The 112,987-nt window shown below is 50.3% G+C and overlaps 3 protein-coding genes and 1 long non-coding RNA gene across 5 annotated transcripts; all 4 read right to left on the bottom strand.

Annotated features, from left to right (window-relative positions):
- Positions 1–37,955: 37,955 nt before the first annotated feature.
- Positions 37,956–47,638, bottom strand: LOC123640487. The gene is made up of 3 exons (XR_006735997.1): positions 47,515–47,638; positions 46,001–46,151; positions 37,956–38,039 (listed from the first exon to the last, which is right to left on the bottom strand). It is a non-coding gene; the product is annotated as an uncharacterized LOC123640487 (long non-coding RNA).
- An 8,337-nt stretch (positions 47,639–55,975) lies between these two features.
- On the bottom strand, positions 55,976–67,644 carry TXN2 (thioredoxin 2). 2 transcript variants are annotated; one of them, XM_045552967.1, is made up of 4 exons: positions 67,535–67,644; positions 66,461–66,723; positions 64,379–64,502; positions 55,976–56,593 (listed from the first exon to the last, which is right to left on the bottom strand). In XM_045552967.1, the coding sequence occupies exons 2-4, from the start codon at positions 66,721–66,723 to the stop codon at positions 56,480–56,482; spliced, it is 501 nt and encodes a 166-aa protein (XP_045408923.1). In that variant the 5' UTR covers positions 67,535–67,644; the 3' UTR covers positions 55,976–56,479. The 2 variants fall into 2 exon arrangements, with proteins under 2 accessions (XP_045408923.1, XP_045408924.1); XM_045552968.1 differs by lacking the exon at positions 67,535–67,644 and adding an exon at positions 67,397–67,515.
- Positions 67,645–78,163: 10,519 nt separating this feature from the next.
- On the bottom strand, positions 78,164–94,625 carry FOXRED2 (FAD dependent oxidoreductase domain containing 2). The gene is given in 9 exon segments (XM_045552966.1): positions 78,164–80,635; positions 83,870–84,040; positions 85,073–85,314; positions 86,635–86,800; positions 90,351–90,517; positions 91,779–92,048; positions 92,174–92,425; positions 94,002–94,312; positions 94,314–94,625. Coding segments are annotated over 9 exon segments (2,076 nt in total). The 5' UTR covers positions 94,551–94,625; the 3' UTR covers positions 78,164–80,375.
- A 2,930-nt stretch (positions 94,626–97,555) lies between these two features.
- On the bottom strand, positions 97,556–112,670 carry EIF3D (eukaryotic translation initiation factor 3 subunit D). Its single transcript, XM_045552965.1, has 15 exons — positions 112,339–112,670; positions 109,790–109,922; positions 109,441–109,486; positions 108,455–108,591; positions 107,766–107,851; positions 107,088–107,160; positions 105,114–105,226; positions 104,220–104,352; positions 103,494–103,641; positions 102,565–102,695; positions 101,839–101,924; positions 101,612–101,741; positions 98,681–98,823; positions 98,209–98,492; positions 97,556–97,698 (listed from the first exon to the last, which is right to left on the bottom strand). Exons 2-15 carry the CDS (start codon positions 109,910–109,912, stop codon positions 97,685–97,687), a joined length of 1,647 nt encoding a protein of 548 aa, XP_045408921.1. The 5' UTR covers positions 109,913–109,922; positions 112,339–112,670; the 3' UTR covers positions 97,556–97,684.
- Positions 112,671–112,987: the final 317 nt, after the last annotated feature.

Below are 112,987 nucleotides of genomic sequence, written 5' to 3'. Positions count from 1 at the left end.
CCACCTGGAATTTATTTTCGTTTTGCAGTGAGGAAGAAATATAACATGATTTTTGTAATAGCCATTTGTCCAAACACTATTTTTTCCACTAATTTCAGGAAGCGCTTTCATCACCTATTGAGCTCTTATGTATGTATGTATACTTAAGTCTGTTTCTGAGTTGTGTCCGTTGATCTTTCTGCGTGCACCTCTGCCCATTCCACAAGGCTTTAATAACTAACAGCAGCTTTGTAATACATTTTATATCGATGAGAGCAAATTTGTCCGTCAGTACTCTTTCCTATTGGACTGTCCCTGCTATCGTGACTAAACTATTCTTCCAAGTGAACTTCAGAAAAAAAGGCAAAGGAAACCTAGAAAAAAGGGTTTGCAACTCTGTAACAAAGAATTACTAACAATGATTATAAAGATTTCTTCCCAATTGATAAGAAAAACCCCAAATACTCCAAAATAAAAATGGGCAAAAACAGGAACAGGTGATTTTAAAAGAAGAAATATAAATGGCCAATAACTCTGAAAAAATTAGTCATCAGAAATGCAAAAAAACATGTGATGCCATTTTTCACCTATCAAATTAAAAAAATAAAAATAAAAAAGAATTAAAACTCCCAATATTGGACAGGTTACTAGATACAAGTAGGAAAGTAAATCTATCAATTCTGAGAATTTATCCTAAAAAATAATCGGGGCAAGGTGCAGTGGCTCACACTTGTAATCCTAGCACTTTGGGAGGCCGAGGCAGGGGGATCACTTAAGGCCAGGAGTTGAAGACCAGCTTAAGCAACATAGCAAGACTCTGTCCCTACAAAAAGATTTTAAAAAATTAGCCAGACATGATGGCACACCCCTGTAGTCCCAGCTACTTGGGAGGCTGAAGAAAAAGGATCCCTTGAGCCCAGGAGTTCAAGATTGTAGTGAGCTATGGTGACCCCACTACCCTCTGGCCTGGACAGCAGAGCAAGACCCTGTCTCAAATATATATATATATATGTAGGCAGAGGAGCTGCGATGATGTGGAAGAGACAAATAATTAGCAGGACTACAAAGCCACATGTACAGTATGATGTGAATTTTATTTCTTTCTTTATGTTATTTGTAACTTTTAATTTTATGTAATTACAAACTTAGAGGAAATTGCAAAAGTAGTACAAAGGACTCCCATATATCCTTTAGCAATCTTCACCAATTGTTTACATTTTGCTCCAATTTTATTTTATCATTTTCCTTTTTTTATTGAAGTATAATTTACAGTCACTAGAGTACACAAATCTTAAGTGTACAAATCAATGAATTTTACATATGTGTAGACCCAGTGTAACCACCAACCAGATCAAGATACAGAACATTCCAGCACCCCAGAAGGCTCCTTTGGGCCACCTCCCAGTCATTCCCTCCAAAGAGAGCCTGCCTTCTGACTTCTGTCACTAGAGATTGATTTTGCCTGTTCTAGAACTTCATATAAACAGAATCATACAGCGTCTAAACTCTTTCACTCAACAGTGTATCTGTGAGTTCATCTATTTAGATCTATGCTAGAAGTCCAACACAATTACAGTCGTGAGCCACCATTCCCGGCCAGAAACAAACCAGTACTTTCTGACACTGCAGCCACAGCTCTGATCTGCTCTTCCCTTCCTCGCATCTCCAGATTTCCTGGAGAACCATCTTTGTTCAGGCTCTCAGATACCTCACTTCTGCCCCTACCTCTCCCCGAAACTGTTCCCTCCAAGGCCAGCAAGGTGAATGCCTCACTCGGGTCTTGGCTCCTAAGAGCATTTGAAACTGATCAACACTGCCCCACCCCGACTGCCCCCACAGACTTCTAGAAACTTTGCAGAGGACCAGTCACCTTCCTTGTTCTCTGCTGATTACTTCTCAGCCTTGTGTCCAGGGTGCACATTCAACTGCAATGCACAACTTCAGCTGCATCAGCTCCTTCCCATTGGGTGGTACCTGGGTTATATCCATTGTTAAATATTTTTAGTATTACCTCTACCAGAGGCTCACATTTATTGAATGTTTTACCATGTGAAAAGCACTGTACTAAGTACTTTAAGAATTATATAATCCTCACTATGATACTGTGACATTAGATGCAAATATTATACCCATTTTACAGATGAGGAAACTGAGGTTCAGAGAAGTTAAGTGACTTGCCAAGTTCACACATCTACTAAGTGGGGGAGCCAGAGTTCAGACCAGATGTGTGCTGGTCTTCACAGCCCACGTGCTCACCGCTACACCCTAGTGCCCGCAAATCTGAGCTCTCTTCTCTTCTCCTCCCTTCTCAGTCCGTGCCCTCTTTCTTGGGCTTCTAATCCACTCCCCTACTTTTTATTTTTTAATTTTTTTTAGAGTCACCCAGGCTGGAGTGCAGTGAGCAGTCTTAGCTCACTGCAGCCTTGAACTCCTGGGCTCAAGCTCCTGCCTCAGCCTCTTGAGTAGCTGCACTCCCCCACTCCCAACAATTACATCCGTGAGGGTGACTTTCAAATCCCTATCTCCAACCCCAGCCTCATCCTGTTCATCATTCTTTTTTTTTTCAATTTTTAAAATACACATAACAAATTTACCAAAACCATTTTTAACTGTACATTATTACATTCATATTGTATAACCATCACCACCATCCATTATTCACTTCCATAACTCTTCATCCTGCAAAACTGAAACTGTATATGCAGTCACTAAATAACTCCCCATCCCCTCGTCCCTGCCAACCCTTGGCAACCACCACTGTACTTTCTGTTGCTATGATTTTAACCACTGTGGGTACCTCAGATGAGTGGAATCATATAGTATTTGTCTTTTTGTGACTGGCTTATTTCACTTACCATAACGTCTTCAAGGTTCACCCATGTTGTAGCACATACCAGAATTTCCTTCTTTTTAAACTAGAATAATGTTCCATTGAATGGATACACCACATTTGCTTTTCCATTCCTCCGTCAGTGGACACTTGTGTTGCTATGGACATGGCTGTACAAATATCTGTTCAAGTCCCTGCTTTCAGTGCTTTTGGGCATATACCCAGAAGTGGAATTGCTGCATCACATGGTAATTCTACTTTTAATTTTGGGGGGAACAGCCACACTTTTCCATAGCAGCTGTGCCATTTTACATTCCTACCAAATGTGCACGAGGGTTCCAATTTCTCCACATCTTCACCAACACTTGTTACCTTCTAGCTTTTCTAATAGTTACCATCCTAATGAGTGCGAGGTGGTATCTTGTGGTTTCGGTTTGCATTTCCCTAAGGATTACTGATGTTGAGCAGCTTTTCATCTATTATTGGCCATTTGTATATCTTCTTTGGAAAAATGTCTAGTCAAGGTCTTTGCCCATTTGTGAACTGAGTTGTTTGGCGTTTTGTTGCTGAGTCATAGGAGTTCTCTATGTATTCTAGACATTGATCCCTTATCAGATATGTGATTTGGAAACATATTCTCCTATTCTGTGGGTTGCCTTTTTATTCTGTTGGTAGTGTTTTTTGATGCAAAAGTTTTTAATTTTCTTTGTCTTTGACTTTTGACGACTAAAAAAAAAAAATAAAAGAAAAAAGTTTTTAATTTTCATGCAGTCCATTTTAGTCTACTTTTTTGTTTCCTGTGCCCTTCAGTCTTTTTATTTATTTATTTATTTAAAAAATTTTTTTAAGAAAGGGAGTCCCCAGGTCTGTTCTGTCCAAATACTGTTGAAGCAAGAGACAGAGCCACGGGACCGCTGAACACACTGCCCTGGCTTGTTTTTTTAAGCCCACATAATTTTTTTATGCTAAAACAATATATCCTAGACTGGAGATAGACTACTTTTGGAACGATATGCAAGCAGTGAGTAATGCTGGTTGTTCTTAGAAAAACCAGGTAGCTGGGAAATAGGGGTGGCAGAGAGAGTTTTGAATGAAAAAAAAACTTTTATATTTCTTAAATTTAGACTCATGTAAATGTACTATCTCTTTAAATAAATCAAACTGAAATATGAGAAGGTATGCTAGAAATTAAAATATAGATACGAAGTAACACACATTCATTTTTAAAGTTAGAAAATATCTTTAAAAGTATAAAGAAAAAGGCCAGGCGTGGTGGCTCACACCTGTAATCCTAGCCCTTTGGGAGGCCAAAGTGGGAGGACTGCTTGAGATCAGGAGTTCAAGACCAGCCTGAGCAAGAGCGAGACCCCGTCTCTACTAAAAATAGAAAGAAAATAGCTGGACAACTAAAAATATATAGAAAAAATTAGCCGGGCATGGTGGCGCATGCCTGTAGTCCCAGCTACTCGGGAGGCTGAGGCAGGAGGATCGCTTGAGCCCAGGAGTTTGAGGTTGCTGTGAGCTAGGCTGACGCCACGGCACCCTAGCCCAGGCAACAGAGCAAGACTGTCTCAAAAAAAAAAAAAAAATATATATATATATATATATATATATATACACATATAAGAAAAACATCTAAGTCACCTATAGTTCTATTACCCAAGTTCAAGATTCTTAGCAAGCTTCCCCATTGTTAACTGCACCCTCACATCCAGCATGGTTTGTAAGGCTGGGCTCCCACCATCCCAGTTCTTGCCAAACCTGTTTGCACACTGGCTTCCTGCTCTGCTCACATTTCCAGTCTCTCCGTCAACCAGACCACTCGAGAAGACTCCCTTCTCTTTCCTCCTCCCTGGCTCCTGGGACTCACCCTCCTCCCCACCATCTTACCCAGCATCCTCTGCTCCCCAGCCATCTCCTTGTCCCACTCTGGTACTTGCCTGTCCCCCCCATGCTCCAGACCCGGGACCTTGGTTTCCCAGCAGGGCCCTCCGCGACTGCCTCTTTCCACTCCCACCTGTGTTTCTGCATTCTGAGATTAATCTTTCTGAAGCCCAGCTTTAAGTATCAGCTCGGCACAGACTTACTGAGTTCTTACTATGTGCCGGGCGTGGTGCTAAGGCACATACACTACCCTACTAACATCATCCCTCAGGATCCTCAGGGGATTGGTTCCAGGAACCACCCCACCACCCACCCAGGTACCAAAATCCGAGAATGCTGAAGTTCCTTATATAAAATGGCAGCATTTGCTTATAACCTAGGCACATCCTTCCCTGAACTTTACTTTTTTTTTAATTTTTTAATTTTTTTGAGACAGAGTCTCACTCTGTTGCCCGGGCTAGAGTGCCGTGGCATCAGCCTAGCTCACAGCAACCTCAAACTCCTGGGCTCAAGCAATCCTTCTGCTTCAACCTCCCGAGTAGCTGGGACTACAGGCATGTGCCGCCATGCCTGGCTAATTTTTTCTATATATTTTTAGTTGTCCAGCTATTTTCTTTCTATTTTTGGTAGAGACGGGGTCTCGCTCTTGCTCAGGCTGGTTTCGAATTCCTGACCTCAAGCGATCCTCCCGCCTCGGCCTCCCAGAGTGCTAGGATTACAGGCGTGAGCCACTGCACCTGGCCTCTTCCCTGAACTTTAAATCATCTTTAGATTACCTACAATACCTAAAACACTGTACAGTGTAAACAGTTATTATACTGTGTTTTGAAATTCATATTATTTTGTATTTTTTTCCATATATATATATAAATTTTATTTTTGAGACAGAGTCTCACTGTGTCGCCTGGGCTACAGGGCAGTGGCATCATCATAGCTCTCTGCAGCTTCTAACTCCTGGGCTCAAACCATCCTCCTGCCTCAGGCTTCTAAGTATCTGGGACTACAGGTGCACGCCACCATGCCTGGCTAAATTTTAAATATATATATATATATATGTACATATATATATATATATTATTTTTTGTAGAAACAGAGTCTCACTATGTTGCCCAGGCTGGTCTCAAACTCCTGGCCTCTAGCAATCCTCCTGCCTCAACCTCTCAAAGTGCTAGAATTACAGGCATGAGCCACCCAGCCCAACAACCCAACCATTATGGCTACTTTTATTCTCCTCATTTTACAGAGAAGAAAGCTGAAGCAAAGGATGTTAAGTAACTTGTTCAAGTTCATACAGCTGATAGGTGGTAAGGCTGGGATTTGACCCTAGACAGTCTGGCTCCACAAAATCCAAAACCTCTCATTTTTTAGCACTGTCTGGGTGGACATGGCCCTGGCCCTCAAAGAGCGTAGACTACATCTTGCCTCTCTCCTGCCCAAGAACCTTCCCAGTGACTGCGGTCTGTGTGAAACCCAAACTCCTAACCAGGCGTCCCAGGCCCTGTGCTATTGTGTTCAACTTCCTGGTAGGCCCCGTCTCTCCCTGGTTCTCTGCAGGAACTTATACCCCAAGCAGCAGCAGCTCACTGTCCTCTGAAACTTGACCATTCTACAAACTAGTCACTGTCACACCACTACTTTCATGCCCTGTCTGACAATTCTGCCCACTGGACTCCTACCCATCCTCCAAACCCCCCCCCACTAGAAAGTGACTTCTCCCTTGGCTTGACCTGTGTCATGTTGGCATCTCTCTGACTGCACTTGTCCCTTTCTGTCATGTGTCTGTCTTGTGCCACTTGCTGAACCTATCTGTGCCTCAGTTTCCTTCTTTATAAAATGGGGACAATGAAAATCCCTACAAAATTGGGTTGTTGTGAGGGAGGATTAACTGACTTGATATATGTCAAGCACCGACAGCAGGACCAGCACAGAGTTAGTGCCAGACAGTGTTTGCTGTTACGATGATGATTACACATCTTCCTGACTTATCTGCTCTAACAGGTTCATGGTTCATTCCCCAGATATTTCCTGAGGGCTTATGATTTGCCAGCCCCCATGCCAGGCGCTGGAATTCAGTGATAGACAAGGTGCAGTCTCTGCTCTGAAGACGTTCACGCAGGTACTACTGGGACAACCTGGGAAGTGCTGCGAAGGCACCAGCACAAGATGCTGTAGGGGACGAGGGGCGTGTAGGTGAATGGGAAGTAGCAGCTCATTCCAGGCAGGAAAAACTGGGTGCATAGCCCAGAGGGGAAAAGATGCAGCTTGTACAGGACAGTGGGCAGCTCACACTGGGGAGGAAAGTGTCAAGAAGGCAGTGGTCTTGGAAGGGGCAAGGGCCTGCGGCAGGTGGCGCAGTCCTGGGACCAGCAGCATGATAGCACCAGCCTCACCTGGGAGCTTGTCAGGAATGCAGAGTCTCAGGACCTAGCACAGACACACTGAATCCCAACTGCATGTCAACAAGCCCCCAGGTGGTTTGCATCATATCAAAGTGTGCAAAGCACTGGGCTTACTCAGTGCGTGTCCTGTGGTCGTGCTGAGGAGTTTCCATCAGACATTGGAACCCCCTAGCGGGACTTTAATTAAGTCAATATCTCAGGCAGTGGGGCCTGCACACTGGTATTTCATACCATTCGTTATTCATTCAGCAAATGATCGCTGGGCACCAGCTCTGTGCCCTCCATCCCCAGGACCACACCTCCCCCTTCCCAGGGTTGGCACTCAGGGTCCCTTTCTCTAGCACGCACTCAACAAACATCATTCCAAGAATCCGGTACAGTGGTCCTGTGCCCAATTCACGCTGTCCATCTAGGGCCCACCCTGGTCTCCATGCCATCCAACCTCCCCACTCCTTGATGAGTCTCTGAGTGTGGTAACTCCTTCTGGAGGCCTCCCCGGATCGTCCCAGCTGGCACAGTTGTTCTCCTCAGTGCTCCTTCGCGGTAAGGACTTGCTTCGCCCACAGCACTCTCCGGCTGCCGGCTTGCCTGCCTCCCGACACGGAGGCCACCATCTTCCTAAGGACAGACAGGTGCTTCATTTGTGCTTGTATCTCTAGTACCATGCTTGGAACCTGGCACTTTGCAAGACACTCCGTCAATGTTGACAGAGTAAATAAACAAATAAATAAACTAATAAAAATTGAAATAAAAATATATGTGAAAGCACTACACCAATGCTACATAGCACAATTACTCATTTGTGTGTGCTGGAAAATAAATGAATAACCATGCTTCTGTTTTTCTTTTTAGCAGCTTTATTGGGATATAATTCATATACCATACATTTCATTCATTTACAGTATACAGTTCAGTAGTTTTTATTAATAGTATATTCACAGAGTTGTGTGATCATGACCACTATCTGATTCCAGAACATTTTCGTCACCCCCAAAGAAATTCCATATCCATTAGCAGTCACTTCTCGTTTTCCCCCAACCTCCCCGTCCCTAGCCCTGGGCAACCACTAATCTACTTTCTATCTGTATAGATTTGCCTATTCTGGACATTCCATGGAAATGGAATCACACAATATGTATGTTTCATGTCTGGCCTCTTTGACTTAGCATGATGTTTTCGGGGTTCATCCATTTCGTAACATCTATCCATTTTCATCCCTTTCTGTTGCTAAATGATATTTCATTGTATGAATAAACCAGTTGTGTTGATCCATTCATCGGATAACAACCAAACTTCATGCAGGTACATAGCAGTTAGCTTTTGCAATGGCATTGTCGTGCCACCTCATTTCACCTTGCTGTGTGCTGTTTGAGGAGGGCTGTGTTTATTCTCATCTTGCAGGTCAGTAGACTGAAGCCAGAGTGAGCAGCTGTGACTTGCCAGAGATCGGGCTATTAAATGGCAGAGTCATAACTCAAAGCCTTTTTCTCTGGGCCATTCTGCCTCCCTCCCCAGTCCAATTTATGTCACATGTTTCTTTTCCCCTTGTAAAACCACCCTTCACAGTGTCCACAGCACCCTATGGCCACCTGGCCTTGGACACACAGAGGTTTGGGTGTGTGCTCCAGGACTGCCTTAAGCCTTTATCTGATCTGGATTTATAAGCCAAAGGTCTGCCCTCCTTCCAGCCTCAGGGCTGACTGGCCATTTCCGGGTTGTGGATGTGGGCTGGTGAGGTGTAGCCAAGAGGAGCCCCACACCCCAGGAATCCTCAGCCCCACCACCCACTCTGCAGAAAAGGGACCCCTCCCACCTGCCCTAGTGCCACCCAGCCCTTCCCATGGCCACTTCCTTCTGCTTGACCCTTCTTGCCACAGCCCTTCCTCTGCAACCACAGAGACTGTAAACACACCTCTTTTATAGCACTTGCCACACTAGGGCACAGCTGTGTGTTTATACGTCTGCTCCCCCAAACCTGAGCACTGGAGACTTGAAGGGTCCTAATCATGTTTGTATCACAGGAACTGGCTCTTAGCAAACTCCGTCAGTAAGGATGGAACAAATGGATCTTCCTGTGCCTTAACAATAGTGTCTACCATTTATTGCACACTCACCAGGAGCCATTTTATCTTGATAACAACCCTGTGAGGTGGTGCCTAAGCTGCTCTTTACAGAAGAATCAAGACTCAGAAAGGCAAAGTTTACAGGTCGACGCCCTCCCAGACAGTGAGGGACAGAGCCGGGATTTAAATCTCCATCTCTTTGCCTCCCAAGGTGCTGTTCTTCACCACTGGTGGGTTCCCTCTAAGCAGCGGGTGTCAAATTTAGAATCAGGCCTTTGGGACTGGATGACTGGAAAAAATAAAAAAGGACAAGGGAGCCCGAAGCTTCTCAAACTTTACTCTCCTGTGGTCTCTATTATTAGATCCCACTTCAGAGCTCGAGAGAGAAATCTGGCTCAGAGAGGTTAAGTGATTCCCAAGGACACACAGCTAAGCGGATGGGCGAGGTCTGCTTGTTTCCAGGGGCAGGCTGGCTTCAGTATGTCACAGTCACTACATATGTGTTCCGCTTTGCATGGCCCAAGTAGAGTCTCAGTTCCCACTGAGAAGCTTTAAAAGGACATGGATAAATAAAAATGGTGGAGATTTTGGAACACTCATATATTGCTGGTAGGATTGGAAAAAGCTACAATCATTTTGAAAAACAGTGCGGCAGTTTCTCAAAATATTAAACATAGAGTTACCATATGACCTAGAAATTCTACTCCTAGGTATCTACCCAAGAGAGATGAAAGTATATGCCCACAAAAAAACTTGTACACAAATGTACACACATATTCACAGCCGTGTCATTCATAACAGCCAAAAAATGGAAACAACTCAAATGTCCGTGAACTGATGAATAGATAAACAGAGTGTGGCATAGCCACACAATGGAATGTTATTTGACGACAAAAAGGAATGAAGTGATGGTACATGCTAATACATGGGTGAACCTTGAAAGCATCATGCTAAGTGAAAGAAGTCAGCCACAAAAAGCCACGTATTGTATAATTCCATTTATGTGATGTGCAGAATGGGCAAATCTACAGCAACAGAAGGTAGAGTAGTGCTTGCCAGGGGCTGGGGGAGGAGGGATGGAGAGTGACTGCTAATGGGTGTGAGGTTTCTTTTTGGGGGCAATGAAAATGTTCTGGAATTAACTTGTGGTGATTGTAAAACTCTGTGAATATACTCAAAGCCACTGAATTGTCCACTTTAAAAGGGTGAATTTTATGGCATGTGAATTATATCTCAATAAAGCTGTTATAAAAAGAATAAAAATAAACAAAAGTGGAATGAACTTTGCCCTCTCCAGTTCCATGGCAACACATATTTGAAGGTGAGAACAAGTAACCATTTCCTTCATCCCCCACACATGCTGTGACAGAGAGTATGACCTCTTCTCAGTGTGACCCAGCATGGCACCCACGGCTGAACTTGGAATGTTTGACTTGGTGTGGGAGTGTCTCTGGAACTCTCTTCCCTTCAAGGTTGCATTTTAACATTTGGCCTCACATTATGGAGTCAGAGTGACGCTGCAGGATTTGAGCAATGTGGAGCAAATACAACCTGATCCCCAGTGCAAAGCAGCTGAGCTACAAGGGTATGCATCCTGGATCTGGCACCCAAACACCTGCGTTGGAATCTTAGTTCCATCACCTACTAGCTGGGTGAAAATTAAATGAGATTATGTAGTTAAAAACCTGGCACACAATAGGTGCCACATCCATGGGTGTTATAGTGTTTTACTATTAGGTAGAGAAGAGGGCTGGAACTGGTATCCCAACTCTGGTGCATGGCTGTGTGATCTTAGGCTAGTCACTTGGCCACTCTGGGCCTCAGTGTTTCCTCATCTATTGAGAGACAATAATGTGATATGCCCCATCAAACTAACAAGAATGGTTTGATGGGGCTCATCTGGTAAGATGTGGGAAAGCACTTTACAAACTCAATAGGCCTATATGTGCACATGGATATCTTGGCGGACGTGGAGGGAGAGTGACTTGCAAGATGCTGGAGATAAGAGAAGGCTCTGAGCAATGTTGAGGCTCCAGACCGCGGGACAGGCCCCGGCCAGCAGAGAACAGTGATTGAGGAAGCACTGCTCTTGCCCAAGAGAAGCCCCTCCACCTCGAAGTCATTCAACCAATGGAAATGGAGACAAAACCCACAGAGCACCATTGGGCAAGGTAGGGAGGTGCCGGCAAGTGAGGCAAGAGGCTTGCAGCTGAGAGGCTCCTTGTGAAGACAGGGCAAAGGGAGCAAGCTTCTGGGAGCACAGTGCAGGGGACAGAGGCAGCCTCCTGTAACTGCCAACATCCAGATTTGCGATGGCTTCCAGGAGGCTGGAGATTCCTCCTCTGCTTACCGTTCCTCCTTCAGTGGCTTCCCATGGCCTTTAGAAAGACAACAGTGGCTGAAATTTTTATGCCACATAGGATAGGACAGGCATTTTTCTGAGAACATTTCGATATATTCACTCCTGTATCCTCACAACAGCCCTAGTGAATCCCCTTAGTTTCTGCATGTTACTAATGAAGTCATTGAAAGACAGAGAGGTTTAGTGACTTGCCCAAGATCACAGAGCTAGTAGGTGGCAGAACCAGGCTCAAGCCCAGGCTGTCTGGCTCCAGTGCCCACCTTTTTAGCAACTCTTTTCCTGCATTTTAGCCTTGAGATGGAGATGGCTGCTCAGAGCTTGGCCTTAGAGCCAAGTAGCAGAGGGATCAGGGCTGGGCGTGGTTTTTTTAGGACCTTAATAATAATAATAGTGAGAGTAATAAGAACTACCAATCCAGCTGTCCCTGTTGAGGGCATCAGTCCAGCATGGGCACTGGCGGTCCAAGGGCTCAGGGTCACTGAGCAATTCCATATGTGCTGCCCGATCGGTTACATTCCAACAGCGACTGTCAGTGCAAACCACTTGTGCTAGACTGTGCAGTGGGTGCTTTGCCCATGGGAGTGTCAAAAACAGCATTTTTTTTAGTTTTTGATTTTTTACCCTCAACCCACTGCAAAAAATATATTTTACAATAAGAATGCACTAAGATTTCCTGAAATACTCTGATATCTTCCAATCTATTTAATTTTTAATTTTAATGCTGGTCATGACATTGACTTCATGGCACACTAGTGGAATTCTATTGACAATACATCTTTTGGCAAGTTATCAAACCTCTATAAGCCACCAGATACACCTCAAAATGTTGTTTTGAAAAGTGAGGTAAAGTATGCGGAAAAGCTTAACATAGGATCAAGTTCATGAGAACTCAAGAAATGGTGGCTCTTAATACGGTCCCTAAAACACACCGGTAAGGTGGGCATTATTACCCTACTAATAGGGTAGAAACTGAGAGTCAGGGAGACAAAGTGGCTCCTAAAGTCACAATGAAAGGGACCAGAACCAGGACTTGAACCCAGAATCAGATTCTCTTTCCCCAAATCCCACCTGCCTGCCTAGAGAAGTCTAGCTCACTGGGTGTGGCATCCAAACATTGTGGTACTAGTTACAGCTCAGTCACCTGGGCAGAAGCCAGGCTTGCCACTCCTGGAGAACATAAGGCACCACCCTCACGCACTCTGGACCAGTGATCATCCTCTCCCTGCTTCACTGTGCAGTTTAATTCAGTGTCCATTTTCTGGGCACTGACTGGGGACATGGCTATTCCCTTTCACTGTCCCACAGCCAGGAACACTCTTGCCCCAGACACTGCATGACACCCTCCTTTACTTCATTCAGGTTGCTCCTAAAATGTCACCTCCACATAGAAGCCACCTCTAAACCCCTAATCCAAATGAGAACCAGTGTCGCTTTCTAGGGCAGATCCCTTCTCCTGCTTTAGTTTTCTTCCTGCTCTTGTCACTGTCTGACAAATTACCAACTGTGCTGGTTTATCCATTTCCTCTTGTCTTCACTAAACCATAAGCTCCAGGAGGTCAGGAACTTTGGGGGTTGGTTCCCTGCCCTATCTCCAGGGCCTAGAATAGCCATGGCAAAGGGTAGGTGCTTAGTAAATGTCTGTGGAATAATTCGACACTGGGCCAAGGCTGTGGAGCTGGGCCAATGAACCAACAGGGACTGTGGGGGACCATGTTGGTGACACTCTGACAAGTACTCTCACACAAGTACAAACCAAGTGGCCCAGAAGTACAGGGGATGCAGAGATCAATTCTGACTGTGGGTCTGGGAGGAGGAGGCCTCTGAGTGATCCCTGAAGGCTGGGTAGAATTTCAAAGGTTGTGTGTAATGAGAGAGAAAATCCCATGTGGAGTGAGTGGCAAAGACAAAGTCAAGGGCATAGCTGCAGGGGCAGGAAAGGTGGGTGTGGCTTTGGGTTCAGTGTCGACTGGCTTGTAAGAAGGAAGCCAGGGCAAGTTGCAGAGGGCTTTTGAATGCCAGGCTAAGTTTTTTTTTGTTTTTTTTTTTTAATTCTTATTTCAGCATATTGTGGGGGTACAAACGTTTAGGTTATGTATATTGCCCTTGCTCCCCACCCCCCTGCCAGGCTAAGTTTGAAGTTTATAAGTCTGATAGTGTTTTAAGAAGATCTATCTGTATCTCTATCTATCTATACACAGATACATATGTATTTAAATTTCCATTTTATTTTTTAATTATTATTATTTTTTTGAGACAAAGTCTCACTCTGTCACCCAGGGTAGAGTGCGCTGGTGTGATCATAGCTCACTGCAGCTTCAAACTCCTGGGCTCAAGTGATCCTCCTGCCTCAGCCTCCAGAGTAGCTAGGACTACAGATGCTCTCGCCACCATGCCCAGTTAACTTTTATTTTTTGTAGAGACGGGGGGTGGGGGTGGGGGGGGTGGAGGACTCACCTTGTTGCCCAGGATGGGCTTGAACTCCTGGTCTCAAACGAGCCTAACCCCTTCGGCCTCCCAAACTGCTGGGGCTACAGGGAGCCATGGTGCCTGGCCTATATATATATATTTTTGAATTTATGTTTTAATGGGCTCTCATGATTCAGTTTGGGCATAAAAGATTTTACAATGAAAATCTCCCTCCCACTTCTAGCCCTCCGCACCCCCCACGGAAATTTGCCCTCCCCCAGAAGTAACCATCTATTGTGTTTCGTCCTGCCCCAGCAGTTTCCCGTTCACAGCCAGGCCGTTACGCCGCCTGAGCTCCGGTGAGTGCGGCTTAGAGCTTCAGGCCTCTGCCCCACCCACAGGAAGCCGACCTCCCTCGCCGCCGCCAGGTAGCCCTTCCACCCTTCCTGCCCGGAAGTCCTGCGCGCCCCACCCGCTGACAGGTAAATTTGCCTAAGTCCGCCCACTTCCGTCCCATGAGCCAATCGAACGCGTTATGCAAATCGAACCCAATTCCCCGCCCCCCACAACAACCAATGGTTGCGGAGGCGCCAAAGGTCCGCCAGGTTGCAGTTCTGAGCGAGCTGGGAGAGTCCGCGATGCTTCTGCGGTGGCCGAAAGAACTTTGGCACTGCGACAGCTGGAGTAACGAGGACGGCCATGGAGACTGCCGAAGTGAAGCCGACGGCGCTGCAATCACGGAGGCTGAGGCGTGAAGCATTGCGGGAGGCCGTTTGGCCCGAGCTCCCGCTGACCCTCTCCCTCCCTCCGCACGGTTCCCGCCAGGTGCGGGTGCTCACGTAGTCTTTGGGGAGCAAGAGAACTCACCACCTGCAGACTTAGCCCAGCTGATGTGAGAAAAGGGCGCGGCTTCCTCAGGAGGAGGAGAGCCAAAGTCTGGCTACTGGGTGTGGGGTTCAAGTTCTGCCTCTAACACTTGTTAACTGCGTGACTTTGGGCAATCTGTGTCACCTTTCTAAGCTTCAGTTTCCTCATCTGGAAAATGGAAATAACACTACCCTCCTAGCTCCGATGTGGGGATTGAGGGGCTAGTCAAATGGAGACGCCAGGGATTCTCATCTTTGCAAGGCCTGTGCTTGGTGATTAAGAGCATCACTTTGGGGTTCAACAGATCTGGATTCAAATCCTGTTTTTTCCCAGATATTTGTGGCCCGACTTTAGGCAAATCACTTTACTCTCTGAATCTCACTTTGTTCAACTCTAAAGAATTCCATGGGCTGTTGCTAGGATTAAACAAGTTCAGGTTTATAAGGCATTTGGCACAGGGCCAGGCCACGTGCAGTGGCTGGAACTATGGGACCTCCGGGAACCTAGTTTCATCAAGTCTTTTGGATACGACAACGGCTGCCCTGCCTGCCTCACAGGATTGCCATGAGTCTTAAATGACTTGTGACCTGACAGACATCTATAAACAGAAAAACATCATACCAACATTAATGAATGATACAGTCAGGCAGCCAGCACACTGAAAAAGCATGACCTTGGCCCTGGCTCTGCCTTTTATTTGCTATGTGACCTTGGACAAGTTATTTCACCTGTTGAAGGGTCAGTTTTCTCTCCTGTAATATACTACCTTTATAGGGCCATTGTGGGCATTGGTATGGTGGTGTATGGAAAGTGCCTAAATCTCTAGCACACAACAGACTTTAATAAAAGGTGCCGATTATTACCAGGAAATTTTTCTTTAAGTTGCCCTGGATTCTGTTTCCTTATAATTCCTATCCATTTGGTGCGACGATTCTACTTCAAATCACATTTAGAAGATGGAGTGATACAGAAAAACCTTCACTCAGAGTTCATTAACTAGAAATATTGAGCATCTACTATGTGCCAGGCACTTTTCTCAAGAGGCTAACAGGATACATTTTTGGGGGAAAAGAAAAAGAAAAAATGGGCTGGGCGCGGTGGTTCACGCCTGTAATCCTAGCACTCTGGGAGGCCGAGGCGGGTGGATTGTTTGAGCTCAGGAGTTCGAGACCAGCCTGAGCAAGAGCGAGACCCCATCTCTACTAAAAATAGAAAGAAATTATCTGGCCAACTAAAATATATATATAGAAAAAATTAGCCGGGCATGGTGGCACATGCCTGTAGTCCCAGTTACTCGGGAGGCTGAGGCAGTAGGATCGTTTAAGCCCAGGAGTTTGAGGTTGCTGTGAGCTAGGCTGAAGCTACGGCACTCACTCTAGCCCAGGCAACAAAGCGAGACTCTGTCTCAAAGAATAAAAAAGAAAAAATGGTTTAATGATTGTAGCCTGACAATACATTTTAATATTGAAGAGGAAAATTTCCCCTTCATTAATCTTTTCTTTCAGAATTTTTTTTCTTATAATAAATTTCAAAATCATTTTGTCAAGTTCTAAAGGCACTGGAAACTGGAGGAAAATATATGATTGAAATTAGGCAAAATTTTGGTATCAGTAATATATAAAGAGTTCCTTCAAATCAATAAGAATGAAAACCCCATTAAACAAAAATGGGTTAAGAGCTGGGTGTGGTAGCTCATGCCTGTAATCCTAGCACTCTGGGAGGCCGAGGCGGGAGGATCGCTCAAGGTCAGCAGTTCGAGACCAGCCTGAGCAAGAACGAGACCCCGTCTCTACTAAAAAATAGAAAGAAATTATCTGGACAACTAAAGATATATAGAAAAAATTAGGCAAGCATGGTGGCACATGCCTGTAGTCCCAGCTATTCGGGAGGCTGACGCAGAAGGATTGCTTGAGCCTAGGAGTTTGAGGTTGCTGTGACCTAGGTTGACGCCACAGCACTCACTCTAGCCCCTGCAACAGAGCGAGACTCTGTCTCAAAAAAAAAAAATCACAAATTATAATCAAAATAAATGAAAATTTATTATTTTTATAACTTGGGTAACCTGGGAAATTCTCAAGACCTCAGAATCTTGTAAAAACTAAAATGTGGATTGCCACAGGTGTTGTTCATGTTCTGCTTGCCCGAGGGAACATCCTGATAACACTGAAACCCACAGAAAAATTTTATGGATGTTCTATACAATTTTAGAATATATATATATACACACACACACACACACACACACACACGTGTGTGTGTGTCTGTGTGTGTGTGTCTGTGTGAGGGAGGCTGTGGGTTTGCACATGCCTAGACCAGGGGTCAGTAAACAGGCCAAATCCAGCCCACCACTGGTTTTTATATAGCCCACAAGCCAAAAATAGTTTTTATGTTTTTATTTTTATTTTTCAGTTATTTTAGTTTTTACATTTTAAATGGTTGAAAATATCAAAAGAAGACAATGATATGAAATTCAAATGTCAGTGTCTGTGAATAAAGTTTCATTGGAACACAGCAATGTTCATTCGTTAACTTTTTTTTTTTTTGAGACAGAGTCTTGCTCTATTGCCCCCCAAGTAGAGTGCCGTAGCGTCAGCCTAGCTCACAGCAACCTCAAACTCCTGGGCTCAAGCCATCCTCCTGCCTCACCCTCTCGAGTAGCTGGGACTACAGGCATGTGCCACCACACTTGGTTAATGTTTTATATTTTTAGTTGCCCAGCTAATTTTTTCTATTTTTAGTAGAGACGGGATCTCACTCTTGCTAAGGCTGGTCTCCAACTCCTGAGCTCAAGCGATCCTCCCGACTCAGCCTCCCAGAGTGCTAGGATTACAGGTGTGAGCCACCACACCCAGCCATTAGTGAACATATTGTCTACGAAGCTACAACAGCAGAGATGAGCAGCTGGGACAGAAAGGGAATGGCCTGCAAAGCCAAAATATTTACTATCTGGCCTTTACAGAAAAAGTTTGCCAACTCCTGGTGTAGATGATCTCTGGCAAGATACATAAGAAACTTGTAAGAAATAGTTAACTCTGGGAAGGGAATGAAGGGTTGGGGTACAGTGAGGACAAGAGTCACTTGTCACTGTGCATCCTTCTGTATCATTTGAATTTTTATTATGGGAATGTATTATTTCTTAGAGACATAAAATGTTAATTTAAAATGTAAATATAAATGTTTTAAAATGTAATAAATAAAAATATAATAAAATTTAAAGTTAATTTTTAACCTCATGGGTCGAGGCCTTGCCTGGGGTAACAGGAAGCCCAAATGCAAAGTATACACTGTTGGCCACACATGCTGGAGTTTATCATGGAAAACCAGAGTCATGCTTTCTTCTAAGATCAATGGGGAAAATTTCCAAACCCCAACAAGGGTCACCTCTGAATGGAGTGACCGTTGGTAAACATTCTCACAGCCACTCTGAAGTCACGGTCCCTGGAAGGAAATGACCTCGATTTGCAAGCCCTCGGGATGGATTTTCCTCAGCATCGCAGGTATGCAGGGACTCTGGGTGAGTCACTCCTCCCCGTTGGGCTTGTCCTCCAGCCCCAATAAGGACGAACACCTCATTAACGAGTAATACCTCTCCCCTCACCCTAAGCCCTTACATGGGTATTGACTAGCCCTGGGTCACCCTGCGAATCCACTCCCAGACTGCTCCAACTGTCCCAGGACGCCTCTGGCCTTGGACAGCCTTCCTGGTCTTCTTCCCTCGGAGCCCACAGTCTCTACACTGGAGGCTCCCTTTCGCCGGGAGAAAGGCGAGAAGGAAGAACATCAGAGCTCCAGGCTGCGTCCTCCTGTGCCCACCATCACGTCTCTGCGGTGTGTGGCACTGCCTTGCAGTACAGGGTTCTGTGCAAACTATTCATCAAGGCAGGGGAAAGAGAGACAGATGTTTGGGGCAGGGGCTTTTAACTACTTTATCCTGGAAGTGGCACATGTCACTTTCGCACACATCTCATTGGCTGGACCTAGCCACGGACCACCAAAGTGAAAGGGTACAGGGTAGTGCTGGGCATGAGTGGAGTATTCAGCGAATATTGTTGTGTCAGCCACAGTCTTTCTGCTCAGCCTTTCGGCCAACATCAACTGACTCCGGAATCAAAGAGCACTAGAGTGGGAGGGACCTCTGGAGTCATCTCATCCAGTGAATTACAAAAGTGAGAGCACATCGGAATCTTCTGGGGTGGTTGTTAAAAATGCAGAGTCCTTGTTCCTACCCTAGACCTAATAAATCAGAACGTCTAGGATGGGACCAGGGAATTGACATTTTTAAAAGCTCACCAGGCTATTCTGGCAGCAGCCAGGTTTGGGACCCACTGATGGAGTCAAACCCCCTGTTACAGATGAAGAAACCAAGGCTCAGAAAGGGACAGTGACTTCCTTAAGGCCAAACAGAAAGTGAAAGATAGAGCTTAGGTCAGAGTTCAGGCTTCCTGACAGGGCTGTTAATACCTGTAGTCATCACTTGTTCCCTCTGCCTGCCCGTGCCATAGGGCATATCGATTGTCCTTTGGGGAGACGCCAGCCTCCCATTCTCAGTCCCCCGTGGGTCAGGTAAGGCCAACCCCATTTCCCAAGTCTGGAGTGGGCGAGACTCAGACCTAACCAGTCAGGATCCCAGGAGTATGTTCCCGGTGATATCGAGATCAAGGTGGGAGGTAGCCCCGTGATGTTTGCTGGGACACTTGAGAGAAAGAAGCTCCCTTCCCACCGCGGTTGCTAACTGGTTGACATGAGCCTGGAGCAGCCGGTGGGCATCTCTGCCATCAGTTAGGGAGAACCTGCCTGAAAATAAACCCTGCACAGAGGAAAGCAGGGCCAAGACAGAGAGGGGTCCCGACAGTATCATCCGGATTCCTGCACCTGGCTCTGCCTGGGCTATTCCCTATGTCAGCAAAGACAGTTCCTCTCAGTTCCTGATGTTGGGGTTCTGCCCTTGCATTATCAAACAGCTAGGGACAGACCGCGGGGGTGCAGAAGTGCCACTGGTCAGACGATGACGACGACGAGTGTCTGTTGAAGGGATCTGGGGAACTGTGAAGTGTGAGACGCTGGCCTTGCCCCCCACAAGCCAGGGACACAGGCAGCAAGGGTCTTAGACAGAGCAGCGTCTTAGGCATCCAGGTCTCTTTGCATCTCCTCCCTGGGAGGTAAGCAGGGGAGGCGTGCTTGGAATGACGAGGAGACCCGGGCTCAGAGAGGTGAGTTCACTTGCCCAAGATCACACAGAAGTGGCAGAGCTGAGACTTTAAGATGTGTTAAGTCTCCACCCGGGGCCTTGGTGCTCTTTCTGCCACTTCTCATGGGGCTCTCTGCTCTGCCTGGAATTATAGCCGATGTCTGTGCGTGCCCACTGTGTGCCGGGCACTGTCGTAAGCCTTTCCACGTTCTGCTCATGTGTCCTGTACAAGAAGACACTGGGTGGGTGTGATGACGGTCACCCCACTGCACAGCTGAGCAAATAAAGCTGAAACACTTACGCAAAGCCCCCAGGCCAGGCAGCATCAAGGCCAGATTGGAGCGGGGGAAGCTGGCTCGCTCACACTCCTGCAGCATTGCACGCTCCTCCGTGCCTAGATGAGTGTGGCTGATGGGAAACCGGTCTCTGTGTGTGTCATTTGTGATGGGTGATGGGCCGGAGCTCCTCCTCTGGTCACACCAGCTTCCCCACAACAGCCCCTGCCCAGGTCACTCCAGGGAGTCCTCACTGAACCTCAGTGAGGGGGCTTCTGCTAAGAGGCAGGAAGGGTGGGGTTAAGCATGGTCTCCAACTGCTGAGAATACACCCAAAAGATCTGAAAGCAGGGACGTGAACAGATATCAGCACACCCATGTTTATAGCAGCGTTATTCACAATAGCCCAAAGGTAGCAGCAACCCAGGTGTACATTGATAGATGAACGGATAAACAAAATGTGGCACAGCCATACAGTGAAATATCATCAGTCTGAAAGAAGGCAATTCTGACACACGCTGCGACATGGAGGAACCTTGAGGACATCATGCTGAGTGAAATCAGCCAGTCACAAAAGGACAGACACTGTACGATTCCACGTATATGAAGCCCTTAGGGCAGGCAGATTCATAGGGCAGAAAGTAAAATGCTGGTTTCAGTGGTTGGGGGGAGGGAGGATTGGGGATTTATTGTTTCATGGACACAGAATTTCAGTTTTGTAAGCTGAAAAAATTTCTAGAGATAGATGGTAGTGATGGTTGCACAACAATGGGAATGTGCTTAATGCCACAAAACATTTAAAGATGAATAAAATAGCAAATTTAACATTATGTGTACTTTACTACAATTAAAAAATAAATAATTTTTTTAAATAAAAAGTGATTTTGGGGGACTACCTCGTCTCAATCCTGACTCTGCCACTCGCAAGCTGTGTGACTTTGGGCAAGTTGCTCCCCTTCTCTGTGCCTCATTCCCACACGTACAAAATGAAGATAAGAATAGCATGGGCCTCAACAGAATTGTGGAGAGGTTTAAATGACTTCATGCTAATAAAGTGCTCAGCACAGTGCGTGGAACGAAGTCAGCACTCAATAAAGTTGGTGACTATGATTTTCATACGAGTCACTTTGGAGCAAGACTGGATGGCAGAAGCAACATGACCCTTTCTTCCCGGGGTTCCCAGTCTCTCTCCCCAAGTTCCACTAACCTAAAGGCACTGACTGGACTGTCCACGCTCCAAGCCTCAGGGTGGACTGGTAGGAAGGACAAGAGAGTCACGGCTGGCCAGCCTGGGATTTCAACCCAGCCCTTCCACGTGATGCTGTGTGACTTTGGGCCAGTTGGCTTGCCTCTCTGTGCCAGAGTCTCCTCATCTTTGAAATGAGTAAACTACTACCCATCTCACAGGTGGAAGTGAGGATTAGGAGGAAGAATGGAGGTGAAAGGGCACCCCACTCATACTCATCCCTCTCTTCTTCTGTCCAACAGTGGCCGGGGGCTGGGCAGTGTGTTTGTTCCCTTCCCAGGCTCTTGCTGGTTTGTGAAGGACCAGAGAAATGTTGTCTCCAAAGATTGCTGCTTCAGTGCATGTGACCGGGATGAAAGTCATTAAGAAAAGGCCACCCACTCACCAGTGTTTGTGGAAGAGCCTTTGCCCTCCTTCCAGGGCCCCAGCTGGGGGTCAGGGAGAGGCCCGAAGCCATAAATAAAGAGTGAGCAAAAATAAAACCAAAAAAGTGTTTACTCTGAGATGAAAGCGCATTGCTAAATGCTAGCCGCAAGGACTTGTGTACAGAAACCACATGTCTGGGGATGTTCTGGAATGTCACAAACTACAATGGCAAGAAGAGGCAGGAGGCAGGACAGGGACTCTGCCCTGCGGGACCCCTCTCTGGTGCCCTGGCACTGTCAAGCCCCTGAATCCCTGATCTCTCACACCCAACCTCAGACAGCCTGAGCCATTCCCCAACCCCCTACCCCCAAACACCTCCCGATGTTCCACATTGCTTGGGCTCCACCCACGTGCCATTCTCCTCTGTGGGGCCCCTCTGCCCATATTCCCTGAGTTCACCTCTGTCGTGGCAATTCTACGATACATTGCAATTATTTGTATATCTGCTGTCTCTCCTACTGAGCTGCCAGTTCTTAAGGTAAAGTATGTGTCTGCTAAGGGATGTGCATTTTGATGCCACGCTGTCAAGGTTTGAATGCCAGCTTCCCAGCTGTTTGACCTTGGGTAAAATCATTAATCTCCTATGCTCAGAGTCTCTGTCTGTTTCCATCTCTCTGTAAAACAGGAACTGTAATAAGAGTCTGCCTTCCACGGATCCTGCAAGTTGCTGAGTATGTCTATTCCAGCTGCGTGTTCTGGAACTGGGGAAATAGCCACAGGATGGTTTTGGGGATCCGCTTAGCCCTGAAACCTGAGCTACAACTTCATGGGTCACCTGACCTCTGTAAGCCCCTACTCTGACTGGTGGACCACAGGGACATTTTGGGTCTTTTGGAATTAGTGTCAGTTCAGTGCCAGACAAGTCTGGTTATTTCTTTTCCCTGATGCACAGTCACCCTGGCATGTGGCTGGAGGTCCCTTTGGGGAAGATTGGGAGAAAGATTAACTATAAATTTGGGGCAATCTAGGAGTTAGAGGCTGCAGTGAGCTATGATCATGCCACTAAACTCCAGCCTGGGTGACAGAGGGAGACCCTGTCTCTTACAGAAAAAAAAAATTGGGACAATATAGCAGGGTCCCCCTCAAGGGGAACCAAAGCCCCTTTATTCAAGGGGTTCTGAGCCTGTAAACTGGCTCAAGTCTGGGAATTGATTAGAGGCTGTGACTCTGTTTTGGTGCTTCAAGTTAGACTCTGTTCACTCGACCTAGAGTTCTTCCACTGATTCTTACAGATCAAGTAAGCATTTAGCAGACGGCCTATTTTTTTTTCCTAGGGACACCGTAATCAACTAGCCCATGTTATACAACTCTGTGAGTTTAACTGGATTTAAGTGGCTTGATATATGTATAAAGCACTAGAATAGTGCCTGCCACACTCTATACTCCGCAGAAGTGCTCTCGTCGTTATCATTCCTCTTTGTGTTCCTGACACAAGTGGACACTCCATAAATGATCACAAAATGAGCCAACAAACAGGTCTGCGATCTAGGTGCAGCTGGGTTTTCCGCTGGAGACATGGCTGTGTTCACCCTGTGACTCAGACAAAACTGGACACTGGGACATCCAACATGGGCCTGTCTACATGGGAACAAGGGGACTTCTGGGAAAGAACTCACTGGAAGGTACAAGAGTCCAAACATGGCCGGGCTCAGTGGCTCACGCCTGTAATCCTAGCACTCTGGGAGGCCGAGGCGGGTGGATCGTTTGAGGTCAGGAGTTAGAAACCAGCCTGAGCAAGAGCGAGACCCCATCTCTACTAAAAAAATAGAAAGAAATTAGCTGGACAACTTTAAATATATAGGAAAAAAAATTAGCCGGGCATGGTGGTGCATGCCTGTAGTCCCAGCTACTCGGGAGGCAGAGGCAGGAGGATCGCTTGAGGCCAGGAGTTTGAGGTTGCTGTGAGCTGGGCTGACACCATGGCCCTCTAGCCCAGACAACAGAGTGAGACTCTGTCTCAAAAAAAAAAAAAAAGGAGTCCAAACATAGAAGGTTGGTTGGAGACCACTGGCCCAAGGCCAGCAGGAGCTTTGAGATTTGTGAACACACAGCAGGGCGGCCTGGGTGTAACCCTCTGAATACCTCCACTAGGCTCTGTGATTTGTTTATGCATAAGGTTCATTGTTTTTATTTAGCTTCCAAGACCCTCCAGGTGCACAGAGTTGAACCGGCATAACGTTCAGGGCACAGCAAATGATCTTTGGTAGTTTATGCAAGATCCTTTCCTTATTTACTCCAAGTGTTCCTTCTTCGCGGATCCCCACTCCTATTCACCGTCTCCCCAAATGTCTGACTCTTGTTCATTTTCTTCTAAGGATTTCTTGCATGTGTTTTCATTTTCAAAAACTAAACCTCAGCTGGGCACAATGGCTCATGCCTGTAATCCCAGCATTTTGGGAGGCTGAGGCTGGAGGATTGCTTTTGCCCAGGAATTCAAGACCAGCCTGGGCAACACAGCAGGACTCTGTTTCTACAAAAAATTTAAAAAATTAGCCAGGCGTGGTGGTGCACGCCTGTAGTCCCAGCTACTGGGGAGGCTGAGGTGGGGGGATTGCTTGAGCCCAGGAGTTCAAGGTTACACTGATGGCCACTACACTCCAGCCTGAGTGACAGGAACTGTCTCTAAAAAACCCAAAAAAACCCACAAAAACTAAACCTCATTTCATTTGCTACTTTGAGACCCAGCCAGCCATCCTCATTGCCATAAATTCCTCTAATTTTTTGTGTCCTGCTGATGCCCCAACTTCTCCGGCACGGACCCGTGACTAACAGTGCTGCCACGAACATCCCCACCCGTGTTCCCTCGTGGACTTTTACGAGACCTCCTCTGGGATGAGTACCCAGGAGTGGGATTTCTGGGTCACAAGACTTAATTTTGCCAAATGCTGCCTGGTTGCTTTCCAGAATGGCCGTGCCAGTTCACAAGCTCACAGCAGTGCCTGCCCTGCCACCACCACCACATTGTCACCAACACTCAGAGAGCACTGACCTTTCTAATTTGTGATGGATGTGAAGCTGTATTTCACTCTTTTAATAATGGTTAGCTTAATGTCTACCTTCCCCGCCGGATTGTAAGGCCCACAGGGAAGGTGCAGCTGCGTCTCGGCGTCCTGCTCAGCGCCCGCCACATAGCGGGAGCCTCCGTCCACCTTCCATTCCCTTCAGCCTTCGCACGGACGAATGAATTGGTCCTGTGAGCAGCTCCTGAGCTCGAGTTTGACCCCTGGGGAGGTGAGACACCATCATGAGCGAGCAAAGCAGGAAGAGCTGTTTCCCGAATGTCTCCGGAAGCCGCTGGCCGAGGGCCATTTCTCCAGGGACTCCCAGAAGCAGCTGAGAGAACCTGAAGGAGGGGACATTCCCATAGAGCCAAAGAAAAGCCTTTTGGTTGCAGAACCGGTGTTCTGTGTTCTTCTAGAAAACGTGGGCTCTGCTGAGATGGGGGAAGATCTGACAGATGCCCAGACAGACAGAACACAAAGGGGAAAAGCTGCTGTCGGGCAATTGGACCAGACAGACAGACAGACAAGGGACCTTTCTCACATGCTGTTTTTTTTTTTTTAAATTTAGGGTACAACAGAAGCCACTTACCTCTGAACTGTCCTAACCAAAAGTCTCCCGGTGGGGCTTGAACAGAACCACCGACTGTCAAGGGTCTGGGAGACACTTTTCTGCCGGAGCCTCAGTTTCCTGGCAAACCGCCTGCCATCTCTCAGACTCCGTCAGCCCACCTGTGAAATGGGGGCTTTGGCTTATGCCACAGGTTTTCAAATGTTTAACGGCGAAACTCTTTGTTCAAAGAAAATCTTACATTGAGGCAGACCCTGTTAGTACCCCACTGCTGGGAACCCCAGTGGGACTAACTACCGCCTGCACCCGGGACACTGTGCTGGACGGAGGGCGCTGCCTGAGCTCAGAAGGCTGCAAGTGCTGAGAACATCTGCAAAAGGAAGGGGGTAAATAGGAGAGCCCAGCTGGGGAGGGAACCTCACGAACCAAGACACCAAGTGGTGGGGCCCTGAGACGGTGGTTCTCCGTCCCCCTCCTCCACGGTGACCAAGTCGCTCAGTTCCCTCCATATCTTCCCTTTTCACCCAAGACCACGTTCCTCTTTTGACTGAGAAATTGACCCAAAAAGGATTGTGGTCATTTTCTTATCGAGCCTGTGGTGGACGGAGGCAGAGGACACACACCAGGCCCTTCCCAGCCCCCATGGCCCCAGGCGACTGCTCCCAGGAGGACATCCCAGCTCTCCTGGAGGCCACCACAGGGCACCTCCCAAGACCTGAGCGTAGGGCCCGTTTGGCACCCTACCCCCCACCCTGGGCAGGGTGGTCCTGGGGAGGGAGCACTGGAAAGGGAGTCCAGCTGCTGACTTTCAGCGTGCCCTCCCCCAAGAGCCTCTGTCCCTCTGAATGTCTTCAGAATTTCCTTCTGAATGTCTCCGACAACATCCACACACTGGGACCATGGGACAGGATGTGCGAAAGGTCCTAATAAACCACAAACCATAAACAAGTATGCTGTTCAGCTTCAAGTTATTCCAGCAACTTCCTGAGGGCAAAGCCCCGTCCTCATTCCATACTGTCCCAGAGCCTGGAACAGGGCCTGCCGCTTGGGAGGAGCTCAGTGACGCCTTGTGGAGTCAATGAATGAGTGAACGAAGGAATGAGTGTGGATATGTCATCTCGTTCAATGATTCAACCCAACAAAGTATTGCTGAGGGCCTACTGTGTGCCAGGAGCTTAATGACAAATAACAAGACAATTTCTTACCCTCAAGAGCTTGTGGCACAACACGGGGGCAGCTTCCCGGTGTGCACTTGTCTCCAAGGTCCATGTGGTCACAGCTGTCCTGCGTACTCTCACCCATTCTAAATGGAACCTCCACTCTGAGTCGCTGCTCACGCCGTTTGTGGTAGCTGAACTCCAGGGCAGCCCCCATGAACCCCTCCTCCTGGTAGTCACACCTTGTGTAACCCCCTCCCCTTGAGTGTGGGTGGGGCTACGATTTGCTTCTAACCAACAGAACACAGCAAGGGTGATAGGCCGGGTGGATTACACGGATGTCGTTACATTACATAAGATTGTGACACTCTTCTTGCAAGGAGCCCTTGCCGGCATTGATGAAGTAGGCAGCCAAGGTGGGGGGCCCACGGGACAAGGAAATGAGGCCTCTGGCTGACAACCAGTTTGTGTTTTTTTTTTTTTGAGACAGAGTCTTGCTCTGTTGCCTGAGCTAGAGTGCCGTGGTGTCAGCCTAGCTCACAGCGATTTCAAACTCCTGGGCTCAAGTGATCCTCCTGCCTCAGCCTCCCAAGTAGCTGGGACTACAGGCATGCGCCACCGTGCCCAGCTAAATTTTTCTATATATTTTAAGTTGTCCAGCTAATTTCTTTCTATTTTTTTAGTAGAGATGGGGTCTTGCTCTTGCTCAGGTTGGTCTCGAACTCCTGAGCTCAAACAATCCACCCGCCCCGGCCTCCCAGAGTGCTAGGATTACAGGCGTGAGCCACCGCGCCCGGCTGACAACCAGTTTCTTAACTGAGGCCCTAAGTCTGACCACAGCAAGGAACTGAATTCTGCCCACAGCTGAGTGAGCTTGGAAGTGGGTCCTTCCCAAGCCAAGCCTCAGATGAGGCTGCAGCCCTGGACAAATTTTGGGTTACCACCTGTTGAGACCCTGAAGCAGAGGACTCAACACAGAGGTCCCAGGACCACACTTTGAGAACCACTGGACTAAATGCTGTTAAGAAGATTACAGCGAGGCATGGTGGTTCAGTCCTGTAATCCCAGCACTTTGGGAGGCTGAGGCAGGAGGATCACTTGAGCCTCGAAGTTTGAGGTTAGTTGCAGTGTGCTAGGATCATGTCACTGCACTTCACTCTGGGTGATAGAGTGAGACCCTGTCTCTAAAAACAAAAAAAGTGTAGAAACAGTAAGGGAAACTGAGTCAGGCTTGGAGGCTACATGGCAGAAGCAACCCTAAATCACTCTATGGGACAGCTCTAGGGAATAAGATTCACCTCCCTGTCATGGGGCATAGCCACCACTCGCCCTGGCCACTGGCCACTGGCATTCCTCCACTGCGGCCCCTGAAGGCTGATTCATCCACCCTCACTCTAGCAAGCAACTAGACTCAGCAGGGGCCCCTGCACCCACAACCCAAGTCTCCAGAATACTGTCACTTCTAAATGGCAGAGCCCACATGTCATGCTGCTTCCTAGCTGCAAAGGCGGGGAAAAGGAGGTGAAAATCATAGTGTGGGAAATTTCCAAACACAGGACGGGTATTCAAAAAATGTCAGGCAGCCACAGAGCATGATAAACATCGATTTAGTATGTCTATTTGACATGTGATGAGAAAGATTATTCGTGGTGGGGGAAAATGGTTACTGACAGCCCCTCACTGTAATCTAAAGAGGGCAGATCTTAAGGAGGGTCTTTAGTTGACTAAGCGGGTGTAATAATAGTAGTTCACATTTATTTAGTGTTCATTCTCTGCCAGGCACTGTTGTTCAATACTTTACACGTATTAACTCATTTAGTTCTTTCAACAGCTCTTTGCAGTAGGTATTACTGTCGGCCCATTTCACAGAGGAAGAAACTAGGCATGTGGAGGTGAAGCCCCTCACCTGAGGCCACATAGCTAATAGGAAGTGAAGCTGAAACGTGAGCCCAGCTCCCTGGGTCTGAAGGCTTTGTTCTTAGCAATGATGCTAAACTCCTTCCTCGGGTAGGGCTAAAAGAGTCCAAGTGCCGAGAGACCTAAACTGTCCTGCATATGAGAAAGGAAGGCAATGGGAATGTCAAAATATCAGAGCCAGGGAGACTAGCGTGGCTGCATGAGGAAAGGGGGCTGGAAGAGTTGGAGCTGCTCCTGGCTGGAACATACACAGAGAATCAGAGAGTCAACGGGTGGGGACTTTTGTTAAATTTGCCTGCGTCCTGTGCAATGTGACTGTCCTTCATCTCCCAGCACAACCTCCAATCTCATCACTCTCCAAAGACTCATAGAGCTGTTTTTGCATATGGAAGGATGCATCAACCCCCTGAGTCCTCCTTCCAAGTGAGTGCAGGGATGAGAGTGAAAGCTATCTCAGTCACATTTGGAATACAAGGCTCAGAGAGGGGAGGTCACTTGCCTGAGATCACACAGCAAGTAGATATTAGAGTCTGGATTTGAACTCAGCTTGCCTGCCCTTAAAGCCCAGCTCTTTCCACTATAAAGCCTGAATAACTGATTCAACTCTTCCATGTCCCCTTGAGAAATTTCCCTGTTCCAGAAGCACACATTGAAACCTTTAAGAATTTCTGGATGGGCTTGGTGGGGGGTAGGCTGGGGCTTTCTCAAGAGTCTGTCACAAGTCAAGGCCCTAGAAGAACCTGTCTCCACGGCCCAGCCAGCTTCCTCTGGGCGCCAGTGGCCAGGCCGACACCACCCAGGTCATCAGCGGCCACGGCAGTGATGCTCGTGGGCCGATCTGCGGTGCTGCCGAGAGCCGGGCCACAGACCTCACAGCACACACTCCGAAAACATCAAAGGAAAATCTTCACGGTAAGGAAGCTCAGGTGCCTTTTTGGGCTTCTCTCTGGGCCTCTGCCTGTCTCTGATTCCTTTTGTCTATGTCTCTCTTTTTCTCGAACTCTCTTATCATTTGTTCTCTGCGTATCTGACTTACTTTCCCTCTCTTGTTTCTCAGACTCTTCCCTGTCTGGTCCTCTACACATCTGAGTTCTCCTTTTCTGTTACCTTCTGTCCCCGTCCTGCTGCTCCCCTCTCCCTCTCTTCCCTGGGGCTTGTTGTTTTCCTTTTTCTCTCTCTCTGGCTCTTCCAGCTCCCTCTGCCTCCCTTCCCCTCTGCCCCCCTTCCTCCTCCGCTGCTCCTCTTCCTCCCACCCGTTTCCCTGCCCTGTCTCCCTGCCCTGTCTCCCCCAGAGCTCATCACAGAGAGACCGGACTCCCCAGGGGAGGCAGCAGGAAGTTCAGTTTCCCCTCTGACCTGTCAGCTGGCCGTGGGGATGCAGCTGCCCTCCCACTCCTGTCCCCCCAGGCGGCTGTGCCGGCTCCCTGGGGCTCAGGATAGAGTTGCAAGTCTCACTTTTGAGGGGCTGTGAGGACACCCCTTCCGGGGCTTTACCAGGAGGGGGATTGCAGGGGGCTGTGCTCTGGGTGAGCAGGGAGGAGAACCCCGTTTTGACCTCCTGGGTGTTGGCAGTGCACTAGGGCCTGGGGAGAGAGGGCATCGAAGGCCACTGTCCCTTTCCTGGAAGACAAAAGGACAATAAGGGCAAAGAGCTGGGGGTGGGGGCAGCAAGAACTGAGCCTGGGGGGCAGAGGTCTCTGTGGAGGCGGGGGGCTTCCGGGCCAGCCCTGGTGAAAAGAACCGCCCCCACGCATTGCACAGCTCGGCTCGTGGATATTTTTACCCGGCCTGGGTGGCTGTCAGGAGGGGCGGTGTGGCGTGGCAGAAGCCTCCGGGCGGCAGAGGCAGAGGTCTGCCTCCCAACTCCATTTCCAGCACGCTGTGTGCGACCTTGGGCCTGTTCCTTCATGTATAAAATATGTGCAAGCGACCTGCTTATTAGCGAGCGCGGTGGAGCAGAGTGGGGGACAGACGGAGCTAGAGAGAGCACAGGGACCCTACGTTTACTGCTCTACGGCTGCTGTAACAAATGGCCGTAACCTGGTGGCTTAACACAACACGAACTTGTCATCTTACAGTTCTGGAGGTCAGAAGTCTCACTAGGCTCAGATCAAGGTGTCAGCAGGGCTGGTTCCTTCCGCAGGCTCGAGGGAGAATCCTCTCCTGGCTGTTCCCAGCTTCTGGGGCCACCCACGTTCTTGGGCTTCCCCAGTCTTCAATGCCAGCGGCGTGGCCCCTCTCTGGACCTTCTTCCGTCGTCCCATCTCAGCTCCCTCTTTCACATTGAAGGACACTTGTGATTACATCGGATTCACTTGGTAATCCAGGAAAATGTCCCCATTTTAAGGTCAGCTAGGCCAGGAGCGGTGGTTCATGCCTGTAATCCTAGCACTCTGGGAGGCTGAGGCGGGAGGATCGTTTGAGCTCAGGAGTTTGAAACCAGCCTGAGCAAGAGCAAGACCCCGTCTCTACTAAAAAAACAGTAAGAAATTAGCTGGACAACTTAAAATATATAGAAAAAAAAATTAGCTGGGCATGGTGACGCATGCCTGTAGTCCCAGCTACTCGGGAGGCTGAGGCAGGAGGATTGCTTGAGCCCAGGAGTTTGAGGTTGCTGTGAGCTAGGCTGACGCCACGGCACTCTAGCCTGGGCAACAGAGTGAGACTCTGTCTCAAAAAAAGAAAAAAAAAAATAAGGTCAGCTAATTAGCAACCTTAATCAATCCCCCTTTACCATGTAACCTAACTCTTCACAGCTTCCAGGATTAGAATGGGGACATCCTTGGGGGGCCATTTTTCTGCCGACCGTGTCTTTCAAAGCTGGAAGGTTTTACAGGCCCGGCTCATTTTAATCTTCCCAAAAACCCAGGGTTGGTTGAGGGGGGGATTGGGAGCTGCGTTAGTGTTGTTAACCCATTTTACAGATGAGGAAATTAAGGTTAAGATCACACCATCATTAAGTGGTGGAGGTGAAATTCAAATCTGGGTCTGACCTCACAGCCCACACTCTTCCCACCTCGTCACAATCCTTTGAATCTTCCAAGATCCTCTAAAAGAATGAGATGTTATTTAATTCACTGAACAAATTTGTGGAGGGAGCGCTCACTATGCACAAAGCAAAATGCTGAGTGCTGCGGAGGAATACACAGAGGATTACAATGTGGCCTCTACCTCCACAGGAATTGATGATCTGCTAGGGTGGGGACGGCACACCCAAACGCGGAGAGGAGGATGGGGGAGAGGGAGGGGCCAGGACAGTAAGGGAAGGATGAAAGGAATGGCCTCTTGACTGCCGATTGGGTCCTGAGGCGAGAGGGCTGGTTTTAGGTTCAAAGCCCAGTTCTGCCTCTTCCTAGGTGGGTGCTGAGCCTCTGCTTTCTCGTCTGTAAAATGGGAGTAAGAGTATCACCTACTTTATGGATAGAAGCATCGTGACAGCTGGGCGTGGTGGTGAGCACCCATACTTACAGCTGCTTGGGAGGCTGAGATGGGAGGATCACTTCAGCCCAGGAGTTCAAGACCAGCCTGGGCAATATAGTGAGAGCCGGTCTCTAAAAACAAACAAAAAAGAAAAAAAATATAGAAGAATTATCATGAGAACCGAATTAGACAATGTTTGTAAAGCACTAAACCTGTGCTTGACACATGGTAAGAACGCAATAAAAGTAGCTATTGTCATTATTATTATCATTATTATTATTATGAGGATTCTGATCAGGATTCTGGGGAAAGACAACAAGATGAATGACGCTAGATGCTTGTAAATGTTTTCTTTTGAAAGGGAGGTAAAAAGAGCACTGGAGAGGGAGTCAAAGACCAAGCCCGGAGGTTGTGGCTGTTCCCCAAGGATTGATGGACACTCTTTACTCATGCCTGGCTTCCTCATCTTTACACGGGTAACAGAGTGTGCCTACTCCGCTTCTGGGTTCATGTGACGATCAGATTGAACCGGGTCCGTAAATGCACTGTGCAGGTTGTGAAGAGCCACTCTGATGTCAAGACTTGGCTCCATCGTTCTCCCAGGAGCCAGCGGCAGAACGGGGTGCCCAGGCGAAACTGGGGTGAGTCCCAGTGGTAGCCCCAGCCAGTGCTGAGTGAAGGGGCCACTGACACTCCATTGCTCAGAGTGCCCAGGGGAACAGCCCGGGGTCTCACTGTTTGCAGAGTGGGTTTGGGGTCTGGGTAGGCCCAGGACTCCCTGACCCCTGCCCCAGTGTCCTGGCTGCTCCCCATCTGCCCTCTCACTTTGAGAGTAAACTGAGCCAGCGGCCCTCCACTCCCTGGCTGTTTGAGAGGGTCATCCCACAATCTTACTGCTGGGGGGCTTCACAAGTCTGCTAGTCCTGTGGTTTTCAGTGTATCTGTGACTCCCAGGGGCACCCTACCTGGGAGTCCAACAGACAGGACAGAGAAAGCTGAACCCTGTGCCCCGCCCCTCACCCACCAGGCAGCCCCAGGGCCTTGGGCTTCTGCCTTTCCTCCAGCATCTCACATTCTGTGCTCCCCACCAGGCCTTCCACTCCTCCCTCCCCAGAGGCACACAAAGCAGGGACTCTGCAGTCCAAATACTGGCCCCTACACTAATCTGCTGTGTGCCCTGGACAAGTCACTTACCCTATCTGGTCTTTGGATTCTTGATCTGTGAAATGGGAATGAGGTGACAGTGCCATCGCAGGGCCACGTGAGGAGTAAATTCCTGTTTACTCCTGTCCTGGTAGCCGGCCACAGCAGTGCCGGCCCCTGCACCCTCTCACTGTTCACACAGCACAGATGCGGCCCCTCCCAGAGGCCCTCTCTGATGTCCCCCTCCCTGTCCACTCAATGAACCCTCGGGGAGCACCTCCTCGGTGCCAGCCTGGGCGGGGCATGATGGGAGACCAACAGGAACCTGGCAGGACCCTCCTCTGGGCAGCTGTGAAGACGGGGCATTCTAGGGGGTCAACCTCACCCGCCAGCCCCCAGGTGGCCCTGGCAGCGGGGGTGGGGTGGAGCCTGGGACGGGTGTTGGGTTCCCACTTCATTCTGCTGCTCCGGGTCTGTCCCTGTGCCGAGCGGGAGGAAGGGCCCACTCAGCCCAGGAATGCGGAGCATTTCTTAACACCACTAAGGAAGGGTGGAGGCCTCCTCTTTCAACTCTGGAAGGATCCAAATCATTTACTAAAACCACAGCTCAGGAGAGGTCTGAGGGGGTGGGTGTCTGGGGGCCAGGCAGACATCCCGGCTCTGACTGTGGCTGGCGGGCGGCGGGGTGGGGGGGACGCGGGAGCTTTCCACGAAGAGGCAAGTTATCCATGGGGGTGGGTGGGTGGAGCGGAGGCAGGAACGGTGGGTAGGTGGGTAGCGGGTGCCCCAGCCCAGGCCCCTTCCCATCCCAGCTCCCTCCTCCGCGCAGGCCACCTGTCCTCTCCTCCCAGGCCTTGTTTGCCCAATGCCACAATCTAGGGCCTCGTCTCAGTCATTCATTCAGAAGCTCTTTATCACGTGCCAGGAGCTGCGCTTGCTTGGCATGGAGGTGATCCGGGGACGGGGACAGCATGCTCCGCGAGGGCAGGGGCTCTGCCATGTCCTCTGCAGAGTCCGCAGGGCCCGGCCTGTGCAAGTGGCAAAGGTAGCCATAGAAACAGACGACAGTGATGCAGAGAGACGGTGACATAGGGAGGTCAGCACAGACGACCTTAGTGGCACAGGGTCTCAGAAGGGAGAGGGTGTGACAGCGAGGGGAGGGAAGAGGGTGCCCCATGAGGCCTTTCACCTGGGCCTGGGCCGGGGACCCTGCTGTGCCGGAGCAGGGAATCGGACAGTGGGATGCTCCCTGCAGTCGCTTGGACTCCGACTCTTCATTGGCAGGCGGGGAGGGAACTGGGTTATATTAAAAGAAACACAAATATATTAGAGAGTGGAATGCAAAATTCACGCGGTCTCTTAAGAAAACAAGGCAGACTTGAAGGAATTGTTGAGTGGGCCTCTAGTTCAGCTCCTTGACCCGCCCTCCCCCACCCCACGCCTTCCTCTCCCCCTTCCCCACCCCTCCCTGCTCCCACCAGCTCCTTTTGCAATGGGGCGCTGCTGGGGGGTTAAGAAGCTCTGGAAGGGCCCAGCTCAGGGACAGTTGCAGAGAGAGGCCCAGCCAGGTTCTGTGTGGACACACCTGAGGGTGGGACGCGACCCATAAAAGGCCCGTCCCTCCCCCTGCCTTCTCTAGGGCCTCCAGTCTTGCTTTCACCAGCCTGCTCCAACTTCTTCCCAACCCACCGTCCACTAGGCACCAGGCCCTCTGCTAAGCGCTGGGGATGCCAGAGAGAAGCAGGGTGGCCTGTAGAAGCAGACCTTGGGTTCGAATCACAGCCCCACTGCTTACAGCCGAGTGACCCAGGGCAAATCTCCTTTCCTCTTCCATGAAATTAGGGTAATTCTCCACCCTCGTTCCTGGCTCGGGCCCTCGTCTTCTGCTCAGGAGGAATCCTGCCCACAGCCACAAAGCCCTACTTACTCAGCCTCCTGCTGCAATTACCCACACCCTCCACTTTGAGAAAAATCTCCAGGAAAGCAGCAGCTGCGTCCCTTGGGTCTCCATGTCCTCGGCATCTCTCACGGGGTCTGGCACAATAAATATCCCCCTTCCTTTCTTCAACCAATGTATATCAATCGGTCAGTGGGTGCTAGGCTGAGACTTAGGTATACCTTTCCCACTTTACAGCTGAGCAAAGAGAGACTCAGAGAGGGCAAGTGACTTGCCCATAGACACACAGCAAGTGAATGACTAAGCTGACATTAAGAACTGGTTCTTCTACTGGACTTTCCCCCCTTGACCCAAAGCATCAAAGTGTGCAGGTGTGAGGCAAGGAAAGGGGCTGGCCTGCCGGGGAGACAGCCAGAACAGCCAGAGATGAGCAGGGAGGAGAGGGCAGGGGCAGGGTAGCCACAGATATCAAAGGTCACATGAGGGACAAGTGAGCCCTTGGCCTTCACCCTGTAGGCCACCGGACTGAACATTCATCCCTGCTTTGGGCCTCACAGGCAGAGGGCTTGTCACAAGGACTCAGTTTTCTCACTTGAAAAATGGCACAAATCTGTTGATAAGATTAATAATCCCAGTGGGAAGAGTTTGAGCCTTGGCGTCAAACATATTTGGGGTGAAATTCCAGCACTGCCCCTTCCCGATTGGAGGATCTTGGCAAATAATAAAATAATGTGATCCTTTAGAGCCTCAGTGTCCGGCTCAGGGGAATGGGACTGACGAGATTTGTCTGTGCAGGCCCTCTGTGACCTCCAAAGGGACAAACTACACAAAGCACCCAGCACAGTGCGAGCATCCAACAGCGGGAGCTGCTGTTGTCATTAGCGCCCTTGGCCCAGCCTTCGGGAGGTTGGGCACATGTGTCCTGCTGCCAGCCTGTCCCCACAGAACTTGGAGCCCTTTGCTCTGGCTCTGGAGTGCCTGTGCATGTTCTGGAAACTTAGGCTGCGGAACAGTGGCTGTGGATCCACGGGTACCTCGCTGAGCAGTGTGAGAAAAAAACTGGCTGAGACACAGGAGACCAGGGCCGGCCCAGCCCTGCCCCTGACTTGCTGTGAGCTTATGTGAGTCACGCCTCTCTCGGGGCCTCACACAAGGCAGGTGGACAGGGTGACTAAGGGACTTTCACTTCTTACTGCAGTAACTGCGGCTGCAGGTGGAAATCCAGCACCCGCCCAAACCCTGGCGCCTCGAGTGGACGCCCACCAGGTCCAGGCACCCACTAAAAAATTATTTGTCATGTGTTGGAAACCCAGATAATATAAATTTAACTGGGCATCCTGTGTTTTACCCAGCAACCCTAAATGCAGTCAAAGAAAAAAATGAGAAAACTCTGTGCTAATATGAAACGCTTTCTGTCTTAGTCTGTTCAGGCTGCTGTAACGAAATACCTTACAATGGGTCATTATAAACAATAGAAACGTATTGCCCACAGCTCTGGAGGCTGGAAGCCCAAGATCAAGGCACCAGCAGATCTGGTGTCTGGTGAGGGTCTGTTCCTCATAGACAGTGCCATCTGCGTGTCCTCACTTGGTGGAAGGGACAAGGGGCTAACAGGCCTCTTTCGCAAGGGTGCTGATCCCATCCGTGAGGGCAGAGCCCTCGTGACCTAATCACCTGCCAGAAGTCCTACCCCTTCATACTATCACACTGGGGGTTAAGTCTCAACATATAAATTTGGGGCAGGGGCACAAACACTCAGACTATAGCATTCTCCAAGACACGTGGAGGCAAAAAACCGAAGTGTTGGGTATAGTGATTCATGCCTGTAGTCCCAGCTACTCTGGAGGCTGAGACAAGACAATCACTTGAGCCCAGGAATTTGCAACCAGCCTGGGCAACATAGTGAGACCCCATCTCTGAAAAAGAAAAGTGAAGAACATGCTTCTGTGTGTTAAAAAGTGGAGAAAGGAACACAGGGAGGACGTAAACATAAGCAACTAGAAACACAGGCTGCTTCCGGGAAGGGCGGCGGGAACGGGACAGGGTGGAGGGCATTTTGCTGTGGTCACCTTTGCACCTTTGAAGAATGTTGTACCATGTGAATGTTTTATCCAGGCAAAAAAAATAAATAAGTAACATAATTAGGCAGTTTTGTCCTGACCCAGCTCCCCGCACCCTTAACCCCCTGCATTCTAGAAATACTCCAGGGCTTGTCTTATCCTTATCAAAATTCCTGTGGGCCTTTGACTCCTGACTCAGCCTGTCTGTGCATCCCCCGCCCAGGGAGGGAGTGAGTCACAGCTACCCCTGGCCACCAGCTGTTGGCCATCTGCAGGCCTTCCTGGGGAAGAGACACTTCCAGCTGCGGCCCCTGTCTCTGGGAAAAGTCTCATGGCCCTTTTATCTCCCTCTCTGCCCCACCCCCCACTGTCTCTCCCCTTAGACTGTAATTCAAGTGGATCTGACACCCATTTATGGGGTGTGCCAGGCACTGCACTAGGAATGGTGAGAGCCACTGGGCAGATCTGACAGGGAAGGTTCACTGGACCAAGGAGGAGAAGTATGGGGGAGGAGGAAATTCTGTGTGTGTGTGTTTGCCTCTAGGAGGGCTTCCTGGAGGAGGTGACACCTGAGCTGAAGAGGGAACAGCACTCCAGGGGGGAGCCCAGGGGACCAGCCTGAGCAAAGGCCCAGAGTCTGGAAGGGAGATGAGGCTGGAAAGGTGCCAGAGGCCAGGATTGTAGGGCTTGGTGACTGGCAGTGTGGACCTTGTTCTGGAGGGTTGAACAGAGGCATGTTCTAGAAAGCTTGCTCTGTCATCTCCTGGCAGCTTCTCCTGCTGGGCACAAGGTGTTTACCTGACTGAGACGGCGTTTGCCTACCTGAGAGTTGCAAGCAAAGTACTCTCCGGAGCAAAGCCAGCACACGAGGGGCAGGCTCGGGCTGAGCGCAGGGCTGAAGGCAGAAGAGGAGGCACAGACACGGGCCTGCCCTGGAAGAACTTACAGTCCTGCAGGGGAGAAAAACAGCACATCTAGAAGGCCCTCAGCAGCACACAACTCTAGCAAAAGCGCTTCACTACCATATCCGGGCTCTGCAGAGTTGCTGAGGGGTCCAGCTAGCATGGGAGGGGCCTTCACACAGCCCTACCTCTCACCTTGATCTTCCGGGCAAGGCTTCAGGCCCAGAGAGGAACTGAGAATTGTCTGGGTCACACAGCAAGTCAGTGGCAAAGCCAGGAACACCCCTGAGTCCCAGCCCAGTCCCAGGCCCACCGCCCCCCACAGGGCTGGGAGCTCAGGGCTGCACCGGCTTCCAGAAGTAGGGTCTTGCCAGGCACTCTGAGCCTGGGCAGTCCTTTGGCCGGTGGCATAGATGGGTGTGTGCCAGGAAGGAAAAGGGTTCTCCTCTGGGCCTCTCTGCTTTGTAGCCTGGGTGACTCTGCCCTGCGTGGGCTCAGCTTTCAGCAGCCAGCCAGGGTGACCTGGGAAGGAGAGGACCACCTGATAAAGGCCAGCTCATGTAAGTCTCCCCACGGAGGGAGGAATTATGCCCATTTACAGGTAAGAGAATGAAGGCTAGGGAAAAGAAGTGACTTGCCCACAGTCCCATAGGCAGTGATGTCCCAGCTGTAGTAGTGCCCCGTGCTGTTTCAATGACATCATCCCCCACACACAGGCTCAGGAGAGCCACAGCCTTCCCGCCAAGGACATTCCTGACAAGGTGCTGCATTCCTGCCATCAACTCTCTTCCTTCCTGGTTACCAGGAACACCCCCTTAGGAGGAACAGGTGACCCTGAAGTCTTTATCAGCCATTTACACTTCTGTATAAATTAGTTACCAGGCCCTGAGAATGCTAGCTGAATGCAGGGCCCTGGCCAGGTGAGGAGGGAGAGGTCCCAGGGCTTGGGCTGTGCCCTAGGAGCAGTGGGGTGGGGCTTCCCCTGCAGCACCTGGCCCTGGGCCCTGTGTCAAGGTGGCACCGAGTAGAGAGGTGCCCAAGGTGGAGGTATATAGCGATGTGGCAAAAGCACTGACTTTGCCCACCTTCCAAGGCAAGCTCTGCCTCCCACTTGCATGGCCTTAGGCAAGCCACTCACCGCCCTGAGCCTCAACAACCGCACCTGAGAAATGGAGCTAATGCCCCCTATCTCCCTCGCAGGTGGGATTGCTTCAGAAGACTGCGCCACGCAAGGGTTCTCCCACTTAAGGGAGCTCTAGAATCCCCAGAGGGCTCCTTCAAATCCAGATCGTTGGGCCCCACCCCTGCAGTTTCTGCTTTAGTTAGTCTGGGGAGGGGCTGAGCGTGTGCATTTCTAACAAGCTCTCTAGCTAGCCTGTTCCAAAGCTGCTTGTGCTGGAACCAGTCCTCTAGGAACTAAGGGGTCTCTATAAAACACCTGGAGATCTGGGTGGGGAGTTGCAGAACAGAGCCTGGAAAGGATGCTAAATACAAAGTCACTTTTTCTTTTTTTTTTTTTGAGATAAGATCTTGCTCTGTTGCCCAGGCTAGAGTGCAATGACATCACTGTAGCTCACTGCAGCCTCCAACTTCCGGACTCAAGTGATCCTCCTGCCTCAGCCTCCCAAGTAGCTGGGTCTACAGGTGCACGACACCACACTCAGCTAATTTTTCTTATTTTTTATAGAGATGGGGTCTTGCTAAGTTGCCCAGGCTGATCTTGAACTTATGTCCTCAAGCAAGCCTCCCACCTCAGCCTCCCAATGTGCTAGGATTGCAGGTGTGAGGCACCACACCTGACCCAAACTTCACATTTTGCAGCAATTTCACTCCCTCATCGCCACAGCTGGACCTAGAGGGTGCCCAGGAGGCTGAGCAGACATGGCACGCAGAGCCAAGGGTCGGGGTCGGGGCTCTGGGCTCTTTCCAACAACCGCTCTCATTAATGCTGAAGTCACCCGTGAAATGCACAATATCAAATGCTTTTCTTATGCCAGGCACTCTGCTAAATGCTTCACATGAATCATCTTACATAATCTTCCCCACAAGCCCACAAAGAAGGGTGTCAATACCCTACTGCACACGTAAGGAACCTGCAGTAGACAAAACAATGGTCCCAAACATGTCATGTTCCAATGCCTGGCCTGGAACCTTACATGGCAAAGGAAGTTTACAGGCAGGATTTTTGCTAAGGATCTGGAGATTGAGAGATTCTTCTGGATGATGTGTGCAGTGATGTAATCACAAGGGCCGTGGTAAGAGGGAGGTGGCGTGTCAGAGTCGGGAGACGTGACCATGGAAGCAGAGGCTCCACAGATGGGGGACGCGGCTGCCAGTCAAGGAGTGCGGGCGGCCTCTAGAAGCTGGAAAGGGAAGGAGACAGATTCTCACCTGGAGCCTCCAGAAAGAACACAACCCTGGCAACATTTTGATTTTAGCTCTGTAAGATTCATTTTTTAAAAATATATAATTTTCTATTTATCTTTTTTTCTTTTTCTTTTCCAAGTACAATACAGCATGACATCCAAGTAAGATTCATTTTAGACTTCTGATCTCCGAAATTGTAAGACAAGGAATTTGTCTTATTTCAAGCCACTAAGCATGCAGTAATTTGTTACAGTGGTCATAGAAAATTCACCCAAAACCTGAGGCTCAGAAAGGTGCGCTGGCAGGGGACGGGCTCCTGTGGTCTTGCCGTCTGCAGGGACCGCGCTCCACTCCTAACCACAAGTGACTCAACCGGGGTCAGGAGTTGAAGGCACCAATGCCATTTTTCCCCAAGGAGAAGAAATTTCCCCGGGGATGAATGAAGGGGAATTCTGCTGTTTTTAAAGGTCAGAAGAATTGTTATGGGAAAGAGGAGTGTTTTGGCGAGGCACAGCAAAAGTTTTCATATTTTGAACCGACTCCTGTTGATGTGAACTGGCAGCCGGAGCTCTTTGAAGAAACAGCAGAATCTCTAGGCCTAGCTGAGGCTCTGAGGAAAAGTGTGCTGGGATCGATTGGCAATGCCTGCTCTGGGCTTGCCATGGGAGAAGAGTAGTGTGTGCTGATCTGGATTAAATGAGTTCCCCCAGGGCTGGCACTGGGTCTACCTCTTATTCGGGGCCTAGCAGTATGCCTGAAACAGAACAAGCAGTTAATGTTTGAGGGAGGAAGGAAAGAGGAAGGAAGGGAGAGGGAAAGCAGGGAAAGGGAGATTTGTTTCCAGGGAGGCCACCACTAGGGCACGTGGGTTTGCCTTTCTGGCATCTCTCACTCTGCTCTGGTCATAGCAACCTCTTTCCTTGGGGATTACCTTGGTCTGTTCAGGCTGCTGTAACAAATTACCTTAGACTGGGTGGCTTATAAACAATAGCAACTTATTTCTCAAGCTCACAGTTCTGAAGGCTGGAAGTCCAAGATCAAGGGGCTGGCAACAGCCCACATGGACAGCAGTCCTCTCACTGTGTCCTCACGTGGCTGAAGGAGGGAGCTCTCTTGGGCCTCTTCTATTTTATTTTATTTTGTTTTTAGAGACTCTGTTGCCCAGGCTGGCACAATCATAGCTCACTGCAGCCTTGAACTTGGGGGCTCAAGTGATCCTCCTGCCTCAGCCTCCTGAGTAGCTGGGACTACAAGAATGCACCACCACACCCAGCTAATTTTTTTATTTTTTGTAGAGACAGGGTCCCACTATGTTGCCCAGGCTGATCTTGAACTCCTGGGCTCAAGCGATCCTCTCACCTCGGCCTCCCAAAGTCCTGTGATTACAGGTGTGAGCCACTGTGCCTGGTCTGGGTCTCCCTTACAAGGGCACTAATCCCACTCATGAGGGATTTACCCTCGTGGCTTAATCACCTCCCAAAGGCCCCACCTCCTAATACCATCACCTTGGGGGTTAGGATTTCAGCATATAAATTTGAGGTAGGGGAGACACAAGCACTCAGTCGCTTGCAAGGATCCACGCCCCCCTCTCACTCCATTTGGTTACGGTGGGACTGCCAGTCTCATGGTCCTGCTTCTCCTACCCAGGGGCAGGCCTGGGACCCAAGTTAGGCAACCCAACTCCTTTTTCCAAAAACTGAACCATGATGAGAGACACTCAGGGAGGGGGGACGGGCACTGAGGGCTACAGCAGCTGGTGGCCACATCCTGGGGAGGTGGTCCACAAACTCGGCCAGGGCTGGAACCCCGTCTGTGTGCCTCTCGAGACTCAGCTCACACACTCCTAACCCCGAAGGCATCTCTTTCAGGACCAGCAGCCAAGACACAGAAACCACACAGCCTGGGAGGCACGTCCCCGGGAGCTTTGCTGCTCTCTGAAGGCCAGGCATGCGGCCTCCCTCTGTCCCAGCAACTCAGCCATCAGCAGGCTGTGCCAATCAGTCCCTCTGCCTCCATTTTTATTCTTCATAATTACTCAGAGTCAGTTCCATGGCTGGAAAGAACCCACACTGACATTATATAGTTTCTCTAGAAGGAAGAGGAACCCAACGATTAGAGCTGCTCAACTTCGGAAAATCTCTTTAGTTGGGACTTGGGAAAAGACGGCTTGGGTGTCCCTCTGGGGGGGAAGGGAAAGAGGACCCCTCTGTAAGCAGTGGGCAGCGAGACGGGGTTTGATTCCCTCTCCTCTGGCTGTGTGACCAAGGCAAACCCTTCACTCTCCAAGCCTCAGGTGTCCTGTCTGTGAAATGAGGCCACAGACACATTTATCTCACAGGGTCCCTGTGTGGCACTTTGGGATAACACAGGTAAAGCCCTTCGCACAGTTCCAGGCCCAACAGTGTGACTTCCCTCCTTTCCAGGGGTGCTCATACCAGGTGGAGGAAAACTAGATCACTATATCCATGCAACACATGAGTATTGAGTGCCCGCTATGTCCCAGCCTCAGCCCTGAGAGTGGTATATAGTCCTTCGTTTAATTTTCAAAGTGATCGCGATTATCCTCAGTGCACAGATGAGGACTCTGAGCCCAGAGAGGCTAAATAAGCCACTCCCAAGGCCACCGGCAGGGCAGCAGGGGGGATTTGAACCCTGGCTCTTTACATGGAGAGCCCCAGGTCTTAACCAGGGTGTACACCGTCTCCCCGCGGTAAGAGTCCCTGATTGCAGACACAGGATCTCAGCCCTGCCCCTGCAAGACGCGTGGGTCCAATTGGAGACCAGACACCCACAGAGGAAAATGAAAGCGAACTGAGAAGATAAAGTGTGTCTCGAGGGCCCAAGAAACCAGGGTGACTCTGAGGAGGAGGAGGGGGGAAGAGGGACCTCTGCCATATCCTGTGTCTCCAGAAAGAAAGAACTAGAAGCCACTCTCCTAATCCTGAGGCCCCAGGGAAGCAGCGAGTTCCTGGGAAAAAACAGGTTCTCACAGGTTTTATCCTCCTCCTGTCACTGTTCCAGGTGGGGAGGGACCCCCAAGCCCCCCCCACAGAAAGGAGGGGCCAGGGAGGCACAGGCTCAGAGCCGGAAGGGCATCCCCTGCCTACACCCTGGTTCTGCAGCCCAGCTGTGCTGTGCGGGGGCTGAAGCAGGGGCCCCAGGAGGAGGCTGGCAGAATCACAGCACGCCTCCCAGACAGGACGCTTCTGTGAGCCCCCTTCCCTGACAGACCCCCAGCATGCAGCAGTGAAAAGAAAAGGCCCTGGGTTTGGAGTCAGGAGACCTGAGTCTCCAGCACTCACTCTGAGACTAACTCCTGTGTGATCCTGGGTGAGTTCCTCCCCCTCTCTGGGCCTCAGTTTCCACATTGGTAAAATGAGGGGGTTGGATTCCACTTTTACGGTCCCTTCTGGCTCCAATGTTCTAACTTGAGCCAAAGCTTATGACTTGGTGCCCCACCCCACGCTAGGTTTCCCCAATCTCTCCAGAGGCCTCAGAGACCCCAGATGGAAGAAGGACTTGGACAAGGCTGGGGTGGGAGTGGCGGTGGGGATTCTGACCCCTGTGCCCACCCTCTGCTAAGCCAAAATGCCAGGCCTGCAGGCAAAGTAGTTGGCACATGGGAGAGCCGTCCCCTATACAGGGAAGGGGAGGGTTGGCCCCTGGTGAGGGGACAGGGGCCAAACCCAGCTGGGGCCTCAACTACCCTTCTTCTTCCCATCCCCTGACCCCACACTGCCAGGGCTGGTGGCATCTGAAGCCAGCCTGGCAGATGAACTGGTTGCCGAGTGGAGACTTCTCAGAGCTGCGGATGGAGTGGGGGGGTGGGGCAAGGAAGAAACTGTGGTGGAAACGTCCTGCAGTTGCTCTTTTCCTTTCCTTCTGTGTTGATCTCAGACCCACCCACCGGGGAGCCAGCCTGCAGCCATGGGGTCTTCTGAGAGTCCGGTCAGGAGGCTGGTGGACCCACCTGACTCTCTCAGCCAGCTTTACAAATTAAAATAGCTGTGGCGTGAACAGCCCCCTGCGGGGATCCTAAAAGTTAAAATACTTTATGAACCCGTGGGGGCCTCACAGTCATTCCTAAACCATTGGCCCTGGGGCTGGAAGGATGCTGAGATCAATGTTTTTCAAACTGTAGGTGGTGACCCACTGGTGGATCTTGAAATGAGTAAGTCAGCACTCTGAGTTAATCAGAAGTTAATGATGACGATGGAGATAAAATAGAAGAGAAAATATCAGAGCACATCCCGGGTAGTAAGAGCAAACTGTCTCACGAGGCTCGCTTCGATTTTGTGCGTTTGCCAGGCTGTTATGTAACACCTTTCCGCCTCCTGATCACCGTCGCCAAACCTTGAGAGGCCACTGCCTTGGGTCATGTGTCCAAGCCCACTGTTCACCGCAGGGGAAAGGGAGCCGGCAGCAGGGCCCTTCCCGTTAGGCTGCGCTTGCTGTAATACTTTCCTCAGCTCTTGCCCGCACCCCCGACCACGTGCTCAGCCACACCCACTGGGTGCCCCACCCTGGCAGCTGCACCCGCTCACACCTCTCGGCTTCCTTCAAATCCCCCCCCCACCAGCCTGACGCCCAACCCTTCCTTCACCCAAGGAGGTCCTGTTCAAATGTCCCTTCCTCTGCCAATCACCCCCCATCGGGGCCAGGCAGGAGGACCCCCTCACTGTTGGCAGTCCCTGGGTCTGTCGCAGCCCAGCACTCACCCTCGTAAGTCACCTGGTCCATATCAGGCTCTGGCAGAAGGAGGGGAAGTGGCCCACTCTGATTTCATGGATGAATGAAGAAAATGAGTGGCTGAACTCTTGCTTCTTGGGAACGGGGTCCTAGTGCAGAGGCTCGCTGCTGTCATGGTTACCCAACAATTGCGTGCACCTACTAGGCACTGTGTACCTCACAAGCTACTGCGGACCATAGACCACCAGAGTAAGGCCCCTTTCCTTGAGGAGCTCATGGTCGAATGTGGGAGACAGGCATGTAAGTCCCCGGTGTGATAAGGGCCCCAGTAAAAGCATATGCAAGGGGATCCTACAGAGCTGATGACACTGTACAGGCATCTAAGAGGATGACAAGAGTCACCAAGCAAGCAGGGCAGGGGAGGGTTGAGGGGGTCTTCCAGGTAAAAGGCAAAAACTCTCTTGGTAATGTGTAGGTCCTTTATAGCACATGCTGTATTTTTTTAAAATTTCACATTTATGGGCCAGGTGCAGTTGCTCATGCCTGTAATCCCAGCACCTGGGGAGGCAGAGGTAGGAGGAGGAGCCTTTCAGGCCAGGAGTTGGAGACCGGCTTGGACAACAATAGTGAGACCCCCCCATCCCTACAAAAAACTTTAAAAATTAGCTGGGTGTGGTGGTGTGCACCTGTAGTCCTCACTACTCAGAGGCTGAGGCAGGAGGATCACTTGAGCCCAGGAGTTGGAGGTTACAGTGAGCTATGATTGTGCCACTGCAATCTAGTCTGGGCCACAGAGAACACAGTGAGACCCCGTTTCTATATTTAAAAAAATTTCATTTCACTCCCCCAGTAGACCGTAAACTCCACGAGAGGGTGTGGACCTCGCCTGCTGGACTGCTCACCAACGATGCGCAGCATCTCTGGTGCGGCATCCGAACACGCTAAATACTTACTGAATGGCTCTTCAGGAAGTTGCAAACAGTCCAGGTTGGCTTGACAGTAAAGTGTCAAGAGGAAATGGCAGAAGGGGCCCAGAGGTCTGTGGCTCCAGACCACAGACGGCACATGTGCCTGGCGAGGGGCTGGGTCTTGCTCCTGCATGCACTGTGGAACCGTGGGAGAGGTTAAAGGGGAAAGAGACAGGTAATCAGATTCATGGTTTAGAAAATTCCTCAGGCTCTGGTGTTCAAGGTTGATTCCCCGGGGCCAGGTGGGCAGCATGAGGGCGGAGGCAGTAGGAACCCAGGCGGGGAGACTTGAGTCTAGAGGCAGCCGAGTGGGGCGCTCTGGCGCGAAGGAATTTGCATACGGCAGGTGTGTGCCATCCAGGCAGAGCCAGGGCTGAGGCTGCCAGGGGCCCAGATGCCCCCCTCCCAGCGCTCCCACTCAGCCAGCCCAGCGGAGCCACCGGCGGTACGTGCCAGACCAGCCACAGTTGCAAGCCACTGTTTTGCCCTTGCACCCTTGTACTTTCCTTTATTTCTTCTTTCACAGCTGTGGATCCCTAATAAACACACCCCTTGTATTTTTATTTTCTTCTTTTCTCAGCTCTCATTTTAACACATTTAGATGTTTTTAAAGTGAATGTGAAGGAGTCATTCATTGTATTATGTTCTCTACCCTTGTATGTCTGTCTGAACATTTTCATACTAAAAAGATTAAGTGAATATTATGCCACTACCATGCAGCCTAGTAATTCTAAACTCTCGATAGAAACACTAAAATCATCAAAAATAAAGTCACGTTATTAAATTTACCTAGCTCTGTCTCCTGCCCAGGGCTCCCAGTCTGAGGACTTTCTGTTGCTGAAAAGGGAGATTGTTAAGGAGGTGTAATATCCTAGTACCAGACCTTCTCCTTGACCCTAACCAGGATTTACTGGAAGGTGAAAAATAAGGCCTTGCGGTTTTAAAAAGCTGCACCTGTAGCCCCTAACACTGGCAGACAAGATCAGGCTCTGAGGCTGCGTTTAGTCACAGACACTGGGGTTTGGTCTCATCTCTGCCCCTCGGAGACACAGCCTTTTAGGGATCAACTGTTTCATCAAGGGCTAGCAAACAATCCTACTGAAAACTTCAGAAAATTGCTGACATTGAACGCTCACCATGACCCGAGGAATGAGCCATTATGACCTCCACTTTACAGATGAGGAAACTGAGGCACAGAAAAATTACACAACTTGCCTGCAGTTCGCAAAGCCATCAAGCAACCTAGTCAAATTCGAACCCAGGGTGTGCAGCTCTATTGTGTTGGCTTTTACTAAGCCGCACTCCGCCCCTTGCAGTATAAATGTAGATTAATGTTTTCAAAGGTGAGTTCAATGTGGGGCACTTAGCAGGTGCCCGTGGGCCGGGCAGCCCTGGAGGGAGGCTGATTTTCCTCCCACCCCCACTGCTGGCTTTTGGGTAGCCCAGGACATGCCCCCCTGTCCCACTACACACACACTTTCTGGCCGACCAGCCCCTACCCGCTCGCCTCCGGGCCCCAGGCCCCTGCGCATCGGGACGCAGCGGGATGCAGGTGCCGGGCCGTGCGGGCCGGGGTGTGGCTGCGGCCGCGCCAGCGCCAGCGCAGACGGAGCCTGCGCCCCAGGGCAGCTTCCCCGCGGACAGCGGGGCAGGGCGGCACTTCCCGGCAGGAAGGCGCAGGGGGCGTGGCCTCAAGAAGGTGCCTCCGGGGCGGGCGGCTGGCGCTCGCCTTATATGGGCAGGCGAGGCGCGGAGGGGCGGGGCCTGGCTGGCCGTGGGCGGGGCGTCCCACCTTGTGGGCCCCGCCCCCGGGCCCCCTAACTCCTGGGAAAGACTTCTCCGCCAGGGCGGGGCCTCCCCTGTGACGCCCCGGGGGCCCGAGAGGGGCCCCTACCCGGGCTGAGATCCACGCCCGGCTCCGCCCCACAGGGGCTGCACTTGCAGAAACCCTGGGCCTGCCTTCCCCAGCCAGGCCCGGCTAGGGCACTGACTCCCCTAGTGGCTGTGGGGCGTTTCTTCCTTCAGCCCACCAGGCTGCAGGTCCTCACTGTGTAGCCGGGGGAGGGGCCTTTAAGTGACCTCCACGTTGGAGCACTCAGTTACCGAGCCTGAGGGTCAGATGGTGAGCCTACCCTGACCTGGCTGCCCCAGGCGCGCACCTTTCTTGGACTGGCACAAAGGAAGTCTCTGTAACCCCAGGCTGCGCCCGCGCCCCACTAAACATTAGCCATTGAGCCATCAGAAGTGTTGGGATAACTGGACCCTTCTTGGCGGGACAAGACTTTAACCCTAAGAGGAAGGCGACAGCGTGAGGTAGCCCACGGGTCACCTTGCCTCCTGCCTTCTCCCCCAAGCTCTCCTGGCAGCCAAGATCCTTGAAAACCCAAATCTGCCCAGTGGCTCCTCTGTTACCAGCCTTCCACTCCTTAAAGCTCTTCTCAGCCACCGGTCACCCAGGATAAGTGCCAGCCCTGGGCTCAGCACACAGGCCTCTGTGAGCTCACAGTTCCCTGGTCACAGGATGCTGTTCCATGCTTCCAACTTGGCACCTGCTGCTGCCTTCTGGAAAGCCCCTCCTTTGCACACACCCAGACACGTGCTCATTCTTCAAAAAGATGCTTCTTGGGGTCCTCTTCCTGATATTTCTACTGGTTATTTAACCTTTCTCAGTGTCAATTTCCCCATCTGCAAAATAGGGATCAAGTAATCCCCACCTCACTGTGTTGTAGTGAGGATCCAATGAGTTAATGTTTGTAAAATGCTTAAGACAGTGCTTGGCATATAGTAGCTGCTCATTGAACAAATTCATCTTCCTGTGCTCTAATTACCCATGTACATGTTGTGAGTTCCCTGAGGGCTGGGCTCTTCCTTTCCTAGCCATGCATGCCCTGTGGCACATAATAGGTGCTGAACCAGTGTTTGTTGGTGAATGGATGAATTTCAGGCATTGGGGGTGGGGAGAGAGGAGGAGGTCCCTCACTGCCATGGCCACCACCCCTCATATCTGCCAGGACGTATCACATTCTAACGTTCCCTCCTCAGTCACCCAGAGCTCCATGGCAACTGGGAGGGACATGGGATAAATGTTGACCCTATTTTCCAGATAAACCTGTGAGGCGTGAGAGGTGAAGCGACGTCCCCCTTGTTACACAGTGAATGGCAGATTCAGCACCAGGGTGACCAACGTGTACTTCCTTTAGCACTTACAGTCCCACGTCCCAGAAATCCCTCTCATGTCAGGCAAACCAGGATGGTGGGTCACCCTAGACCCAGTGCCAAACCCTAGTCTCCGAGGTCCGCCAGCCTCCCCCCAACCCCCCGGGCCCATCCCTTTATTCCAAAGCTTTTTACTGAGTTTCCTGAAGGGGAGATGGGTCTAGGAGACTAAAAAAATCACACTCTCTAGGCTGGGCTCGGTGGCTCACGGCTGGAATCCCAGCATTTTGGGAGGCTGAGGCAGGAGGATTGTTTGAACCCGGGAATTGGAGGCTGCAGTGAGCTATGATGAGATCACTGCATTCCAGCCTGGGTGACAGAATGAGACTCTGTCTCAAAAAAAAATCACACTCTCTCTGATTCTGCAAAGAGTCAGACTCACAGCACAGTGGGGTTGGGGACAAGACATAGAGGGGCACTGGCTTGGGGGTGAGGAGTGTGACTCACTTGGTCATGGACTCAAGGGCCACTTCAGAACCAGGCCCTCCACCTGGCCCCAGGAGTCAAGAGAAGGCCAGTCCCCGCCCTCTGTGACTTGCAGTCTCGCAGGGAGACGGGCAGTAGACAGTGCCAGCAGTCTGGTCCTTGGACAGCTGCAGGAGGGAGTGGTTAGCCAGGGTTTCTGAAGAGCCCCATCCTGACTTGGCCACTCCCCAGCTGACCTCAGGCCTGTCCCCTGCCCTCGCTGGGCCCTGGCTTCCTCTGTAAACCCAGGGAGTTGGAGCTGGTCTCTGAGGGCCTTCCTGCCCCCGAGGCTCCTGACTGGGGAGCAGAGTTCTGGGAAACGCAGCCCTGGAGAGGAGGCACCGGAGGCCAAGCACGCCTGAGTGAGCGAGGGGGCGCGCCCCGGCCTCACGTGCACAAACAACAGCTCCATCTTCCCAGGCTACCCTGGCCCGAGCAAACCCAGCTCCCGCCTACCTCCTCCTGCTGGGCCACTGTCCGGGGAGCTGGCCTCTCTGCCTGTTCCCCACAGCCCGCAGGGGCCAAAGCCACAGGGCAGGGAGGGCCTGGGCTGGCCCAGCAGAGGGCCCTCCCCTTCGCCGAGGAGGAGGAGGCTCCTGCTCTTGTGGCCTGAGAGCCACGGCTCTGAAGCTGGCCTGGCTGTGGCTCAGTGGTTAGGGCCAAGTGCTGAGCAAACACTGTGCCCGCTGGGCAGCCAGTCCCTCACGTGCGGCCACTTTAAAGTCATTCCTGACTGCGCGGGGTGCCCAGCTGAGCAAGCAAGTGCAGGCAGGGAACAGAGGGCCCTTCCTGGGTCCAGGGACTTGGTGGGGAAAGGGACCCCTTAGGGATTAGTTCCTGCCTCCCCTCTTTAGAAATAATTTCTCTCCCTCAACCTCCCTGCCAGCCTCAGGCAAGAGGAACCCCAGGACGGGCAGTGGGAGCTCAGCGCCACCTTGGGATTCTCGCCTCTTGCTTGCTGGTTGACCCCAGGCGGGGCCCACACCGTCTCTGGGCTTCCATTTCCCTCTCCTGGTCCAGACTTTGTAGCTTCCTTCCCTATCTGAGCATCACAGGGGCCCTGTGAGATGGGAACTACGAGAATGTCTGTTTCATGGGGGAGGGAGGACACGCGCCCAAAGTCACACAGGACGTGGCAGAGATACTGGCCCAGCCAGGCCTCCCGGGTGAGGAGAGGGGCACAGGTTACAGGTAACCCTCGCAAGGTTACACACCTCACTCATTCCTTCCCCTTGCAGACCGTGCTCCTGGAAGGGTGCTCCCGGAAGAGCTGCTCTAGGATGGGCAAGGGCTGTAGCCTTAGGAACGTAGTTTTCTCACAGTACAGTCCCGGATCCCCAGGGCTTTTAAAATGTACACTTTCTTGGCAAAAAAGGAATTTGAGGAGATAAAGAAAAAAGAAAAAGAAAGAAAAAGAAAATGCACATTCTTAGGTCCCACCCCAGACCCATAACCATAACCACACTCTTATATGAACCATTGCTTTGGGCTCAGGGTCTCAGAAATGCCAGAATTTGGGGCCTGGAACTTTCTAAGGCAGAGGTGGCAAACGGTGGGGCAGAGCTGAGCCCCGTCTGAGGACATTCCTGCCGTTCCGCCTCCCCTCCCCCAAAGTAAACCGGCAGGTGGGAGGTGCAGGTGGAACCCAGCTCCGGTTTCAGGCCTGGGGACACTCCTTCAACACTCTCAGGGACAATAAAATGCTCCCTTTGCCCTGGAAATCTCAATTCTATAAAATCCAAAAGAAGAAATAAGCTTTTATGTCTAAACAAGTTTGTTCCAACTTTATAGTGGAAAAAATATTAACTGAAAAACATCTAAATATCCAGCGATGGAGGAAAGGTTAGCAATGTGAGCTGAGCTGAGTGACTTGCCCTGGTTTGAGAAGCAACACACCAAAGAGTGGCTGTGTGGGTGCAGGGAGCTGCTGTGGGGGAGGGTTTGAATCCTGTGTGTCCCTCCCAGCTGTGTGACCTGGGGTCTCTGTGCCGTGATGTCCTCATCCATAAACTGGTCCTGCTACCAGGACCCACCTCCCGGCTCGTTGTCGCAGCATTGAGCCCGCTGACGCACTGGAGAGCGCCTAGAACAGGGCCCGGCACCTCTGTGTGTCAGCCATGGGGTTAAACTGTGACATGCTGTCAAGAGCTGAACTGTGTCCCCCCAACCCTGGCACCTCAGAATGTGACTGTATTTGGAGGCAGGCCCTTTAAAGAGGGGATTAAGGTACAATGAGGCCACTGGGGTGGGCCCTGATCCAGTCTGCCTGGTGTCCCTATAAGAAGACATTTGAACACACAGAGAGACGTGGGGCATGCCCCTGCGTGAGGAAAAACCCCACGAAGACTCAGTGAGGGGGTGGCCGTTGGCGAGCCAAGCAGAGAGGCTTCCGGAGAAACCAACCCTGCCGGAGCCTTGATCTTGGACTTCCAGGCCTCAGACCTGTAACACAATAAATTTCCATTGTTCAAGTCACCCAGTCTGTGGTATTGCTATGGTGGCCCTCGCCACCTAGTGCCCATGTGTAATGCGCAATGACAGAAATGCGTAACAGGGTGCTGCCTGCGTAATTGCATCATGCTCTAACATTGCATTCATGATCCCACGTCAATCTGTCACCTACGAGGAGGGCACTGACCTCCCATTTCAGAGATGAAGAAAACTGAGGCTTGGCTAGTGAGGGAGAGGCTGGAACCGGAGCCCCATCGAAGCCTCCCTCCTTGGACGCACCCTAGCTCCCAAGGGCTGCCCACGACACAGGCAGGGCTGAGCCAGCTCTAGCACAGGAGGTGGCAGTGGCAGGGCTCAGGGCCAGGACGCTGGCCTGGATGTAAGGCCCTCAGCCTGGTATAGCGACGGCCCCTCCCATGGCGGGTGCTGGGGTCCTCATCCCGGGAAGCCTGGTGTTTCCTGTCTAAGATGTAGCTTAGAGAAGGGGGACGTCGGGGAAGGGGACAGCCAAGCAGCTAATGCTCCTGGAGCTCCACTAGGTACCAGGGTGCTTCCAGTTCCATGCCATGACCTCACCCGGCCGTGACTCTCATTAGCCCAATTTGCAATTGGGGGCCAAAATGGTGAAAAACCTGCCCCAGCGAGAAAGCAGTGTAGCTGATGGGCAGAAACAGACTGTGGAATCAAATCCAAGCTCCAACGCCTAGTTGCGCCAAGTTACTTAAGCTCTCTGAGCCTCGGTTTCCTCATCTGTAAAATGGCGATGGTAACAGTCGTACCTTGGGGTTTGCTTTTACCACTGAAACGGGATGATGCGTTGACAACACTCGGTAAGTGCTAGCCGTCCTTATCAGTCCCATTTTACTGCTGGGAAAACTGAGCCTCAGAATGGTGAAGCAACTTGCCCAAGGTCACACAATGAGATCTGAGTCTTCCTGCCCTACTTACATCGCTGTGGAGTGGCTGCTGGTGGCTCCCAGCTGCCAAAGGGCTGCCAGGAGGTGGCTGGAGAGATGAGGCTCCTTAGAACCACCAGTGGCCCAGACTTCCTGCAGAGCCACAGGCTCCAGCCCCGGGGTTCAGGGTCACACCTGCAGCTAGTGTTCCAGGCAGCGGAGAGGAACCGCGACAGCATGCCTGGAAGCCTTGCTTGTCACACAGCATCCTGCCCTCCGTGGACACGGCCCCAGCATTGTTTTCTAGGCCCTTCCCAGCCCAGGGCCCACACGTGTGGGATTTCCGCAGCCTGCCAGTTACTTTCATTTCCGGAGCAGCTTTCCCCAGGCGGCTGGGGTGCGGGCTGAGCTGGCCCTGGTCCCCTTGCAGGGGCAGGGACTGCTGGGAAGGCAGTGGCGGCAGCACTGTCAACATCCTCTTGACCTGACAGGTTGGCCCTGGGGTCTGCCGTCCTCATCCCCTTCCTCTGAAGCCAAGGGAGGAAAAGGCCAAGCCTTGTTTTCACTTTAGGGCTGGCTGCAGTCAGCGCCGTCGGTAGCCCTGCTGCAAAGGTGCTGTGACCTGGGCAGGTCTGCCTCCCTGTGCCTGTGGGAGGGAAGCTGGATAACCTGAGGTCCCTTCAAGATTCCCTGACACCAGCTCAGCAATGATCCGCACCCCCTTGCTCTGGTGTCTCTGGGGCATAAGATGCCGGAGGGCAGGGTTGGTTTCCCTCCCGTGTTCTGCACCTTTAGGAGGGACTGAAGTTAGTGATGACCATCCAAGCTTCCATCCCTGCCTCCTCCCTGCAGGCAACGGGATACACTCGGTGTCAGAATAAATGTCCGAAAGCCACACCCTGGGAGGTCTTGGGGCTCAGGGGGAGCCTGTGGCCTGGCCCCTTTCCTGGGCTTCCCAACCTGGCAGCTAAAGGCTTTCAATAGGTGCCAACCCCTTCCACAGCCCTGGAGCCCAACGCTGCACCCAGAGGGCGGCAGAGGGTGACGACGCAGAGCCAGCGGTACCCTGGTGAGGTCAGCACCATGGAATTGGTCAAACAGGATCACCCAGAGGATTCTGTGCTCCCAGCCAGTGACTCAGGGCCATGAACAGCCTCACGGGCAGAGACTGCCAACCTGGGACAGCCACCGCCATGTGCTCACCTCACTGGGCAGTGCACCTTTTAAGGAGAAGGAGCTGGGGCAGCACCCAGGCCCTGGCCCTGGCCCTGGCCTGAGGCCTCCGCCAGCCCTTCTCCACGCCTACCCAGGGCAGAGAGGTCAGACTCCCACTTGGTTCAAATTTGGCACCATCACTTTTTAGATATGACCCTGGGCAAATCAATCTCTCTGAACTGGTTTCTTTACTTATAATATGGAAATAATACCTGCCTCACAAGAGTGGAATTAAATGAGGTAATGTGTATAAAAAGTGCTTGGCAAACGGTGCCTTTTAAGGAGCGGCAGCCGGGCTGGGTGGAAAGGGCCGGGCTCTGGAGGCAGGTGCCCGCTCTGTCCTGTCCCTTACTCACCGGTGTCCCTGCAGAAGTTATGCAACCTCTGATCGCTCCTCTCCTGTAAAATGAGCCGACATATACCTGCTGTACCTGCCTCTTGGCTTGCCGTGAGATACAGATCAGCCACACGCTTCTTATCAGATGACAGCAGGTGGTGAGGGTGGTGCTGAGCAGCAGGGGCCAGGCTGCTGGCCCTGAATCCCGGCCCAGCCACTCGCTGGGTTCCCGACCTCGGACAAGCTCCTTAACCTGAGCAGGCGAACCCAGGAGTGACGACACTACCGCCTCTCTGTGGGAGCTGCAGGTAAGACGCTCGGAACACATCCTGGTGCCCACGAGTGCCCGTGACCACGTGGCTGTTGTCATCATCTTACTCACACTGGTGGCCTTCACAGAACGCTCACTAGACAAGCTTCCTTCTCCACTAATGCCAGTTGCTGGTTTGTCCGTCTCCATGCGCCTACGACAGATCCTGGGTCTGTGGTCTTCCAGAGGCCACAGGCCCCTCTTCTGAGCCAACCCAACTCTCCTGCATCAGTCATGGCAGCCTTCCCAAGGTGCCCAAGACTTGCAGGAAGCTGGTACCGCATCCAGGGACCTGAGCCAGAATGACAGCCTGGCCCTGGGAGGGGGGCAGAGGGAAGGCTTCCCTGGCTGGCGAGCCTGGTTGCCCTGGCAAACTCCTCCATGGCCGAGGGGAGCTGGGGACCAGGAGTTCCTGCAGCACATCCAGGAAGGACGACCTGAGCCCTGTGGGAGACAGTCAGTGGAGGAGGCCCCAGGACTGAGGGGGTGAGCTGCAAGAGCCCAGGCTCCAGAGGCAACCCCCTCTGGGCAGAAACCCTAAATCTGCGTCCCGTGAGCCTCAGTGTCTTCATCTGGGTAACAGGGACAACAGCCTCTTGCCTTATGAGGGCACAAGGGCCGTGTGTGTGAAGGTGTCCCCAGAACAGCGGCCACCACTGACAAGTTACTAACAGGAGTGGCTGGTTAAGGGGAGGGGGTTGAGGGGCAGAAGAGGAAACAGGGACAGTGGCTGAGACTCCTGGAAAAGGGTCCCAAGTGCTCTGAGCGCAGACAGAACGGCAGCTGTCAACAGTGCAAACGTAGCTGTACTGATCTGATCTGTTCACAGGTAAGCCTCCTGCTCAGAGAACCAAGGGGCCAGCTAGTGTGAGGGAGGCTGGTGTCTGGAGCCTTCCAGAGTCAAAGATCTCCAGAGTTCCCCAGCCCCACGTCTGTTCTCTGCCCTCGTGTCTGGGAGGAAGGTGGGAGGGGAAAGAGGAGGTGGCTCTTTTGGAGGGGCGGGGGGACGAGGCAACTGGGATTTTAGTGTGGGGCCTGGGCCAGTTCTTCACAGCAGGAGGAAGAAGGGATCACATAAAGTTCTTTATTACAGACCTACAAAAAATGAGAGAATCATGTATTACTCTCACTTGTTTGGGTTTCTTCTTTCTTTGTTTTTCTTTTTACAAAACTGCAGCAGGACAGAAAGATGCAGGAGGCAGAGGTTCACATCAGGAGGGACCAAGGAGGTGAGGCCCGAGGTGTTGCTGTGACCAGGAACGCTGCTGCCGGCCCGGGCTCTCCCCAAGCACCAGGGGACTGCGACAAGCCCTAGAGGGAGCAGACAAGACAGGGCGGGTGGGAAGGCGCTGTCCCCAGGTCAGCAGCACCACTCCTCTGACGGCCGCCCCGGCGGTCACCGGCTCAGGAGCATGTGTGGCTCCGTTTGGAGGCTGGTTTCTAAAGCACAGGCCCTCAGGGGCCAGACAGAGGGAGGTGGCAGGAAGGGCCAGCACATAAGGGCTGTGAGTTCTATGGGGGGTCCTTCCCGGGGACCACAGGAGTCCCAGGCAATCAGGACTCTTCCCTGCTTGTCAGCCAATCAGCTTCTTCAGGAAGGCCTCCAGCTGGTCCTCATCCTTGATGCCCACAAACTTGTCCACCACGTCCCCGTTCTTGATGGCCAGCACAGTGGGCACTGCTGACACCTGGATGGAGGGGACAAGGGAGTCAAGGTCACTTGGATGTGAACTCTTCTCAACTGCCATTTCTGAGCCTTTGTGGGGAAGGCTGGTAGCTTATGCAGGGTAGTGACTGGCCAAAGCCATGGGTGGGCGGGGGCAAAGGAGAGTGGCCCTCCCCCTGGTGCAGGGGCACGGCAAGGCTCGGTGGCCCACCCATTGGAGAAACTTCTTCCACTGCGGGCTCTCAGTAGCACCCTCCCCCCTCTACCGCGAGACTGACTCACTGGCCTGGTGGTTTGGCTGGAATGACAGGAGAGATGAAAATAACCCATGCAGCTGCAGGCCAGGGCTGGGGGAGGAACCCAGGGGCAGCCTGGCCCCAGGGAGACAGAGCTGGGGGAGAGTCCAAATCCAGGCTTTGCACTCACTAGCCAGGGGCTTGGCCAGGCCACACCACCTTTCTGGGCCTCAGTGTCCTCTTCCTTAAAGCAGGGATAACGTCTACTTTGAGGGTCTGGGATAGGGATCAAAGATTCGAGAACGAGCTGAGCGCTCCGGAGCTCAGGCTCTGGCGCTGACCCGATCCGTCTTCTACCCGCCAGGTGGACTGGGCAAGCCAGTTCTTCACTCTGAGTCTCAGTGCTGTCACCAGCAAGGCGGAGACACTAACGGTGCTCACTGCAGGGTGAGGGCTGAATGAGATCATGCGGGGAAAGACTCAGCACAGCGCCTGGCGGCAGGAAGCTGGTTCTGTGCCTGGTACACAGCGGGCACTCACCAGATGGTGGCTGCAGAGGAAAAGTGTAACTCGGAGCCCTGCAAGAGCCACGTTTTCTCGCTGGGCCGAATGGTTAACAGGGTCCAGAAATTCACCGACTCCTACTGGACGGTGTGGGAGGAGGACTCTGCCATACATGACCTGACGGTTATGGGGGGTTGGAGGCAGATGGGAAGAGCATTCTTGGTCTATGAAGCATTTCCTGGGCTCCCTCGGGGACCCGCATAGATTACTCAGACCACAGACAAGGCCGCAGCTCGAGGTCTCTGCTGCCCGGGCTCCCCGCCTGGCATTCGTGGGCATTTGAGAAAACCGTATAAACAGAACAAGATAAACAGATTTTCTCACGTACAAGTTACCTACAAAGTAACAATAGCGATGGACACAGCACACCAGGTCTTCACACATGCCCAGTGCTGCCCTGGCACGAGTCATCCGGAGAAGCCAGGTTTAAGATTTAGAATGTTCAAAAACTGTGCACACAGTAGTTCCCAAGGAAAGAAGGAAACACAGGACAGACTGGCCGATCTCACAGCCCTCACGCACTAACTGTATGTGGCAGGCCCTGCACCCCACTCCCTTGTCTCCCCATGGACACTCTGGGGACAAACACAGCAGGTAGGATGACAGTCCCTGCCTCCGCAGTGCCTCAGGCCCCTTGAAGGTCCGACCCACGGCTGATGTGGGTGGCAGCTGATACACTGCCCAGAAAGGATGTCCTGACGGAACCTCCAGCCATCGGGCTAACCACACATGTCACTGCTCATGCCTCGCTCCCCCATTGCTCGGCTGCTGTCCTTGTCACAGACTGTGGCATGGGTGGTGGCATGAAGTGCCAAGCGTTCAGCACGTGGCTTGCCCTGTCTCCAGGCAGAGCAGGGCCTGGCAAGGCTTGCTCCAGGACACTCCGTGGCGCTCCTGAAGCCACCAGGGCCTTCACAGGGTGTCCTGCTGCCCTCTAGTGGTCTGCAGAGGAAAGCCGCAATCTCAGGTCGGGCACAGAGCTCAGCCACCCGCCTCCAACCTCGCATTTAGTGGATACCATTCTGTCGTTTCCTTAACTAAATCCTTTAAGACACTGTATAAGTGGTCTAACTTTCTTCATGGGTCCTCTAAGCAGGACTCAACTCACTGGGGTGGCCTGGGGAGTGCACTTAGTTTAAAACTCCAGATGAACCTGTGTACCTGCTCGTATTCGCAGGGACCCTGCTGGCGTCATGTACAGCAGACACGCTGCAGATGTATTTTTGATAACCAAGATCTAGTCATTACTGATCAAGGGGATTTTCTGAAGTCTGAGCTCACACACATACACACACACAAAATGCCCGGTGCTTGCAGGAAGCCAGTTTTTCCAGGACACTGCAGAACACCCCCGAGGAGGAAGCTGTGGCTTTGCTGCTCCTGAGTCTGGCTCACGAATCAGGATGTTGTAAACACTGCCTTAAATGGAAGTGCACAGGTCCTCGGCACATTCTTCTGGAGTGTACATGTGAGTGTGAGAGAGGCAGCCATGGACCAAGAATTCAGCTTCTTTTTTCTCAATTCTGACAGGACTGAGGGAGCCGAGGGGCTGCAGAAAAGATGTGCTGCCTGTCCCCCTGCTCCCTGAAGCCACCTGGAGCCTCCTATCTGTGGCTGAAGACCCCAAGAACTCAGGGCAGGAGTGTGTGTGTGTGCAGTCTCTTCCTACCAACCCACACCCGCCCAGAAAGCCACTGAGCTCAACAGCCCTGGCAGGTCTTCTCCTGTCTCACCCCAACTTCATCCATTCGTTAACTCAGCTAAGCACCTACCAAGGGAAGGCACGGTGCTAGGTACAGCCAGCAACCTCCTCCGTGGCTGACTGCAGGTTAATTAACACAAAGGAAAAGATCACTATTATTTATAGGGTGTCTTTAAAGTGTCAGGGATGATACTAAGCACTTGCATATGCTATTTCATAAATTCCTGCCTCTAGGCAGAGCCATTTTAGAAATGAGAAGACTGAGGCTCAAAGGCCGAGTGACTGTTCCAAGACAATGGGGCAAGTTAAGTGGTGGAGCTGGCATTAGAAACAAGACCTGTTTGCCTTCACTGCCCGCAGCATCAACCTGTGCTGTGCCCAGCAGGGTGAATATGTGAGAAAGCATTAAAAGGATTCCATGCTTTGAACGAGATATGCCAGATGTCTTATCAAAGCTTTTAGATACAAGAGGGTTCTTAGAAAAACTATTATTGAAAAAATCAAATCCAACTACATGACATTCTGGAAAAGGAGACAGTAAAAAGATCAGTAGTTGCCAGGGGTTGGAAGGAGGGAGGAATAGGCAGAACACAGAGGATTTCTAGGGTAGTGGAACTATTCTGTATGATACAATAACCGTGGATACATGTTCTTACACATTGGTCCAAACCCACAGAACATACACCACCAAGAGTGAACTATGGGTGATAATGACTGTCAATGTAGGCCAGGCACGGTGACTCACGCCTGTAATCCTAGCACTCTGGGAGGCTGAGGTGGGAGGATCACTTGAGCTCATGAGTTCGAGACCAGCCTGAGCAAGAGCAAGACCCCGTCTTTACCAAAAATAGAAAAAATTAGCTGGGCACGATGGTGGGCACTTGTAGTCCCAGCTACTCAGGAGGCTGAGGCAGGAGGATCACTTGAGCCCAGGAGTTTGAGGCTACAGTAAGTTGTGAGGATGCCAACTCACTCTACCCAGGGTGAATGAGTGAGACTCTATCTCAAAAAACAACAAAACAAATGACTGTCAATGTGGGTTCATCAGCTGTAACAGACATACCACTCTAGTGGGGGATGCTAACAACGAGGGAGGCTATTCGTGTGCGGTGGCAGAGGGTATATGAGAAATCTCTGTACCTTCCTCTCAATTTTGCTGCAAACCTAAAATTGCTCTAAAAAAATAAAGTCTTTAAAAAAACCCAAAAGATCAGTGGTTGCCAGGAGTTGAGGGGGAGTGAGGGGAAAGAGAGATGAACTGCTGGAGTACAGGGGATGTGAGGGCGGTGGACCTGCTCTGTTTGATGCTGTAACGATGCACATAAGCACGACACATTTGTTGAATGAACCTTCTCGCTGACCAGCAGCCCATGCTGAGAACAGCAGGTGAGACAGGGGCTTTAAAAGAGCGGCCTGAGTGTTACTCACCTTGACTCTTAGCTTGGTGGGGATGGCAATTGATACCCACTTTTGAAAAATAAAATAAAATAACATAAAATAAAATAAAATGGCAGGCCCTCCTCCTAGCTCAGCACGGGGCTTTCAGAACTTCTGCTTCTGGGCCAGGTGTGGTGCCTCACGCCTATAATCCTAGCACTTTGGGAGGCCAAGGTGGGAGGATCGCTTGAGGCCAGGAGTTGGTGGCTGCAGTGAGCTATTATCACAGCACTGTACTCCAGTCTGGGCGACAGAGTGAAACCCTGTCTCAATAAATAAATAAACTAATTAATTAATTTTAAAAAAGTACTTCTGCACGTTGGCCCAGGGCCCCCAGCCGTGGCATTACCTGGGAGTTTGTTAGAAATGCAGAATCTTGAGCCCTTCCTGTTTTTAGCAACATCCCAGGTCATAATCATGTTTGAGAAGCACTTATTTAGAATAATTTCAAAATAGGGGAAATGGGAGTGATTAAAATACTATGTATTCCAGCCATGAAATATTGTTACTCAATGAATTGTCTATGAGGTTATACAGAACATTAGAAAGAAAAAATATTCAAATAAAAAAACCCAAATGAGTTACCCCAAAGGGCGACAGTGGTGGTATTTGGATGGTCAGATTATAGGTGACTTTCCCTTTCACTGTTACTATTTTCGAATGCTTCCTAAAAGGCACTCACTTCTATAAGATGAAAAAATAAAATAACACCTCTGAGTGTGGGCATGAGGTGAGAAGTTGAGCACGAAGGCTCAAGGGCCACACCTGGTCCACTCTCTCGCTGCCTTTCCCCCCAGGAGCCGGCAAGGTCCGAATGGTCAGGAAGGAGGCGGGGAGAATGGAGAGCTTAGCACCCACCAGCCTGGGGAGTGCAGAGTCTGAGCAAACAGGGCGGCTCACTGAAACCCCAGGCCCTGAGCGACTTGTACTCCCTCTCCCTTTCGGGAGGGTGAGGTTCCAGGGTGGGCGGCTGTTAGAAGCATAGAGTGGTGCAAGGGGAGGAATTCGCCTGAGGGCGGACACGCACCCGAGGGTGTGTGCTGGGGTAGGACAGGGTGTCAGGAGAGCTCGGGGAGAGGCACCTAATTCCCTGAATATGATTCAAAGCAGTTTTTCCCACAAGTTCATTCAACATTTGGAAAAGGACTTGAGGCCTTCAAGGAAGCTGCCGGGGGTGGGGGTGGGGGCGGGTACTAAGGATCTCTTAGTGGAACTTCTTAGGCTCTCTAGAACAGGTATGGCAGAAGGCAGGCAGGAAGGGGGTAGGAGGGGTCAGAGAGAATCCGGTTGGAGCTTCCTGGCCGCTGCAGTGAGGTCAGCCCAGGGTTTAGTAAAACAAGGAGGCTGAGATCAGGTGATAAAGGCCCAGTGGCCTTGAGGCCTCTCTGTGACCAGCACAGCACCTGGACAGTGGACAGAGGGAGGAGGGGAGAGAAGATCCCACAAAAGGAATCTCCTCCACACTTTCCGGGCTCACTCACAGGTCTTTGTGCCCACCCCACACCAGGCGCCCTGGAATGCAGGTGGGGATGGTTCTGGGCACTCCCACCACCCCACGGGACCACTGCTGGCAGAAACTGGGGTCGTCCTTGCAACTGTACCAGTTCCCACAGTCCCTGGCATATGCCTGGCCCTCGGAGGTGTCTGTTGAAAAGTTACATTGGTTGAGGCCGAAGTTGTCGTGTCTGGCAGTGCCAGGAGGAGGCCTGAGACATCTGAAGCCTGCCCATAACCCCGCGGGAGGCCCTAGAAGCTCCAGCCCGATGATCACATCCTCGCACCCAAGGCTGCTGCAGGCCCCAGGGTGAGCGACGGACAGGTAGGGGAAAGCTAGGAGAGTCTAAATGGCCAAATGACTATCGGCAGTAGTCACCAGAGGATCTGTCTGCCCAGCATCTATTTCCTCTGCTCCTCATGAGGGCAGCTTGATTTTCCCTTGGGTAATCACTCCCCACTCCCTGCCCAGCTCAAGGGCCAGTCAGCCTGTTCTCACCCCCATCCCTACCCCTACCCATTTCCTGCCACGGGGCACTGGTTAAAGGATGGGCATCTCCATTTGAGCTGGTCTAGTGAGAGTTAAGCCTGGACTTCTAAACTCCGAGGAAGAAAGAGGTCCTTCTTTTAGTCACTTGTTACCCAGAGGAAGGAGGAGGGAGGGATGAAGGCTCACTCTGGCCAGATCAAGACATTTCAAGAAAACCAGAAATCTGGATTTTCACATGAAGTCTTCTGAGTTTTAAATATCAGCACCTGGTCCCATTATTTCCTTAAAATACTTTGAGGGCCAGACCAAATGAGTCTGTGAGCCAGATGTGGCCCACAGGCCACCAGATGCGACCCTGGCTCTACAATAATGCTACTACCCTCAGTGTGGCTATCCAGAGACCCCTCCCAATTTGGTCGCAGCTGACTTTTCCAGCTGCCTGTCCTCCCACTCCTGGCTCAACCTTTCACTCTGGCCACCCAGCCATGATGGACTTGTCCCCCTTCTCCAGCTGCAGGGTCTCCACAGCCCAGAGGATGCCCCACACACCAGGCATCTTCAGGCACATGGCTCCTGCTGGTCTGTGAGCAGCCCAGGCTCATCTGACCTCAGGGGATGGCTCTTCCAAGGACGTGCATTCCCCACTCCTCACTCCCTTCAGGTCCTTGCTCAAATGTCAGTTTCTCAGACCCTCCCTATGCTCAGCTCTCCCACCCCCTCTTCCTGATTTATTTTTCTTCATGGCACTTTTTATCTAAAACAGGTGTCAGCAGACAACAGCCCACAGGCGAAACGGGCCTACTGCCTGTTTTGTAAATAAAGTTTTATTGAAACAGCCATGTCCATTCAGTCGTATACTGTCTATGGCTGCTTTCAGCTACAAGGACAGCTGAATAGTTGTAGTAGAGACCACCACTCTGCAATGCCTCAAATATTTATCAACTGGTCCTTTACAGAAGTTTGCTGACCCCTGATTTAATATGAGAATGTAGGCTCCACGAAGGCAGGGGTTTTGCCAGCTTTGTTCACTGCCCTATCCTCAGCACCAAGTAACAGTAACTGGTATTTGAGGGACCCTCAGTATCTGCTAAAAAAATGCACAAACAAATCAACCACATTAAACTACTTCACGTCTTTGTGTATGCTATTCCCTCGGCCCTTCCTTCTCTATGCATTCTGTGTGGTTAAGCTCAGAGGGTCTCTCTAACATGAAGCATTCCCTGTCCCCTCCACCGTCCCCTAGGAACAGCCAGTTCCTCCTTCCTTCACATGCCTCCTCTCTCAGCACTTCTCACCCTACAATGAAATGATCTGTCTACCTGTTGTCCCATCCACTAGACTAGGAGATGCTTGGGGACAAGGATCTCATCTTATTTTTGCCAAAATTATGAATGCCTGGCACACGGCATGGGGCACAAATGACTGCTGATTGAACATGTGTATAGATGAATGAAGGAATATATCAATATGGAGACTACAGAGTGGCCATATAATCTACTTAGCAAATATGCACTTAGCAACTCTGGAGGTAAACAAATCAAACCCAGGCCTGACAGAAGCCCCGCACTTACACCCCACACAGAAATCTCAACTACCAGGAAGGATTCTTATGCTAATGCCTGAAACCCGCTCTGGTTCTGAAAATGATGGTGTTTTGGGCCATATAATCTACTTCCTAAAGGTGGTGGAGGAAAGAGACAGACGGTTCAGAGGATCAACAGAATCACATCTGCAAAGTGCTCTGAGCTAAAGCTCTAGAATAAACCAAGACACCCCTTTACTGGCTACCTGGTGGTCCCTAGGACACCTATTCCAGCTACCCCTGGGCCCCCAGGACATCCCCCACACCAGCTGCCCTGGGGCCAAAACCCTACTCATGCATACCTCATATTCAATGGCGAGGTCTGTGTGGTCATCAATGTCCACCTTGGCCATCACCACCTTCCCATGCTGCTTGGCCACCATCTTCTCTAACCGTGGCCCCAGGATCTTGCAGGGGCCACACCACCTTGGAAGATGAGAAAGGAAGCCCCAGTCAGTCACAAGAGCACTCACCATTCCATCTATTGTCTCCCCAGAACCTTCCCCAGACCCACATCTAAGGGAACTTTTGCCCTTATTACCTCTGTTTACAGTGTTTAAAAATTAACACACCAAACGGTGATGCCAGGAGGCTCTGCAACTGGGAAATTTTCACAGATCCCAGATTTCTAAAACATAGGCCTCATCACAAGACTCTTACAAAACTGATTTCACTTATTGCAATATATCTCAGAGAAATACACTGTCATATAGGAGAGCTATAGAGTTATTTCAAACACCACGTGGACTCAGAACTGAAGGGAGGGGAAGCCAATGGCTAGGAGTGTCTATAACGTGTCAGTGACTGTGCCAGCACCTTCTGAGCTCTTAACCAACAGAACCCTCAACTCTGTAAAGGAAGAGGAAGCATCTTCTGAAGAAATTGAGGCCTATGAGTTAAGAAACTTGTGTAAGATTACAGAAGCACGGCTGGAACAGCAACCCAAAGCTGTGTTCAACGTGTCTTCTTTCACCCCCAAGTTACTCTGTAATCTCACAGCCCCTGTGGCAATTGCTATCACTGCCCTGATCACACTGCACCGAAGGCAGGTGGTTCCCTCTTGGTGAATGCTATCACCTTTATGTATGTGGCAACAAGGAAAGTCCCTGGCACCGAATGAACAAACTCACACCCTGATTCCTTGTTGGAGAACAAAATAAGGCATGCCCCTTCATTTTGGAAGCTCTCTCTGGATTGCTCACTGTACCAGGAGGACTGAATAATAGCTCCACCTTCTATAAGCCCCTGGCTGACAACTTCTATTTTATTCTCAACCTTTAAAACCTTTTCTGGTTGGGCATCGTGGCTCATGCCTGTAATCCCAGCACTCTGGGAAGACTGCCTGAGGCCAGGAGTTCAAGATTAACCCGGACAACATATTGAGACCCCCATCTCTATAAAAAATGAAAAAAAAATTAGCCAGGCAAACCTGCTCCTAGAGTCCTAGCTACCCAGGAGGCTGAGGCAGGAGGATCACTTGAATCTAGGAGTCTGAGGTTGCTGTAAGCTATGATCACACCACTGCACTCCAGCCTGGGTGACAGACCAAGTCTCTGTTTCTTAAAACAAAATAAAACAAAAAAAACAAACCAAAAACCTTCCTGTAAGATTTCACTCAATGAACGCATAACACCTAAAAACCTAGTCTGCAAGCCCTTATCTCCTACTTCAAGTGAAAAAAGGGAGCACAAGGACATCAAATAGCCTGCTCAAGGCAACATGGTGAGTCAGAGAAAGAACCAGAAGGCCTCTGAATTTCTAACTTAGGCTACACTGGCTTCTCTCAGGATGCCTCATACTGAGGGGTTTGTCCAGTTTTTTTGTAGTTTGGTATCTAGCCGGCTCTAAAGGTCTACAAAGGAAGATGGCCAGGCTAAAAACCAGAAGGCCAAAGGTACTTACATATCTCCAAAACAAACTCACACAGAACTGAAAAGAAATTCCTGCCCATCCGCTGCATGCTTGGGCATCACTGTGGTGGCACTGATAACTTTTTGCCAGCCCTTCCCATAGTTTTCGGTGGCAAGATGTTACAATCCAATCAAATCTGCAGGGCCAGAAACTAGTATACACCGAAAGCCAGGTGATGCTATAGTCATATTTTTCCAACTTCGGTCCACGCTGAAGATGACTCTGAGCTTTTCAGGCAGTAAGATACAGAACATAAGCGTTTTGCAACACTAATCACAGTCAGCTTTGAAAACTGTTCACTAGTCTGTCTCCTACCAGACTGCACTCATCTTGGGAACAGGGACTGAGTCTCACCGGACTTTGTAATGAATGTATGTATGAGAGGCACCGAATATGGTACTGGGACGTACCAGGCACTCAATAAACACTCGAACAAGTGAGACCGTAGTCTTCTGCTGACCCCCAGTACTCACTGTGCATGGAAATCCACAACCACTGGGGTCTCACTGTTGACGACTCGGTCTTGAAAGTCAGGTCCATCTTGGATGTTAAAGGTTGTTGAAAGGACTCTGGTGGTACATATTGTCCGGGCTGGGCTGGGAGTTACTGTCAGGCTGCCAGGACTGCACTGTGGGGTCTGCAGGGCCCCAGAGGTGAGGGGTGGCCACCGACCCTGAGGGGGCTTCCTGGAGATGACAGAGGCCAGAAACCTCCTCAGGAGAAGTCGCTGAGCCATCTGTAAAGGAAAGAGGCAAAAAGAGCTGGGGCACACAACAGGCAGTGAACACACTAGGGAAAACAAGGGATTTGGGAATACTGAGGGCCTCAAATTAGAAGCAAAATGCAAGGAAATAATATATAAGATTTGTGGAGTACAGGTGAATGAGGAAAGAGAACCAAAGGAAAGAAGGAATGGGTAGGCAAACCAGAAGGACAGGAAAACTGGGTTGACTACCAAAGAGAAATCAGGATTTAGGTGGAATTATAACATAAGAATGAGAAGGAGGAAACAATATTTACCGAGCACCTGCGGCGGGCCAATTGCCTTACATACATTATTGGTCCTCCCAGATCAACTTTAAGGAAGTTGCTATAGTATTGCCCATATTACAGATAAGGAAAGGAATCCGAGGCTCAAGTAAGTTAAGTGACATGCCCAAAGTAACTCAACTATTAAATGACAGCCAACATTGGAACCCAAAGCTGTCTGCAAAGTCCATACTCCATCTATTGCTATTTTTAAAAGTTTTAATTGGAGATTCAGGAGGAAAAAATGGGGTTGTCAAAGGATCAAGAAAAGGTAACCGCGACAATTCAAGGAGGAACTAAGAGGCACAGGAACAGGAGTATGGGGGGAACCAAAATAGAGGGACATATGTGCGGAGGGAACTGGGGAAATCGGCCGCCACCTGGGACGCCTGCTCTCCGGAGTGCCAGGTCCCCGCCACCCGGGGCCTCCGCCCGCTCGGCTGCCAGCCTGCTAGGAACGCGCCTGCAGCGTGCCCGAGCTGCGACACCACCTCGAGCCACCCCTGGGGGCCTCCTACCTCCCAGCAGCGCGAGCGGAGAGATGCACAGCCCAACCCTCCCCGCCTGTCAAGGGCACTCTTGTCGTCACTTCCTCAGGGAGGGCCTTTCTAACGTCACTTCCGCGGACAGACAACCTCAACCAACTTGAGGGTCTACTCGGATCTTCCGCCAATGGGTTGGCAGGAAAAGGCCCAGCTTAAGGGGCGGAGCCTCAGCTAGGTACCGGAAGAGATGGGCAAGCCCTCGGGAGGGACCGGAAGAGGAGGGCGTTCCCGGGGGGGAGGGACCGGAAGAGGAGACCGGCCCCTAGAGGAGGGACCGGCAGAGGGGGTGGAAGGAGGCGGGGGCAGCAAGGGAGGGTACATAGAGAGAAAAGGGCGGGAACGTGGTTCGGGACTTTGTAAGCTCCTATTGCTTTGTAATCAAGTTGTCCTGTGTACGTGCTTTGATTAGCGGTAGTTACAAGTGGGTTTTTAAAGGAAGAGGCAATTTCTAAATTGTTTACTGATGATTTACATTAAAATAACATAAGCTATCGATTGGCTACACGTTGTTCTTTGTATCAGAAATTCCAGGAACCTGAGGATACTGGGTGAGGCAGCTAGTCAGGAACAAAATGACTTTAAACAAGTGCCCCTGTATGTGTATGTGTACAGGGGCTGAAGTCCCATACTTGTCTCTCTGGGCCTGATACATTTTGCTCACATAGCTTAGACTCTTCTGAGCTATTTTTCTTTTCTTTTCTTTCTTATTTATTTATTTTTAGAGACAGTGGACAGATCAGACCTCACTGCAACCTCTAATTCCTGGACTCAAGTGATCCTTCTGCCTCAGCCTCCCAAGTAGCTGAGACTACAAGCATACACAACCACACTCAGCTAATTTTTAAAATTTTTTGTAGAGATAGGGTCTCCCTGTGTTGCCCAAGCTGGTCTCAAACTCCTGGCCCCAAGTGATCCTCCTGCTTCAGCTTCTGAAAGTGCTGGGATGACAGCTGTGAGCTATGACACCCGGCTATTGGCTATTTTTCTTTTCTTATCTGTCAGAGTGTGACCTCCTGGTTTCCAGCCAATCACTGTTTCCTATTATGTGACAAGAAAGGCTAGGCTCCTAGTGCCCCAGGGCCTTTCATCTTGTCTCTTAGGAGCTGTTGAGGAACTGGCCCCCAGGTAAAATGTGGTGACCTGTGATCCTGCATGGACCTGAGGCCTTCGGCAAGGGCGGCAAAGCTACAGTCAGCTTGTTACTTGTTACAGTCAGTGAAGTTAAAGTCAGTGTTGTTATTGTCCAAGGTCTAGAAGCAGGTAAATTGGCAGAACCCTATCTCACACGTCCATTTCAACCTACACTCTAGCCAATGGGAATCACTTATTTCCAGAATTTGCAGAAATGTCTCTCACCCCTGCATTTGCATTTGCTGCTCCCTATGACTGGAAAGTGTTTCCCTCTATTTGCCACCTGAGAAAATGCTGCTAGATACCAGATTAGGCTTCATCTCTGACAGCCCCTCCTCTGCGCTTCCACAGCCTCTGTGCATCTGTCAATCACCACACAAAGCAGGGTGCAGTGGCTCACTCCTGTAATCCTAGCACTCTGGGAGGTCAAGGCTGGAGGATCCCTGGAGCTCAGAAGTTTGAGACCAGTCTGAGCAAGAGTGAGACCCTGTCTCTACCAAAAAGAAAGAAAGAAAAAAACCCAGCCAGGTGTTACAGCAAGAGCCTGTAGTCCGGCCTGTAGTCCCAGCTACCTGGGAGGCTGAGGCAGAAGGCTCACTTAGAGGAGTTGGAGGTTGCAGTGAGCTACAATAACGCCACTGCACTCTACCCAGGGTGACAGAGTGAGACTCTGTCTCAACAAAAACAAACAAGGCAACTGAACATCCCTCCTCACAGCAACCCCCTTAAAAAAAAAAAACGAAAAAAAATCACCACACTCAATACTCTGTATTGTTTTTCTTTCTTCTCTTTTTTGTTCTCTTCTCCTTCCCTCCTTCCCCTTTCCTTCCCTCCCCTCTGCCCAGGCTGGTCTTGAACTCCTGGTTTCAAGTTTTCCTCCCTCCATCTGCCACTGTGCCTGGCTTTATTCTCTGTTTCCTTATTCCTTCTCACTCTTCACTATACTGTCAACCCTTGAAGGTCCATCTGCCTCTCCATTGCTTAACCTCAGGGCTTGACACATCATAGAAGAGGCTCCTGATTATTTGTTCCCTGAACAGAGAGCAGCAACCCAAATGGAACCTTCTGACTCCAAATCCCATTTTCCCCATCACATTACATGGCCCCATTGTGCCCTTCCAAAATCATTGCCATGTCTTTTTCCAGCTCATCTTGGCCATATCATGCTGTCATTTGTCCTCTGTCCAACTGGCAAGTCCACAGCACTGTGCAGGACTTTTCCTTTGGGGACGGGGTGAGGAAATCCTTGGAACAGGTCCACTTGCCCTGGCCACCAGCTGCCATGTCAGCCTTCCCCTTAATAGAGTCCCTTGTCCGTCACAGGCAGGAGACTAGGTAAGGGCGTAGGCAGGCATGGCCTCTCCGCCCTGCCTGACTGCTTGTTTAGCCTTTGCTCCACTCAGAACTGGAGCCCTCAGTGGGACCCCACAGTCACCCTGGCTCTTCCGGAGCTCTGTCAGTGCAGCTGTTCCTGATAATGCCAGATGCCATCTGGCAGGGCTGCTCCCACCCTGCCCATTTTCATATCTTCTTTTCTGTGTCTCCAGCACTTTCTCTTCCACAGCCACCTGTCAATTCTATTCAGCATCTCCACAGCATTTTCTACAGAGCCAGCTTCCCTGCTCCACTCACATTCTGAATCCCAACGTAGGACCAGTCCTAATTATCCTTATTCCATAGTCACTTCACTTTGTTTGACCTCAGGCTTCTCATCTGAGAAATGGCGAGAATGATGCCTTCTTCACAAAGAAACAGTATGGTTGCAATAGGGACAGTCCACGTTGTTGGTGCCTGATGACTCCTGCAGGGAGAGAGGCTGTGTGACACAGAAGGCTGAGCTCTCAGCAGTCTGCAAAGGGGCGCCTCAGCCATTTGGTGGCTCCTCTTTCCAGCCAGAGCTGACCTGGCCCGGCTCAGTCACAAGGCAGGCTCAGGGCACAGGTGTGAGGCGAAGGGAAGGAAGCCAGGACTGGCAGCTTGGGCTTAGGGAAAAGCTTCCGCTACCTCTCACCAATATTTATTGCAGTGTTTTTCAGGCTGCAGGATGTGGCCATCAGTAGGTTTGCGAAATCAGTTTAGTGGGTTGTGATCAGCTTTTTAAAAAACAAACAGAATAGAATTGAAAATATTGGAGCATGCTGTATGTTATGAGCCTTGTTTTGTAAAACATCTGTTGTTGTTATGTCTCTATGTCTGTGTGTCCTAGGTTGTGACATAAAATGTTTTTCTTACTGTGGGTCATAGCTGGAGAGTTTGAAAGCTCCTGATATATTGAAGGGTTACCAAACACCTGGCACCGTTCTAAGCACCATATGTGTATTAACTCATTAGATCCTACAACCCCATGAGGCCAGTGCTGTTACAGCCTCCATCTTGCAGGTGGGGAAACCGAGGCACACAGAGGTTAATAACTTGTCCAGGTCACCCAGGTAGTAGGAGGCAGGATCTTAAAGAGGCTATTCTGCCCTTAGCAAGGATTTGTCTTGGCTATGGGCTGCTTCCTCCTCTCCCAGCCCCCAGGGACTAGCCTGCCAGCCAGTGCAGGCTGTCAGAGGACAAGTTACAGGGCTGAGACCTGGGAGAGTGCTGCTGGTTGGCAGGGTGGCAGCAGCGGTTCTCAGCAGTGGCTGCAAGCAGAGGTACCCACACGGTGGCAGTGTGGGCCTTGCAGCCTCCTCTGCGGCAGGCGGGGAAGCTGGGGTCTGCAGGGCTGGATCCTGGGGCACAGGGCTGCAGGACAGGGACTGTGCGTCCCAGGATATCACAGCTGGAGGGAGGCACTTTGAGAAAAAAACACAGAGAGGGGTGGGAGGCCACCGCCTAAACAGCTAGAGTTTCTTTCCAAGAGGTGGCGCTCTTAGCGTCTTTGTTTTCAGTTTCTGTTTTGATGATACTTTTATGATTTTTTTTAACGCTATTGTAGAACAATTAGAACTGCAACTTATGTTTCCCAATTCAAGAAGCTGGTTTCATGTTTTGTTGTGATTCAAGTTCTCTCGTGTTTCCAGGAATTACACAATGTCCCCTTGAGTGTCATGGTTGTGGTGTAGGTGGGCATGCTGCCCTCTGGCCCACCTTAGCGGGAGGCCAGTGCCCTCAACAGACATTCAGGCTGGGGCACCAGGCTAATCTGATGTTGGGGTAAGGCTCCTCACGTGTTCTTGCCCCGTCCAGACGGGTGGCTTAGATTCTGCTGGTCTGGGCAAAGCCTGCAGCTGCCAGGGGCTGGGGAGGGAGGCAGGGACCCTCCCTCTTTGCCAGATCTTGCCTCCCTTACCCTTTAATAGTGCTCCTCTCAAACAGGAAGCAGCTGTGGGGCAGAGAAATGAGCCCTGGGCCCAGAACTGGAACTACTTCCTCACCAGGCTCTGCTCCTAACCCACTGGGCAAGTCGATAGACCTTTCTGGAATGTTCTTTGTCTGTTTGCCACTCTAACAATGCTGACTGTACAGAAGGTTAAGAAGCTTCACAATAATGAAATATCCCTAGGTGTGGTGGTTCACATCTGTAATCCCAGCACTTTGGGAGGCTGAGGCAAGAGGATTGCTTGAGGCCAGGAGTTGGAAACCAGCCTGGGCAACATTATAAGACCCTGTTTCTACAAAAAAATAAAACAAACAAAAATTAGCTGGGTGTGGTGGCACACGCCTGTGGTCCTAGGTACTCAGGAGGCTGAGGCAGGAAGATCACTTGAGGCGGGAGTTCAAGGCTGTAGTGAGCTATGATTGTGCCATTGCACTCCAGCCTGGGTGACAGAGTGAGACTCTGTCTCTAAAATAGAAAAAAAAAAAAGAAATACTGGCCTGCACATCTGTGGTCCTTACCATATGTCTCATACTGTTCTAGCACTTTACATATTTTAACTCATTACCCTCACAGTAAGTAAAGTGCTATTATAAGTCCTATTTTACAGATGAGAGAAACCAGGAGCCCGAGAGGGCAAATAACTTACCCTAGGTCAGGGGTCCCCAACCTATGGTGAGTTGTATAATTATTTCATTATATATTACAATGTATTTAATAATGATGATAGAAATAGAACTAAAGTACACAATAAATGTTATGTTCTTGAATCATCCTGAAACCGTTCCCCCCCACAACCAGTCACGGAAAAATTATCTTCCATGAAAATGGTCCCTGGTGCCAAAATGGTTGGGGACCACTGCCCTAGGTCATGAATCAAGCAAGTGACAGGGCTGGGATTCAAACCCAGGCAGGCTGACGCTAGAAAGTGTGTGCTTAGCAACTCCGCTCTACTATGTCTTTAATAGTATCTGTAAATAAGAGTTAATATGTACAAACTCTTAAAGGTACACTTTAATGTACATGTTAGGTTTATCATCGGCTTCTTCTTTTGTGTCAGTCAGGCCCTTTTCATAGTAAGTGTCAGGAACCAGCTCAAACCAGCTCATGAGAAGGGACTTAGCTCAGGGACAGCTGGCATGTTCAAGGGTGCAGGGGCTCAAATGCTGTTGCAGAGCTCTGTGGGGCTGTCCCTCACTTATTTTTTTCCAGCACGTTGATATCCTTCTCTATGTGTTGGGAAAGATGGCTACTGCCAGTCACAAGAAGATAAGCTTTAGGCTTACAGCCTAGAAAGAGGAAAGTCCGTCTCCCTCTCAGTGTCCATATACCAAGTCTCAGGCAAGACTCTGATTGGCCCTGCTTGGGTCACACGTCCAACTCTGGATCAATCACCAACTGGCCAGGCTGCATGACGTGTCTGCCCCTGTGGTGGGTGGAAGTTGAGTGCGTCCTCCAAAGGAAGCATGCTGATCCCAAAGTGTGCATGTAATAGGGCTCTTTTATTCAACTCCAGTAATCTTTCCATTTGCCACATAACTTCCTGATCAATTGAGATCTGGCAAAGTAGGAAGTCTTCAATGCTGGAGGAGGGTCCTTTGATCCATAAAAGTTGTGCTGGGCCAGTATAGTTTTGCTGAGGTGAAAATCCCTTTTAGGTGCAGAGTGTTTGATCTAGGAGAGGTACCTGTTCCTCTTGCTGACTCTGTGTGTGTGTGTGTGTGTGTGTGTGTGTGTGTGTGTGTGTGTGTGTAAGAGAGAGGGGGGGGGACAGCTAGCAGGCCACTTGTGGCTTTACTGAGGGAGAGAAAGACAAATCAGACTACTGAGTTTCCATCAGTTAATTTCAGGCAGCTGCATAAGGTGCAGCGAGTCTCCAAGCGCTTTCTTCCTTTAACTTGCTCATGCTTCTCCTCCTTTCACTTTTCTTTTTAACTGACCCCTCAGTGTAAGTACACTAAGTGGCATATTACCATAGCCATATTTTACTTAGAGTTCCTTAACAGGTGTGTTCCGTGATTATCTTTGTAATATGCTTCATCATCAACAATTGCTAATACAGATATCATATCTGTTCTTACAAGTTTTCCTTCACTGTAGCCACCTTTATGTTTTGCCCCATGGTGCCTGTCTTTATCTATTGCTGTGTAACCAAGCACCCCAAAACTTAGTGGCTTAGAATGACAGCAGTAGTTTATTTTGCTCACAAACCCGAAATTCAGGTAGTGTTTGGCAGTGACAGCTCATTTCTGTCCCACATGGTGTCAACGGGGGGGGGGGGGGGGGAGGGTGTCAACTGGTGCTGGCTGTCAGCCTGCAGCTCGGCCACATGCCCCCGTTCCCTTCTCCGTGGGCTTCTCCGAGGGGCTGTGTCACAGTATGGTGCTTGGGTTCCAAGAGACTTACTGGCACCACCAGCCTCGTAGGGCCTGTGCCTAGAAACTGGCCCTAGCATCACTGCTGCCACATTCTTTTGGTCAAGGCAGTCCCAGTGCCCTCCCTGATCCAAGCAGACCCCACATCTTGATAGCTGTCATATAATTTTTGACCGTCTTTGATCTACTACAGTGTATCATAGAGGCTTCTGGGTACCTCTTCTTTTCTTGGTAGACAGACTTATTTAAAACTTCAACCTGGCTGGTGTTAAGGGGATCTTCTCATACATTTTTATAATTGCTTTATTTCTAAACTCCAATGACAGGTTTTAACACACTGAACATCTTGAGATATTTCATTGTCATTTTTTTCCCCTGTTGGTAGGGCTTTTCTGCATCTAATTACTTTCTAATGATTTGAAATAACTTGAGAGACTGGTCTGAGATGGTAACACCTCCAAGAATGAAAAATCAGGTGACAGATTTTTGAAAGATTTTGCAGTGAGCGCTTAGCTTGGGGCTTTCTCCAGAAGAGCAGGTAAATCAGTCTTATTTATAGACAATCAAGAAAGGAGTGAGACAGGGTAGCCCGTTGTTCCTTTCTTTCCTGCTTAAATACATCTGTTGCATGCTATTTTTTATTTCAGGGTTGATAGATTGGTCGCATGATGTACTTGGATTAAATGCTTGGGCTGAAGCATCTCATATATTTGCCCATCAACTTCACTTTGTAGCAGATTTACATTCTGTCTGGGATGCCAGATTGAATTAAATGCTTTTTTAAAGCTTGCAGTCTGACAAAAATCTTTACCCAGTCAGCATATTCACCATCTTTTAAAAATAAGCATCTGCAGTGAAATGATGCAGCCTAAGGCTTATTTCCCGGGGAAGAATCCAATTTGGCTTTTGGGGCTGACGTTATAATTGGCCAGAGAACTGAGGACCCTGAGGCTGATGCCTGCTGAGGGCCAGTACCTCAGACTGCAGGGCACCCTCTTCCATCTCCAGTCATCCTTCCCTGCCCGGATCAGGATAGTTGGTTTGATGGAATGGTTGAATTCTTTTTCTTTTTTTTGAGAGACAGGGTCTTGCTCTATTTCCCCAGCTAGAGTGCAGTGGTGCTGTCCTTAGCTCACTGCAACCTTGAACTCCTGAGCTCAAGGGATTCTCCTGCCTCAGCCTCCTGAGTAGCTGGGACTACAGGCATGCACCACCATGACGAGCTAATTTTCGTATTTTTTGTAGAGACGGGGGTCTTGCTATGTTGCCCAGGCTGGTCTCAAACTCCTGGCCTCAAGCAGTCCTCCTGGCTCGGCTTCCCACAGTGCTGGGATTACAGGTGTGAGCCACCGTGCTCGGCCAGATTTTCTTTTTGAGAGCACCTTTTGTGTAATCAGCATTTCAACACCTTCTTTGCCCTCCTGTGGGAACCACACACTTTCCTAGGTTTCAGAATTGTTTGGTCTCTTAGTTTCTTGTCACCCAGTGTCCACACGAAGGAAACCCAAAGGGAGGGTGACGAGGAGATGGCCTGCCTTAAGGATTGGTTTACCCCATCCAGGGGGAGGTTCAAATGAGGTGGATTTTCCCAGAAGCACACCACCGTCTTGCTGTGTAGTCGTTCTTAGCCTCAAGTTCCTCATCTGTAACATGGGGACAGTAGTGTCTGCCTCATAAAGCTGTGGTGAGAATCAAGTCAGTGTAGGTAAAGCATTTAGTGCATGTATTAGTTATCTATTCCTGTGTAACAAATACCCACCCCCAATTTAACAGCTTAAAATAACATTTAATTATTTCAAAGTTTCCGTGGAGCAGGAACCTGAGAGTGGGTTGGCTGGGTGGTTCTGGCTAAGGTCTGTCTCTCTTGAGGCTGTGTTCAAGGTGTGGGCTGGGGCAGTCACCTAGAGTCTGATTGGGGTAGGGTCCACTTCCAAGGTCACTCCCATGGCTCTTGGCAGGTCTTTCCTGATCCATTCAAGGCTCGCTCATGTGAGTGCTGGCAGGCTTCAGTTCCCTGCCACATGGGCCTTTCTATAGGCTGGCAAGATGTCCTTGTGATGTGATAGGTGACCTCCCCCAGAGTGAATGATGAGAAAGACACACACACACAGAGGAGAGAGAGAGAGAGAGAGAGAGAGAGAGAGAGGTTTCTGTGTGGATGAATGCCACAGTCTTTTTATAACCTAATCTTGGAAATGACATTCTAGCACTTCTGCTGTTTTTATTTGCAAGAATTGAATCACTAAGTCCAGCCCACACTCAACAGGAGCAGGGGATTAGACTCCTCCTCTTTGGGGGAGAAGTATCAAAGAAGCTGTAGACTTATCTATAAAACATCCACAGCACAGCTCTGGGCATGTATTAACAGTAGGTTCTCAATAAATGGCCAGATGTTATGATTAGCTTGGCAGACAAATTCACATCTTGGTGAGTCAATTTCTAGATAGGCTTTAGGGACATCCCCACTTTCATCAGGCAAAAGGAATTCCGGGCTCTATAGTGGATTGGAGGTTACACCCAGGAGACCCCCACAAAATGAGGATTTTTATCTTTTACTTTCTATAACTTGGGAGGAAAGATTCTTCTAGAGATCTCGTTTGTGCTGGATCATTCTGTACAAAGACTCTATGAGAGGAACATGCACTGTTTAAAATTCCCTTACTCAGTGTGAACATGTTTTCTCCCTGACACTTGGTGCTGCCTCTTCCCGACTGGGGAGGAGGGAGTGGTTCCCTGAAAGGGGACCATACCATGAGTGTCACTTGGACTAAGGAAGCAGGAAGCAGAACATATCCTCCGGGAAGGGGTCCCAGGTCTGCCTGCCGCTAGCGATATAAAATGTCAAAAACATTATTTTTTAAAAATAAATGTATTTATCTCACATATAGAGCATCATCACAAAGTTGGACAAAAGGGGAAAAATGAAAAACACTAAAACCCTACTCCCACAAATCCGATGTATCCACTGTTGACATTTTGCGATACTTCCTTTCCATATTCTCCTGTATATGGCTGTTTTTACACAGCTACAAGTAGTTCAAGTAGTTGTAACAGTTTCACATCCTGCTTCTTTTCCTTTAACGTTATTACATGGGTATTTGTATTATAGACTTTCACCGCTCTTATTTTAAGAGCTGTACGATAGTCTGTTGGGGGATAGTCTTCACTTTTCTCATTTATTTCAATCAGTTCTTCATATATTTATTTTTTGTGTGTTGTATTTTTCTGTAATTATTTTTGCCCATGCTGTTTAGCCTTTTCCTTTTCATCATTTTCTTTAAAATAGCCACATTAGTCACATTAATTAGGTAGGGGCCAGATGGGTGTACCCGGAAATGTTAAACATTTTCCTTTAGGGAATTGCTCTATTGCGTCTAAACTTAGAAAGTCCTTTCTTTGATTATAGAACGTTTTTATATGGCTTCCAAAAATTCATCTGGAATTTTGAAGTATAGTATGAAATAGGGGTCTAAAATGAGGTTTTTTCCCCAAATTATTAACCTGTTGGTCCAACATTATTGATGGCATGGTCCTGCACAATCTTTTCCATTGGCTTGTGATTCCTTTTTAAATCATCTTTATTTATTTTTGATACAGGATCTCACTCTGTTACCCAGGCTGGAGTACAGTGGCTTGATCATAGCTCACTGTAACCTCAAACTCTTGGGCTCAAGTGATCCTCCTACCTCAGCCTCCCCAGTAGCTGGGACTACAGGCATGCACTACCATGCCCAGCTAATTTGTTTTATTTTTTTTGCAGAGATGGGATCTCACTATGTTGCCCAGGCTGGTCTCAAACTCCTGGCCTTAAGCAATCCTTCCACCTCAGCCTGCCAAAATGTTGGGGATCCCACTGTGCCTGTCTCGTCCTTCTTATTTACAGTAGGGTCTACCTCTGGCCTACTGTTTCACTAATTTGTTTCTTTTGCACCAGTAGCTTTGTGATATTAAGAAAGAAGGAATGATTCAAGTCAGGCCTCAGCTAGACGAGGAACTTGTTCTAGCTGGAAAGGATGAGATCTGCTAATGGGCTGTCCAGACTTGACAAAAAAAAGGAACTGAGGCAGTAAAGTAGAAAGTATAAATCTAGTACAACACAGCAGGAAGACAGCAGGCACCTGAGGTGGCATGCCTAACGCAGTGGGCGCCTGGAGGTCAGGACTAAAACCAGGAGGAGGATGGCCAGGAGGGGCTGTCTGGATGGGAACTTGGCAATGCAGCAATGATCTTCACAGGAAAAAGGACTATTGAAACCAACTATTAATTTACAAAAGGAGTATCAGGGAAGACACCTCTAATCCGCTAAGAATGGAATCAAGCCTTGTTAAAAACAATTAAGTTTGGCTGATGTTCTGATGGGATTAACGATTTGGCAGCAGATGTCACATATTTAGATGTCAATAAATTATCTGTTGCAGCACCTTAAACATTTATTGGAACAAGTGGTTCAGCCAGCTTTCAGTAACCGGGTAGGCAAGATGTGTGTAACAGGTTTTGATCTTATGTGTATAGTCCTAATTAAAAGGTTTTTTAAAAAAATGCTTTGGAAAAGGTAGGGCAGGGTGACAGGATCCAATTTTGGTTTACCTGTCATCTGTGTGCAATATGGTGAATCAAACATCCTGGGTTCGGGGAAAAAAACCCTTAATTTAGGAGTTTCAGCCCTGTGCAAACTATCCCAAGTATTATCAGGAGGTAGACAACTCCTCCCGGCTGCTGGAGTTTCCTCACGGTAACCGGGAGCCTTCTGCACACAGACAGCGGGGCCAGGTGGTTACAGGAGTTTGGTCCTAGCCAAGAGGGGAAGAGGATGTTCCCAGGAAAGAGCCGTGGACCCAGAAAGCCCGTGTCCCTGGAATCCTGAGTGGATACATGAAGATCTAGTAAGAACCAGTGAGAAAGTGGTCACCTGTGATTCTGGGCTTTGAAAAATCACCACCATCATCTCACGCACAAATGCTTTCCCATGGCTTACTCACTCTAAATGAGACTAAGCCGCCTGATGGGAGAGTGCGGACTCCTGGTGAGGAAGGACAACGAGGAGAAGCTGGAACGGCTAAGGGAGCCAGGAACCAAATCCCTCATCATTATCATACAAAGGCATTTATGAACGTCTCCTTGCACATGGCGAGCATGTAGGCGTGCTCACGACAGAAAGACAGCACTTGACAGGTAGGTCAGGAGCGAGGCATGGTTCCAGATGCCACCAGGGGAAGGTAAGGGAGCAGCACTGAAGGTGACTGGGGGGAGGTGCAAGCTGGGGAAGCTGGGGGAGGGAGCAGCTTAGATAAGATGGCTTTGCAGGAAGCTGTCCTATCTCTGCCTGATGACAGCCCTGGGCCCAGGGAGATAGGCTGGGCTGGGCCCCCTGGGATCCATAGCTAAGTCCAAACCCTGCAGAAAATGGGGCCAGGGGGCAGGTGAGGCAGTGGAGGCAAAAGTGTGACACAGGCAGGGCCTCCCGGCTGGGGACCCAGAGTTACTCGACATCTCCGAGCTGGTGTCTTCAGCAGTATTCTGGGGCACCAGTCCCACCTGTCTGTTTGTTATGGCTGTTGAGGACATGAGAGCTTGTTTTAAAGGCTTGCCACAAACCCTAATGAGGATGAGGATGGGTTCAGGCCTATCTGAAGAGCAGACAGAAGGAAAAGGAGCAGCTGGGCCCTTGAGAGGGACAGAACCGAGGCCAGCCTGGTGCTCAGCGACAGCGCAGCTGGGGACAAGTGGGGCTGTGGAAGGCAGCTCACACCTGGCAGGGGATGCCCTTCTCCTGACCCCGCCTCCTGGGCACCCAGGGCCAGAGGAGGGGAGGTAACCACCGCATCACCACACTTCAGCCCTTCCGTGCCGTGCGTGTTGCTATGGGGCAGTCACCACGATGAGCCGAGTGGCCTTTGGTGATCACACATCGGTGCGAGCACGAGGCTGTGGGGAAAGAGCAGGGACTGACCACAGGCTGGGTGGGAGAGCCTGGCCCCTGTGCCCACAGCCTGGGAAGGGACAGTCAGAGCTCCTCCTTGTTGCTGTCAAGGGACTGGACTGGAGGCCCTGGATCCGGGGGGGCACCTACGGGCCCACGGTCACCAGGCCGCTGGCTGCTGTCCTCCAGGTGCCTGCCCACGGCAGCATAGTCCCGGAGGAGCCTGCTCTTCACTCCGTGCTGCCGAAGGCTCTCAGTACTTGCGAGCCCCTGCATTCTCAGGTACCCCTGCTGGCAAAAGGGTGGCAGCTTCTGGCGCGTTAGGGCGAACAGGAAACAGGACTCTACACAGAAAAAAAAGGAGGAGAAGAAGTCAGGCCGGGAGGTGTCGGGAGAGGTGCAGGAAGAGGAGCTGCTAATGCCAGGGGCTGGGGGCTTCACTGGGGGCTTCACTGGGGCCTGCACGGTACCCTCCATCCCTTAAAACTGGGCACTGACCCTCCTGGGCGTCTCACGTCCAACGGGAGTAGGTCACGCATGCATCATGACCCTCCACAGGGCTCCAGAAACAGGAGGCTGCCTTGACATTTTGGAAGAACAAGGCTCCGAAATGAAAGCGAACCACAGAAATGCCTCAGCTCCCACAGATGGGGCCCAGCACGATGCTCCGCACGGAGCCAGCCTGGGGTGGGAGCTCAGTCCCTCTTGAGCAGGCCCTCAGCCTTCTCTCCTGGAAGCTGGCCTGGGCTGTCCGGTAACTCAGTGGTCAGTCCCACCGTGAGCTCAGAGCTGCCTGCAAAAATTTATCCCCTCAACAAAATGCGAGTTGCAGATATTGTGTGCAAAGTTCTGTTCTAAACCCTGTGGGGGACAGAAAGATGAAAACAGGTCAGTGCTCATCTGCACCACAGCAGAACGCTGGTATGTCAAATCTGGTCAATCACAAAATAGCTGTGGATACGTATTACTTAGAAATGTGAAGAAACAACCGAAAGAAGCTATGAGAAGAGAGAAGGAGCAACCTTAATAGCTAGAAGTAGTTTCTTCTGGAGAATGGGAATGGAGTGGGGGAAGGTGGGAACAAAGTCTTTTAGCCAAGTGCTATGTGACTTTGCTTGAAAAAACTGAAGAGGTGACACATGTGGGCTGAGCCTGCTGAGGGAGAGACAGGGTGGGAAGACGGAATGTCAGCAGCTGGCGGAGTCCCTGTGGAACTCTGAGCAAGCCTTCTCACCTCCCCAATCCCCTTTATCTCAAGTAAAAGACGGGCACGGGATGAGGGATGTTGTGAAGCTCACAGGGTGACCAGGCTGAAGGGTGACCCCAGATATCACCCTGACTCCTAGCACAGAGGCCCCGGCAGGACGGGCCGTGGCAATCCTCTCTGGGCAGGGAAGAGAGCAGATGCGCAGGGGGACAACAGGAGGGCAGCAAGGTGGCCATCTGGCAAGCACCACCTTCTGATGATGTCACCCCTCTGCAGGCCCCGGGGGCACAGAAGCCCAGCAGAATCCGGAGCCAGGACCAGCAGCTGCCACAGCTATGGGCTGGGGGGCAGCCACTCTGCCAGCTGCCTTCTGTCGGGAGGGTTCTTCCCAGTTCAAGGCAGTGGCACGTGGTGGCTTGTACTGTTGAGCAGCACCTGGACAATGGAGACAGAGGCTGAAGGGCCTGGGATGATCCACTGCTGGGACCCACAACTCGGGCTGGGAATACGCTCCTAACACACTGGCATTTATGTGTACCCCAAAGCCACGAGAAACAGGCAGGTATTTTGGAGTTGAGAACTCTAGACTCTTAACACGTAATTTCATGTGAAAGTGTATGATCAAGGTTAGTCTGCAGGCTGCTAGTACTTCAAAGTCGCTAAATAATTTAAACTAGCGTTTCAAGCCATCTCCCATTATATACACAGTATTAGTTCAGAACGGACTCAGGAGGAAACAAGAACACTTGCTCTCTGACTTGTGGGCTACAAGTCTCTAACCTGACTTGATATGAACAGTGCCTGATGTGCAACAGGTGTTTAACAGATGATTTCTCAGTTAAAAAAAAGGAAATGGATATTCTAGGCATTCAAGGGTTTAAAAAAGACAAACATTTGGCTTGTTTCCATCAATCCCCCCTCTGGGTCATCCTACTTCTCTCCCCAAGTCCCTCTTTGGGTTTGGCTATCAGAACTATCTTCCAGTTCATCGTTTCTTTCTTCTTCCCTGTCTAGTGAGCTGCTGAATCTTTACATGGAGTTTCTAATTTCCTATCTATCTATCTATCTATCTATCTATCTATCTATCTATCTATCTATCTATCTATCGGCAGGGTCTTGCTATGTTGCCCAGGCTGGTTTTAAACTCCTGGGCTCAAGCGAGCCTCCTGCCTGAGCCTCCCAAGTAGCTAGGATTACAGGTGCGTACCACTGTGCCCAGCGACAGTTTATTTTATTTCCAGAAGTTCCATTTGGATTTTTCTCAGAACTGCCCAGTTAATCTTGGTAGTCTCTATCCTTTCATTATATTTTCAATAATCTTTTTTATTTCTTTAAATACAGAGGTTCTATATCCCTTATCTAAAATGCTCGGGACCAGAAGTGTTTCCAATTAGGGATTTTTTCAGATTTTGGAATATTTACATTATACTTACTGGTTGAAGATCCTTAATCTGAAAATGTGAAATCCGAATTGCTGCAATAAGCATTTTCTTTGAGTGTCAAAAAATTATGGATTTTGGAGCATTTCAAATTCCAAGTTTTCAGATTTGGGATGCTCAACCTACACGAAACATACTTTATATGCTATATCTGACCATGAACCTGCAGTCTTTGTAGGTTCGATCCTATAATTGGTTCTTTTTGCTGACACTCCCTCTTGGTAGTTTGTGTCCTTATGTGTTAAGTGATTTTTGGTTGGGAAAGTTTCCTTGGAACTTTGTCTGTGGGAATTCTTTGAGGCTTGGTTTCAAAGTGTATTTCTCAAGTACATTTCTCACGATAAGATGTGCCTTTGCTTCTCTGATTTCTGCACCACAATGATAGTATAAAGTTTGGCCCCAAATTTACATAAGTGGGGCCTGGTGGCTGGAAATATTCAGGGGAGATTTTTTCTTCCCCCACTTTATCCAGGGCCAGGAACTATGCATCCCCTCTCTCTCTCTTGTGAGTGTTTCTGCCTCCTGGCTGGCCCACTGAGGTCCCGGCTTTGAGGGTCTCTGAACAGACCCCCTATCCTGCTCCAGCCTCGTCCTCCCAACCCAAGGCTGGCCAGCCAGACCCAGGCTCTAGGCTCCTGTGAGCCGCAGGCATCCCAGGCCCAGCAGTGGTCTGTGTTCTTTATGGTGTCTGGCCTCTGGGGAGTTCCCTTATTTTCCTGCTGGTTCCTTAAAAAAGACATATTATTTGGTATTTTTAGGTGTGCTGTCCTGGGAGGGGGTTCTGTGAACATCTAGTTCACCACATCGCAGGAAACAAGAGTCTGGGTTTGCACTGGTCCAAACAGGTTCTGAAACTCCACAGGGCCTGGGTCCACCCGGCCTTTCTTCAACCTCCCCCTCAGTCCCTCTGTCCTTCTGGGAACTCAGGTTACCTGCATAGAAGCTTCGTAAATCCGTGTCCAAACAGTTCTCCAGGAAGCGCCTCAGAGGGAGAATGTGCCCAACGGGGGCGGTCCAGTCTGTCAGGAAGTCTTCCACGATGTGGTGGATGGCCGCGGGCCGAGGCAGGGGCCAGTGCGCAGGGCGGAATGTCACCTCCTGTTCTGTGGGGGGAAATGGGGCCCCGTCAGAGCTGAGAGACTGGCCTTCCCGCCCTCCAGCCGACATCCCAGATGCGTCCCTCACTCACGCCCCGCTGTCCCGATGCTCCTGCACTGGGCTGTGGCCAGCTTGTTCACCAGCCCTCTCCAAATCTTCTGTGGGAAGATTCAGAGGCCCTGTCCTGAGAGGGGTCTCAGAGCTCAGGGTGTCCAGTTTCACACTGGCGTGGCCTCCCTTCCGTGGTGTCCCTGTCAGATGGCCACCAAGCCATGACTTGAGCATCCCGTCCTGGGAAACCTGATTTGGAGCTGCCCAGTTCCACTGCTGAGCAGCTCTCATACTAGTTGCTCCTTATGTTGACTACAGACCCGCTTCCCTGTCACTTCCACCTGTTGATACCATCTCTGCCCTTGGGGACAGCTCCTAGGAGACCACGCTCTTCCACGTGACTGCCCTTCAAGCTCTGCAGCAGGAGCTGTGTTCCCCAGGTGGTTCATGTGTGGGTAGCTACGCTGTGTACACTGTCAGACTTACCTTCACACCGTCCCACAAGGAAGGTACTATTGCCATCCCCACAGATGAGATTGAGGCTCAGAGAGGTTAAGTAATGGTCCAGGGTCACACAGTGACGAAAGGACATAGCTGGGAATGTCGCCCAGCTGTTCTGTACTGTGTCAACCAGCCCCAGTTCCTTCTAATACTCAGTCTGCAGATCCTCCCTCCGCCCCCACGGGCAGCTTCCTTTGGAGACCCTGCAGCGTGACCCCGTCCCTCTTACTCTGTGGTGCCCTGGAGGAGAGCCTGACAATCTATGTGTGGCTGGTGCAGGTGACAGCATGTGCCAGAATCTGCAAGCATCATTTATCATTCTCACACCTGCCCCTGCCTGGTCTCTAGGTGGAGTCCCCCAGGGGTCCCCCTTCTGTCAGCTGAGGGTGTTGCGTGAAGGTTTAGTGGTGACAACTCTACAGACAGGGTTGGAGGAACGCCACCTCTAGAAAGCCCCTGCTTGGGGGAGGGCAGTGGCGGCTCACCGGTGGGGAGCTGTCTGTAGTAGTAGATGACAGGATGCAGGAAGTTAGACTGCCAGGCGTCTTCCGTGTGCCCCACAGACCGGTCGTGAAAAAAGACATCCTTGTCAGGTCCAGAGAAATTTTTGCCATATTCCATGTTGATGACGAAGAGCCCATGCCTTGCGTTCCTCCCTGTGAGGGTCTCCAGCTGGGGCAGCATCAGCATGGGGAACTCCTCCAGGTACTCGAAGGCGGTGGCATTCCTGGGGAGAACGGCAGCACGGGGGACCCTCAGCGCTGTGGCAGAGGTGAGGGCATGAGGGCATGTCGTGCGGGTGTGCATGTGTCTCTACCTCCAGGAAGTGTCAATCAAGCAGTGCAGACTCCGATCACCTCACTTTAATGTGATTGTCACAGCTGAGCCCTAACACATGGGACAGATGCTGGAAAACCGTGTGACCTGAAATGGATATTTGGAAGAGTGTTCCAGATTGAAGGAACAATAAGAGAAAAGCCCTAAGGAGGGAGTGAATGCCTTGTTGCATTCAAAGAACAGGAAGAGGCCAGTGTGGCTAAGCGGAGTGAACAGGGGCAGAGGGCGGGCGGTCTGCAGGGGTGGGGTCAAGGACGGCTGTGCCTGTCATGACAGCAAGCGCAGATTTCACCTGGATGGAGAAGGGAAGCTGCTGGCCGCGGGGGACACTGAGCAGAGAGAGAACCACTCTGGCCACGGTGCAGAGAACAGATCACGGGCCAAAGGTGGGAGGCTGTCGAGTCAGCGCAGGTGAGGGATGCTGCTGACGTGCCCCAAGGCGGCAGGTGGAGCTAGTGAGAGCTGGTCAGACTCTAGACATAACTAGAAGGTAGAGGTGACAGGACCTGCCCACAGTTTGAACGTGGGGTGTCATTCGAGAGAGGGGCACCAAAGGTGATGGTGAAGAGAGGTTTGTGTGCAGAGCGCGTCCCTGAACTCGGTGTGCTGTGACACTCCCTGCCTTTGGATCAGGCTGTTCCCCAGATGAGAGGAACTGGTCGTCCCTCTGCTGTCACCTGCCACCTCTCCTGAGTGCCCTCACCCCTCTGGGCTCTGCACTGCTTCCTTCTCGGGAACTGTCTGTCCTCTGTGATCTGCCGCTCATCCTTGATTGGTAAGGACCATGACCAGCATGGGCTGGCCCGAGGGAACTCTCAGACCTGCACTGCGGGTGCCTCACAGTTGCCTTGTTCACTGTTTATCTACCTGGTGCCAAAGGCTTTCTATGAGTGACCTTTCCTCCTTCCTTCATTGCTGCAAGGTAGGCATAATTATCCCCACTTTGCAGATGAGGCAAGAAAGGCTCAGAGAGGCTAACCAACTTGCCCGAAGTCACACAGCACGAGAGTGGTAAACACAGGGTTTGTTCTCAGGGATGTCTGTCTGACTGTCTGTTGATTTCACTGATTTTTTCCCCTAGAATAGACTCCCCTGCTCCCCCCTTGCAGTCTTCATCTTAGTAAGGAAAAACTGGGTATTCCACACCTGGAATAGGCACCCCGTGCTATGGCAGGGTGTAGGGGGGGGGGGGTGGGGACAGGCTACTCACTCCTTCAACAGGACGACATCGGCCAGCACGCTGAACATCTGGTAGAGCCCAGAAGCCTCGTTCACGCGCCGGATGATGGAGCTGGTCAGCTGTGTGATGGGGAGCTCGGTGGAGGGCCAGGCGACGCCGTGGTGGCGGTACTCCAGGAGCCGGTGGACGGCCCGCGCTGAAACGGCCAGAGCAGGAATGGCACGCGCACATTTTACCTCTGGTCACGGTGGGGGTGGGGGACGTACAGGCCTCTTTGAGGGACCCAGCACATACTTGTTTTCTGGAAAGGGCCGGATGGTCAGTATTCTCTGCTTTGTGGGCCACACACTACTCAGCGACGCTGCTGGATGCTGCCCCTAGTGTGAAGGCAGCCAGAGGACACAGCAAGTGGGGCACGGCTGCATTTGGGCCACAGGCCAGAGTCTGTCCACCCTGCCGGAGCCCCCCACCCTCACCTCACACGAGGAAGGTCAAAACCAGACCCAGGGCCTTCCTCGGAAACCGCTCCCCAGGCCAGGCCCTGTTTCCGTCAGAGTCGCCCCAGGAAAGCTGATTGCTCCCGCGCTTTCCCGCCCCGGGCTGCTACTTTGAGATGCTCTGTCTGTCAGGATACCAGGCGACTGCTGTCTGAAACAGCAGGGAGCTGGTCCGCCTACACCTGGGGCTGCCGCACACAGCTGTGGGATTGGTACATCACATGCACACGCCTGCTCCTCCAAAACTAATCAATAAACACCCAAATCCAGTAAAGGTGAGGGCACGCAGACAGCTCCTGGGAAAGGAAACCCAGGGGGCCGGTAACCACAGGAGATGCTCGGCCTTGCCACGTGGCTGGCTCGCTGAAGAAGCAACGGTTAGGATGGTTTTGCAAAAGGTTTAGGGATCATACAGGTAGACAAGCGTGTGGAGGGTGCCCTGGACAATGGGAACAATGTATGCACGGTATAACCTTGAGACAGCCCGGCACATTTGAAAAGCAGGGTTTGTGTGGCGAGGAGGCGCAGGATGAGACTGGAGGGTGGTTTGGTGTGGCCCTCGCAGAGCCATCGATGCCGCTGGGAAGCTGGGGCTCTCCCTGGGAGGACGCGGAGCCGCTGAGCGGAAGAAGGACACGATTTTTTTGTTTCAAGAAAGGTGGTTTTGGCGGGTACCATGGCAGTGGGACGGAAACTCAGAGGGACCAGGAAGAGCAGTCAGGGGAGACAAAGAGGCCACCAGCCAGGTGAAGGCAAGGCAGGGACGGACTGGACAGCGACTTAACAGGGGGAGCGGACAGGGCTGGTGGCATGCCCCGCCTCCCCGCAGTGGCGGTGCCTGCCACCACCTTTATCTTCTGTTTTCCTCTGCCTGTCTGCTTGTTTCCCTTGGGACTGTTTCTCAGCTGAACAATGAGCAAGGTCCAGGCAGACCCTGCTGTGTACATGCACACTGTCCCTCTCCCCAGCAGGGTCCTTATCACTCTGCGGGCACAGCAATGGGTGGCCTACACACCCACGATTGTTCCCCATCTGCTTGAAGCTCAATGGTTAGGTGTGAGCTTTAGAGTCAGACAGGTGTGGATTCAAATTCCACCCCTGCCATCCACTGGCTGGCTGACTTTGGGCAAGTAGCTTAACCTCTCTGTGCCCCAGTTTCCTTATCTTGGAAATGGAGTTGAAATACCAGGATCTGTATCATGGGCTCTTATGCAGATTAAGTATGTGAGCTGGGGAAAGAACATGGGACTGAAGGAGGCAAGACAGACAGGACAGTACCTGTCAGGACAGTGGGACAGGGAGGGCAACATGCCTACGAATGACATGGATTTCTTACTGGGGACACACAGCTGAAGAGACACTCTTCACATTGTGTGTGTGTTCATTCAATCTGCAAATATTTTGGCTTTCAGATGGTTAGAAGCCTCTCCCCGGCCTCCTTCCCTGACAGCATGCATGGGGCATAGGCCGTGTCACCTGGAAATCCACGGCAACATATGATTATCTTTCCCAGCCAAACCAAAGGCTAGTGAAACGCAGAAACTAGCATTAAGGCAATGCGAGGCGTCACATTAAATACAGAAATGTTGGGATGTGTGACACAGGACCCTTATGGCTTTTATGGCAAAATTAACTGGCCCATAAACACCCACCATGCAATAAAGCACCCGCCCAGGGTGCCACTGTATGCAGTGGCTGTGGGGCTGCTAGTGGGACCGTCCATTGTCACCCTACTGTTTCCAAAGGCAGGAATGGATTCAGCAGGGGCAGACAGCTGCTTTCCAGGGCTGCTGAAATGAGTTCAGGCATGCACGACAACGACAGGAGTGGAGACTGTCCTCCTCGAGAGACAGCCAGCTGTGACGGCCAACAGAACACCACAATGCCTAGATCTGCACTGGGGAGGCTGCGGCGTGGAGCCTCCCCCACGCAGAAGTTATGTGTTATTTTCTGTTTCCCCAAGTTTGTATAATGAGCCTGGTAGGGAAAGATGGGAGTATATTTAGAAAAAAATATGGTGGAGTTGAGTCCAGTCTGTCTCCCCCACTGCAAGGCAGTTGCAGTGATCCCTACACCCATCACCATGGCCCATCTCAAATAAAGGCTTTAAAAAAAATAAAAGTAAAAAATATGAACATCGAATGTCTTTGGGTGGCAGATTACTTCCTCATTCTCTATGTTTTCCAAATTTCCGATGATCGGCTATAAGCTTATTATGATTCCATTCTTCCAGATGGACTCCCCAAAGTGAACACTCATATCTGACCGTGAGTTTCAAGATAGGAGGGGGATCACCTAACATTTACAGACTCTCTCTTCCCTATGGAGGGCAGTGGTTTGCTTTCTGCAGAAGAGAAAACCTTTGTACAAACTATTTTTTGACAAAGTGCCTGGGTCCTGCAGTTCAGTTCCTGTGACAGTGAGGAAACCACCAAAACTCTGAGCCTCAGTTGCTCCTTCAGGAAAATGGGGATTGACATCCACGTCCAACAGCACTGGCCACACCAGCAGGGCCCTGTTCACGCCGCTCAGCGCACTGAAGACAGGCCGGCCGCGTGAGTGCATTTCTCCCCTTACTCTCTAGTTCCCATTTAGCCTTAAAACCACAAAGCCTCAATTTCCGGTTGGGGATTACTCTAGTGCAGTGAACAGAATTATGTTTTAAAAAGATACTTTAGTATTTTATTTGCAAACATTCTCAAGTTAGCACAAAACTTACACCCTCAGTACTAGGAGTTCTGAAAAAGAACTGATATAATCCAGTTGCAATTTTTATTGAAATCTGTCAGTATCCAGAGAGTCTGTGCGTGTGATGCTTTACAGCAGCAAGGTGCCCAGGTGCCGCCTTATGTAGCCCCTGACGGTGGAGAGTTCACCTGTGTACAGCTAAGCCCCAACAGGGTTAGGAGGGGCTCAAGCTTCACCTTTCAGACCACCCAGCTGGGGAGGAACCTAGGTTAGCACTCTTCCTGCGTGGCATCCTTGCCAGTGGACGGTGCTAAACCTGCAGGGGGCTTATGCACGTAACACGCCACCCCAGAGGTATGCATTTTTACACTTTATGCTGATACCTTTCTAGACACATTCTCAGACCACCTGGTGTCATCTACCCCAGGTAGGGAATTTATGACTGTCAACTACTGATGAGCAATCTCTTAACGCTTCTGGAAATCAGGAGTGTGTTTCTAAGCCCTGGGGATACTGATGGTGGTTCTGTCTGGGGACAGCAGCCCTCTCAGCTGGGCTCACCTGTGTACCGGAATCCGTGGATGAAGCCCCCAGCAGATCTCCTGTAGTCCACCGAGTGGCTGGCAGTACCCAGGATAAAAAGACCCCGGCTCCCTTTGGACTCATAGCTGGCTCGGATCAGTGGGTACTTCGTGTCGAATGGATTCCCCGAATTGAGTCTGAGGGACCTGTGAGTGGAAAGGGTTGTTAATAAAAATAGCTGCTGTGTATGAAGCACTTATCACAAGCCTGGCACTAAGTGCTTTACATTAAACCTCACCATGACCCTGGAAGTGGGTGTAATCATCTCCATTTAACAGATGAAGCAAGTGATGCTCAGGTTAAGGACATGGCAGGACAGAGCCAGGATCCAAGTCTGACTCAAGGCTGGGCTCTGAACTAAGACTGGGTCCTGCTGTCACCTAATGGGAAAGGAGGGTCTGCATAGGCCCACCAGCTTTTCCTTGTCCTTTTATGCCCTAGTCAGAAGGCAAATGAAAGACTGGGTGGACTGGGTGGTTGCTTTTTTGTTTGTTTGTTAAGAGATAGGGTCTTGCTCTGTCACCCAGGCTGGAGTGAAGTGATGTAGTCACAGCTCACTGCAGCCTCAAACTCCTGGGCTCAAGCCATCTTCCGACCTCAGCCTGAATAGCTAAGACTACAGGTATACCACCATGCCCAGCTAATTTTTTTTTTTGGGTAGAGATGGGGGTCTCACTATGTTGTCCAGGCTGGTCTTGAACTCCTGGGCTCCAACGATCCTTGCACCTTGGCCTTATAAGGTGCTGGGATTATAGGCATGAGCCACTGTGCTCTGCCAGGATGGCTGCTTTGGTATCAAGCCTCACAAGGTATTGGGCAGCAATATTTGGGACTAGGCTCTATAAAGCAGTTCTTCAAAATACAATTATAAACAATTTTAGCAACTAACATTTTATTGAGCATATAGTATATGCTAAGCGCTTTCTTTATCAATCTTCGCAATAACCATATGAAAAAGAAATTATTAATCCCATTTTAGAGATGAAGAAACTGGGGCACAGCATGGTTAAGTAACTTTCCCAGAGCTTGCAGATTTGGTAAGCAGAGAATCTTGGGCTGACTCCAGAGCCTGTGCTCTGAGCCACCATGCTACACTGCCTTCCAGCAAATTCACCTGCGTGTTCTGCCTGAGCTTGATTTCCCATCTCGCAGGTAGAGGCTCTCAAAGTAGACCAAGACCTGCTGCTGCTGCTCCCTCAGGACAGAGGGCCTCAGGGCCACCTTGGGACCCACAGTAGACAGACAGCTTGTGTCCTGAGAGGGAGACCAGGCAGCACCCACATCCATTCTTAGACTGCTGTCCTGAAAGCTCTGTTGCTGGCCTACTGAATGGCCACTGTGTTCCCTCAGGGAGGGGTCAGAAGGGGTTTGCTAAGAGATCCTACCTCCTCCCCCATTTGGACTCACTTATTGAAAATGGAGAAATCAAAGTTCCAGCCCAGGCAGCGGATGACCCGGTCATAGGCCACACGCAGGGCAAAGTTGTCATGGTTGTCCTGGGGGAGGGTGATGGAGTCAGCACTCTGGTTGGTGTTGTTTTCCTCCAGGGAGAATTTCAAGGTGACGTGGAACTTGCCTTCGCGGTCCTTCAGGATGGCCAGATCTGTCAGGTCAGACTCGAGCAGCCCGTCCAGGGACTTCAGCTGGTAGGTGTCCAGCAGGCCATTGTTGATGGCTCTGGGGCCCAAAGAGAATGCAAAGGAGGGGTGGTTAGTCCAGCTGGGATCAGGAAGGGCTTTTGGGGAGTTCTCCCCACATTTTGGGCTTACACTACAGCACACACAAGCAGGGATGTGGCATACCTGAGGTCTCCAACGTAGTGGGTGGCCCAGGACAGCCGGACCCGGGAGCGGCTCAGCATGTGGATAAAGTTTGTGACCCCCAAGATGTTCTCTGCCGTCTCAAAGGCTGAGTTCCCACGGCCCAGGATCAGCACATTCTGACCCACAAAGTCCTCGGGGTCCACAGACACGGACTCATAACCTTCCACATATTCGGAGCCAGGGAAGTTAACTTGGTTGGGGACTGACAAACCAGTGGCTACAAGAAGGACACTGCAGGTAGGGACAGAGGAAAGATGGCTTAGTCTCTTAGCTATAAGAACACTAAGTGAAAATCACTCTCTGGGCCCACCTGCCACACCCCGACTGCTGCCTCTTAAAAGCAAAGAGGAGGACATTCATTCATTCATTCATTCATCTGTTTACCGAACTACCCCAATGTACCCGAGATACTCCACCCCTGCCCCGCACTGAGCTCACAGTCCAGAGGGTACACATTCTCCTGTACTAGGGATTAATAATGCTGTCTGAGGAGAAGGTGACACTGCGAGAAACTGAGTAATTCCCTTAAGTTTGAATACAGCAATCAGACCAAGTATCACCCTCGATGATGGAAATGAACCCTGACGTTCTACTCTTCCGTTTCTGACTTGTCTAGCGCTGCAAATGTCCACTGAGCAGTAGTTCCATACCAGGCCCTGTGCTAAGTGTGTCTGTACATCATCTCAGGCACTTCTCAAAGCAACCCTGAGTTGGTGTCACGTGGCCTGCTTTACAGGTGAGGAAACACAGGCCTTGTGGGCCCACAGGCCCGAAGATCCTAAGGTCAGCAGGCCTCCCTAGGTCTGATTCCAAAGTCCCGCTCTGTATACTGGTGGGGATTACAACCAGGTGGTGGGCAGCTGGAAGCTGGATCCTACCAGCCCACAGAAGAACGATTTGACCACAGGGTGGTTTCAAACGCAGAACTGCAGGGCCTGCAGAGGGGCACGTACAGCCCCATCAAGCCTTGCTCTCTGACCCTTGTCTGTTCTGCTCCACGGCAGCACAGCTGCCTAAGATGCCAGAGTCCACGCCGGTGTAACCATTCTTTCTCCGGGCTGTAACAGGCAAGGCCAAGCCAGGGCCTCCAGCAATAGGGTTGAGGCAGTCTGGTGCAGCAGAGAGAACACAGGCTTTGGAGTCAGGAGAGATGTGCTCAAATCGCAGCTACACCACTTATTAGCTGTGTGACATAGCACCAGTTACTCAACTTCTCTGAGCCGCAGTTCTTAAATGAGGATCAGTGAACTTCCCCCACAAGGTCCCTGTAAAGATTAAATAAGTCTGGGGCTGTCCACACGATATTAAACTGTCTCCCAAGCCAAAGAAGCTAAATCTGATGGCTGGAAGCACTGCCTGCGGGGCCTCCCACTCTGGTTCACTTCTGAAATCCCAGAGGGCCTAACACTCGCTGGACACTTGACCCGGGGTTTTCCTGGAATAAATTTTGGGGAACACTAGTTCCAAGAGATGCTCTACATACAGAGTTTTGTGGGTACATATGCTGTGCTTATGCTCAAGACTTTACTCAACGCTAGAACATCACAGTGAATATGAACATATTAAAAACTGACAAGTTAGTAAATTGTTAGTATTTTCGAAACATATTTGACAACAATTTTTTTACCACACATTTGGGAAATGATGGCTGATGGAACCTCTCAGCACTGAATTTCAGCGGGAGCAAGGAGCCGGAGCAATGCCCCCTTTCCCCCATTCCTCCCACACCTACTGGCCAGCCCAGGTGTGCCGTTCGTCCAGCAAAGGCTCCAGCTTCAGCAGGTGAGCTGCGGCGCCGGTTCCTTACCTGCACTGGTACGCCTGGCCCGTCTGGTCGGTCAGGATGAAGTAGTGGCCATTCCAGGCCTGTCGATCCTTGTCCAGAGTGACGTAGGTGATGGTGGTGTTGTACAGCACGTGGAGCCCCAGCCTGTCCGCGAAGTCGCCCAGGTAGCGCACCATGTCGCGGGCGTCGGGGAAGTAGGCCCGCGAGTAGTGTCTGAAGAGCAGCTGGGGGTCGTGGCTGAGCAGAGAGTTCCAGTCGTGGCGGAGGTTGAACTCGGCGTTGGCCTTGCCCGTGAACCGCTTGTTGATGCTGATGAGCTTGCGGTGCCGGGGGGTAGCGAGTGAAGAAGCTGCCCGGCCCCGGCGCGCGTTCGAACACGGCGTAGTCCCTGCCGGCCCGCTGCAGGAAGTAGGCCATCTGCAGGCCCGCGGGCCCGGCGCCCAGCACGCAGTAGTCCCGGTGCGGGCTCGCGGGGGCCTTGGCGGGGCGCACGGACAGCGCCGGGTGCAGGGCGATGGTGAGGAGCAGCCCCGGGGGGCCCCACAGCGGGGCCGCGGCGGAGAGGCCCATCCTGCGGCAGATCAGAGGGGTGAGGCCTCGCACCGCGGCGGCCGGGGTGCAACGGAGGCCCAGAAACGGGCGGGGGCCCGCCCGAGCGCTCACGGCAAGGTGGGGCAGGGCCAGGGCCAGAACCCGGGGGCCTCGGAGCTCATTTGCCCAGACTTTCTTTCCAAGCTGGGACCTGGGGCTCCGCACACGGGTCCTGGACCCCTGCGTCGCCTCTCCTTCAGGGTCTCCTTTCCAGGGGCGCCAACCCCCTTCGTGTGACCATGGTGACCTCCGCCCTGGGGAAGGAGAGGGTGTTCCCCAATTTTCCCCCAATCTGAGGGGCACCCAGCGCCCCTTTTGCGCCCTCCCAGGCCAGACCCCCGGGGGCTCGCTTCTCTTTGGTCGCGCCCCCGCGCGTGGCCCGGACCCGAGGGAGGTGTGGCCTGCGGGGCCCGCCCCTGCCCGGTTCCGCGCGCCCCGGCCTCTGCGGCCACGTGACAGGGAAGCCCCGGCACACCTGCCGCCCTCCCGCTGCCGCGCTCCGGAGCCGGCTGGTCGCGCCTGCGCGGTGCCACGCCCGCAGCTCCCGCTTTCCCGCCGCTGGCCGGCGCCTCCCAGAGCTCGGGCTTCCCGGCCGCTCCGACCGCAGCCGCCGCCAAGTGAGGCCGCGCTTGGCTCTTGGGCGCCGCGGCCCCGCCCCTCGCGCCCACGGGCGGGGTCACGTGCGCGGCGCGCGGCACGCCGGGACCTGCTGGCGGGCTCGGGCTCCCGGCCAGCGCGCGGGAGAGGGCGCACGTGCTGCGCGCGCGGCCACGCGGCCGGCGGCGGGCCCTGGGGATGTGCGCGCCTGCGAGGTGGAGGGGCTGGACAGCAGCTCGAGGGTGGCGCACTGGACCCTCCTTTTTCAGCTGTGCCTCTCCACACGTGAGGGAGGGGAGCGCAGAATTTTGGAGCCGCTCTCAGCTCTTACATCCCATTAATGTAGCCAAAGACCAACTAGTTGGCCTACCCAGGTTTGTGGGACTGGAATCCAGGGTGGTGAAGCCAGGAGAGCTAAACCAATTAACAAGTGTTTGCTACAGTGATTCAGTGTAGTGTTTAGCACGTAACATATTCGACTGGCTTTGATCTTCCACCCACCAGGAGAGGTGGGCAAGGGATTCTATTTCCAACATTTGGTAGTAACTGGCCAATTGGAACCATAGGGGTGACGTGGTGCTTAGGTACACACAGTGGATCCTGGAATTAAAACTCAGAGGAGGCAACACGAATGGCAGGAGGATGATAAGCTGGACTATCAGGGTTGGCGTCCCAGGGGTGGCACGTGGCCCTGCACGAGAGGTACATGGGCAGAGTATTTATGGGGGAAATACGGGAACCTTCAACAGGCATCACAGTCCAGTGGAATGGGGCTGAGGCTTCTTGTGGGAAGGCAGCGTGGAAGAACTCTGCGGTCTCACAGCTTTGCACGGCTGCAGCTTTTCATTAAAAATTGTAGCCAGGGACTTTAGAAAAAACTTCCCTGACCCCCGAGGCCAAAGTACTCACTAAGGAACGCCATTTATCTATTTTCTTTACAGCCTGTACCAACACCAGAGAAAAGCTCCAGTAGAGCAGAAATTGTCCAGTACCCGGCCAACAGAAGTTCCTCAGTAAACACTTTTTTTTTCTGCCCAATACGATCTGCAGGCAAGTAAGCATTTGTTGAATAAGCACGTGGCCCTCCAAATCCCCAAGTGCGGCCCCTCAACTGAATCCAAACTTCACAGCACAAATCCCTTTATTAAAATGATTTGTTCTGTAAAATTTGGTTTCAGTCAAAAGGCCACACTTGAGGATCCAGGCCACATGTGGCCCCAAGGTCGCAGGGGTTGAAGATTATGAAAACAGGTACTGGCAAACTATTAAGTACCTAAAATAGCTGCCAGTCTTATTTGGTGAATACAGTTGTGGGAAATTACACAGGATTGGTAAAGTATGTATGGCAGGGCCCTGAGACTGGGTTGAACACAGATTGTAGACAACAGGATGCTATTGAAGGTTTGAATGCAGGATTTTTAGCAGTCAACTTGGCAGCCCCATGCAGGACAGGTAAAAGCAGTGGAAGATGATGCACATTTTTGGAGAATGAATCTGAAGTCACTTCCACTTGTTCCAGTTAATCTGGCTGGACTGGGCCATGGGCTTTCAAAAGGTGATTTGGTGAATATGCGAATACCACTCCAGGCTCAAAACCCCTGGCACCTACCACACCACTTTCATACGGAGTTTAAAACACTATTTACATAGAAAACTCCCCAAGCACATTTTCTGCACTCTCTCCAGAACCTCTGAAAACAAAGTTCAATAGACTTTTGCTTGCTTTCTGAGGGTCAATTGTTTTGATTAAATCTGTAACATTAGGAATGCTACTCAAAAGCTGGGCCTGTTTCCTCATCTATACCATGGTATACCTGCTGGCATTACAGTTCTGTATGAGGCTCAGATATTTACAGGAAGCTCAGTGTAGTACCTGGCAGGGTTAGTCACTTCACGAAGAGTCTAGCCCAAGCCAAACTTGTAAACAATTTACAAACAATTACAATTGCCACCCAGTGGAACATCCATCGAGGTCTTCTGAGGCAGTCTTCCTCAGGAGCAGAAACCCCACCTCAACCATGCCCTACTTTGTGTTTTACTAGTGCTTTGTGTCCCAGTGTTTCTTAGAGACAGTGAACTCTCTAAGGTCCACAGTTGTGTCTTGCACACAGCCAGCAAGTACTCCTGCTTGTGGAAATGGACTTCTTAGAGGGACCCCCACAAGGCACCTCACAACTGACAACACTGCCCACGAAAAGATAATTTCAAGGAGTTTCTGGAACAAAAAAAATTTAGGGCATCCACCACCTAAAAGGAATGTAAAACTAACAATGCTCAAGAACACACGATGAAACCCAGGTTATGAACTCCAGATAGAAACTGCTGAATCCCATTCCCCCTCCCAAGGGCTACGTGGAGAAGAGTAAATGATTCATGTGCGCACAGGATGAAGGAAGAGACTAAACAGACTTATACTTTATTCCATCTGTCAAACGTCAAAGAGCAAGAGTCAAAAACTCCAAGGCCCTTCTGGGCTCGGTAGAATTACAAATCCCAGCTCCATGTCACTGTCTGGTTTAAGTTTCTTCCTCTGAAAGACACAAAACACGTTAAGGGAATTGAGACATGTTGTGTGCTGTGATGTTCTTTCCTTTCTGAACCTGTGCTATATATGTATTAATTTTTAGCACCTCCACTCAGAAGTTAAGCTTTTCAGATCCGTATAGGGCCGAGAGCTATTTTGCTCAATCACCTGCTGTGAAGCAGGAGACACAGCTTTCAGGCTATGTCACTGACTTGGAGCAGACCTTTTGCCCTCTAGACCACTGGAGCTTCCCTCAGGGGCTTTCATTGCCTTTTTCCAGATGCTTCTGCCCCAATCTTGCCACTTCTCGGAAAGACCACTCTCCTCCCCAACCTCTTCATGTGATCTAAAGGCTCTGGAAGAAGCTCTTGGAGCCAAAGCAGATGCTTCTCCAAACCCAAGTACCAGGGAACTCTCAAAAAGTCTTATCAAGTTAAGGATGACGGTGGCTATAGAACTTGCTCTCATGCTAGCCCACAGATCACTCTAGACTTCAGAAAGAGGCTTGTTACACACCTTCTTCTTCCTCTTCCTCCTCTTCCTCCTCCTCATCATCTTCATCAGAGCTAAAGGTGCCATCAGGCAGGCTGTAGACGCGGATGACCTGCTTGTTGGGGTCCTTGAGGATGAGGTACTTGCCCTCCTCCAGCTTCATGCAGATGTCGATGACGCAGCGCAGAATGCCCCAGGCGTTCTCCACGCTCAGGTTGATCTGGCTGGCAAACTCATTGGGCTTGAACTGCTGGGTGCCCAGGATGACGTGGCGCGAGGAGTCTTTCACATGGTACCGAGACACGTAACTAGTGGGAGGAAAGGGTATCAGTGGTTGGAGCAGAGACAGCAACATTTGGGGTCAGATGTCAATTAAATGCTGATGCTTGGTCTGCTGCTACTCCAAAGGAAAAAGGGAGAAGATAAGCCTTCACCTCCCTACCCAGACCCCCCCTTTTCAGAAAATAAGCTCACAACTCATGGGCAGCAATCTCACCCAAGCTTGAGGTACTCAGATCCAGCCAGCAGAGCACAGCAGGTCCACCGGGCCAACTTGTAGCTGTTGTTCTTCAGCTCAGTGGCAATGACAGCCCCTCGCTGAGAGTCCAGCTTCTGACGCCAGTCAACACCGTTACAGTGCTGCAGGAGGAAAGCCCCGGTTACAGGAGCGGAGGCAGGCTCCTAATGCCCAAGGCTCTGGGACCCCTCTGGCAGAGAAGCTCCTGGTCTGCCTGACTGGAAAGTGAGTATGCTCTGAGACTGTTATCATTTCAGAGACAAAGACATGTCCCTCCCCTTGCACAGCCTGCCACAGCACACAAGTAAATTACAATTCCTCTTTTAAGAGCTCATCTAGACAGGGACCAATGGATGGATGGACACACACACACGTACGTTAGAAGTAAGTGCCACAGAAATGGCAGAGGCAGCTGTTTCTACGTGTGGCACGGCAAGGAAGGGCCCCATAGACGATGCTGACCCTGCGGAGAACACTGACACACAAGCTGCAGGTGGCAACAGGAGGGCCTGATCTGAGAGGCCTGCTGGGTGGGAAAGACAGGCCGAGCCAGCCTCGGGTCGGGGCAGAGGCCTGCTGGGGGTTGAGGAGCTCAGAGTCTGATGTTTTACACCCTCTCCCCCCGACACACGAGGGACCCCAGAAAAGTCGTCTTCTCTAACCACCTCACCCACAGTGAGGTCAAAGTTCACATGGCAGTGGTTCCCCAACTTTCTTGGTTCACAGCAACCCTTAGCCAAAAGAAATACTCAAGAATTCCTTTTATTAAGTAGTAGGTTCAAACCACACAGTACTGTTCTGACACACTTGTGTTTTTCTCAAAAATTTAAAATGTCCCGTAGTACCCTTGTGAGTTTACTGTCGCATTTTCCCCCTTTTTGTTAGAGATGGGGTCTTGCTATGTTGCCCAGGCTAGACTCCAACTCCTGGGCTTAAGCAATCCTCCCTCCTTAGCCCCCCATAGTCCTATAGCTAGGACCACAGGCACGCACCACCACGCCTGGCTTGCCGCGGCATTTAAGAGGCTTTCCACCAATCTGCATTGCATGATGGAAGCAGTGTTCTGGACAAGTGATTGGCAGAGGTGAATTACATTTGTGGGTGGTGGTGGAGACAAGTCAGTTAGGAGACAAATGCAGAACAGGAACCATCAACAGGGTCCTGAGCTAGGCGATGATGTCAGGGGAATCCTGAACTGAGTAAGCAGACACACCACACCTGACAGCAAAATAGAGCAGCGCAAAGGAGAAGTCGGAGATGTTCCAAGCTCCAAGCTTACGTGAGCAGGGGAAAGACAGGCTGATGGACGGACGAGCCAGAGGCAATGACAGGAATGAGGACACTGGAAGGCGAAGGTGTTTTAGCAGAAAAACAAAGGGAGGCAAGTCAGAGTAAATCTTAGATTTGAAGAGTCACGAATGGACATCTCAGTCATACAACTGGAAGGAACTGAACTCTGCCAACAACTGGAATGAGCTTGGAAGGAGATCTTCTTCCAGAACTTCCAAATGAGAACTTAGTTCTACTGACACCTTGCTGTCAGCCTTGTGACACCCTCAACAGAGAACCAAGCCACACAGTGCTGGAATTCTGATCTACAGAGCTATGCGCTAATACATGGTGTTCTTTTAAGCCACTAAGTTTCTGTTCATTTGTTACAGAGCAAAAGAAACAAATACAAGGCTGTATAAAGAAGCACTTGTGGCAAAGAGAGCTGTGAGGGGGACTGACCCTAAGAGAAGGCTCCATTGGGGGTTAGAAAAGAGGGGAGCTGGCCATGTATGGTGGCTCACACCTGTAATCCCAGTGTTTTGGGAGGCTGAGAATTGCTTGAGGCCAGGAGTTTGAGACCAGCCTGAGCAACACAGTGAGACCCCATCTCTATTAAAAAAAAAGGAGGGGAGTTAGCAAAGCCCACACGTGAAGGGAGCAGAGAAACATACTAGAGTAGCAACACAGAGGTCAAAGCCACACAAACACGGCAATCCTGAATGCTACAGGGAGCTCACCGTGCTAAGTCCAAGAAAAGGCTGCTGGCCCGAGCCGGGCCCACAGCAAAACTTCCAGTGTGCTCTTTTAGCAGGTGATGGGGTATAAGGAGTCCTGGAGGGGTCAGAATCTGCAGCAGCCCATGCTGGTCCCTTTGCTCTGGGCAGGAAGCAGGAACAGCCCTCTGTACATCTCACAGAGACTTGTCCAATACAGGCATGGCCTTGGAGCTGTCCTCCCCACTGAGCATCCTCTATTCTACACACCAGCACCTGGAGCACCGCCACCCACTTCAATTCAGATGCGGCACACAAGCCTGGGTAGCTTGTGAAAGAGTAACAGCCGGATCGCGGAGCACCAGCACGAGGGAGCACAGAAGGAGGAAAAATGGAGAAGTGTGTTTCTGTCAAGGTGCCTCAGAAAAGTCAATTCTGAGCTAGATCTTAGAATCTGACTTCAGTAAGTGAAGGAGCTGGAAAAAAGGAATCAAAAGATCGAAGAGAAGGCAATGGCTTAGTAAATCAAAGAGGTCAAAATGAAGCACTGTCAGCCTGACAGAAAAATGGCCACCCCAGATAATAAGGAGGTCAAAATCAGATGCTTGCAGAGAGCAGAAGCCAACAGGAAGTCAGAATAGAACAGAGAGGAAGAAAGTACTGGAAGAATGGAGTTACTGGTTCCTTTGTGCAAAATAAGCAGAAAAGTTCTTAAAACTTAACACAGTTCTGCACACACTCTTTCACACTCTTTCTCAGTCAGGAACTAAGCAGAGGAAAAAATTCACAAGACAAAAACCTGGGTAGCTCTATGAAGTAACGAAAGAGGAAAAGAGGCTAGTTCATATGAGCTAGCTTGTGACAACAGGCACAGTGGGGAACACAGACATGGTGTCATGAGGAGGTGACAGAGATGGCGCCTCACCCTGGAATCCCACTCATTGAGTGTCTTGATGTTGATGAAGGACACTTCCCCATTGGCCCCGGTCATGACGCCATCATGCTCACAACGAACAATAAGGTCAATATCATCTCCGAGCTTCCATCTGCGATACCTGCGATAAAGGAGAAACTCATCTGGTCACCTGAGACCCAACACGGTAGGGCCTGTGCTGCAATCTGGTCACAACATCCACCCAAGATGTAACGTACCGGTACGCAACAGAGGCGATCTCATTCTTATCCATGTCGTCCTCCACAAAGGGGTTTGGGTTGGGGAAATTGTATCTTTCCTTCCCCTGCAAAAATGACAAAGTTGCTGCGAGACAGTGCTAACCTTGCAGCCAAGGCCAATCAGCGTAGTCACTGCCCTGGCCAGGTCCCTGGGGGGCTCTGAGCTCGCTGCTTGTTTATGCCTACTTTCCCCCTCCTGACTATTGGCACCTGATGAATTGTAACAATTAATGAGTAACCACACCCCTCCGGAGTTGTTTTCCCTGCCACAGCACATGTCCCCATTTGACATAACAAATTTATTTAGCGTTCATTATCTTTCCTCCTCCATTATATCAAAGCTCTATAAGGCTGGGAGGAATGCAGACATTGCAGGAACTTTGTTTTCTTTGCTGCTGTAAAGCATCTAAAACAGCTTCTCTGTACACAATAGTGTATTTGTTAAATAACTGAAGGAATCTTTAACATGTCTGTGTGAAACATGTATTATTAATAGCATTCTGAATTTACAGAGAAGAAACATGCCCAAGAGCAGAGAGCTAAGAGGTGGCAGATGTATGGTTCAAAGTCAGGCAGTCTGATCTCAAAGCCCAAACTCCTCTGCTACAGGCAGGCACCATATCCCTCCTGCTCAATCCCACAGCCCCAGTGCCTCGCACAAAGCAGATGCTCAATCGATAGTTAACTAAATAAAAATTTCCTCACCATTCTCAGGCACTGCTGGGAGAAATTGTGGTTGATGTAGGTTGCTTCCATGGCCAGGTTCCGGGGCGAATTGAAGGAATTACCTTCATCTTGAGGGGGCTCATTGGCCGTCTCACTCACTGTCAGGAGGTCTGCAAAAGTGGTGGCAAGGTCACCAACACATGCAACAAAGAGTCACTGACAACATGCACAGCACTGCGGAGAGACGTGGAGATCCAAGTGACACAGGCCTCTCCTTCAAGGAACTGTCATCTCCTAACATGGGTCTCCGAAGTATGGGACTCACGGGGGAAGCTGGGCAGCAGGGGGATGCTCCTTGGTGACTTTAGAGACTGCTCAACATGAAATTCAGCCTCACAGTGAGAAAGCTGCCCCTTTCAATCTTTTTGCATTCCTGAGGAGAATAATTTTGTTAGCTTTTTAACAAAGGAAAGACCTCAGGACTCAGATTCAGAATATAATTATATTGTTTTGTTCCCATTGCTGTTATGTTTTGAGTAACGTGGTTTTCATTTATGGTGTATACACATGTATCAATACGGTATAAAATATATGTACACGTATTTTTGCTTTTATAAATAAGCTCAAGCCAGAAAAAAGGGAGGGGTATCAATTTAAGGGAAAACATAAAGCAAACACTGAGGATGGCATGAGAGAGGGCAGAGGTTAGGAAAGTGCTATTCGAATGAGTAACCCCTGGAAGGGTACACTGGGGTGCTGTGAGGACTCCAAAAGCTGATGCCTGGAGGAGGTACTGCAGTGACAGTCCCTCCCATATCTCTGGGGAGGCTGGGAGGGACGCAGACATTGCTGTCAATTCCCTCGGGGCAGACGGACCATTTTCTACCCACTCTCTAGTACCAATGCTTCGAGCTGACAAAAGTCCCCAGCACCTTTGAGTTTGAGCTCTTCCCTAGATGGCTTCTTACCGAAGTCCGAGTTGTCCCTCTTGTCAAAGAAGAGCTTGGACCCGACTCTCTGGACGACAATATCCCAGGAATACACGGAGCGGGTACAGCTCATCAGCGTGGCCAGAATGGCATCAGTGGCAAACACATTCCCCTGAGTTTTTGCCAGCTGTAAAGAGGATGAAAGAAAGATCTGAAGACTCTCTTTGGTCTCACTGCCCATTCACATGGATGGCAAAGAACTCCTTTGCTTGCCATCTAAACCTGATGCATAAGGAGGTTTTTCACACACCCACGCCTCCCCCTGCCCAAGAAGGCTCGTGGCAGACCAGCCAGCAAGCCTCCGTGGGCAGAGTGACAGCCCTGGGCTACTGCGGAACCGTGGCCCACTGAGCACTTGCTGGGTTCCAGCCCAGTGCTTCGTGATGCTTTCATCCTCGCCCCAATGGCATGCGCCACGTACACTGACCTCCTTCTGCAGATAAGAAAACTAAGGCCCAGAGAGATGAAGCTAGAAGCACGGCACAGCTGGGGTTCGAGTCCAGCTCTGCTTAACAGCAACATTTCTGGCCTGCCCAGCAAAGTGTCTTTATTTTCATCAAACTGTTAAGTCTGATTCAGAAGAGTCTTATGTACAAACCCTAACAATACACTGAGATTCCCATGCACTCTGTTTGTTCTGAGGCCTCAGCTGTAGAAGCTGGCAGCATATCTAACAGGTGGGACAGGGGCAGAGGCAGCGCATACCTTTCGGATGACAGGGTCATCTGTGGTGGTGACAGTGTGGAAGATGCGCTTGATGCTCCGCAGCGGCTTCTCACTTCTCGTGGTGATGCGGTCAAAGGCTTTATCATAGTATTCTAGGGCCCCACAACACTCACTGAGGAGAGAGTGGGAGAGATGGGGCCAAGTAAAGGAGATGACCCTTTTTTAAAGCCACGGAATCCAAAGTCTTATCTGGAAGTCTAATATATAAGGGATGGAAAACACTGGCTAGAACGGAAAAGCAAATCATCAGAGTTTGCTTGGTTTCCTGTCCTCTCGGCTCCTGATGCGGCTCCAGGGGACACAGCGAACACAACCCATCCAGCCCAACCTCTGTGTAAGAGACAGGGAGCCTGAGGCCGGGAGAGATGACCAGTTACAGTGCATCCAGGTGGCTGCCTTGTGGCCTGGTGCTCTGCTCCCCACTAAGTCAGTCCCATCTACTTGCCCTCTGAGGTAAGGGGCTCTTAGAAACGTCAGGAGAAGCAAAGATTCTCCTGAAGAATCGCTATTTCTCTTTTGGCCTGTAGAGCTTTATAACTTAATTTTACTTCTCTTTTGCTCAGGATGCCAAGAAGCTGAAAGAAATCCGGAGTTTGATATCAGCAAATTTCTTTCTGCTTTCTTTTGTCTTCCTGCCGAAAAAGCTATGTAACTAAATCTCCTTTGCTCAGGATGCCAGGAAGTTAAAAGAAATTCACAGTTTAGTATCAGTGGACTTCTACTTCTCCCCCAGTCTTGTTTTTTAAAAACACTTCTGTTAATTTTATGCAATGTATTTGGAGTAAGTAGCTTCAAAGCCTTTTTGGAAATACTTCCATCAGCTATTCTACACATGTAAGAGCACGGTGGGAAGTAGCAAAAGATGCTACGTACATGTCCTGTGGCTCTGATACTTCCAGATAACGCATTTTCATCAGCTGAGGAAAATCCATTTCCTCTTTCACTTCCCAGTCACTGCGAACTTCAACTGAAGAGTCTCGGGGTTTCTGTGGTGGAAAATCATTGGAGGAAAAAAAAAAAAAAAAAAATTAAAGCCCATGCAAAACATAAGCTAAAGATAGCTTAACAATACAAAGGGCTTTTATTCAAGAAATACAGTGCTGGCTGTTTTGTAAGACAGAATCCCTGACTCCTAGAGCTTATAATCTAGAAGAGGACTGAAGGGATCACAAGTTCAGAAGCAAATAGGGTTCCATTCCCAGGTACCGATGTCACTTGGAGAACATGTAGCAGCTCCCTTACATTTCTCTCGGGATATTAATTATTCTTGGTAAAGCAAGCATCATGTCCAGCAAAATGTAACTTCCAAAACTGTAACTTCACTTTTGGTTACATGTGTCTGCTATTCTCAGAATGCCCACACAAATATCTGCACACGAACGTTCACAGCAGTATACTCATAATAGCCCAAAGTATAAACCACCCAAATGTCCACTAACAGGTGAACCGCTCAGCAAAATGTGGTATATCCATATTCCATACAAAGGTGGTATATTTGATATATATATGTACATAATATATTTGTGTATATATATAATATGTGGTATATTCCATATAAAGAAATATTATTTGGCAATTAAAATGAAATGAAGTACAGGTGACTCTTGAACAACATGGGTTTGAACTGCTCAGGTCCACTTATATGCATTTCCCCCCCAAACCGAACACGGATGGAAAACACAGTATTCTCAGGATGCAAAACCCAAGTATACAGAGGGCCAACTTTTCATGTGTGGGTTTCGCAGGGCCCACTACAGGACATGCATATGCATGGATTTTGGTACATATGGGGGTCCTGGAAAAATCCCCCTAGTATACCAAGGGACAACTGTATTGATACATGCTACAACTAGGAAACACTATGCTAAATAAAAGTAGCCTGTCACAAAAGATCATGTGTTATATGATTCCATTTCTGTGAAATGTGCAAAACAAAAAAATCCATACAGGCAGAAAATAGTTGAGTGGTTGTCTATGGTTTAGCTATGTCCCCTGGAATTCACACTGAATTCGAATCCACTGTGGTGGTGTTGGGAGGTGGGGTCTTTAAGAGGTGATCAGGTCATTAAGAGGGGATTAATGCTTTTCTTGAAGGAATGGGTTTGCTACCAAGAGAGCTCAGTCCCCTCTTTTCTCTCTCATGCCCCCTTCCCACTTCTGCTTTTCTGCCATGCTATGAAGCAGCGCCAGGCCTTTACCACGATCTTGGACTTCTCAGCCTCCAGAACAGTGAAAAAATAAACCACCTTCCTTTACAGCTTACCTAGTATAGGTATTTTGTTACAGTAATAGAAAACGGACCAAGACAGGGTGACTGCTAAAGCTTACAGCGTTTCCTTCTTCTTTTTTTTCTGAGACAGAGTCTTGCTCTGTCACTCAGAATGGAGTGCAGTGGTGTCATCATAGCTCACTGCAACTTCAAACTCCTGTGCTCAAGTGATCCTCCTGCCTCAGCCTCCTGAGTAGCTGGGAATACAGGCAAGTGACACCACATCTGGCTAATTTTTTCTATTTTTTTGTAGGGACAGGGTCTCACTCTTGCTCAGGCTGGTCTTGAACTCCTGGCCTCAAATGATCCCCCTGCCTCGCCCTGGCCTCCCAAAGTGCTAGGATTACAGGCATGAGCCACCACGCCCAGCCCAGGGTTTCTTCTTAGGGTGATGAAAATGGTCTGAAATTGACTGTAGTAATGGTTGTATACTAAAAACTACTAAATTGTATGGTATGTGCATTATAAAATAATAATAAAGGTATGTGCATTATAAAATAATAAAACTGTTACAAAGACAAACAAACAGAAAACACCACAGCAAGTTCCCAGACACAATTCCGGTATAAATACACTACCTGTGATTTTTGATCCCATTTCTGCCTAACTCCAAATTGCTTCTGGAATTTTTTCTGTAGTCGTATGCGTTCTCTGAAAAGACAGAAATATTGTGATCTCAGTGAAGATCTTTAAGTTAGTGGCTTCTTCAAAAGGCAGAAGCTGCCACTCTCTTTAGCTAGACCTCAACATCACTGACTTCTCTGAACTACAGAAAACAGGGGATCATAAAAAGGAATAGGCCAAAAGGGTGCATAATGGAGACGCTGGAAGAGGCATACTGCCCCCAAATACTGACCAGGTATATTTCACTCTATCTATAGTGACTATCCATTGGCAGCTCCAACCTGGCGTTGTAGTGGCTGCTGTGCTACACAAATCCAGGGGGCTCACAGGATATAGTATAAATGGGGCTTCCTGGAGTTGTGCCACTGCAGAACTGAGCCTAGGCAAGCTCCAGAGTCTCATCTCATTGCTTTGTTTCTATTCACTGTGCATGTCCACAAGGAGTTAGTTTCCTGCCCATGCTGTCTGCCATGAACTGGCCCTGGGAGAACAGGCTAAAGGTGGCTTGGTGGCTTTAAGATTTTTTCTTTTATAATGATGGGGAAGACAACCGTCCTCCTGCTTTGGCCCTAGGGTTTTGGAGTATGGCCAGTCTGGGAAGGGTACTTTGTCTGGGAGGATATGAAACTCACCTCTCCTTCTGCTTAGCGCTCTTAGGCAGGGTTTGCAGGTTGAATTGCAACATGTTCCGTCGATCTTTGTCTCTGCGGAGGTTCCGCTGAGAATCAGGAAAAAACACCCATGTCAAAATCTTAGAGATCTGGCTTACAACAGGCAAGGGTAATGGGAAGTGTTTAGAGTAAATTTAGGATGCAAAATTCCAAGTTTCACACATTACTGTGTACTTTTATTCTTATTCTATAGCATCAGTAATCTGGGGAATTTAGTGGGGGAACTATTTGGAATTAGCTTAGACTTACATTCACACACAATATTTTTCATTGAAGTAGGTTTATTGGATGTTATTAGGGTTGCTGAATTTGCCTTTTTCTGTGATAATATGCAGCTTAACTGGACCATCTACTTAATAAAGCCTGTATATAGCAATTAAGTGAGGCAATAGGCACGGGCGCACCTTTTTATCTAGCACAAACACCCATTCTTAGCAATGGCTATGATGTCTTAGCTACTGGTGAACAGCAATCTAAACTATTTAAATGCATCCCTGGACCAAGTACAAGTTTACTTTAGCAGAACAGTGACTTGGAATTCACTGGAAGAGCTATGATAATATGCTTTCCTCTCTCAGTATTTACAAGGCAGCAAGTGACAGCCAACAGTATTAGCCCCAAGATGGTCAGGTTGCTGGCTCGTGACCTACCTGTGCAAATCTCATCCGATTCCGCTGGTAGGCAGTCTTCTGTGTGCGTGCTGTATCCACCAGTTGAAAGCTAGTTTCATCCTCCTCATGGAAATAAGCATATTGACTTCCACCACCAAATTGAGAGGAGTACTTATCTGGGGGCCAAAGTGACAGCGTGTAATAACTATCACCTATAGACTTTACATATACACATGAATCTAAAGCCTTGTTAGTTGAAGTGTGGTCTCAGGAACTATAGCATTGGCTGGCAGTTTGTTACAGACAGATTCACAGCCCCACCTCAGATCTACTGAATCAGAACTGGCCTTTTGACAAGATCCCCAGGTGATTCATATGCACATTCAAGTTTGAAAAGCTCTGGTCTAAAGAACTTCCTAAGCCAAGACAGAGGGACTCAAGCTAACCCATTTCACTCTGACTTATCGTGTAAGAATCTCAGCTAAGATTTGATTTAACAGGAGAGGTAAATACAGGCATGTGCTCCCTCATCTGATGCCTAAGGCAGACATGTCTAATGGGTCACGATATACTTTCTTGTCAACCTGAGCTCCAGAAAACTCAGTACTTCAGGCAGCCACTTCCAGTGATCTCAACTGGCACAGAAAAAAAGCTTTTTATCATATTAGGATCTTAAAACCAGAGGTTTTAAATCTGGAGTCCATTGATTGGCTTCGGAGGTTTAGTAAATCACAAGCAATGAAACACAAAATGGTAATGTTGTTCAACAGTTTTAAAAGGATCTTTGGCTCCCTCAAAACTGGAGGGAAACCCCCATTATCACAGGCCAGATCTCCTTAATGAACAGTCTAAGTTTTGGAGCTATTTTAAAATACGTACTTAGCCTCTGAAGTCCAGATTACATCCCCTGAAACTATGAATTATAGTTAGCATTTCCTTCCCATTCCAGAATGCTTTCACATGGAGGTTACTAGAAAAATTAACAACTCTCCCAAGGCTCTGATTGGGGTTAGTTGAACACTTACTTGTGTACCTCTTATCTTGGTATGTGGCTCCGGTCCAGTCTGCAACCTATTAAGAACAACAAGAAAAGACAGAGAACCCACAGGTCAACCATGCAAGTTTCTATTGATCCAGAAACCCCTGAAGGTGAGAGAACACACTGTGGGAAAGTACCAGCAGAACTGGCTCACAATGCCTTTGTAAGTGCACAGCTCTCCTATGACTACTTCCAGAGACTATAACCTTTCTCAGCTGGTATCCCTACAAGGAACACACGAATTAAGCTTTTGAAAGAATAAAATCGAAACAGGGACTCGTGGAGAGCAGCAGCCACAGCTGAAAAGATTCAGATTCCTGCTGACAGGCCAGTACCTTTCCCAGCCGATCTCCTTTGCTGAATGGCTGGTAGGGCATATCCCGAAACTGCTCGGGAACCGCACAGGGACCCCAGCCTGAGGGATTGTCCTGGATCACAGGTGTCATGAACTTTGCCATCTTCCAATACCTTAAAAATATAAATAATGTGAGTAGCACATGCATGAAGAAAGGCCTCAAAATACGAAAGCCCTCCACAGGAGGTAAACAAAGACATAAACAATAAAATTCAAAAAGCAACACACAAAAGAGAACCCTCAACTGTTGAGCTAATACTATGTTTTCTTGTAAATAATACTGTGAATAAGTACTTAAAACTCAGAAGACTGCTAACAAATCTGATTTACCATATTTCACTAATTCTTTGACACCCTCTTTTTACTGTAACATCTTTAAAAATGAGGTTGCCTCTTATGCTTGATGGGGTGTTGCATCTTAATTGGTAGTTTTTCTTAGTGTTACACAAAATAACAGTGTTTTAAAAATTTGGTAGTGTCTCAGATTTGATGAAACATATTAACATTTTTTCAAGTCTATTAAGTGCATTCTGGTTCTCAGACACACCTTCACCAAGGCATATGATACTTAACTTTCCTAAGCTTTAGTCTTTCTATCTATAAAATAAACTAGATCCTTGTTTTATTTATATCACGGGATCATTGTGAAAGTCTCATTAGTTAACACACATGAAAACTTTCTTTGGAAAATGCCACACAATTACTATTCAGACATGCAAAAGCACATTTATGCACACAGAGTGCTGAGAAAAAAGAATCTTTAAGTATATCCTGAAATTCAACTTTCTTGTTCTTCCAATTTTTTGTCATCAGTGCAAATCCTGTGTGCCGAGCAAGTGGCCGTAAGCCAGGCAAAACGACTGCCAGAAGGTGGAGGAGGTCCCCATAAACCTGAGGTCCGAAGTGGCCATACGTCAAATGCTCAACATTTCCAGGTACTGTTCTTAGTGCTTACCATGCATTAATTCATTAAATCCTCCCAATAATTCTGTGAGGTAGGACGCAGCATTAGCCCCACTTTCCAGATAAGGAAACTGAGGCATAGAGAAATGAAGAAATTGCCCAAAGTCTCAATATTAGTTGATGGAAAGTTTGAACCCAGGCAGCCTGGCTTCAGAGTCCACACTCTTCATAATCCTATAGCTCCTTTCAGGGGAATAAAAACCAGGGGCTCTATAGTAGATAGTTGTCAGACGCTTCCTGTCAAAAACCTATGCATTTATCATCCACTGTAATCCTCTGCAAATGCTCAGGTGAGTTCCCAGAGGAAAATCCATTACACAGATATTTCCTGGAGGATGGAAGGCAATCAGAGAGCACAGGTATATTAAACTCAGTAAACTCTCCTCGCTGCCCCATGAGGGAGAGATTGAGGCTTCCTACAGAGATGACATTTGGGTGACAGCAACAGGGAATGAACCTGGGAGCTTCATCTTCCCAATCTCAACTTAAGCTATGCCGTGAGAAAAGGACGAAAGGGGTGGTGGTCTCAAAACAAATTCACATTAAATAGATACTTATTGAACTCCAAGTATCAGGCACTATGCTAGATACTTTAACACCACCAACTCCCCCACACCCCCAATTTAGAGGTAAAACACTGAAGCTCAGTCAAACCAAGCACTTGATCTCATCATCTCAAAATAGATTTGATTTCCAGGGTTGTCTACCCTAAGTCCAGCTTTCTTTCCATTATCTTACAGGTAGGCAGGCAGCAGCCTGACAAGATCTGGCATTTGAGACCATATCCAACAACACAACAACGATGTCTTAACGCACACTGCTTTAAAAATCTGGTTCTGTCAGAAGCTCAAGAAGGAATAGGCTCAAGGCTTGACATGCATTATCTCCTTGGAGAATCATGGGGTGGGAGGAAGTCCCCTGGCCTTCAGCACATGTAAAAACACAAGGTGAGCAAAAAGGAACCAGTAGGAGAAACAGAGCTGGTCAGCTAAAATGATGTGACAGTTGTATTGGCCACAGGAGCAGGATGGGGAGGCACCGACAGGGCAGTCAGAGGGACTCTGCGGCTGACAGGCCGCTACGGCTCGTACACCATCAATCCCTGGGGTGGGTTTCAGATCAGAGATCAAATCTACTCCTCTATCCTAGCCTTACAATTCACAGAAAAGGAAAGGGAAATTTTGGATTGTGAATTCTCCAGAACACAGGCCGAACACCGCTAAGCTTGGCATCCTCAATACCCCACCTGGAAACTCAGGAAGTCTTTGGCTACTTTAGAAATAAGGCCCTGTGACCCAGCTGGGTTAAGTGACGTGATCAGATTCGCCCAGCCCGTGGCCATAAGCGGGGTCTAGGGCCAGGGACTTCACCCGCCACGCCGTGCCCCGCATCCCGTAGTGTGCGGGACCTCCGGCCTCAGAAGGCGGATTCCTGCTCCGCCCAGCGGAGAGACAGCGACGGCAGTGGGGGACGTAAGAGAGGTCTCTTCCGGGAGGCCCCCAAAGATCGGGCCTAGTCTAAGTCGGCTCCGGGGGTCCGCAGGACTCTACGAAACACGCCGCTCACCTGCAACGGCCTCAGCCGGCCGGGATGGCAAGAGATGATCCGAGCCGGAGGCCGCGTTACCAGCTGCACTCCATAAACCGGGAAAGGAGAAAACATGCGCGCGCAGAAGGCGGCGCCGTAAACATGACCGGCGCTGTCGTAAACCTCTCCAGCTTCCGAGTCGTAAAGCGAAGGTGCACCCGGAAATCTGTCATTGCGCTTCGCCGGCTGTTCTCGTTAGACTCTGAGGTGTCAAGGCGCGGGAGGGGTGGTTATGGTTACGTCAGGCCGCATCCGGAGCCGCCCTAAAAGGGCGTTCCTTATTGAAACGTGGCGGCCGTGCAATCGAAGCTGGAGGTGGGGAGCGGCTGGACTCGCCTCTGTGTCCCACAAAGCTTCACTGGACGCTCCGGCCCGTCTGTATCCCACAATGACCCGCGGCTGCCGCCCGCTTTACCCATCGCCTTGTTTGTTTCTCAGGGCAGCCGGGCGGGTGTCTCAGGCTGCGACGTTTATACCTCCGTCCTCTTTGCCAGCTGTGGAAACGGCTCAGAGGTGGAAAGTGGTCTGCTTGGTTCAGACTGTTAGTTTACGGGGTTCAAACCATATTTCCACCATTCTCAAACTTGATTGTACGACGAAGATTAATGGAGCGCTTTTTTTTTTTTTT

Source organism: Lemur catta, chromosome 6, assembly GCF_020740605.2.
Source record: "Lemur catta isolate mLemCat1 chromosome 6, mLemCat1.pri, whole genome shotgun sequence".
Classification (NCBI taxonomy): domain Eukaryota; kingdom Metazoa; phylum Chordata; class Mammalia; order Primates; family Lemuridae; genus Lemur; species Lemur catta.
This window is presented reverse-complemented; position numbering and strand designations above follow the sequence as displayed.

Coding starts and splice junctions, on each gene's coding strand:
- EIF3D (XM_045552965.1), bottom strand. CDS start 109,912: ATGGCAAAGTTCATGACACCTGTGATCCAGGACAATCCCTCAGGCTGG. Junction 103,642..104,219: donor ATGACCCTGTCATCCGAAAG/GTATGCGCTGCC, acceptor TCCTCTTTACAG/CTGGCAAAAACTCAGGGGAA. Junction 102,696..103,493: donor GAGGGACAACTCGGACTTCG/GTAAGAAGCCAT, acceptor CCACTTTTGCAG/ACCTCCTGACAGTGAGTGAG.
- TXN2 (XM_045552967.1), bottom strand. CDS start 66,723: ATGGCTCAGCGACTTCTCCTGAGGAGGTTTCTGGCCTCTGTCATCTCC. Junction 64,503..66,460: donor GTTGTGGATTTCCATGCACA/GTGAGTACTGGG, acceptor TCATCTTCCAAG/GTGGTGTGGCCCCTGCAAGA. Junction 56,594..64,378: donor ACCTCGCCATTGAATATGAG/GTATGCATGAGT, acceptor CCCTCCATCCAG/GTGTCAGCAGTGCCCACTGT.